At 41.2% G+C, this 143,785-nt stretch overlaps 4 protein-coding genes and 1 long non-coding RNA gene across 7 annotated transcripts in view; 3 read left to right on the top strand and 2 right to left on the bottom strand.

Annotated features, from left to right (window-relative positions):
* The window catches only part of ZFX (zinc finger protein X-linked), a 24,245-nt gene extending 11,054 nt beyond the window's left edge, over positions 1-13,191 (top strand). For both annotated transcript variants that reach the window (XM_065859311.2, XM_071812242.1), the window contains 5 exons: positions 4,547-4,696; positions 4,895-5,038; positions 5,131-5,265; positions 7,810-7,950; positions 9,396-13,191. In XM_065859311.2, coding sequence (XP_065715383.1) covers positions 4,547-4,696; positions 4,895-5,038; positions 5,131-5,265; positions 7,810-7,950; positions 9,396-10,582 — 1,757 coding nt within the window. In that variant the 3' untranslated portion in view covers positions 10,583-13,191. The remainder of the gene's footprint in view (positions 1-4,546; positions 4,697-4,894; positions 5,039-5,130; positions 5,266-7,809; positions 7,951-9,395) is intronic.
* A 19,812-nt stretch (positions 13,192-33,003) lies between these two features.
* LOC136109077 (organic solute transporter subunit alpha-like) lies at positions 33,004-44,722 on the top strand. The gene is made up of 8 exons (XM_065851460.2): positions 33,004-33,327; positions 34,792-34,943; positions 35,060-35,133; positions 36,709-36,867; positions 39,450-39,561; positions 40,467-40,613; positions 42,004-42,109; positions 42,590-44,722. Exons 1-8 carry the CDS (start codon positions 33,249-33,251, stop codon positions 42,775-42,777), a joined length of 1,017 nt encoding a protein of 338 aa, XP_065707532.1. The 5' UTR covers positions 33,004-33,248; the 3' UTR covers positions 42,778-44,722.
* Positions 44,723-64,847: 20,125 nt separating this feature from the next.
* Positions 64,848-73,123, bottom strand: LOC139827020 (uncharacterized). The gene is made up of 3 exons (XR_011737198.1): positions 72,948-73,123; positions 68,873-69,050; positions 64,848-68,508 (listed from the first exon to the last, which is right to left on the bottom strand). It is a non-coding gene; the product is annotated as an uncharacterized lncRNA (long non-coding RNA).
* Positions 73,124-73,277: 154 nt separating this feature from the next.
* PDK3 (pyruvate dehydrogenase kinase 3) lies at positions 73,278-130,955 on the top strand. Its single transcript, XM_065859350.2, has 11 exons — positions 73,278-73,556; positions 93,564-93,705; positions 102,909-102,980; positions 109,842-110,026; positions 111,740-111,829; positions 115,408-115,485; positions 117,723-117,799; positions 118,913-119,014; positions 119,599-119,709; positions 124,582-124,695; positions 125,688-130,955. The coding sequence occupies exons 1-11, from the start codon at positions 73,451-73,453 to the stop codon at positions 125,829-125,831; spliced, it is 1,221 nt and encodes a 406-aa protein (XP_065715422.1). The 5' UTR covers positions 73,278-73,450; the 3' UTR covers positions 125,832-130,955.
* A 5,592-nt stretch (positions 130,956-136,547) lies between these two features.
* PCYT1B (phosphate cytidylyltransferase 1B, choline) overlaps positions 136,548-143,785 on the bottom strand; it is a 51,004-nt gene continuing 43,766 nt past the window's right edge. For both annotated transcript variants that reach the window (XM_071812228.1, XM_065862825.2), the window contains exon 8: positions 136,548-139,543. In XM_071812228.1, the coding sequence (XP_071668329.1) occupies positions 139,337-139,543 (207 nt within the window). In that variant the 3' untranslated portion in view covers positions 136,548-139,336. The remainder of the gene's footprint in view (positions 139,544-143,785) is intronic.

Genomic DNA, 143,785 nt, shown 5'->3' with positions numbered 1-143,785 from the left:
TTCTGCATTGATAGGTCTTTGTTTTTTTAATTTCCAACATAATGTTTCTTGGCACAGCTCATATTATCACTTACCTTTTGATGTACTCACCTTTTTTTCTTGGATACTTTGCCCTCAAGCTTCATTTTGGATTGATGGTATATTTGGGGCACTTAAAGCAGAGCAGAATCAGATACTTACTCAACAAAGCAAGCAAACTGCTGCTAGTTAGTAGCTTGAAAAGGGCCTAGGGAGTTTGCTAAATCATTTTTCCTTTCACATATACCATAACAAGCCAGCTCATGAGTTTGGTCAGGGAAGGATAAATTGTGTACTGACTCACACTGGCACTAATTATTTGGTAGCAAATTTTGAGACTTGGAAAATAGTTTCTCCATAAATGAAGCAGTAATGGTGAGATTAGCTAGTGTTTGTCAAAACAATCCCCCACCCCCAGCATTTACTAACCAAGGAAAGTATTGCTTTACACCTGGCCATAAGATGGAAATTAAGATTTTTGCTTGTCTGATTTTATTCTGTTTGGCAAATAAAGACATGCTCTGGCATGAACTCATTCCATAAGACAGAAAGTTGTATTCTGATAATACTCATACTTAGCTGCAGTAAAAATGGTGAGACGCAAAGTAAGTTTGACAAAGGGGATCTGGAGAAAGGGACAGGTGGCCTCACAAAGTTTTAGCTGCAGTTTTAGGAAGTTCTAGGATGTTTGCTAATACAGGGGCTGTGTTATGTCCATTCATATCCTTACTTTGCTCTGAGTCAGGCATGTCTTGTATTTGTTGTCTTTGGATTAGCACTTTTCATTACAGAATCAGAACCCAGGGTACTCAAAGAGAATAATGATTGCATCTTTTCATTGGTATAGGTGAAACCTATATTTTCTCATCCTCGTTGGATGCTTAAATTGAAAGCAGTGGATCTGATCAAAAAAGCCATAAAGTTCATGCCTTCCTTAGAGCCATCCAGTAGATTTCAGTCAGGAACACAAAATGATTTTATTTGCCTTTTTAGCATGAAGAAGTACCCTCGTCTTTTTCCCTGGAGGTTCTTAAAGATGCAGGAAATGACTTTTTTCTTTCTGTGAAGTGGAACTTGCTGCCGAGCTTCTGCCTGACCGCTGGAACAGCAGCAGCTGCTGTTGCAAAGGAAGCTGCTCAGGAGGTTACCATGAGGGGTGGGGTAGATTAGAGTTCCCTGAGTGATACCTTGGAGCTTTGTCTGATTTGTGTGCTGGGGACAGCAGTGAGAGAAGGACAAGTGTTAGATACCAGTGTGGTGCTCAGGAAGATCTCTGCTAGATTGCTGCCCTGAGGGGAGCTTCAGATGTGCAGGCTGTACTGTTGATCATGTGGCAATGGCATTTACATTAAAATAAAAATAGAACAGATTTCTGTTTTCCAACAGCTTAGGATACCTGCTTTGCCATTTAAGAAATAACTGGACAGTAGAAGTAACTTTCAGTGGATGAGGAATTCTCTGCTATCAAGTGAAGTGCAAGTAAAATGTTTCTATCACAGATAACTGAAGAAAGTCTGTCTGGGGAATACAGCATGCTCTTTGTCTATTTTAGAGAAAACAGAAAAGTTAGCAGTGGCCTTTTTCATTAAGAATGGTTAAATAGGGTTGTTTATTTTGTAAGCAGGCAAGTATCCTATTGTATGTATTTTTTTTAGCAGCAGAGAGAATCACTTGGGAACTTCCTCATTAACCCCATCTAGAGGAGAAATAGTAGGAAAGAATAAATGTAAAAGCTTATGGAAGCCATTAAAAAATAGAGACAGTTACAGATATTTGCATTTTTCTAGTTAGGAATAAAAGACTGCAAGAAAATGCTGCTTGGTGTGATAGTTACCCGTTCTGTTTGCCTTCTTTGTCTCAGGGAAAGTGGCTGAGTCACCATCCCTGGAGGTGTTTAAAAGATGCATAGAAGAGGTTCTTAGGGTCATGGTTTAGTGACAGTGTTGAGTTAACGGTTGGGCTGGATGATCCTGAGGGATCATTTTCCAACCAAAAAGATATTATTATTCTTCTGATTTTTATCTTTTTTCTAACTTTTTCTTTCCACCCTACTTTTCTTCCTGCTACCTGTTTGCTACTATTCTGCGAATACTATAACTTTTTAAGCCCTTCAGGTACTTCAGTTTTTCAAGTTTTACTACCTGCTGAGAGTGAAATATTTTCCTTTCAGATGAGAAAAGTTTGCCTAATATTCTTACACATTTTAATGGTGCTGTTAAAAAATATTTAAGCCAGTTGTTACATTTTGAAAACGCTGTTGAATATAGAGGGAAATCAGGGATAAACAAACTCCAAATCATATAATGACTTTTTTTTTTTTTTCCCCTTTTTAAAATCGTGTTGTCTAAAAGATTACTTTGAAGCTTGGAGAACTTACTTCCAAGAGTAAAAGTGGCATATTTTTAAGATCTAGAATTCTTCCATTGTGTGAATATTAGCAGTGGATACTTCCATTAATGTATGGAGGTAAAAAACTCTATTGTAGTTAAAAGAAACCAGCCTATTTCACATGGCACATGTAGGTTTGTTTCCTCTTTGATTGGTTCCAGCGTGAGTTGAACTGGGTGGCAGACGTCCACTTGGGCTTCAGCATTGTAAAATCAGTCTACGCTGATTTGAAAGCCTTCCAAGTACACGTGCGTGACACTGGGAACAGCCAAGTTATGGGAGAGCAACTACATAAATCTAGCGTAGGAATGAAAGGAAGTTTTCTTTTTGTCAAAAGTTCCAGTGACGTTTGGTATTTCATGCATATGCCAAAGAATTTATGAAATTCTGCTCAATAACTGAATATGCGTACTGTGTAGCTATGTTGTTAACACGAATCAAAAAAACATCTTAAGGTTTTTACTTTTGAAATGCTTTGTGGTTTCAGCTGCAAGATGTTACGTTGCCATTTGTGGCACGAAATAATTTTTTAAACATTGTACTGCTTGAAACATTCTGTATGGTGGTCATTGATCATGAACTTGCCATAAGAGTATGTAATGTTTTTTCTGTTGCTCTTTTAGTGAGGAAGGTGATAAATTCATTTTAGTGCTTCATAATTTAATGTTATTCGTATTTCTTTGTGAATAATGATGCCTGATTGAGAGACTGCACTTAAATAGAGTTGTGTTTGATACCTGAGACAGAACATGTGCTGCTTTATCTAATTCAAAGGCTAATTTATTGACTTAATGACAGGAAAATAATAGTAATAATGTTTTGAAATTTTTTTGGTAGTAGTAGATCTTAAAGTAAATGGATGACTTGCAGTTACTGAGTAGTAAAACTGTGACTTAGGAGGATAGTTAAATGAGTGCCAGTAAAGTGAGCATACTTTGTTAAGTATTTTGTATGTGCTAGGCACAGTAGTTAAAAATTCTACAGCATTTACAGGGCTGTTCTTATACTTGCATTAGTATAAAGTTCATGTCTTGTAATGAATTGAAGTCATGCATGGTTCTGAGGGGAACCATGTCAGCCTCCAAAAGTGACTTTTATCAACAGTGAAGTCACAAATGACAAAAGTATGACATGATGTTAAGAATTCTTGAATAATCTCAACACTCAAGAAACTTCTGAAGCTTCTGAAGTCGAGAGGTTCTCTGAAGGCCTTGAGATACTGGATTTTATTTTTGTGAATGTGTATTTAGTATTTATTTCGTGAAAACCCACTTTTGGTAAACCAAGATGGTGCATTTGTGCATGTGCCTCTGTGGAGTACATCTTAAAAATCAGAAATGTGTTTCTTACAAAGCTGGCTGTTGGCCACGTTTGTGTGGGAGTCCGAAGCAAGTCATGGCAAGTCAAACTGAAGCGTGGTGTCGGTGCGCTTCTGGAAGGAAGAGAGCAAAATTTGAGACGATCGTAAGGAGAGTATACAGGGCTACAGCATAAAATGAAGTACAATTCCCTTTCAGTAAGGGCACTGTGAACAATTAGTGAAATAGGTTCAGCAGCGCCGTAGCGTCAGGCTGCGTTTTGACACTGCACTCGATCCCTCAGTTGTTGGGCGGGTGAGAGAAAAGTGGAGAGATTTCTTCCTGGAGTTTTCACTGATTTCCTCTCCAGTCAGCTGAAGAAGCACCAGTAACACCACTTTGCAAGGAACCAGGCCTGACTGGCTTGTGTTAGAGACGGGGTTGAGCAACAGATAATGCTTTTGAAAAAAACAGTTAATAGCATGTTAGTTGTGAAGGAGAATGCAATTACAACTGAGAATAAGTGAAATATGCCACAGAGTAAGTACTAATGTGCAGTTTCTTCCTGCAGTGATCTTGACGCAAGCCATTATTTCCCTATTAGCATTGCCTGGTGTGGTCCTTCATGCAGCACTCTTGCACTTCCACCTTAACTAGGAGATATGGCTTGAACTTATTTCGGTGGTTGTTGTTGTTTTTGAGGATATGAAAAAAATAAAGTATTTATGGGTAGGTTCTTTATCACAATGTAATTTTAAACTGTTTCCAAATTTGAGTAATAACATCTTTCATATATGTCTGTCTGTAGATGACTGGATAATTGTAATAACTTGTTTTTGTAGTGGATGATGCTGGTAAGATAGAACAAGAAGGTTCTGCTGAAATTACCATGGAAGCAGAGCCAGAAAGTGGCTCTTGTAAAGTGGATGGCATTTGTCCAGAAGTCATCAAGGTCTATATATTCAAAGCAGATCCTGGAGAAGATGATTTAGGTAAAATATGCTCATTTTGGAATACTCCACCCTGACATTTGAAATTTTGCATAAGTAGAGACTGTGGTTTCTCTCAAGTCATCTGTAAAGAGCTGTGGGTCTGATGTTAAAGAGTGAGAAACTTCCAGTTTTCTGTGGTTTAGCACAGAACTTGAACCAAGTGTATTTAAAATATTTTCCTCTGGTCTTCCTAACTAGGGGGCACAGTAGACATTGTGGAGAGCGAGCCAGAGAATGACCACACAGTCGGATTACTCGATCAAAATAGCAGTATTCGTATTCCAAGGGAGAAAATGGTTTACATGACTGTAAATGATTCTCAGCATGAAGATGAAGACTTAAGTAAGTAGGTGGCTTTCATTTGGGAACAAGGATTTTCACTTTCAACAGTTCAGTGTTCCTATTAACTTTTTCTTGACTTCTTTTTCTCTTAGATGTTGCAGAAATAGCTGATGAGGTTTATATGGAAGTGATTGTAGGAGAGGAGGATGCAGCAGTGGCCCATGAACAGCAAATTGATGACACTGAAATTAAAACTTTCATGCCAATAGCTTGGGCAGCAGCTTATGGTAGGTAATGCTTAAAGAGTTTTTCCTGGTGATACTGTCTGTAGCAAAATGTTGGGGATTGTTTTTTGGAGGGTAGTATGTTTATTTTCAAAATTTTAGTTTAAGAATGGTTTCTTTGCATTATGAGCCTTAAGCAGAGAGAATCTGTAAGGCAGGTGGGTTCTTATTCCTATTTTAACAGGCATTTTCCTTCATATTTTCATGATATAGAAGGGGAAGTACAAGAGCTTTCAGCTGAAAAATTACACCTCAGGTATATCTGTCTTTCACAGTTTTAGGACACAGTAAGATCTGGCTTGGGAATAGAACTGAATATTTTTATTTTTTGGGGAAAAAGAAAAGGCACATGGGAATATGTGAGATACAGTTCAACAGTGGAAAGCAACACTGACTTCTTGTTTGATTTAAATAATAATAAAATAATATAAAAATGATAAATGCTTTCTTGAAGGAACATATAAATATGTGATTTAACCAATGGAAATAATTAATTGATTCACAAAAAAGAAGCTGGAAGGAGACATTTTCAAGTTATAGCAGAACCTCTCCAGCATGCAGAGCCATGTTTCTTGAACGTTACTATCTGAACACCAACTCATGCAAACTGATCTCCAAAACTTATATAAGCTGGTAGAGCAAAATCTCAGAAATGTTTCTGTGTTGTCCCGTTCTCCTTCTAAACGTACTTTGAATAAATGAAGCAGAAGAAATAGTGGAGTAGAGGACAGAACTTAGGTTATATGTCTGCAAGATGAGGGTTGTGGTGATGATGCCAGCAAACAAACGGCAGAGAAGTGCTGAGAATGCAGTGGGGGCTGGAATCACGGACGTAAGTCAAGGGAGGGCAAGATCTTGGGGAGCAGCGTGTGTTGGAAGTTGCTTAGGAGGTGGATGGTAGCGCACCCACAGCCTTGTCTTTGGTCATATGCTGGTGAGCACAGTTTGGGTGAAGAGGAAAGGAGAGAAGCTACATTGAATTTGAATTAAAAATGGAATTAAGTGAACTCAAACCAAAGTTGTAGACTGAAAGTTCAGTGATTTTGGAGGAGAAGAAAACGGAGCAGAGTGTACTGAGAACAGAGAGATGGAATTGAAAGGAGAATTTTAAAATTTGGGAAACAATAGTCATTGCACTGTCAGCAGTAAGCAACCTAACATGCAAGGTGAGCGGTGGCGGGCAAGGGAAGGAATAGTGAAGCATGAAGGCATGAAAATGGTGGAGATTTGTCGTCTCCACTTCTCAGAACTCTGATAACAGAGCTGATAGCCGTGGCATATTGAAATGTTAGATTTATTTTGTTGCTGTATTGTAGCAAAGCCCAGTCCCACTGTGCTTTACATTGCAGAAAGTTTTTGTGATTTTATTCTAGCATTAGAAAATGTTTGGGGCCTTTTTTGTGTTACACTCTAGAAGGACTCCACACACCTGTCACAAACTTCCTGCACGTGAGATGTGAAATGGGTTTTCATTTTCAGTGTTTATCACTTGCCACATTTGCTGTTCAACACTTGAGCCAGCATATAGACCTGAATCTTCAGGCTCTGCACGTGCCTGTTTCTGGCTTGAAATCATACATTTGTTCTTAACGTTAACCGTGACTATTCATTCTTGGCACGCTACAAAGGAAACAGCTATTGACCATCTTGCACTTTTGTCCATTTCAGTCTTCCTTTCTCATTTGTGTGCTTTGCTTTCCCTTGGAACTGTTGCCTTCTATTGATTCAAGTAAATATTTAACTGTGAAATTTATTATTAAAATTTATTATTAAAATTTATTTATACCCTTAAATGATGAATGCTAAACTGATTGCCAGTAAATACCTTCCTGAATTTATAGATACGTTTATCTGTGATTTTCTTATTTGTTTTGCATCCAGTGATACCATTTGTGTAGCAAACACGAAGCTCTGTGAGGCAAAGATTGTTTCCTTCTTTTTCTATTATACAATACAGAGCATGCTCTTTGTTCCCAGTAGAAAGAATTTGTAAGTGTTAAAGCATCAGGTGTGCAAAGAGTAAGTAGTGTACTTTGTGTGCAAGTTATGGGCTGTTCAGAACAATTATTTGATCACAGTTCCAGTTCTGAAAATTGGTGTGTGAGAAACTTCAGTCAGGTGAATTCAGATGTCCAGAAGTGAATGGGAGCTCACACATGAATGTATTTCAGGACTTGGAAGAAAATGGGGCACAGTAAATATTGTGACATGCTACCGTTTACTGATGTTAAACATTTTGGACATAATTAGCAACCAAAGAAATGCAAAAGTCCTGCATTTAAAGGAGTACTCTTTGTAAAATGGAAAACCATTAGTGTACTCCTGTAAAATTAGCTTAACAAAGCCAGTGCTTCCAGGGTCATAATACCACACATAATTCCTAAGTTTACATACAGAGAAGTTTTGCAGCCCATCCTGTGCATCATTATGGTTTGATCAGATGTCCAGATAATAGTTTATCTTTTCTTCCCTTATCATCGTAGAACCTGTTGTTTGAATAAACTGTAGAGTGATGATAGTAGATAACTGTTTAACTTATCTTGTTAGGTAATAATAATGATGGCATTGAAAGTCGGAATGGCACTGCAAGTGCTCTTTTGCACATAGATGAGTCAGCTGGACTTGGAAGACTGGCTAAGCAAAAACCAAAGAAAAAAAGAAGACCTGAGTCCAGGCAGTATCAAACAGGTGAGTGGCTGGTGATAATCTGGTTCCTCTAGATGCTTATCCAAAACCAGATCTACTTTGCTGGTGACATGTGCAGCATCTTCTAAAAAGCAGTGATTATTTGGGGGATTACTTTGTTGACAACACTTCTATATCATAAGGGAATGCATATCTTATTTTCAAGTGTTTAAATAGACAGCTCATTTGGATTGGGGGGTGATTTACAGGAAACAGTCCCTGACATAGAAAAAAAATCAGTATCATAGCAAAAGGTTAAAAATCGATATACTTAACTTGCCACACCAATTTTAATATTAAATGTTACTTTTTTAAAGGTGATGTTAGATCAAGTGTTCCATACCGGTACTTTTTAAAAACGCTTTTTGTCTTTATTGAAAATATATAGAACAACACATTTCGTTATATCAGCTCAATAAGTAACTGGAAGATCTGAACATTATATGTTGTAGTAGGTAGTATAACTTCTATACCCTTTTCTGTTTTAATTGTGAAATTAATTGCCTCGATGTTCATGGCAGTGTTCTTAACTGCATCTGTAAGAACAGATGTGCTGTTTTGGCATGATTTCATTTCTGCTCTTACTATGTTATGGTCTGATAAAGTTAAAAAAACACTTGACTGTTTTCTTTAGTAGCCTTGCCTTAAATGATACTAAGAGTTCCTTTCCAAATTGTGACTTAACTGTAGGAGTTCTGTTTTGTCTAGCACTGAATTAGTAAACCAGGCAAATTTTAATCTTAAAGTTTGCGTTTTCTATTTCCAGATACCTAGTCAGTTCTCCTTCTAAAACGTTTTTGGAAAAGAGAGCTTTTTAGCATGCCTAGACAAATTCAGGGTAAACAAATCAGGCTGATGGATGAGTCCAAATAAGTTCCGAAGCTTTGAGGTGTCTATAAGTAAATGTGTTCTCATTGATTCATGCTTGACACCTCTTCAGATTGTAACTGTGACAGATGGCACAAGAAGGAGGTGTTAGTTTGGGGACGTGTGAACTGTAGTCAGCAGTAGGTGATTCAGCTACCAGATTAAATTTTACAGATCGTGGAAAGTCAAAGAAGGTCATGTGTTATGCTTACTATGTAATACTCAGTCTAACAAGTTGGCTGCTGTTCTTTGCACCAGCAACCATTTCTGCATGTGTTTAATGCATGAGCTCAGTCAGAATTCTTCAAAGTAGAATTATTTAAGGTGAAGAACAGCTGGGTGATGCTTTGGTTGTCTCCATAAAAAAACAGTATTTCCTTTCTCCTGATAAGAATAATGAAGGAAAGCAGTAATTCCCTCAGTTTCTCCTACCTGAGTCTATTCTATTATATAGTGTAGTGTATGTGTCTGACTGTGATGTTATTTAACAATTCAACTTATTGTGAAGGTTGAAATATTACATTTATTGAAGCGTAATATTATTGTGTAATATTGAGGAAGGGTTTCTTGTTGTTTTTCAGCAATAATCATTGGCCCTGATGGTCACCCATTGACAGTCTACCCCTGCATGATTTGTGGAAAGAAATTTAAATCTAGAGGTTTCTTGAAAAGGCACATGAAAAACCACCCAGAGCACCTTCTTACTAAGAAGAAATACAGATGTACAGACTGTGATTACACTACAAATAAAAAAATAAGTTTACATAACCACTTAGAGAGTCATAAGCTGACCAACAAAACAGAAAAGCTTATTGAGTGCGATGAGTGTGGGAAGAGCTTCTCTCATGCGGGAACTTTATTTACTCACAAGCTGGTGCACAGGGACAAAGGAGTTAATAAGACGCACAAGTGCAAATTCTGCGATTATGAGACAGCAGAACAAGGGTTGCTGAGTCATCACCTTTTAGCTGTCCACAGCAAGAACTTTCCTCACATTTGCGTGGAGTGTGGCAAAGGATTTCGCCATCCGTCAGAGCTCAAGAAGCACATGCGAATCCACACTGGTGAGAAACCCTACCAGTGCCAATATTGTGAATACCGCTCCGCTGACTCTTCTAACTTGAAAACACACGTAAAGACTAAACACAGTAAGGAAACGCCACTCAAGTGCGATATTTGTTTCCAGACTTTTTCAGATACCAAAGAGTTACAGCAGCATACGCTTATGCATCAAGAAAGTAAAACACATCAGTGTTTGCATTGTGACCATAAGAGCTCAAACTCGAGTGATCTGAAACGACACATAATTTCAGTCCACACGAAAGACTATCCTCATAAGTGTGATATGTGCGACAAAGGCTTTCACAGGCCTTCGGAACTGAAAAAACACGTGGCAGCTCACAAGGGTAAAAAGTTGCACCAATGCAGACATTGTGACTTTAAGATTGCAGATCCCTTCATTCTGAGCCGTCACATACTCTCAGTTCACACAAAGGATCTTCCGTTCAGGTGCAAGAGATGTCGGAAGGGCTTTAGGCAACAAAGCGAGCTGAAAAAACACATGAAAACACACAGTGGCAGGAAGGTTTATCAGTGTGAATACTGTGAGTATAGCACTACAGACGCCTCAGGCTTCAAACGGCATGTTATTTCCATTCATACAAAAGACTACCCTCACCGGTGTGAGTATTGCAAGAAAGGTTTCCGAAGGCCTTCAGAGAAGAACCAGCACATTATGAGGCATCATAAAGATGTTGGGCTGCCTTAAAGTCTCTTTCACAGACTTACAGCTGGAATTATAAAGGAATTTTGCCTTTCGGGCAGTTAGCTTATTTTAAAGCAAATCACCTGCGATCACACACACATACACAAAAAAAAAAGAAAGACAAAAAAAACATACTGTGCATTTGATTTGTTGCTGTATAAAAATAGGATTATCGCTTCTAGTTGACTTTTATACTTTTTGTTCAATAGCGTGTTCTGAATTCTATTCAGTTTGTTTAATAAATGAAGAAAAGATGGCAACAATAAAGTTGCATTTAATAAAGTAAACCCTGTCTCTTACTGAATTTTTCAACCGTAATAGTTTATTTAAGTATATTTATCTTACTGACCTTGTTGATACTCACAGTGTCCATGTTAATGCAGTTTTGTGAATTTTAAAAATACGAAATTTCTCCTGATGAAATTGTCAGAGGTGTGTATAAAATGGGGAATTGTGATGCTGAAGATCAAGTCAGTAGGGCCCACCTCATTGTCTTGTTTTGACTATACAGACTTTGTGGCAGGTAAACTATTGTCCATTTGAGGAGTTACACATCTGACTTTATTGCAGAAAACCATTCTGCGTTTTAATTCAGGTTTCAGCTAAAAAAAATTTTAAGTGGTTTGGGGCATTTGTTATCTTTCTTTGTCGAATTTGAAAGTATGCTCATGTACGCATGTGTTTATTGTTCTGTGCTTCTTTGTCTTTGAAAGGTTTTGCCTGTCAAAAAATGAGTTGGGTTTTTTTCAGTTTACTGCTGTCTTAATGTTGGAAACATAAAATACTGTTGTTCCATCCACAGAGTTAATAGATTGCAACCGTCTGTACGTGCCAGTAAACGTACCTCAAACTTAATGCTTTTATGTATATCAGTATTTCTTTGAAAGAACAGTTTGTGGTTCAAGTCACGCTTTTATTGTGAATCGGTTGAGAACAAAATTTAAGGCTGAGAGGTGTCTCTATTTTGGAAATGAGATACTTACAGTGAGGGCTTCAGAGGGGGATGGAGTGGAGCAGATGTGTTCAGGAGGAGTAGAGGTGTTTTAACGTAGATATCCTTAATAAGAAAAGTAACTTATGATAGAACTGTTTCTAAATTGAATGTTTTTCCTGAGCCATTAGCAGCCGTGTTAAGCCGCCGTTTATTAATTAGTACACTATCCAGAATTAACCCAGTTCTTTTAATCTGTTTATAGACAGCTGGGAGAACATTACAATTATATGCAATTTTGCCACCTGAAGACTATTATAAAATAGCGCCATATCGTTTGCTAATTGCAGCATAAACCTACAGAGCACGAAGTCATGTGCGGAGCAAAAAACCCAAGCCACTTAAGTACATGCCAGATTTTAGGCCCCGGTCGTGCTCCCCTTGCTCAGATTCCCTCCGAAGCCACTGGCTGACGATGGATTGCAGAACTGGGAGGCAGCTGCCTGCCAGCTTAGGGTAGATTTGTGACCAACAATTCGCTAATGGGAAGAGTTTGGAGCCTGGCCTGCTGTTGACTCTTGTTTCTAGGCAGGCAAACCTCGTGTTGAAATGGGACAGGAATTTTAGTGATGGTGTCAGGTTTGGGGTGACAGAGGGACAAAGGTTTCCTTTCAGATGTGCATCTTCTAAGCCTTTTGTATTTAGTTTTCTTACCAAGCCCTGTTCCTGCTCAGCCCTCCTGTTTCACTCTAAGCTGCAATACTTGTGTTTAATTTGCAGTTCAGAAGAGTCGAATGCCATGTCACTACCTTTATTGTGTAATTTCTTTTTCTTTTGATGCTTGCTTGGCAGTGCCCCCGGACTTGTTCAATGCGCTCTTGTATAATATTGCTACTAACGGGCTGTGAGCCTTTAGTGTGTAATCCCCAGGTGTGCTGCACTGTGCCTTCCTTGAAATCCCACGTGAAGTCGAGCAGATATTCTACATGGCCGTAGCTGTCTGGCTGTTGTCCACTGGTTGCCAAATCAGATGCAGTAAAACCCAGTACGCATATTCCCTTTGTGTCTCCCCTCCCTCCCCTTATGTTCAAGCGTTTTCTAACTGGAAACCTGAAAAGTGTACAAAATCTGCATAAACTCCCATAGCATTGCCGAGGATTTTAGCCATTTCGAACTTTATTTTTTTAAATAAGCTGAAAGACAAAGAACACAATTTTACACATTTTCTTTCTCTTATGTAGCCTGGAATCATACACATTTTTTTTTTAAAGCACAATGTTGAAACTTCTTTTTAAATAATTAAAGGTTTGGTCAAGTGGATTTTGTAAAATGTATTTGTCTGTATAAAGAGAAAATGAAATTATAGTTATTGTTAATGTACTGACATTAGTTACAGGTTAGTTTTAATTCTTAAATAATTTGCTTAGCAAATGCTATAAAATGGATGTTTCAGTTTAATGTTTAAAAAAGGTACAGATTTTTACAAGGACATAATATAAATTATTGTTCTGTAGAAAATACCCTGTTAAATATTGTATACGTCCTTCCCTCTGTACACTTTGTAAAAAAGACAAAGGAAAAAAACAAAATACATAGAATCATATAGGGATGTGTGACATTATTGTAATTGTGTACTTGATAATAACGTGAAAAAATAAAATTCAAAATATTTTCCTGTTAACGAACGTTCAGTCTATTTGATGCCAGTACTGAGACCAAGCATTGTTCTGAGGGACATGACCATCTGCAGCTCTCTCGAGCTTCAGTTTATATTTCTGCTCCCCCTTTTTCAGCTCATTCTGTATAGTCCTAAGGTGTGGGTGATTCAGTCTCTCATTCAGTTGAATTGTGTCTGTGCGTGGAGACGTAGGGGCTTTATGGTTGTTTTTCTGCACATGGGAACTGTTTTGGTAATAGTTCATCGGGCACAGGTTGTCCTGCTTCAGCGGTGTGTGTGACCTCATGTCAACCCCTTGCCCCCACTAACCTAAGGACAGAGGTGCTGTTTGGTGTCCCTGCCCTCCCTACCTGCCTGAGAAGGGAGGAGGCGAAACATGGAGGTGGCGCATCTGCTGGCCCACACACCACCAGGGTATTCAGTCTAACTAGTTTGCTCTCACTGGATACCTTTAGGAAATGATGGCTCCTTGGTTCATTGTGCAGCCAGATGAGCACTGGGCAACTCTTGCCAGTAAGAAGCTGTTATCTGCTTTGCTTTAATTTGTTTTCTTGTGGGTTTTTTTCCATCTACCTGGTGTTCCTCAGCTGCTCATCGTGAAACTGCATGTTGAGTAACAGTGACGTTCAGGGCACTGAAGGACAATTATCCCCATTCCTGGCTGCTGTGAGGAAGAGCCAGGAGGAATTAGTTCTTCCAGCTCGTGCAGACTAACAAATCTCTCCCTCCCCTTGGATCTACCCCCTTCCTCTGGGATTCCCTTAGCTGTGAAAGCCTCGCTGCTTGGCTGCCAGGCTCTGCTGAAAGCTCCTCAGCTTGCCCAGGTGCCCGCAGCCCATGCAGGTGACATCCCCCTTGCTGGGACGCAGGAGCAAAGGCACCCGGAGCAATGAGGCAGGAGAGCCCGGATGCCATCCTAGAAGTTCTTCAACAGCCTTATTTGTGAGCCAAAAGGCTGCATCACTAATTAGCGAAAAGAAACATCTGGCTAACAGCTCACTGCAGTTCCCTGGCTTATTTAAGGCAGTAATTAAAATTAAATAATATATCATTAATAGGAAACACAGTACCTCAACAATTTTGACAGGTAGAAAACAGACCAAGGAGTGGCTGACTAGAATTAATAAGCAGGTCAGCAGAGGGGTCAGGAGCAAAGAAGTAGTTGTCAATATACATAAAAAGCAAGCACGCCAGAAAGCGTTTACTAGGTGGAGAAGATTAAAGGGAGGGTGGTTGTGATTTCCTTGAAATGACGATGCAGAAAAGGCAAGTGTTTCGATGGGGTTTTTTATTTTCTAAAAGTAGCAGAAGCATTAAATGAGGCTGGGGTTTTTTATTTGTTTGTTTTTTTCTGGACCTGTGGCAATCAAAAGTGCTATTAATTTCTGTAATGCAATAAGCACTTTAAAAACTGCATGCACAGGTGGTTCGGAGGCCATGTAGCACACAGGCTTAGTAGTAGTTACCAGAATCCCACAGAAACTCCACAGATCTAGAAAAAATGTTACTATTGTATTGAAGACAAAACTTAACAGGTCATCTCAGCACGATCCTGGCAAAAACATCAGGATAAAGAATTGCTGCCATTAGGACCAAGTAAAGAACCTGAAGGAAACAGAAAAAGAGGCAAACGCAATGAACGCATCCTATGTTATAGATATAAGGCATATATATATATATATATATATCTGTGCCTTTTGAACAAGCTCATTCAACACCTTGGTAGCACAAGTACCACCACACCTGCTCACTCCTGCTCTGTTTCTCACCTTATTTTCTGCTGCGGTTTAACCATTGATGGAAGCTGACTTCAACCAGTTCCACCATGGAGCCCAGGGGTATCATGAGCTTCAGGACAGGTGACTGCCATTGTGGTGCCAGGCTCTGCTTGTCCCCTGGCTGGGGATGTCTGTCCATCCCACCACCCAGAGATGCCAATGCTGCTGGCCAGGGGCTGAGATGCCTGACTGAGCATCCTGGAGTCTCTTTTGAGGAGCCAAGTGCTTGAAATCAGGGTTTTGATAGAAAAATTTAACATTCCATAATCAAAGTCCAAAATGGGTCACCAGAGATCACTGACACTGATGAGGACATTTCCAACAGGGACCACAGAGATGTTCATGCCTTAGGAAAGAGAAAGCCACGCAAAGTGCTCATTTTGAGATCTTTAAGCCAAAGTCTACTGTGTTGGCTGGAAGCTTGGAGGACAGCCTCCGAGTACAGTGGCATGGATCCAAAACTACTGCCTCATTCTACTTAGACTTCTTGGTCTCAGTTCAGTAGCTCGCACGTAGGCACCAAAAGCCACATCTTGGGACTGGCAGGTGCTATGCAGTTCCCCCTGGGGGACCTGCACGCCAGTGGTGCAGTGCCCAGGAGCTACCACACCTCCCACAGCACTTGGAACCCATGGAGGGGCAGCCACATCCTCCAATTGGCTTGTGTCCAATTGACAAGGTGAGTAATTTGAGACAAACACAGACAAAAAGACACTTCACGTGACATGCAAAAAAGGAGCTAACATGGACCTGATTTTTCTCTTGCGTTGGCATGAATCAGGAGTTTTGCTAAGGCTCATATGGTGAAGGTAAGCTTTAAGAAGTCTGGGACATATTTTGTCTGACACAGCGCAGGAAAACAAGGAATGCCAGGATTGTATCCATTTGAAAGGATGAGTCATAACTAACAAGCACTCACAGGTACAGGAGCTGGGATGTTACAGTAGGTCAAGTGAATGGCAGGAGAGAGTGCTAAGAATAGAGAAGTGCTTGAAACTGAGAAGATTATTATATACTTTATATATTTACTGTATTTAAATGTAATTATGGTATCGCTAATACCATTTGCCTATCTATTGCCTAGCTATTAATAAAGTACTTTAGTTTCCTCACTTGTTAGGCTTTCAAAGCAGTGGTTTTGCTGGGAAGCCTCTGCCAAGGAGGAGTGTGAACTCTCTGTGGGCAGCCAGAGCAATGCTGACACTTGACTCAGACCCGCTAAGCTGTCACTGCAGCAGTACCCAAAGCTGTCACCTCTCTGGACAGTTGACCAGTATCAAAATAAACCTACCATGGATGCAGGGAAAAAGAATCCACAAGCCTATATTGCCATACAACAGACCTTTCTATGGTACAACATACACCTTGCAAAAAGACACCAGCAAACCAGGGTGGCAATGCCGCCTCACAGCAGCTGCAGGGGAAGGAGAGCCCTGTTCCTTCTCTTTTTATAGTAGTTCTGGGGCTTGAGACCGTCACCACAAATTCAGATGCTTCACACATGCAGGCACAGGGCCTGGGAAGCCTCAGGAGAAGCTGGTGGCTGCAGAAGGGCAAAACAGCCCTGTGCTTCAAGTGCCCTGTGCTGGGATTTCTGTGCAAGCCTGAAGAGAACCACCAAAGGAGGCAGGATGGGTTTCTGTGCATACCAGAAGGGACGGGGGAGCTATATCGCTGGGACCAGGGAGCTCCTACCTGAAAACGCAGACCAAAACCTGCCCTGTAACGTGGGCATGAAGCACCTGCTCCAGCGTGACTGCAAGCAGGATCCCCGTTTGGCCGCCTTCCCGGGAGTCCAAATGGCTGGTGCTGGGTGGTGGGGCCTCCTGAGGGCTGAGGGGCAAGGAACTAGACCCCTCTCCTCCTCTGGCTCTGGTTGGAGGGAGGGACAGCCACTGGGCTGGCAGGAGTGGCTGAGCAGCAACTCCTTTTCCATGTCCCTTTTTGTAGCATAGAGCTTCTGGAATGAGCTGCAGACAAACCAAATGCAATGTAAGTATCCACTTGGGCAGCTGCTTACAGGCGGCAGTTACAGAAAGGACTGGCAAAAAAGAGATTTCCTTCCTGCTGCTGGGTGACAAGGAGGCTGGGAAGGGGACACCAACACTCAGACACCGTCTGTGTCGCATTTCCCAGTGCAGAGGACCCATTCTCAGCAAAGAGAAACCCCCTGTACTTGAAAGGGCATCTCTGGCTCCCTAGGGAGGGGAAGGACTTGATTTACCACCTCTGTTTAAATAAATACAAGTTGGAGAAGGTAAGAAAGGTCCCCAAGTACATATACCCACCCATGAAATACAGCTGTACTTGAGAGGTAAAAATATTTGGCAAGTGATGTCTGTTCAATGTGTCACAGACCATGATCTTGACTCTGAAACTTGCAAAAAAAAAAAGATCAGATTACAGAGGAACCTCTTAGAGCTGAGTTTCAAGAGTCTAAAAATAGTGGGGTTTTTCCTTTTTCTTTTTTTTTTTTCTTATTTGGAGGGAAGAACATACAACAAGCTGTACTGCAAATGGCAGGTAACATACAATTAACCCCAAAGGCTCTGCCTACATTAACCAGCAGGCTGGATTGTTAGAAGAGGACCTGTAGAGAAAAAGCTTTAAAAATGGTTTGATGCTGAGGGCACAATGTCACCCATTAGTCATCTTGGTGGCTTTTGTATGGTTTGGATGCCCAGGGCCACTTCTGGGCTGCAAGATCACCCCTGCAAGGCTGGGGACACCATGTCAGCCTCCAAGACCCAAAGTGAACCTTGTGCTGGCATCTCCCAGACAAGCACCTTGCTTCTCTGCAGGTGAGTTTTCCTTCCCCACCTAAGGATTAAGTAAATTCCAGTATCCAAAGCCTCATCAGACCTCCCAGTGCTTAGCTTGTTAACACTAAGAGGCTTGTGAGCCTTAAATCAGTGATCCCTTTAATGGATCAGTGGTAGGAACCTGTAGGAGTCCTGTTCCCTCTTGGTGCTGCCCAGTTCAAAGGCTAGACAGAAATCACTGGGGGCTATTTTCTTTGGTTTTCAGTTGGCCTGGCTAAGATCAAGCTAAACCATAGAACCACAGAATGCTTTGGGTTGGAAACGTCCTTCAAAGGTCAACTAGTCCAACGTCCCTGCAATGAGCAGGGACATCTTCAACTAGATCAGGTTGCTCAGAGCCCCATCCAGCCTGGCCTGGAATGTCTCCAGGGATGGGGCATCTACCACCCCTCTGGGAAACTTGTTCCTGTGTTGAACCATAGAATCATAGAATCATTTCAGTTGGAAGAGACCCTCAGGATCATCAGTCCAACCATAACCTATCCTAACTCTGGTACTAAACCATGTCCCTAAGAACCTTGTCCAAATGCCTTTTAAACACCTCCAGGGATGGTAACTCCACCACTTCTCTGGGCAGCCTGTTCCAGTGCTTCACAACCCTTTCGGTGAATAATTTTTTCCTAATATCTGATCTGAAACTCTCCTGGCACAACTTGAAGCCATTTCCTCTTCTCCTGTCACTTGCTATTTGGGAGAAGAGACCAACCCCCTTCACGCTACAACCTCCTTTTAGGTAGTTGTAGACAGCAATAAGGTCTCCCCTCAGCCTCCTTTTCTCCAGGCTAAACAGCCACCTTAATAGTAAAAAATTTCTTCCGTATATATAGTCTGGATCTCTCATTTTTTGGTTTAAAGCCATTACCCCTTGTGCTATCACAACCGGCCCTGCTAAAAAGTCTGTCCCTGTCTTTCCTATAGGCCCCTTCTAAGTACTGAAAGGCCACAATAAGGTCTTATCAGAGTCTTCACTTCTCCAGGCTGAACAACCCCAACTCTCTCAGCCTGTCCTCACAGAAGAGGTGCTTCAGCCTTCTGATCATCTTCGTGGCCCCCTCTGGATTCAGTCCAACAGTCCATCTCATGTTGGAGGCCCCAGAGCTGGATGCACAACTCCAGGTGGGTCTCACCAGAGCAGAGTAGAGGGGCAGAATCACCTCCCTCGACCTGCTGGACATGCTCCCCAGCCTGTATTGATACCAGGGGTGCCCTGACCCATGTGCAAGACCTTGCATTTGGCCTTGTTGAACCTCAGGAGTTTCACATGGGCCCACTTCTCAAGCTTGTCCAAGTCCCTCTGAATGGCATCCCTCTATAAGCACTGAGCAAGTCTCATCAGTGCGTGAAGCTCCTGACCGCAGAGACTGGGTTTGAACACAAAACCAACCCTGAAACCAATACTTTGAAAGCTTTGGGGAGAGTTGTTGGGGGGTGTTTCCAAATGAAGAGAAGACTGTGCAGCTTTCCTGGCCAGTGTGTACTCAGAAAGCTTGTGGTGCTCCTGACTTGCTAGGCTCCTGCTGCTGGGACCTTTCTGTTTGGAGCTGTCATGAGCAGGAGGCAGAAGTGGTGAGAAGCTGTGATGGAGCTGGAAAGGCCCCTGCCTGCGAAGCTTGCCCTAACTTCTGCACCTCTCACTGACTCACTGGCAGCAACCCCTCTGTGGCAACCCCGTGCTTTTCCATGGCAAAAACCCCGCCGCTCACCAGCTTGTCAACGCCAAAAAGACGTGCAGAGGTCCTGCTGCTCCCGGGCACAGTCAGTGACCATTTGCGTCCCCAGGGAGAAGGGCGGTTTTGCCGGGATGCCCTGCAGCTGCAGCGCTGGGCTCACCCTGTGCAGATGGGTTTTCTTCTTCCTGAGGTCTTCCCACCTCAGGGTTCAGCCCAGAGCCGTGCTCCCCTGCCTGCCCTCTGCCTGCAGCCCATGCCTGCGGCTTCCCGGCCGGGCAGCCGAGCCACCGCCGAGCGCAGCCTCTCGCCCCCCCCAAGCCGGAGCTCGACATCTCCACCTCTCCCTCGCCTATCGCCTCCGCTCTCCATCAGCCCTACCCCGGCCCAGGGCATCGGCCCCGGAACAGGTACCGCCCGCGGCCGCCGCGCACCCCGGGGCCGTGTCACTAGGTGGCGGTGGCAGATAAGGCCTGCGGCAGCACGCAGGGAGCTTCTCAGCGCCCCAGGACCCCCCTCCACCGAGTCCTTGTCCCCTCCCACAAGGGCTCTTCACCCGCCCTCGGTCCGCTCCGGGAGCCCTCTCGCCCCGCGGGGGACGGGGCGAGCGCCCTAACGCCCTCGGACACACGGTGTGAATCTTGGGGTTGTCCTGTGCAGCAGCAGGGGTTGGACTCGATGATCCTTGTGGGTCCCTTCCAACTCAGGGCATTCCATGATTCTATTAAAACCGTTTTCACCCTGTAGTTTGAGGGACCCTATCAGCAAAGGTGTTTCCCAGGGGTGTCAGACCCGAGGGTGTCTGGGTGTTTGAAAGAGACCTCTCTGCAGAGGTATTGCCCCGCAGGGGAACAGGAACACCGGACCCTACAGGGATTAGCTACTTTATTCCCAGGAAAAAGTTAAACGCATGGCTCTGCACTGGTAGCAAAGGGAGACAGACCTTATCCCAAAACTCTTGTTCGGGGTCGGTGTAATTGGTACCTTGCCGAGTCCCAAAGAGCAGGACAAAACAAAGATGCCCACCCCATGGGCCATGGCAGTGAGTGAGGAGACCAAGACACCATCCTGTGCAAAAGCAAGTTCAAATCAGTGCTGGCGATTCACTAGTGAGGGGTGTCGGTTAACGCAAAGAGAGGATGCGATGGGATTATACATTGTCTCAATCATGCAGGCAAATACCTTAATCACAGCTATTGTTACAGCGAGTACTAAAGGAATTAATGTTTCACCACTTCATTTCCTCTTCCCCTACTCCCTCCACCTTTTGCTTTAATAAACTGGTCTGGAGCCAACTGCAGCATCAGGTTAGTAATGACTTTAAGCACCAGTTATGCTGCTATCATGGCAATTTCAATTGTCACTTTCTATTAAAAGGTCTAACTTCAAATAGTTTAAGCTGAAAGCATCGGCACTGACAGTGCAATTAAATAAAGAAACTCTTTTCTCGGGATGTCAGGGCAAACACATTTTAAATAAGGGTTCAGAAGCACCTTGCTAATTTAAACTACAGTATAGCTTTCTAGTGAAGAATAATACCTGGTGCAGAGATGCTTTTTTTTTTTTCCATGCTGTGTGACAGTTTTCATTGTCATGGTAAGACTTTAAAGGGGTGATGTGCCAAGGGAGTCCAGCAGCCTTTGAAAACCTCTTCACGATAAATACAGGCAGTGCTGCATAAGCAAAAGGCATCATTTCTCAGCAGATACCCCTGAAAAATATATTCCTCATATTCCTAAATGACTCTGATTTACAGTCCTGCTTTCCTCCAGACAGATTGTAAAAACAAATCGCTTTATTGGGCATCCACCTGTTTCTTTGTCTCTAGCTACACTGGTTACCTCTCAGAAATTTACTGTGTATGGTACACTTTGCATGTCTCACATTCCTTTTATGTAGGGCTTTTAAGTCGTTTATAAACTATATTATTCTGTGGCAAAAGAAACTCCATCTGTGTTGCAGTTCACCTGTAAAAAACACATGCGGGTCCTCAAATGGCTGCAAAAAAAAAAAAAAAAAAAAAGGCACTTCTTTTGGGAAGCCGTGTGCAGCAGGTACAGTGCCTATGCCAGGCCAGCCAGCCAGCTCCTCCTTCCCCATCTGGTCTGCCTCTACATCACCTTCCCTCTAGGTCTGACCCTTTCCTTCTGTGCTGGGCACAGGCTGGTCCTCTATTCTCCTTTATTTAGCAAACACCTCTGGGCTCCCAATCTCCTACTCTACCCGGCATGTTACGCTGTTTATCTTTTGGTATCAAATAAAAATCCTTTTACTGCAAGAGGGAAGAATGTAGTGCTATTTCACATGTAAAAAGTGTTTAACGTGCTAACTGAATTACCTAGCTTAAGTATTATAAATCCCAGCATCACAAAAATACGTTGGCTTCACTTGGGTTGATTTTCCTTAGTCCTACAAAAGAGGCAGCCTGACAGCACAGCCTTTTTAGTTTTTTATAAGAATTACTAGACATCAGACAGAATAATACAACTGCAATCTTCCATGTCTGTACTTTAAATAAGAAGTTGAAAAATACCTGAACAGCTGTAATGGTTCATATTTTATTTTAATGGATTCAAAGCTTCTCTAGTACATGAGAGTGTCCCTTATGTGTTATGACCACTATAGTTTCTCTGAAGTGCAGTTTCAACTGCTGGAAATAAATGAGTCACAACATTTAAGCTCCCTATGTCCCATTCTCAGTTGCTACAGTTATTGCTCTGAAGGACATAGAGACACATCTTGAGATAAGTATCTGTATGATGGTTATGGATAGGATTTTTATGCCTACACAATTGCATTTCTAGCTGCAGAGCACTCCACATTTTACCACTTCACTGCGAAGAAAAAATGCAGCAAGATTGATTTATGGCTGACCTTTACAAAAATAATGTGCAAGGGAATAGGTTTGAAAGTAATTTTATTTACAGAATTATGAATAACATTCTGCTTCATTTCTTTTTTAAGAAAGAGAGAAGAAGAAAAAATATACTGGTATTCTGAGGAGAAATGAAAGAATGGTACTGCATAGTTGTAGAAGAAGGGAATAGGGAACATGTGGTATGCTGGTTTGATTGAAACAAGTTAATTTCTCTTCATGCAGTTAGAAACTTTTATTTTTTGTAGCTAGCACAGTCGTTGTTTGGATTTAGTTTGAGAACAAGAAGATAACACCCTGGGATAGAGTTAATGCTTTTAATCGTTGTTGTCTGCCAATGACTTTTTTTGAGTGCTCTGCCCACAGGTGTGAAGCAGCTGGGAAGGGGAGCATAGATGGGATAGACCTTGGCTGACATCCAGACTGATCAATAGGAGTATTCCATGCCATTAGTGCTGTGCTTCATATTTAAGGAGACTTGGGATCTTCCAGCTAGGTTCAGGTTTTCTCAGAGCCGGGACAGAGACCTGTTTGGAGAAGTTCTGTTTGGCACTTCCTTTGGTTCAACCTTTTTGCCATCCTGTTCTTTTGCAGAAGTCTCTGGGCCTTTTTGCCTTTTCCTCTCTTCCTTCTTCAGGATCGGCTGTTGGGACCAGGTGCTGCTGCCTGGGACTGGCTGCTCGGTGCAGACAGACTTCATGAGGAATTTCTTTACTTTTATTCCTTCTTTCAAAGACCTCCATTTTCCAAAGCTTTTTTTTTTTTTTTTTTTAAATATAAAAATATTTTTACAAGGCAAAAGAAATAGCTTACTGACCAGGCCTAAGTTTGGATTAGAAAATAAAGAGATCTGGGAAATGTGATCAGACAGAAGCACCCTTTAAGGACAAATAGTACATGCAGGATGGCTATGGGAATGTGCAATGCCAACGTGCTTAAATGTCAGTCTAAGCAGGTGATGGAAAATGAAAGAAATTTGCAAAAAAATAAGCTATCCTCTTCATTCCGCAAATATCCACGTGGGTCTGAAACTCAGAGGCAGAGCGTGATAATACTTTTTGATAAAGCAGGGCTCTACCTTCAGTATCACTTTAACAGCAGCAGGCCTTAACCCCATACTGGAGAGCACAGCTTCATTGAAGCCCTGGGCAGGCTGAAAGGTGCTCCCATTTTCACAGGCATAGTAGTAAACGAGAAAACTAGACCCAGGTTTCCCAAGGAGATCTTCTAGTGATGAGTTTTGTGAGCTATTTCTTGGGTTTCACTGTGGTTAGGTGGAGAGAACGCCTCCTCTCTCCGTATTTCAGTTCCCCAGAGGAGCCCCCCAGGGTCTTTCTATCAGCGAAAAGTAAGGGAGGCCCCTGATACTGGGTCCTCAGAGCTGGATGCTGCAGGCTAGGAGAAGAAGAAGAGAAGTGGCTTCCTGGCATTTTGTGTGTGTGCGACCTAGCCAGGAACAGCAGGGTGCCAAATTCCACGGCTCCATCCTTCCACACCCCATTCCTTCTGCCAGTGGATGATAATCACTGTGGTGGTGGCGGATCACCACGACAGATCACCATGATGAGAGAGATGATGACCACAACAGACACCCTTTGTGGGAGGCAGTCCAGCCTTGCCATGTAGCAAGGCCTGGGTGTGGACATGTCCCTGTGCTGCCTCTGCTACGGCAGAAATGTACCTATGGCATGGCCTTGGGCTTCTGGTGTCGTATCTCCTTCAGTGGTGGGGTCACGGCACAGCTCCACAGCCTGGCCATGGGCTTTAGGGCATGAACCTGGCTCAGGCAGGTTCATCTGGAGGGGCTTCACCTTCACCCGGGTTTAATCTCACTGGGGCAGATTCTGCCCCATTGCTAGCAAGGAGCTCTCTCTGGTTTTGAGCCTCTCCACCCTTTATGAAGCACCTTTCATTTTGGGAAGAAAATTAACTCTATCCCAGTCAAAACGAGGACACCAGGTTACACAACCAATAGGAAATTTTTGTTCATGGGCACTTAGTGCAGTGAAATACCACTTCCAAAAGAGTAGCTAGACAGGATTGTACAATTAATTGTTTTACAACGGTTTTGTTAGAACAACCCTCACTGCAGGTAGTGGATCTGTCCTGCAATACCCAAGAAACCTGCCAAAATTAAACCAAGTAAATGGCTGCAGATAGGCAATCTAAAGGAACCTTTCTTTCTTGTCTAGCCCTTCTGCTATGGCTTGGTTGGGAGGATGAAGGGTCCTATTTACGTGGTGTTATTTGGCTCCCTTCCTCCACTTCTCATTCTCCATGAGAAAATGCACTTAACCATCCTCATCCTCAGGGAGTTAATTTTCCCAACTCATTATTGGAGATATATCAGTTGCCTTCACAACATTATTTTAGCTGAGGATAAAAAAAAAAAAAAAGCAAGCATTTGCAAGGTCAACATAAAGGACAACATAAGTTATTTATCTATAGCTTTTTTACCCTCTTCTGTCCTCTGGTGGGGCAACTGTTGCCATGCCCTCCAGAGTAACCCTAGCCTGGATGTTTGGAATCACCAGTTGCTGTGGCTTAGGCTGGCACCCCAGCTTTAGAGCTTTGCCACTGAGGTTGTATCAAATATACAAAATCTAATGTGAGTCATTTTTCCTTACTTTTTCAGATATATGGGAAGACCCTGCTAGTGTAGTTTACTTCTTGTTGATCAGTATGTATCTGCTGTAGATGCAGAGGTAAGAACATAATGCCATTTTAAAATTATTTGAGCATGCAAAACATACACAGGTACATCCAAAAATCAGAGAAGTACCCATGTTCTGTAAACACACATCTAGAAACCAGAATATTCCAAGGATGCAGCTGAGTGTGTGAAATGGTTGGTGGGTGTACATTATAGCACATATACAAGGAAAGCCTGAGAGACCTGGGACTGTTCAGCCTGAAGAAGACTCAGTGGGATCTTTTCCATGTAAAAAAAGGCTTGATAGTTTTTATATATGGTGGTGGTCATGTGTCTCTATATATAAATACCTGATGATATCTATAGAGCAGTAAAGATTATGGAGCCAGACCCTTCTCAGTGGTGCCCAGTGACAGGACGAGAGGTAACAGGTGCCAAGAGAAACACAGGAGGTTCCACTGAACATAATATGACACTTCTTTACTGTGAGGCTCATTAAGCCCTGGCACAGGCTGCCCGGAGGGGTTGTGGAGTCTCTATCCACGGAGGTATTAAAAACCAAGCTGGATATGGCCTGGAGCAACCTGCTCTGACTGACAGATGATCTCTGAGGCTGCTGTCCCGCCTCAGCCAGTCTGCAATTCTGCATCATCCAGCATGACAGCGTGGTGTTTCTCTAAGACAGCATCACGTGCTGTTTCCTGGGTGTCCTGCACATGGGTGATAGGGTGGATGGAGAACTGGTGCTGGAACACAGCTGAGAGATGCTCTCCACTGGCACACACACAGAAGCAGTAAGTTGCTTGGGCACAAATTTATCTTTAATCTCCTGCGACGGTTGGTAATATTGCACTCTCAGCTTCACACAGTATTGTACAGGTCGATAACTTTCCAGTGGGATAGAAACAGCTTCCACAAAGGCCACTATAGGCAGTGTGAACTGCAGGCAGAAAGCAAGTAAAGGTAAGGAAACACCCCTTCTTCCAGAACTGCAAGAACTAGAAGCACATGACGGCACCTGGGAACCGTACTGGGTATATAACAATGCTGTGCTTTATGTCTGTCTATTTTTAAACACCAGAGGCATTATACCTGAATTTTTAAAAGGGAACAGGTTCGTCAGGTGTTGCAAAAATAGCCCAAGAATCATTAAGAGCATGCTTTTGGTTTGAATACACTTTCTTCAGCATTCTCACTTGTTGGACTAAGCTGTTACAAGCCTGGTTCACAGAATGATGAGATTTAAAGAGATATATAACTTCTATTGTATTCTGTTGGGGTTGTGGGTTTTTGTTCTGTGGGGTGGTTTTTTTGTTGGTTTTTTTTTTTTTTTTTTTTTTAATCTTTAGGATATAGATCACATTTTCAGTATTTTTTTTTTCCTGATAAAATATCTTCAAAAAATGAATTTCTATTTAAAGCAAAAGCTGACATTCTTGCAGAAAATATGACTTCAAGAGAAACGCCAAGTATTATGAAGTTTCTAGAGAAACAGCAACATATCTTTTTGCAAGCATTTTTCTGAATTAGTTTTATGGACCTGAATGTTTTCAGCCATAGTAAATTCCAAGCAATTGTTCTGAAATGTTTGTATAAATTACTTTGAGGCCATGCAAATGTTTGCACTGCAGAAATTGGACCCTAAGTATTACCTGTCAGTCAGACAAGATAATAATTTTCTCTCATGAGACTTGAACACTTCCCTCCAAAATACCCAGCTCAGCATTCGGGTAGAACTTATTCAGCTTCTTGCTTCCACTTACAAAGCCAGAATGAATTACTGGGGAGTAAATACTGGAGAAACTGTAAACTGACTACATGGGATTGGGGGATGAAGGAAAAAGAAACAAAGGGCATCAGAGAAATTACTCTTGGAAAATTATTATGTGGGAATGACAGTTCTGAAACAGGACAGATACCATATTATTCAGCTGTCAGCAAGGGATGAATGATGCCGGGAGAGCTGTGATAGTTGCCATCTGAAGGTGCTAGTCAACTTGTCAGATGCCAGAAAGAGGAAATTGGTGGCAAGAGGAGATAATAGAAGAGGCAAGTGGAGGTAAATCAGAAAGATGTTAGACTAAGGCACAACTACCAGGTGCTGCCATGGGAACTGCCAAGCAAGAGAAGGAAAGCTTGCTTGGGTCTCAGATAGACCACACACCCTGCAAGTTTTACATTAACATGAACAATTTCTCCTGTAAAACAAAAAGGTATTCTAATAAAATAACAAAAAGATATTGTAATAAAATAACAAAAAGCTGAGAGGAAGACAGAAGGAGGCTACCAGAAATGTAAGCAAGTATCTGAAAATAGTGAATTCATCAAACTCAAGAGTAAGACGTGCAAAAAACATCTCTCTAGGGGCTAACTCACAGTATGTTAAAATAGTTTCTGCCTTCTGAGTCTACCTGCAGTTAAAAAGCTGCCTATGGTTACTGTATTTGAGCCATAAATTTTATTGGAAAAGCAAATATATCTGTTACAATGTCACTGACATGGTCCTGCCTCAGATCTGAAGGTTCTTCACATCTGAAAGCTCTCCTGGTTTTTCCCAGCTTACTCAAGGTGGATTACTAAAATTTATTCTCTCTTCCTACAAACTTTGCCTCACTAGTATGCAAAACATCTGCTTGTCTTTCTCTTTCCTTTCTCTGATTTCTTTTTTTAACAATCTCTCAGTAGTGATGTTTGTCCCTTCAGGAACATATCTACTGCATGTCCTGAGGTGAGATGATGAAATGTAAGAGGAATATGTAACATCTGTTTCAAAAACGGTTCAAGAAATTTAAAAATGTGGCCAGCAGTATGGTTTCTAGCTTCTCTAAAGCATCTCTTTCCTTCCTGAAACAGATGCTGATGAAGTTCACCGTGACAAAGTGTGTGCGTATGTATTGTCAGATTTGTCTGGGAGAATAGTGTCCTGGGACAAGCATTAAAAGAGGTTTTGCTGATGCTGAAGCAAGGTGGACATCTGGAATACATTGCTGCAGCTATCCTCAATCATGCCAAAATGCCATCAAAATTGGCTTGCTAACTTCAGAGCAGCCTGAAGGCAGGGAAACTTTTGAAAGACGTGGCTAGTTTTCCATTAAATCTTAGCTGCTGGCTCTTGGGTGAGAGCCCAAGGTAAGACCTGCACCCTCAAGGTGCACCAAAAACATAGCACATATCTTTCCTTCTGCTCTTCAGCCCCAGCCTCCCTACCCTTCTCAAGTTTGCTGTGAAGGTGCCAAAATAACAGTTCTAAGCACTGGGTGTAGCATTGTGTGAGGGTGATGTCCTCCTCTCAGGTTGGTTACAAGCCTGCCTGTGGCCAAGCTGATGCCAGCTTGCTGCCATGTCTATCACACGTAGCACCGGCAGTAGGACCAGGATGAGCTGCCAGGCTGTGTATGTGGCGGATCAGCCTGACCTCACCAAAGCTGCACAAGTGGAATGTGCAAGGTGCACCCTACTCAAAAGAGTTGCCCCAGCGTGTCTTTTTTGCCCCAGACTTCCACCAGGTCAGATGCGGACCTTCTGGAAAGGCAGGAGTACCAAAACTCTGACATCCAGAGCAGGAACTTCTGTCATAGCTTGAACGACATAATCAGGGACTCCCCAGCTGTCTACTGGCAGATACTAGCTTTGCTTCCTTATGCAAAGCCAGGGCTTGAGTTTCACCCAATGAAACAGGCACTGAGCTTTCGCTCCAGAAACCCTGCCAGAGTTAAGCCAGATATGATCTCCTGAAAGTCCTGCAAAAAGCACCGTTTCAGGCTGTAGCACTGATTTTGTAGGTAGACAGTCCAGGATTTTGTCTGTGCCCAGGCTACTGGCACAGGCAGTCTCACTGCTTTTCTGACTAAACCCTGTGCTGACAAGGCTTCACAGTCATACATGTGTGGTCTTTTCTCCTTCTTTGCTAGTGGGTGGTCTTCTTGCTACACAAAACAATGTATGTCTAGTTTTGGAGGGTGGCTTTTTTATTTTTTTTTTTTATTATATCATTCTATTACAGTTTTACTGTTGTATGTGCATGTTCTGGTTTGGCATTTTTGTTTTCCTTCCCAGTAACAGCAATACAGGAGGAGCAAAAACCGTTCCTGTCATGTTATGACCTGTGGGAAGAAATGCATGACCTGTCTTGCTCAGCACCTGACTGCTGGGGAAAAGCAGACTTAGTCATTAATGGCAGTGTGCCTGAGAAGCCATCCTCCAGTCAGAATAACATCAGTAACTTCTAAAGAGATTTCCCTCCACGAAACAGCTGTAAAACACCATTTTAAGCATTTACCTCACATACCCTATTTCATAAAGAGGTCCTTAGCTTTTGTTTATCCTGTTCCATAAAGAGATCCTTAGATATTCTTAAGGTCTGGTGTCCTGAATTAAGCTGAAAAGCAGAAACTTCTATAAACAAAAAATAAATCAGTCAATTTGTGTGCAACTTCCTAATTTTGAAACATTGCATTTTGATTTCTGTTTCTTTTATTGTTTATTTTAATGAGTTTCAAAATGTTTCAGATTTGAAAATTTGCTTTGAACAGCAGATGCAGAACAGTTCACACAGGAAATGTCAAATTGAGATGTTTCCACATAAACTAAAGTTAAGAAATAGTTTTTTTGTCAATACATCTTATAAAAATATTTTCTTTTATCAGAAGCTTCAGTTCAGATGAACTGGCATTTTTGACACAAAAATTTCTCAAAACTCTTGACATCCCTCCTCTAGAAACTGGGAACTATGAGCCAAGACTGGGAAAGAAAAATCTACAGAAATTCACTCTAGGGAAAGAACTTCTTAATCCTAATCTATTATTTTTGATGATGAAGATCTGTGAGGTTTGTCTTTGCCCATCAGTGCCCTTGGACACATATGAGATGCTCACAAAGTGGCATTTACTTGGTCCTTAAGACATATTTGTCTTACTGCTCATCAACACTCCTTTGCGGAAAAACTTCTTCCATTGCTGAAAAGCTCTGCAATCAAATATGTGTGCTTTATCACAGCGATGGCAGAGAAAATGCACTACCTGCCTCTATTCTCCCTCAGGATGCTGATTGTTGGCTACCCCCCTTACCACCAATTCAGGGTCCTAATTTTATAAGGTTCTTCCAGCTCTTTGTTCTACTATGAAGTGCTGTGAATTTCTGTTGTTCTGCTGCCCCATCCAATTGCTCACAAGTTACTTTAAAAAGGTAAGACAAGGCAAATAATTACTCATGTCTGGATGAAAGTGTAACAATATATTACAAAAATAATGGCTTTATACTGGTGCTTTATATTTCTCCCCTATACTGACTGCCAGAAACTGATTTGTTACTTTGGAAGTGAGATAAAATCAAACTTGTTACCTTAAGATTTAATGAAAGTCTCTCCCTTTTTTGTTTTATTGCTTCTCTAGTGATAAGAGTCTTTGACTAAGCTGTCTTCTTAAAAGCATAGATGTAAAGCTTCTGGCACACCTGATATTCTTTTTCATGCAGAAATTCGTCCATCTGAATAGGCACCAAAATAAAATTTAGTTTTGTTATCTTAATTTATTTCATTGTAGTCACTTTTTAAATTTTTTTTTCAGTTGCTGCCAGAGTCCAAGTAACAAGAAAATCCCATTATTAATTTATTAACAGTGATGTATATATATTCTTTCTCTCACATTAATGAGCCACCTTTTCTGAAATGAGTAGTTTATTACTGGCAGCAGGTGAAAAGTCAGTGGCTTTATAGTGGAAAAGGCCAAGCTGCATCTAAGTTCAACTGTATAATATGCTATAGCTGAGAAACAGGATTTGGTTTCATTATTAAATCTGTACATGCCTTTAGAAGCTGGACAATTTTAGCTGTTTTTTCTTAGCTGGTTGGGTATCCAAACTTGCGAGAAATCTGATGTGCAGTCCCACGGCACTGAAAATTGTTGGTATATTTTGCTTATACAAACTTTCAGCGCTAGACTGAACTCAGCTGAATATAATTCACCCCCCCAGGATAGGTCTTTGCCTGTATTTCCTGTCTGCACTGATGGTGATGATGATGTCTGCTAGACTTCCCTATAACCAAAATATGTTAGTATATCCCATGTGATGGAACTTTGAGTTTGTCCCATGAGATAGCCTGCAGGACCTCCTACTGTTCAGTTTCTGAGCCAGGGCTGACATCAGAATTTCTGTCTATAGGCTTGGTCCACCAATATGGGATAGAGGGGCTGTGTTACCTTCTGAAGGCCAGTGAGCCTCCTTTGGGGAGAAGCCACAGGTGGTATCAGCTCCTCCAGACCATGTGCCATGGGGGCAATGATCACAACAGGCATCCTGTTCAACAGAGCTGAGAGGATCCAGTTATTGCTGCAGCAAGGCAGGTGGAAATGAAAACCATCCTAAAAATGGAAGAAAGATAAACATCTGCAGTGCTCTTTAAAGGAAGAGCAGACTGGTGGAAGCAAAGGTGCATGCATGTTCCTTGAGGAGAAACAAATCTGAGCAGTACACTGTCTGGAAGGGGGTGATCCTCAAAGTACTCGAAAGCCCCTGGTGAACGGAGGCAGAGAAATGCATTCACAGGTAATCCATTTAGAAATACTTTTCTGCTGCTGAAGGTGTGTTTTTTGTGACAAATATCACATATTAACCCAAAAGGTTAAACCAAAAACTGGAATAGTGAAGCTGGGCGGCTCCTGGGGATCTAAAGGGTTTGTTGTTGATGAAGAGATCCAGCATTTGACTCAGAGGCCAGTGTGGAGAGGGCACTGCAGAGGAGCCTGGGCTAAGAAAGTGCACAAAGCAGCAGACCTCCAACTGCAGCAGCTGAGGGGTCATGACATGTTCTTCACTTTGATTTATCAAATGCAAGGACTGTCAGGCAAATATTGTTGCCAAGAAGCAGCCCAGCTTTTAAAGAAGTGGATCTAATGTTTAGTCCACTCCCTTTTCCTGGAAAGGCTCAGGCCGCAGAAAGGATTCTTCCGGCAGGAGAAACGTGGGAAAGTGGAGAATCCCTCCAAGCACAGCATTGCCAGCTGGGCAAGGGAGGTGATTGTCCCACTTTGCTCTGCACTGGTGCAGCCTCACCTGTAGCACTGTGTGCAGTTCTGGGCAACACAGGATAAAAAAGATATAAAGCTACTAAAGAGTGTCCAGAAGAGGGCTATGAAGTTGGTGAAAGGTTTGGAGAGGAAGCTGTATGAGGAGCAGCTAAAGTCACTGGATTTTTTTCAGCCTGGAGAAGAGGAGAATGAGGGGAGACCTCATGGCAGCTACAGCTTCCTCACAAGGGGAAGAGGAGGGGCAGGTGCTGATCTTTTCTCTCTGGTGACCAACAACAGGACCTGAGCGAATGGCAGGAAGCTGTGCCAGGGGAGGTTTAGGTTGGACATGAGGAAAAGGTTCTTCCCCCAGAGGGTGGTGGAGCACTGGAACAGGCTCCCCAGGGAGGTGTCATGGCCCCAAACCTGACAGTGTTCAAGAAGAGACTGGACAGCACCCTCAGACACATGGTGTGAACTGTGGGGTTGTCCTGTGCAGGGACAGGAGTTGGACTTGATGGTGCTTGTGGGTTCCTTCCAACTCAGGACATTCTATGAATCTATCCTCAACGTGCATTCCATGTGCCAGTGTAGAAGATGGTGCAGCTTTCCACCTCATTGGAGTCGAGATTATTGGGAAGTCTTTGGCGAAGGGCTGCATGGAAAGTCCTTTGAATGTCTGCTACGTTGAACAAGCAACTTCTCGCCTCCACGGACCCCTGCAGAGAGCGAAGTGTCCGGAGCTGCTCTGACTGGCTTGGTGTGGAGGCAGAGATGCCGCTGGGGATCCCAGCCCGACTCCCCATCCCTCCTCGGCTGGCAGCCCACGCTTCTGTGCGAGACCCGACTCCCGGTGCCCTGACACCCCGGACCTGTGAAAGTAGGCGGGACGCGGCTTCTGCAGGAGCCCCTCCACGGGGGCCGAGCAGGGACGCCGAGCACGGCCGGACCATGGCTCCTCGCAGGTGGAGCGCGGAGCGAGTTGGGCGCGTTGCCCGCCGGGCTGGGCACTGTCCAACCTCGCCGGGGCCGCCGGGCGCCAGGAGGCAGCGCGGAGACGGAGCCCTGCCCGCCGCCTGCCCGGCCCGGCTCCGGGGCTAATCATTAACCGCCCCTCGGCGGCCCCGAGCAGCCGGGCTGCGCGTTGCGGCTCCCGCGCTCGCCAGGGACCAGCGGGCGGGCACCGACCCCCGCCGCCGCTCGTCCTTCGTCCCTTCGGCGCTGCCAGGGCCCCGCGGCGGGGGCCGGCAGCCCCTCCGCCATGGAGGGCGAGGGGAACGAGACCCTTCACCCGTCGTGCAGCGTCAGCGAGCCGCCCTACTCGGAGGAGCTTCTCCGGAGTAAGTGCGGCCGCCCGCCCGGGCCGGGCGAGAGGGAGAGGCGTGACGGGGGGGAGGCATGAGAGAGCCGGCAGCTGCCCCTGCCTTGCAGCTGCCCCTGCCTTGCAGCTGCCCCTGCCTGTGCCCCTACCTCTGCCTCTGCCCCCGCATCTGCCCCTGCATCCACCTCTACCCCAGCATATGCTCCTGCCCTTGCCCCTGCCCTTCCCTCTGTCCCGCCGCCGTTCTTCTCCGGCGAGGAAATCCCCCGGACGGAGGCAGGGGGCCGCCAGCCCCGGCGTTACCTCCGCCTGGCAGGGGGCTGAGCTGCTTCTGTCTTCGGGGAAGGGAGGGAGGGCAGCACGGGCCCCAGCCCGGAGCTGCGAGTGGGGACCTAGGAGAGCTGGGGGGCGACGTGAAGGGTGGTCGGAGGGGAGCGCCTGTGTCCCCTGGTACCTGTGGCACTGGGCACGGGACCAAACCCGTAGACCTGCCTCTGGTCTCAGGCTTCGCTGCGATGGGATCTGTGGTGCCAGGATGTCCATTGAGGTGTGGACTGCTCCACTGGCAGCCAGCTCTAGAAGTGTTGGGGTTTTTTGAAGCAGGTCATGTTGAAGAAGCTGAGGCAGAGGCTCTCCTTCGCAGGCACTGCATGGTATGCCTTTAGGTAGGCTATAGCCACCATGGGAGTTAGTGCCAGTGTTGGGCATGAACTTCTGCTACATTAAGCATGACTCCACTGCAGTGCTTTCTTCTGTCTCCAAAAGCACCTTTCTTGGAAGAAAATCCACCTCAAACATTAGCCTGTGGGTAAAAGTTGATATCCATACCCAGGGTCAAGGGAGATATAAAACACACCAGCCTTGGGTAAAAGTTGATTTCCATACCCAGCATTAAGGAAGAAGTAAAGAAGTATTTGGTGAAGGCATCAAGTTTATCTCAGGCTCGACATATCAGGGGCCTATCCTTACATTGTTCATGTACCCTAGAAACTTCCACCAAGCCTCTAATAAGGAAGTTATGCACAAACATGCCTATGAACATACAATGGAAGCAAAGAACTAATACTGATTAAATACATTTTTGCTTGTAGTCTGCTTGGAAAAGTTCCCAGAATATGTATTTACTGTATTTGTGTACATTATATATTATATATTTATTTATATTCTGTTACGTATTTACATTCGTGTAAGGACATTTGTCCTGGATCTATGTCTTTCTGAAGGGGATTTTTGCATAATACTTTGAGAACATGGAGGCATATTCTTCCATGTGCTGTCTGTGGATCCTGGAAAGATTTAGTCATGAACTTCAGTATTTGAATCATCCTGTGGAGTCAATGGTCAATCTATGTAGCCAAGGATGAGTAAAAGTCCTTGCAGGAATAGGGCTAAGAAGCCTCTCAGAGATGGTGTCTTTACATAAAATGTTTGGAATGCTTATGAAATAAATCACAACTTCGTGTTTTCTTTTCCCTCTTTGCAGGCCTTGATCTACCAGGGAAATTTCTCTTTGCAATCTTGACTCTGATGACGCTAATTGCCAATCTGGTATTTATAGAGGAAGCACTCTACATCTACAGGAAAATCCCCTCCTCCAAAAGATCAATTATAATTTGGGTTAATGCTGCAGCTCCAGTAAGTTATCACAGAAAAGAGATAAAATTGAATTTTGAAAATGGGGTTTCCCTGAAAATCCACATGAACCTGCTTTTTTTCTACCCTTTGTACAACCCTCGTCCCTTTCTCTGTAGGTGATCGCTACTACTTCATGCATTGGCATGTGGATTCCTCGCTCAACGATGTTTACAGATTTCACAGCAGCAGTGTGAGTATTTGGCTTGATTCTAGACAGTTGCCCCAAACCCTGAATTTCTTCCCTTTAAACATCTGCTGCTCTTGGTAAACACAGTCATTTTGTAAATTTAACAATTTAGTAATTTTTGGTTTGAGTTGAAATCTCTTGGCAGCTCTTTTCTGGGAGGCAGAAAATGCCGAAGCAGTTCCCAGTGCTACAGTCCCCTAGTGTGTGAACCTCAGTATGAAAGATCTGTGACTCGCATGTAATTGATCCCTTGGATTGACAGTAGCTTTGAAGCAGTACTCTTTCTTTCCTCTCTCTGTGTGTCATGTGGAATGAGACTCTGACCTGTGACTTCTCTGTGCTTTTACTAATGATGAGCTGTGGAGGTCTATTATTAATGGTGTCAAGTGAACCTCCAATGAGTATATCAATGTAAAAATGTTCCACGGTTGTCCTGATGAAAACACTTTCATGACAGCTCTGACATGCACAGAGAAGAATGAAGAAACGTAGTCCTTGCTTTCTGGAGGTGATGGTGTGGCCCTGGTAGGCAGAGCCAGGTGGGGGGATGCTCTGGCCTTGGGCACTCCACAGTTGGTTTTGGGATGATTTTGGAACCCACTGCAGGATAGTTAACACAGATTGTCATTAACAGCCTTACCCCTTGTCACAGTAGAGTAAAAAAGGAGGGAAAACACAGCAGTACGGAACGCCGTGAGCATGCAGCAATTTGTGCAGGTAGTGCAGATTACCAAAATCTTCCAAGGATCCAGTCCTATGGCACATTGAGCCTATTTGCATCCCCCCTCCTCTCTTGTCCAAGCTACAGGTTCCCGTCCCCTCAATTACATCCACTTCCACACACAGTTTCCAGCTGCACAGCAAGCTCCTTTGAGGAGACAGTGCAGCTGAAGAGGACCTCTTTTATTTGGTGAGACTGGATTTCAGTGAATCAGTTCCCTAAATCAGTTTGAGACATGGGAGGAAAGTACGGTTGCACAATCTGGAGTTCCTGGGATGGGCTGGGAATGTGCAGGTGGTGAAGGCGGGAGAGGTGGGGCTGCAGCAGTCCGTGCTTGGATCAGCTTTGGCTGCAGAGGAACCACACCCTGACTGCAGCAGCACTTACAATGATAGCGATATATATACATATATATATATATATGTGTGTGTGTATGAGCCTAGCCATGTTTGGTGGTGGTGGTTGGTCGATTTTTTGTTGTTGTTGGGTTTTTTGTTTGTTTGTTTGTTTTAAAGGAGAAATAGGTCTTGTTCTGAAAAGTTTGGACCGGTCAGGACTAGGTAATAGATAGAAAAATATGGCCATAATGACTTGGGCCAGAAAAGTCTGTGTTTTTGTACTGACTCTGCCACCAGCCACAAGCACAGCTAGTCTGTACCTCAGTTTATTCCCCTTTTGGTGAGGTTTAGGGCAGTTCTGGTCCTCCAAGGTGATGGAAAACTGAAGTTTTTTCACAGGTAGTGCTACAATTTCTGTTGCTTGGAAAGTGCAAGCTGTAGAAGCCCTGGACAGAAGGCAGCACTGGCATACAAGAAACACAGAAGCAAGTTCAAACCATCATTTTTGTCCTCTCCTAGGTTTTTTGCCATAGTTATCCACAAGTTCCTGCTGCTGATGATTAAGGAGTGCGGAGGTCAAAAGCTGCTCCTCAGGCGGTTTGAAAATGATCGCTTCAAGATCAGCACTGGTCCCTGCTGCTGCTGCTGCCTTTGCCTCCCTCGTGTGCGCATCACTAGGTGAGTTGCCCTTTAAGATTTCCCAGCTGGAAAACAGCTGCTGGAATTCAGCCAACTTGGCAAGGCCAAGCTTACAGCAAAGGGCCTCCCTTGCTTCCCGAAAATCAGTCTCCAGCCGTCTCTTTTAAATGCGGCCATCACTTTGGGGCTGTACGCCTCCACTAATTTATTTTTGTTTTATAATGCAGAATTTTGCATAAGAGTTGAGAGCATGAGCTCTCTCGGTTTAATCCAGTGCAGTGTTTCAACTTGCAGTAATGTTGAGCACTGTGGCATCTCCCCAACTAATCCCATTCTCTTTCAAGAAAACATTTCTACAGTAAGCAGTGTGTGGGGGAGGAGGAATTTCTACTCTAGAAAACCTAATAATTGAGATTTCAGTTACTTTTCGTTCCAGAAGGGAACAAATGTCTCCAAATGGGATATTTTTCTCAAGCAGGATTGTCAAATTGAGGCTGTATTGAAATACATTTCTCTTACTTTGATAAAATTGAAATGTTTCATTCTCATTTTGACTTTAGAACTACTTCATATTAAAATAATTTTTAGAACAAGAAATAGATTTGATTCCCAGAAAGCTTTGATCTCAATGAAACAGCATTGTCTGCTGAGGCAAAAGTGATTTCTTTCTTCTATTAAATTTAGTATTAAAGCACCTTTGAGAAGTGGGGCAAGGATGGAGATCTGCATCTGTAGGAGCCAATGTACTGTAACATAAACCTTGCCTCCCTTGAGCATTGCCTGGTGGGGCTTCTTCTCTGGCTAGTGTCACCCTGTCATTTACATATTGCTCTGCAGCCTGGAAGCCTCATGTATTTCCCAGGGCTTTCCTACTGGCACGGAGTATGAGAATGTTTCTCTCATTAAAAGCAAAAGCTGAAGGACTGAATGTGCAAGACAGAGACTTTTCTATGAGGGACTGGACATTAGTGTCAGAGGGACCTTGGGGATTTCATGATCTGTTGCAAAAATTCTTATTTTTATTGTAACAATTACTCCTTAAACGGCCTCCTGCACTATTAGAATTTAAACTCTTATTTCCATCATTTATTTAAATGGAATAACAGTAAGTATTTACATGGAGGAGGCATCAAGAAGAGGCAGTAAACCAACTGAAAACTATACCTCCAAAAATGGATGTAGTGCAATGACATAAAACCAGCAACTACTGATATGGATCTAAAAGACTCCCAGTTTTCATGGGCATTGGTTTAGGTGTGTTTCAGCAGAGCTGAAGAAATGCCATGGGACAGATCTGTGCTATAGGTCTAACATGTCACCAGTATATTTGTTTTTCTTTCCATGTCTGTCACCCTCTGTATAGGATGTGGTATCTGGGAGCTTGGGAGAGGATCCTCTATTCACCCTCCTGTTGATCAGTCCAGTGACAGCTTACCCAGGATGATATTAGCTGATATTAACTCCTTTCAGGAGCTAGATAGTTCCTACTACTGCTGAGAGGAAGGACAGCTGTCTGTCTTTTTGCTCTGCAAGAAGGCTTAGGGCTCCTTCTCCAGCATCTGTAGCACCAGGAGGCCCATCTGCTGTCTCTGCTTCTGACTTCTAGCCTTTTCCCATTGCAGTGTACAACTTTTTAAAATATACGAGCAACCTATACCAGAGAAAGGTCAGTCTCATATTCCTCTCATAGGTATCTCCTGGTGAAACAGGTTGCTACTCCAAGGGAGGGATTAATTCTTTAAAAAAGCCATGTGCTATTGAGCAGTCCTGGGAAAGCTAACAAGGAACAGTAGACAAATGAGGCAAAGTAACAAACCATACAGTGGGGAGAGACATGGCAGAAGAGGTCTGATGGTTAAGACAGACCTGTGTCAACAAGGAAGATAACTCCTGGTCTTGCAGTGACTGCCCTGTTTGTCATATTATTCTTTAAAGCCCATTTGGGAACAAAAATTATCTGAAAAGGCACACACATTAAATGGCTGGCCAGCTGTAGGCCCTTCCACTTGTAGGGAAACTAAGGAAATCCTGAGTTGCTCTGCTGACCTTTTGTGGTTGGCCAAGTGAAATATCTTTTCTCCTGCTAGAGTACGAAGGAGCAAAACCAGGTGCTTACATGGCAGTATTAATGACACATTGAAGAACTACCAGTCCTGTCACCTAGGTCTGCATGATTCCCTTTCTTGATCTACCACAGGACTAGGAAGTGTCTGAGGAGGAAAGCTAAATTGCCCAATTTCATCAGAAAACTGAAATAGTAAGGCAACAAGGCAAAAGAAAGTGGCATTATTGTTCAAAAACCAATTATGCTGCTACTGGCTCTCTGGTTAGCTTTGGGGCAGAGAAATACATCACGTTTTGCCCAGCTTTCATTAGTATGTACTTGCTACAGAACAGAAAAAGTACTATTTTGGTAGATACTTTGCAAAATAAACACGAGGTAATTCTTGGAAAGATTTTCTAATCTTGAAGCTGTTCCTCCCTGGATTTTAGCCACGTCATACAGGACTGGAAAAGTTTCGCAGTTGACAGTATCAAAAAAATGTTACTAAGGTTGCTAATAAGATTTTGGCTATGTGATTATGTGATGATTTTTTTTAAATTTTTTTTTTTTGGGCTAGGAGAACCCTCTTTTGGCTGAAGCTGGGCACCTTTCAGTTTGCTTTCCTTCGACCTGTGCTGATGTTTTTATCAATAGTGCTTTGGACTAATGGCATTTACACCCCTTACAATGTAAGTAAATATTTGAATTGGAGATGGTTCACAAAATCCATAGGTTTTATGGCCGATGTTAGTATCTTAGCCTACAACTAAACTGTGAAACCTGGGTCCACTTCCAGGTGAGTCCTTCCTGTATTCTTTTGAGACCCTGAGCACATAATATCTGCTTTTCCCCCAGACTCTCAATTTCCTGTCTTGGCTTGGAAAGAAACTGGGCATCAGGGTGGGCTGGACATCAGATTATGCTCCAGCATGTTTCCCAGCTTGTGTGGTTAGAATAGCAGGACTGAAGGCTACAGTGTGAGATGTGCCTGCCCTGTGTTCTATAAGGTACATCCTTAAGAATCAAGTGTGTGCACTGGTATGTAAACACAAAGCCTAATCTATGTTTTTCTGCAAATCATGGTGATTTTCATATCTGTGCAAAGTAGAAAAGATAGCACTGTGCTTCTGCTCTGTACCATGTAAGCAGCAAGATAATGGAGAATTCTGTAACTGCTAATAATTTTGCATCTTGTGGATAATTCAGATTAAAAGTAATACTTTTTTCTGTTGTTTCATGGTCTAAAATAAATTACCCCTCTGAGATGTCATGCTGAATATGCTCTCATGAGCTGCTGAGCATTCCCAGGTGTTGCTGGGGTGAGATTGAGGGGTTGTGTCACTTGTTACCTTCCCAGGCGGAACAGATTGGCATGTCGGTGCCTGCTGGGCGCGAGCACCGTGCTAGCGCTCCGGTTGGTTCTGTGTGGTTTCCCCTTGCAAACCCCAGCAACGGCTGCTGCCATCAGCTTTCATGGAGACAGAAACGAGCATTTTAACATCTTCATCATCCGGTTCACAATTTCTTCCTGGAAATATAATAGTAAAATGCGCTGTAAAGTTTTATAGGTATGCTTGTTTGATTTGCTTCTCAGTTATCTCCCAAAGGAGCTGCAATATGGATTAGCTGCTTCGTTGGTGTCATCACCATTATTGCTCTGTGGCCAGTTGGAATCATGTTTCAACAAGTTAGAACTCTCCTCATCTGTAAGAAGATCATCCCAAAGTTCGCTCTTTATCAGGTGAGACGTTTAATATTTCTGATAAGAATTTCTCTTAACTGCAGGCATAACACTATCTCTCTGGTTCCTGGTCCTTTGTTGAAAAGTTATAGTATTGTTTTTCCCATTAAACGCACTATGCAAAGGTGTATTTTTACCTGATTAAAGCTGCATCCCTTTGAAGCACTCTCCTTGGCTTCTGTTGGGTTTCAGCTTGAGCCATTTTACCTCTAGTCTCTCAGGAGCACTGGAGGTGTGAAAGCCACATAAAATCCATTCAACTTCAGGCAAATGAAATCAAAGCAGCACCTTCTGCAGGGCTGGAAGGAAGCTTTGTATCCTGAAACACAATGTTAAAATGCTGGTGTGCACTTCTAAATACTAGGAGAGGATGTGGAGCATTGTGTGGGTGGCTGTTGTTTGAGCTGTTTCAGCATGTCACAATGTTCTGTTTTGCCAATATTTTTCTTGGCCATTCTGCACTTTAGAGTTAGATGATAATGAAAATACTGGCTGGGAATCATTAAGCAGTAAGGAACAGAACCAGATAGGTCAGATTGAAAAAGGCCAGGGACAGGGCCATCCTCTTTCACATCACCCTGAAGAGAATACAGCAGAATCCTTGGATATGCATCGTTCTTGAACAGGGCATGTAGAAAAGCTGGTGCACTAAGGTCTCTGTTAAGTAAATTATTAAACATTTATAAATGCAATAAACAGGATAGTCATACCTGCAAATCTGCATTAGGGTGAATCCAGGTATAAGGTGGCAAAGTCTCTTAATGTGAGGGTTTATACTCATGCAGTTACACCAGCAGCTAGAGAGGCACTTCGATATCTCCGAGGCAGCGAAGGCCTGGCTCAGCAAATAGCAGGTAATAAGAGGCATCAGTGATGGTTGCTGAAGCCAAGCTGTGAAGAGTCCTTCATCCCTTCTGGCAAAGAAACCAGTCCCATTTAAGTTGGGGAGCACCACATCTCCGTGCTGTGGCAAAAAGAGGAGACAACAGAAAAAACATTCTTTGAGTCCTTCCTCCACTAAGGTAGACCATAAACTCATTGATTAGATTAACAGGAAGTTTTAAAAACGTTGTTACCTATTATTCAGAGATCAGTTATTGTTTAAAATCCAGTTGGGAGCTCTGTGTATATTGCAGCTCCCAAATGAAGGGCTGAGAAGAAACACTTTTCAAACAGAGGTTTAATTTAACACTCCCATTCAGAGCAGTATCATCCTGTCCTAAAGGCAAATCCTGCAGAACGGAAGGCAGCCTGCTGGTGGGTGAAAGGAGAGGGACGGCAAGAAAGGAGAAACGAGGCAAAAGAGTGTCTGTTATGAAAGCAGGATTGTTGTGTGAAATACAAACCTTTTCCTGGTAGCTAAGGCTTCTGTTTTCTCTTTCTGGTGCAGTTTATCCTCATTCTGAACCACTTGCAGGCAGCTATTATCAACATCTTGGCCATGCAAAAAGTTATTCCCTGTGCTCCACCACTCTCCTCTTCAGCAAGAGGAGCATGTAAGTTCTTTTGGGAAGGATGTTGTTAATTTACATGTAAAGGTGCCAGTTCAGCTTTGGTAACTGCAGTATCTGGTGTTTCCCCAAAATATTAATCTCCTGGGATCATGTAGCTTTTGGAGAATCTCAGCTTTTAGTAAAAAACAATAACAAAAGTTTTATAGCTATTATAATAACAGAGAAAAAATTGATAATGAGAAGACTTGGAATGAGAAATGAGAGGACAAGAAATTGGCATGCATAATTACTGTTAAAGCTGTTTTGAATGCATAACTTATTGCATGCTTGTTGATGGGCAATGCTCTATAACTTATTTTATTGCCAAGTGTGGGAGACAGTTATGGGGACAGGATAGTAAAGTTTTTTCCTTTTGCACAGCTGAAAATAAATAAGCCAGGTATCCACTTTATGTCTGGTAGTCATTTGCCCCTTTCTGGGGCTTTTCTTTGCCCTTTTTTTTTTTTTTCCTTTTTTTGGCAGACACAACCCAGCAGCTCCTCATCATGGAGATGTTTCTCATAACCCTGATCTCAAGAGTGGTCTATCGGAGAAGATGTGATGATCTGGAGCCTCCAGAGTGTATGGCTGAAGAAGTTGGTGACAACAAGCAGACTCCTAGGATTATCATGAATGGTGCAATTAGGGAAGATGGGTTGCCAAGAGTTTAGAAACCCTCTGAGCTCCTGTTCTGCAGGAGCTGGGAGCTCAGCTGCAGCAGCTTGTATGTTCTTGCACTGCAAATAACCACTGTCCAGGTTGGAACGTCTTCTGACATAAACACCTGTGAGCTATAGTACTGAAAGGACCACTAGTGGAAAGATAATCCTGTTTATTCTCCAGTGATACATACATGGTGTGTTTTCATACCATATAATTTAGTAAGATTTCTTACCATGTACTTTTATGCTGTTATTGAGCATTATTTTTTAGCTATTAGAATTGCTGTGCTATGGAGTTAATCCTTCTTCTTCATCTCTTTTGACTTTTATTTCATTTCACCCTGGATTGTTGTCATATGTCCAACACAGCATTTTCGCATCCTTACCCTGTTAAAATTTATCAGCTCTCACTGTATGCTACAAGTTCACCATAGCTAATTCTGATCAGTAGATACATTTGCATATGTTTGTTCCGAAATCCCAAAGCCTGTCTGGGCTCTCCACCTTCATGAATGATGATTTCTTTAGGGCAAGACTTTTTACATTCCTTGGCAATTCACCTCCTGATAAACACACCGTTGCTGTTTGTAGATATGTCACTGGCAGATGTTCTTCCCAGGGACAGCAGATTCTCTGTCACTGGCCTGGAAAAAGAAAGTAGGAGTCTGAGATGTCTTCTGCCATAGCTCTATGATGGTACGTGGTGCTTGGTTCTCTACTTGGAAAATGGGAATAATGATGCTCAGGATCCTTGCACTAATGGTGTCTGTGAGGAGAAGAGCTATGGAAAGTAATCTTTTTTTTTTTTTCCTTTTTTTTTTTTTTAATTTTTGGTTTACGAGGAATTTTAAAAATACTTTTTTGGGGGGGATTGGTGGCAAATGAAATATTCTGAAAACAGCTGGTGAGCAATCTGGAAGTGTAAAAGGAGGCTGGATCAAACAAAACGTTTTCTTCTTTCTGAATGAGGCCAGAAATAGTATTTTTTAACAATAGAAGGATTCCATTTTAGTAGAAAAATGGAGTTGTTGTTTTTTAAGTCATTGAAACCATTTTTGTATTTATTTTTTTTTAAGCAGACAGCCTGGGAAATTTAATGGATTCATGAACTCATGACTATGAGAGAATCTACCCTTTTCCTTTGAAAAATAATTTAGGTGAAAATTTTCACTCTGCATTAGAGTTTGTCAGTAGAATTAACTGGGATCAGCTGACATATTCTTAACATGAGAAATCTTAATGTATTTTAACATTATGGCTATTAGCATATTCCTAATGTTACTTTATACGAGTGTAGTCTAGGACACAGATATATTTGTAAACTTGCAGAGCAGTACTTAATTTCACAATGGCATTGGGAATGGTTGGCTGTGAGTTTGAGCAGATTCAAAGCCAGAAAATAAAATATTTTGAATTGGTAAGGAATCTTTGTGAATTGCTGTGGAAAAGACTTTAATTACTAGAGCAAACGGTGTGACAGACACATGTTGTGAACTGTGGGGTTGCCCTGTGCAGGGACAGGAGTTGGACTCTGATCCTTGTGGGTCCCTTCCAACTCAGGACATTCTATGATTCTAAATGAGACACATGAGCATTACTGGAATATGTTTTCTGTAGCTGTTCTGTGAGAGACGCCAGCAGAGCAGATCCATCTGCTGCACATGGACAGTGCATGTGGAGCCAGGTGGAGTGTGTGGAGAAGTGGTTGGTCTCTGCAGGTCCAGCAAAGGCAGCTGCTGGGGCACAGTGAGAGCCTTCACCCATCACTGCGGGCCTGGTATCTGTCGTGTCTCTGAAGTGCCCATTAAATAGGTCTTGTAAACATCAGTGTGGGCATGATTTAGCCACAGGTATCATCGCTGGCTGGTTTGGTTTTGGGTAGATATCTAATATTTGTTGTGATCTTTGTCTGACATATTTCAATAATAAAATGTACTGTGGTGATTGTCGAGAAGACTTCAGATTTGGCAGGAGGGACATTCCCTTTTACTATGTACAGTCATGGAGGTCTCATTCCAAAAATAACTTGCTTGCAAAGAACCCTTTTCAGAGCAAAATTTGACATACTTAATCTGAAATATGCGCCTAAGAGCTTTCCTGTGTTACATCTTATAAGAATACAGCGGAATATACGGGTCTTATTGTTACAATTTTTTTTTTTTCTTGGAGCTTTTTAAATTAAGTATTTCTTCCCCACCTCTGGCTCAGATCAATAGCTGCAGCCTGCCCAGTCTAGGTGCAGCATCCAGGTAGGTGTCTAAGAGCTGGCAGCCAGGAGCAGCAGGTGGCCTGCACGGCCATGCATTCATTCAGGTGCTCTGGAAATGAAAGCATTGCAAATCACAGCTTCCAGGTTGGACCTTAGGTAACCTGTGTGATCGAAGGTTACGAGAGTTTCATGAGAAATTCATGAGAACACAGGGGAAAAGAATAGTTACGTGTTTTGGGTGGCCATGCGCTAGGGATGTGGGTGTGAAGGTGGCCGCTAGCCATGAAGCCTCCTGGAATGTGACACAGGGATGTGCAGCATGAGCAGCACACATACAAGGGGTGGAGAATGAACGCAAGCACCTTGTGATGTTGCAGGAGTGGGCTGGCAAACAAAAGCTGCTCAGCGCTCTTCTTTTCTGTCTGTCATTCACGCTGTTATTTTTTAAAACAACACTAACAGAGGGCCTCCTGTTCCAGAAGACCATGGTGCAGGCTCCTGTTGGTTGCAGCATGGGCAGCACTGAAACCTTGAAGAGGTCCCCCCAGCAGACCTCCTGTCATTCCCTGGGTATGGCAGCAAAGAGTGTATTTAAGTGTGTGCCTTTGCGTTTTATATGTGTCAGCAGCAAAGACCTAGCGACTTAATACCCAAAGGATTTGTTTCAGGTGCTAAGAAGGTTGCTCTGCTGATTATAGACCTTCCTGTCCCTGCATCTCCCCTCCTGCCTGTTCCTGCATCCTCCTACTTGCCCCTGCCTCATTCTCCCTGCTCAAGAGAAAAAGCTGGAGTGCTCCTGGGGCTGGACTCTGTGGGGCGGTGCAAGGGTGTCAGTTCACGCCTCCAGATCCAGGTCAGCCAGACGATGGATCATTCTTTCTACGCAGTGTCTGTTCCCTAAGAAGGGCCAAGAAAACAACACAAAAGAATACAAGAGCTGAATTGTGATCTCATGGTTCCCAGAGCTGGAGTAGGGGAAGAAGTAACACAGCAAGGATACAAACAAGGGTAAATTGAGCAAGTTTGGGAATATGCAGATTTCGTGTAAGCAGCAGAGAGGCCCAGAAAAAGACTCATGGACAACTGAAAGAGGAAGACAGCAGCGATTTGATACACAGCTAATGAAAATGCTGGAACAGCTCAGTTACAACGAGTCCACCTATTCAACACATTGACGCATGGCTTCCTTATTCTTTTTAACAAGGTTTGTCTGCTGTGATAGTTTGAATGCTACCACTTTTACTGACAGCCATCCATGTGTTCCTTCAGGACAGTTCATGAATCTGCTTGCACCTCTCTGGCTCCCAGGTAAAAGGGATCACTATTTTCAGGGCACAGTTCGTGGAGGAAGAGGGTTAGATAACACACTGATTTTTTTACTGCTTTAGATCCCTTTAAAAGTGTTCAATAGATAATTCTAACAGTTGTTTGAACCTGGTGAGCATGATCATCTTTGTTTTAGCAAAGGGAAACTGAGGCAGAGAAATCTAGGGATCTTGCCCAAAGCCACACAGAAGAACTTTGTATCAGCTAGGATCATACTGCAGAAGCTACCCAGTCTCACCCCCTTGCTCTGGAAAATAACACCTCTTACATGTGGTAAGATCACAAATTAAGCTAAGAGTGTCTTGAGTTAAGTAATAGTTAGGTGAGTTAGATAATGTGTCCACCAGAACAATAAAATGAGTTGGTCTTGGTTTTCATAACCTCGTTTAAGTAAGAGCTACAGGTCAGAGCGTCTCTTTGTTGGTTGTGGAATTGGTGTGAAGAACAGATCTAGGTATCCTTGACTTGCAAGAGGAGGTATGCAGAATATCTTAGACTATTTGTCTCTGCTAAGTCACACCTTAGTATAGCTCCCCACAGATCATCATGCAGCCTTATTAGTAGATACGCAGAAACTCTTCATTCTTCTCAAAATCACAGTTCCTATTAAAATGTGTATACATAAATACAATCAAAATGGCACACTGAAAGACCTCAGAACTCTATTTTTGAAGAATAATATTTTGTGCCATTTTTATATGCTTTTTACCCTTTCTTTACATTCAAAACCCTTGTTATTCCTATTGTGATGCTACTTGCTGCCAAATAATCAAGCAGTTGGTGTGCCAGCATAGCACTTCAGGGCACAGGTGCTTCATGACATGCCTAAGGCAGCGTGAAGTCTCTGAAAAATCTTCTTCAAGCAAAGAAAAGGAATCCCTCCTGCAGAAAGTCCACTGAAGAACAGGAAGAAGATTCTATTGGATAATTTTTACTTTTTTTTTGAGAAATCAGACTTAAATCTTGGCAATATATTGGATGTTCTGGGTGAGTTCTAGGGAGAGAGAAAAATTGTCCAAAGGCAATTTCCCTTTCATTTGTGGATGTCTCAGACCTACAAATTAGCCACCTTATTTAAGACCTGACTGCCTAGTACCCATTAAGGTCACAGCACATGTAGGGAACTAAGGATGGCATAAAGTTACTTTTTTTTTCTTTCTCCCTTTAATGCAACCTGGCAGCTGAAAAAAATGCCAGTTTCCGCTTTAGAAATTCAGGCATCAGATCAGAGATGCCTTCTGGCATGTAAGGCATAGTTTCGGTTGAGGCTGAAGTTGGTTCAGACATCTAAGAGAACCGCTAAGCTGTGAGAAAGCACTGCGAGACATCCTGCAAAGCAGAGCCACGAGAAGGAAGGTAAGATTGCTGGCAAAGGGGGGAGTGTTGACACAGGGATAGCTAGCAGCTCAAGGGCTCTTGAAGAGAAAGACCAACATGAAAACCATACAGAAACCTACGGAAAGCAGCCTGATGATGGCAGTTTAGCAATGTCAATGATCATCCAGTTCCAACCTTTCCCTTCTTGGCTGTGGGCTGCCCAGCCAGCAGTGACTCCTTGGGTGCCTTATTGGGGTGGCAAGTGCTTTTGTTTGTTTATCATGTATATCGACCAACAAATCAGGAGTTTTACTCTCTTGGGCTCTGAAATCCTTTTTGTAGTGTCTTTGTATGTAGCAAAAGACACACAAATGAACTGACCTGGGGCAGGGGGAAGTTACAAAACAAAAGACAACTATTCTGTACGGGCAGCACCTCCTCCTCTATCACCTTTTGAGAATCACTGTCATAAAAAGCAAAAGAAGGGTTAGAAATAGCATGAAAACAACAACAGAGTTTATGTTCATCCTTTAGTGCAAATTACTGGAAAAAGGTGAGTTTATGTGTCTCCTTGTAGCCTTTCCATACCCAGCCAGCAAAGGGTGTGAGCTAATTGTTAAATTCAGTTCAACAAGTTCCTCATTAGGGGGAAATTACCTGAGTTTGAAATCTACTAATTTTCCAATCAGGGTGAGTGTTTGCACTTGTGATTTGAAAATAATTAACACATGGTATAACATAAAAACCTATGCAAAGGCTAATGGTAGAAGGACTGATTTCCTTGGCATGAAAATGGTGTGCTTGGTTTCCCCAGAGCTCTATTACTATCCTTTCAGTATCAATATCTGCTGTGTAGGGTGTTCTAGTATTTATTTAGATTGATTCTCTGCAGAGTTGTACTTTAAAATTCTTTTCCAGGGCTATGAGTACTTTTTTATTATTATTTTGAAAGGTGCTGTATTTATTTCTTTTTCTTCCTGACAATGTAGACTTTCCCACAGTTACTTGCTTTTATTATCTCTAAAAGGAGATCATAAACTGTCATTTTAGACTGGGGCTTTAGTATGAGTTCTGCAAATTTTAAAATGCACGTTCTCAGGAGAGCCATGTTCTTATCCTTAAGGGCATCCCTAAGAATGTGAATGCTCTGTAGTATTTATAAAGAAAGGATGTCCAGGTGGGACAACTAATTAGGAAAGCAGATGCATACATGGGAGAAACAAATGTAGCTGGAAAGCACAAAACAATTTTCTACTTTAAAGTTTCAGCTATTGATATAACCCTGATCATCCTCACTTCTATGTATTACCAGATAATATTAGCTAGTCTAACCCAGATATTGTTTCTGGTAAATGATGCTGCTCTTACACCTTAGAGCATGGCACTAGTACAACTCAGTGCGTTAGTGACCTCTCACCGCAAAGAGTGCGAAGGAGAGGAGTGATTTAATCTCCTGTAGCTGAGACAACTCCACCCAAGGGTGTCGATAGTCCTGCTGCTGTGGGCAAACTGTGGCTTGTTGACAAGGAGGGTGTGACTTGACACCTACAGACAAGAAGACCCCACTCCACGTTGCACAGGCAGCGTGCAAAAGAGCTCAGGTGTGTTGTCTGGACTAATGTCTAGTTTAGAAGCAATCCAGTTTTGGCCACAGGTACAGTGACACAGAGCACGGCATGTGACCTCGGCTTGTCCATGATCAGCACCTGGAGCTTTTCATTGCCTTTTGTCACCATATTGCTTTTAAATCCCTGAGATTTCCAAGAAGAGCCTCCCACAAAAACAAACAAACAAACCCCAAACAAAACAATGAAACAAAAACAAGTCAGCATAGGTAGGGTAGCTTTAAATGGCATCTGATCTACCGAGGCTTTGTCAAGCAGCATCCCTTAGGCAGAAAGGCTGCCTCACGAAACCCTAGGAAGGAAATGTGGCTCTTTCTGCACAGCCTTGTCTTCTCACATGCCCACAGATATCTATGGCAGATGTTTGCACTGAGATAGGAATTGTGATTCAGGTGTGAGTCAGCACTTGGGAATTTTCTTACTGGATTAATATCTCTGACTTAGGTAACCTGTTTCGAACACTTCTAGTATCTTAATTGTATGGAGCTTCCTCTTCTCAATGCATTTTTTGCATGTAAATAGAGCTTGCATTTCTTCTTTCACAGAAGATGCATTTGAGATTTGTGTCCATGCCCATCAAGGAGCATTCACACCACCAGAAATGCTACACACAGGTGGTATGGGCCAGCATTTTCATGCAAGCTGATGACAACTCCCTTTCTTGGTCAGTATTGATATTTATAAGCTTTTTATAAGCTTTGCTTATAAATTGAATTACTGTTGCTTCTGAAATTCTAGACTGGTGGAAAGGGGATGGAACAACTTAGCCTTGGTGCCATCTCAAGGCATATCAAGGATAAAAGAGTCATTAGGGGCAGTCAACATGGCTTCACCAAGGGGGAGTCATGCTTTACCAACTTCATAGCCTTTTATGAGGACATAACCAGGTGGATAGATGATGGCAAAGCAGTGGATGTGGTCTATCTTGATTTCAGTAAAGCATTTGACACAGTCTCCTACAGCATTCTTGCTGCTAAACTGAGGAAGTGTGGTCTGGATGATCAGGTAGTGAGGTGGACTGTGAACTGGCTGAAGGAAAGAAGCCAAAGAGTAGTGGTCAATGAGGCAGAGTCTAGTTGGAGGCCTGTACCTAGTGGAGTGCCTCAAAGGTCAGTACTGGGACCAGTACTATTCAATATATTCATCAATTATTTGGATGAGGGAATAGAGTGCCCTGTCAGCAAGTTTGCTGATGACACTAAGCTGGGAAGAGTGGCTGACACGCCAGAAGGCTGTGTTGGCATCCAGCAAGACCAAGACAGGCTGGAGAGTTGGTCAGGGGAAAATTTAATGAAATATAACAAGGAAAAGTGCAGAGTCTTGCATCTGGGCAAGAACAGCCCCAAGTTCCAGTGTAAGTTGGGGAATGACCTATTAGAGAGCAGTGTAGGGGAAAAGGACCTGGGGGTCCTGGTGGACAGCAGGATGACCATGAGCCAGCACTGTGCCCTTGTGGCCAGGAATGCCAATGGCATCCTGGGGTGGATTAGAAAGGGGGTGGTTAGTAGGTCTGTGATTCTGGAACTGCTATTCTCATAGCCACTTTTCTGTTACTCTATTTTTGTTCACCTGCCTACTTTTGTTCACGACATCAGCTGCTGGTTCTTCTGTTCATCAGGAGGAATTGCTCACACCTGAACTGGTTGCTTCGGTTATAGGCAACACTTCCTGTGCTGAATCCCCAGAGCTGTGAGAGCATCTTCTTTTCTCTGGCTTGCATGGAGCATCTCTCCTTGCAGTTCATACATAATGTGAAAAAGAGAATGTGAGCAAGTGAGTCTGAGCAACTAATACATTAAAGTTCTTTTTTTTTTTCATTGGAGATAATTGCTTATTTTTCTGAAGTTATTTATTTTCCCTATGTTCCTTGTCTTTTACTTCCAAAAAGGACCAAATTTCAAGCTCTGGTCAAGTAACCCTTATTTCACAAGAAATACATTCTTATTGAAGGGCTATTGTGTTACAAAAGACACACCTGGCAACTTTGGGCTGATTTTTTTTCTGCAGTGCCAGCTGCCTTGGGAGTTGCTGAAGAACCCACACTGAAGGAGGAAGGAACATTAAAGCCTTCAGGTCATCTGCCTGACCAAGTTCTGCTTGTTGTTTGCCTGGGAAGGTTAAGGAGATAAAGCTCAACCAACCACTTATTTCTTCCTCTCTTAGCCTTTTGGTTACACGCTGTTTTCTACGAAGGTAACCTCTTTGTGCTCCCTTCTCCCTTTGAAATTCTCTTCTTGGAGGCCTAAAGATGGCAACCTCCTGGATGCAGACTGCCTGGGGAGAACAGTCCATTCCCCTGCAATGGGAGATGTCTGACGGCATCCCCTGGTGAGGTGCCACCTAGTTTGGCTGCCTGCTGCAGACTCAAGGCTGCTCTGAGCCCTAAGGTAAGTGGCTGTGAGGTTCCGATGCTCTTTGCTGTCAGTGTAATTACATGTCAGAAAATCAGCCAGCTTCAGGAACCTAGTAGTAATCTCTTAAAAATAGTAATGAGTTAAATGTCAGTTGTTTTTTTACCAGAAAATTGTGGATGTCAAATGTAAGTTACTTTGCTACCCAGCAGTACCAGAAAAAAACAAACACACACAACAAAATCTCTTGGTGATTTTCCCAATGTGTGTGCACACACAAATCCCTCCTACAATTTCTCTATTTTTAACTACTTGCATGGCTTTAACTGAGTGGAATGCAAAACTGTCATCAAAGCCATATGAAGTAACATATGTACACTAAGCTGAGCATGCCAAATGAAGGTTTTGGGGAGTTATTTATGTGCGATCCAACATAAAAACTCTTTGATTACAATTTTTACACTGATATTTCCCAGTCACCATTGGGGCCATCAAGCCATTCTCTGTTTTTTATGTAAATTGGCCTGTTGTTAAGTGTTGGCGAAACAGCCCTTCAAACGGCACAGGAAGATCCTCCAGCTGCTGAACAGCCAAGGCAGCTCATCGGGTTACAAGGCATCAGCTGGGTGGCATCAGAAACCAGCCAGCAGTTCAGCCTTGTTTCTGCTGTAGGGTGCCCTCAGCCAGAGCATCTTCAGTAAAACCGTGTTCCTGAATCCCTTGCAAAGGAATGAATTACATTTTTTCTTGTAATGATTGTAATGGGATTTTGAATGGCTTTTGTAACGTTAAAGAAGAGAGTGGTATTGTACCAACATCCCTGTCATCATTTTTAGCCTGCCTCTCCCTCAAGGAAAAGAATGCTGACAAATGAAGACAGATCAAAAGGATTTAATTTGGATTTATCATTCTTAATTTTCTGGACTTAAACCCACCCTTTGAATGTCTCTTTTTGAGGAAGCAATCTGAATCCTTTATTAGTTTAATAGGATTTGGCTTATATTACTGACCTTATCCCATCCTCAAGCTGGATTTCCACCAACAGTCTAAACAGATTTCCCTGACACTAAGGCAAATCCTCTCTGTAAACAGTTGTAGCTGTCTGAGATAAGACTATCTACCGGTGCTTTCCCTCCATGTGAGTAAGCAATCTCTGTTGAAACTCTTTCATAGGGAGAGGTGAGACACGTGTGGGTTTTCTTAAAAATTGTCTCAATTACGTCCAAACTTTCTTATCTTCTGTCCGTATTCTTTTGCCACCTGAAGTTGGGTGAAGAAGTTCTGTAATTGTGCTACACAAAAAAATTTGCAGTGAGACATGATTAGTAAAATGTGACCTACCATCTTCCCTCCTGTCTGAATTCCTGTATTCCTGGGAAGCTATGGGCTGACTGCCCAACAATGTGCAACTGCTGTCCCCTGAGCTTCTCGCAGGGTTTTCTGTCTTTTCCAGCTATTGGGAGTAGTTGAAAATGGCAAGAATGTGCAATGTGGTCTTCTCACTGCCACTTGCATCTCTTTCTGTTTGTTCTGTATTGCAGGTAGGAGAACACCTGGGTTTGTATTCTACACTGTCCTGTCTTTCAAGTATTTTCTAGCAGAGAACAAATACCCATTTTGCTCTTCTAGGAAACATCAAAGAACACATTATGACAAATGTAAATTTTTAACTTGTTAAAATAATTATCATAAAAGTAAAATATTTCTAATCGAAAAACATTAAGCATCCCCCATTATGTTTTCAATGAGCAAAGTGCCTCATTTTTTTTTCTGATGCGTAACATCTGCACTGCATGTGTCCCCAGGAAAAGCCTGTTTGGTCTAGTCTTTGGTGATTCTACAAGTCAGTAAGAGCTAAATCAAGTTAACTTGATTATCTTTTGTAGCTAATATGTTTGGCCTTTCAGCTTGCATGTGCAGAAGTGACTAACAGAGCAAGGGAAGCGGAGCTACTAAGGAAGTGTCAGTGAAGGAGGGTCAGTCACCAAGGATAAGAGTTGTAAATCTCCCGCAGCCTCCATTGCAGAGGTTACAGCACACTGTCATGGGAATAGCAAAAGAGGCTGGAGTTTCTATATGTTCCATGATGGTAAATACAGTTAATCCACATTTAATCTATTTTTATTCTACAGTCTCTCCAGGGGCCTCAGTACTACACCTTGAGAAGGAACTTCATTCAGCTCATAAAGTCAAAATCACTGTTTTTGAGATAATTCCCTGCTCTGATTCAAATGGAAGATAAAAGAGGAATATGCTAAAATAATGGTGCGTCACCTCCCTTCTTCCCCCTCCCATTTTCTTCTTTCTTCACAAATGAGGAACTGAATGTAGCACCACAAGGTAGGTTATTTCACAGGTGACAGAGCGACTATCACTGCTGAATGCTCAGTGACTCCACCTGAGAGTAAGTGGCCCCTAAAGGCTGAACCCACTTCCTCTTTCCTTCCCCAATAGCCCCATTACTAGCAATTGCAGTTTGAAGCATTCAGCATAACATCTGAGGCAGCCAGATGTTCTGGAGAACGGAAATGCAAGGAATTCTTACATATAGGTGCTGCAAGTGGTGGTTTATCCATAGGCAGCCTCAGCTCAGCAGACTCCATCACTAGATGGCACACTTAAACAACGCACAGTGCTCCTTACCTGGCTCTGCAGGTGCAGGAGAGCTTCTCCCACGGGAGACAAGGGATTCTTTGATATGCAATCTAGTTCTGACGATATGGTATTTTTATTGCAGTTTCCTGCCTTCGTTGCTAAGCTTACAATTTATTAGTAGTACGCAAAGCTCAATTTCTTTGCTTTCAGTTATAGTTAAATTAGTTTTGCTCCCTTTTATGTTGGACGATGGCTTATTTTGGCTGCTTTGAGGAATGTCTGCAAATGAATCTGGCTTGTCACTCCAGCAGCAGTCACACAGCTGCAAGGTTAGGGGGATCTGTGATTTGGGGGGAGGAATAATGCATTGTGTGGTCCACCCTGGACACTCTTTCCAAATAACAATTTTTACGGAATATTTGTATCCCCTCCATCATTTTACTTACACTCCCCAAAATATTTAGTAGGAGTTACTGTTGTTATCACTGCTACCAGTAGCATAAGCTGTAAGAACGAAAATTGGGTTACCTTCTAGCCATTCCTGTAGAGGGAAAAATGTATATCAAACCAGGTGATGGGTGACAGTTCCAGCTGTCCTTGCTCAGATCCTACTGTATTAGTCCTGCCAGGTGGGCAAGACCTCTCCTTTACCTTTGAGTTGCAAGGATCACAGACGCAGTGCAGTTACTCCTATTGCACCTTCAGCTCTGACCTTCAGCCTTGCCAGCTTAAGACCGTTCATGGGACACAAAACTATATGCACATACAGCTCTTGAATCCTGTCCTCCAACTGGAGGTGCTGGTGCTGGGGCCTTGGTTCTTCAGCTTGTCTTGAAGTCAATATCCTGCCTGGCACAAAGCAAATAACTCTTGGGGGGTGTGTTTTTACAGCTGGCCAGGCTGGGTGTGTCTACAGTTTTAAATCAGATTAGCATTTGTGAAGCAGATCTCCTAATTGTGTTTCTAACAATGTCTTAAGCTGACCAGGGGGCTGATCTCTGAACACTTCAGCTGGATGCTTTTTGGGGGGAAGCTCAAGGGAGAGATGTGCTCAAGGGAGAGATGTGCTCCAGGAGTGTACCTAGGGCTCCTCAAGTGCTAGCAGGTTTTCAGCCCACAGAACCAGCATAAAACTGGCAAAAAAAAGTGAGTAACGGAGATATTGAGTGCTCATAACAAACTGTTGCATTTTACAGATTTAATCCTATGGTGCCAAGTGTATATGGAGATACTGTTTGCGATGCTTAATGTGAAATTCCCCCCAGTCTTCATTTGGGAGTCCTTGCATTTGTCCATCACCGATCTCTACTATATGCTGTTTCCTTCAAATTAAAGCCTTTAGAGAACTTTGCCATCAATTTGTGAGAACGTGCCCACTGTGTGATATTTTTCTTTCCTCTCTTCTCTTTGCCTGTGTCTGAAATACCAGTCGTGGCTGTTGCAGGGATTTGTTCTTCCACAGTGCTGATAGGTATGGTACTAGATACAGGAAAAATTTTATTTCATTGCATACGGAGAAGTTGCATATCCCTCTGTCCTACCTTGCAGTCTTTGGTGCCAAGGGCTTGGAGCACTTTAAAGCCATCTGCAGTTTGCCATCTAGGATGATGCAGTCATACAGAACAGCTGTTTGGAATAGGATGTATAAAAATCCAAGCTCAATGTGCCCTCTAGTGAGAGCCTTTTCCTTCCTTCTGATTAAAGATGCATTGTCAGAATTTAATGTCCTAGTTTAGTCTCCCTTTAAATAAGAGCCTGATGGTACCACTTACTAGCGGGGAAGAAAATTCTTCACCAGTTCACAACAGCCCCTTCTGCTAGACAGCAATACTATCTAGTGATGCATGTTATCCAGTTCCATTTTAGTTGCTGGTATGTCACAACTTCAGGCCCTGAATTCTTACTGCCTGGCAAGAAGAAAAGAAGCAGGGGCAGAGGGAGAGGAGGAAGAGAGCCAGGACTAGTGCTCACACCTGTGACCTTGTCTTAATGGGACATTTTTCCCTTGGGCACCTTGGCAAAAACGCTGCAAGGTTTTAAAAGATATGGCAACGGTTGGCTAATGGATACAATACATAGGCTACTTAAAGTACTACTTAAGTACAGGCTAATCAGCTGAGTATTACAAGTATTACCAGGCAAGCAAGCAGCTGTTGATCACCAGGGGAATTTCCATGCTCTTTGGAGAGAATCATGATCCCTCGCCCAGCCAAGCTGCTGTCTGCTGAGTCTCTTTCTTAGGGTATTGAGTCTTTACTCTTCCCCAGTATTTTCCAGTTAACTCTCACTGTCGCTACAATTTCGCTTCTGCCTGTGTACTTTCACATGGCTTTAGATTAAAATCTTCTTTGCAGTTGGACAACAGCTTTCTTAGCAAAACTCAGCCAAGGCATCACAGCTGTGCCACTGCAAAAGCAGGCCTTGGGTCCCAGGCAGCTGAACATCTGGGCTGCTGTGTGGCATTTGAAAGTTAGCTGCACATTCACATCAGAACAAAGGTAAAGCTATAATATTGCCTTCTGTCATGACACCTGGACTGATGTCATACTGATCATTAGCACTGGCTTTTTTTTTATTATGATTAGGACAGGTTAGACTACTAGCTCTTTGGATATTTTGGCACCGTCACGAAGTTCAGGCTAGACAGCTCATCATAATACCAGCAATAGAGTCCTTGAGCTAACCATTGATTATATCCCAGCAGGTATTTCGGATAAACACACTGGGTTTGATTTCTGAAAAAATCTTCTAGTGATCCAAAATGTCCCACAAGCTCAGATAGATTGTCTTGGTGGTTGCTTTAACACCTTAAGAAGGGCCAAGCACACTGAAACACTTTCAGCAAGATGTGCTCATTTTGAAATAGGCTGTAAAAGATCTGAACAACACATTTTGTGGTGGATTCTTTTGTAGAGAGCAAATAGAATATTAGAACCCACCTTTGGAAAGTTCAGACATACAGGAAGAAGACTAAGTTTTTTTTGATAGCAGAGCAGAAAACCCCCCAGGTATCTGATAACTAAAAGAAGCACTTACTTATCAGAAGGCACACACAGAGAGAATGAAGAATGTGATCTTGGTGGGGCAGCTGGAAAAAACCTCTTTGATTTGCTGATTAATCAGAATGTACTGCAGAGAAATCAATATAAGGATAATCTCATTTGCCATTTATTTCTGGCTCGTATTTTCACAGGCTTGGAAATGTGCATTTCATCAGTCATCTACTCTGGAGAGGAATGGCATGAATTTCAACACATCTGATATTTTTCCCTGCAAAATATTCAAAATTGTTTCTGCAGAAGCTATAGGCAGCAGTGGGGGATATTTATTTAAAGAAATGTGAACAATGGATTGCTAGTGATTAAAATAAAAATGGAAATTACATTCTGGATGCAGGAGGCAAAGGAGTATTGCATTTATTATATCATACTTTGGCATTTTGCATGTATGAACCATCCCTGAGTAGCTGCATTTTGGAAACCTGAAACCTGGTTCTCTTTTGAAGCCTATGAAAAATGCAGATTCAAGCTCCTTGTTTTATGCTAATGTCAATAGGTGAGAAGAATACCAGTTTGTTGCAACAAGGGAATTAGCATGTGAATGGGGAGTATTGGACTTCTCCCTCTTGAAAAGCAGCTTTCAAAGTAGAAATTAGGATTTCTATCTCATGCTGTGATTTTTCTCTTTCATACCCCCAAACCATGTTACTTGCAGTGTGTTAACAGCTTTTGAGCCTGTACCCCATCGGGCTACAGATGCTGTCATTCTAGCTAATAGCCATAATCCACAAACATAACAATCAATGAGCCAATCTGTTCTCTCTCTTCCTAATTGTTCTTTTGGATCTCAGTTTCAGTTTTCAGGACTGACAGTTATAAAAATACTTGCAAAGTAAGAATCTGACTGGGAGACCAGCCTGGACTCCCTCCTTCCCTCTCAAATCCTTTTTTTCAGTGGACTGCATTGTCAGCCTCCCCAGAGAGGTTTGCCTTCCGTGCTGATGTATTCCTTGTGAACAACACAAGCTTGCAGCACTATGTTGCTGAGTAAGCCAGATTGCAGTGACACAGAAGAATTAGTGCCTACTGAAAGGAAAAGATTGTGGAGACAGTTTCAGGAATGTTTCCAGCACAAGCAGGCATCATCTTGTCTAAAACTGCACTGCTCAAACAACCTAGTCCCACACTGTAGCGTGTCAAGCCACCTTCAGCTAAGACTATGACGTTCTTTGCTCACGTGAAGTAAAAACTCACAAATCTCTGCTGTGAATGTAGTTCCCCAATGAAAGCAAAGGTTTGCCTTCCAAGCTCCTCTCCTCCCTCTCCCCCAGGTTGAGTCCCTCCATTTAGCCATGGTAACCTGCCCCGCGTCTCAAACACCTGCTTGCATTTGAGTGATGAGGTACTTGCTTTCCTTGCATTTTATTTGCCTTTGATTAATGATTAAAGCAAAACAAAACCATTGTAGCTCATTTTAAGTGCCTCCTTTAGCAGAAAACAGAGCTTGCAGTGTCTGTTATGGTGGCACGACACTCCTGTCTCTGCCAGAACCAGAGTTGCTCTTGAGCTAGGTCACAGAATCACAGAATGTTGGGGATTGGAAGAGACCTCAAAAGATCATCTAGTCCAATCCCCCTGCTGGAGCAAGAACACAGGGATGTGTCCAGGCGGGTTTTGAATGTCTCCAGAGAAGGAGACTCCACAATCCCCTTGGGCAGCCTGTTCTAGTGTTCTGTCACCCTCACTGAGAAGAAGTTTCTTCTCAAATATAAGTGGAACCTCCTGTGTTCCAGCTTGATCCCATTACCCCTTGTCCTATCATTGGTTGTCACCAAGAAGAGCTTGGCTCCATCCTCGTGACACTCACCCTTTACATATGTATAAACATTAATGAGGTCACCCCTTAGTCTTCTCTTCTCCAAGCTAAAGAGACCCAGCTCCCTCAGCCTTTCCTCATAAGGGAGATGCTCCACTCCCTTAATCATCTTTGTTGCCCTGCACTGGACCCTCTCCAGCAGTTCCCTGTCCTTCTGGAACTGAGGGGCCCAGAACAGGAGCAGGGCAGAGTAGAGGGGGAGGAGAACCTCTCTGGACCTACTAACCACCCCCTTCTAATCCACCCCAGGATGCCATTGGCCTTCCTGGCCACAAGGGCACAGTGCTGGCTCATGGTCATCCTGCTGTCCACCAGGACCCCCAGGTCCCTTTCCCCTACGCTGCTCTCTAACAGGTCATTCTCCAACTTATACTGGAACCCGGGGTTGTTCCTGCCCAGATGCAAGACTCTACTCTTGCCCTTGTTATATTTCATTAAATTATTTTCCAGCCTGTCCAGGTCTCGCTGGATGCCAGCACAGCCTTCTGGCGTGTCAGCCACTCCTCTCAGTTTGTTGTCATCAGCAGACTTGCTGACAGGGCACTCTATTCCCTCATCCAAGTCATTGATGAATATATTGAATAGTACTGGTCCCAGCAGTGACCCTTGAGGCACTCCACTAGATACAGGCCTCCAACTAGACTCTGGCCCATTGGCCACAACTCTCTGGCTTCCTCCCCTCAGCCAGTCCACCTCACTACCTGATCATCCAGACCACACCTCCTCAGTTTAGCAGCAAGGATTCTGTGGGAGACTGTGTCAAATGCTTTACTGAAGTCAAGATAGACCACATCCACTGCTTTCCATCATCTATCTACCTGGTTATGTCCTCGTAAAAGGCTATGAGGTTGGTCAAGCATGACTTCCCCTTGGTGAAGCCATGTTGACTGCCCCTAATGACTCTTTTATTCTTGATATGCCTTGAGATGGCACCAAGGATAAGTTGTTCCATCACCTTTCCAGGGATGGAGGTGAGGCTGACAGGTCTACAGTTACCCGGGTCCACCTTCTTGCCCTTTTTGAAGACTGGAGTAACATTTGCTTTCCTCCAGTTCTCAGGCACCTCTCCCGTTTCCCACGACTTGGCAAAGATGATGGAGAGTGGTCCAGCAATGACCTCAGCCAGCTCCCTCAGCACCCACAGGTGCATCCCATTTGGACCCACAGATTTATGGATGTCCAGATTGCTTAATTGGTCCTTAACCCAGTCCTCATCAACCGAGGCAAACTCCTCCATTGTCCTGACTTCCTCTGGGGCCTCAAATATGACTTCATATGATGGTCTCTGCCCTACGCAGCCTTCTTTTATCTGCAAATACATTCGCACGATTTTGAAAACAATTATTTACTTGACAATAACATTGAGATTTTTCAGTTTTAGTCTACTTACTTGTTTGGGGTAATCATGGTATGTGAGGGTGAAAACTCATGGACTCCACACAATTCAATATGGATTCAAGCAAAGCCATTTATTACAGAAACAAGCCTCCTTATATATGCAGTTATTTCCTGATCACGAGTCCATGCTCCAAGCATGCATTACCTGATTGGATACTGTCCATGTTCACGAGCTGTCCACGCGCCCGAGTATCACTGCTAATAGGTCTTGTTAACTTACATCTTATTGAGGCCCTGTTATTATAGAATTGCCTCACTCCCAAAGTAGGTGTTGTTTTTCAGCCTTCGCGCTGGCCTTGAGATTCCTTTGGCTAGTTCAGAAATAAATCTCTATCTAATAGAAACCCATCCACACAACAACCTCAAGAAAATCCCTCAAATCTCCCACAATGGTAGTCTTCTTATAAAGTAACATGAGTCTGAGTTCCATAGCAACTGGGTGTTCCCACTGCAATATCAAAGAGCGGTAGCTAAAGTCCACTTCTGCTGCTCAGACAGTCAGAAAGGTAGCAGGAAGCAGAATTATATTATGCTGCTTTGAATGTTTAAAATCATTGCCTGGTTATGTCCTGGCAATGCCAATGTTTTTCTAACTAAATTACTAACCTTTTGATGCAACAGCTGCTTTGCTCCATAGGGGGAATGTAAGTCACTCAATAAAATAAGTGTTTACAGCCATAAGATTACAAAGGTTGTTTGGTTTTGTTTGTTTTTAAAATGGATGTGTACTTGTCTTAATTGACCAGCTGGGCAATAAAAGTTTTCTAATCAGTTTAGTGAAAATCTTGATTGGTGTTAATGTTGCCTTGTAATGAGATGTAGTGTTTCCCAAAAGGATTTCTCATAAAACACCTGTAATCTTCTCAAGAGAAAGCAATTTAGGTGATAGCTGGTGGGAAAGAATGTGTCATTTTTCAGTTCAAGTCACCCTGACCATCCTTTGAAAGTGGTAACTGGTGTCAGGTTCCTAAATCTGCTTTCAGTTCGCTGATTTCAATGAACTCTTATCCAGTGTCCACATCAGAGAATCAGAAAGTTATTGCTATAGGTACATTCAGGCTGTACTTAAAGATGAGATACTACAACATGGCTGAACAAATCTCACACTGAAAGGAGTGACTCTGCTATTACCCTGGTTCCTCCGCAGCTCTGGAGAGGACCTGTAACAATTTCTTCTCTTTATGAGGGGAAATGGCCTCAAGTTGCACCAGGGCAGCTGCAGGATAGGATGTTAGAAAAAAAAAATTCACAGAACGGATTGTCAGGCATTGGAACAGGCTGCCCAGGGTTGAGTGGTTGAGTTACCATCCCTGGAGATGTTTAAAAGACGTGTAGATGTGGTGCTTAGGGACATGGTTTAATGCCAGAGTTAGGTTAATGGTTGGAGTGGATGATCTTGAGGGTCTCTTCCAACCAAAATGATTCTATGATTCCCTTCACTGTTTTGATGAGGATCAGGGAAGGAGGACCACCTCCTTGTTTCTGCAGATGTATCTCCCTCAGCTGCACAGCCTGAGGTTGGGCCTGTGCCCTCAGCGGGGCAGGAAGGCACAGCCGGGAATAGAAGGAGGGGAGGCAGGACAGCCCCTCGCTGCAGTCGGGGTGCTTGTGGCAAGGGGTGAGCCTGATACAGCCACTTTTCACTTCTTAGACCAAGAGGCTCATGATTAGGCAGCATTGCAACATCCAGCTGTTTTCAGATAGCACTCCATGACAACTCAGGAACGGGCTTATCTAGAGCCATTAACTGCTGGACACCCTTCAGTTCTTAAGCCTGAGCATTAGCAAGCCAGCCAAGTGACTTTCAGCTGGAACCAGGACACAGATTCTACCTCAGAGCTGTTTCAGCTTCCTACATTCCTTGAAATTGTTTACCAAGAGATGTCCTAAGCTATTTTTCTATGTCCTGAATATTATTCTCAGGAGCCTTTGCTTTGTTCAGTGTGGTGAGGCAGAATTGAACTGTATTGAGCTGTACGTTTAATGTGCACTTTTCTCCCACATACCTGCTTATACACGTGTGCCTCACATTTGTCTTTGTCTCTATGTGAGCCTATTTCAAATCATAAAGATTGAGTGGAATGTCTATATTTTACTAAAATGACAAAGAAGCCCCTGCAATAGCAGCATAAATGGCCAGGAGACTTTTTGGCAAAACATTTTAATGAAAAGTATTTGTCAAAAATTTAGATGTTGAAATACCTTGGTGGAGGGAATGGACTGAGACAATAAATGAATATGTGAACATTTACAAAAAAATTCTCAGTGTTAATGCTAACAATAAATATGAAAATCAACTTCATAATTCCTGTTTCATGATCATAGGATTACAGACTGGTTGAGGTTGGAAGAGCATCTTTCTTATGAGACTGAGAGAGCTGGATCTGTTCAGCTTGGAGAAGGCTGAGAGGGGATCTCATCAGTGCTTACAAATATCTGAAGGGTGTGTGTCAAGAGGATGGGACCAGACTCCTTTCAGTAGTGCCCAGCCACAGGATGAGGGGCAATGGGCACAGACTGAAGCACAGGAGGTTCCATCTAAACACAAGGAGAAACTTCTTTACTTTGGGGGTGTCAGAGCACTGGAATTGTCTGCCCAGAGAGGTTGTGGAGTCTCCATTTTCTGAAGACACTCAAGACCCACCTGGATGCATTTCTGTGTGGTTTGCTCTGGTGAACCTGCTTTAGCAGATGGTTGGACTAGATGATCTCCAGAGGTTCCTTCCAACCCCAACAGTTCTGTGATTCTGTGATCTCTGGAGGTCATCTGGTCCAAACCCCCTGCTTAAGTGGAGCCACCTAGAGTGGGTTGCTTAAGACTATGTCCAGACTTCTTTGAGTATCTCCAAGGATGGAGACTCCACAATGTCTCTGGGAAACCTGTGCCAGGGCTTGGTCAACCTCACAGGGAGCGGTTCCTGATGTTCAGAGGGAATCTCCTGTGTTTCAGTTTGTGCCTGTTGCCTCTGGTCCTGCCACTGGGCAACAGTGAAAAGAGCCTGCCTTTGTTCTCTGCGCACTCTCCCTTCTGGTATGTTTGTACACTGAGATCCACATGAGCCACCTCTTCTCCGGGCTCAGCTCTCTCAACCTGTTCTCATAGGAGAAGTGCTCCAGTTCCAGTTCCTTCACCATCTTTGTGGCCCTTCATTGGACTCCCTCCAGAATGTCCATGTTTTTCCTGTACTGGGGTGCCCAGAGATGGACACAACACTTCAGAAGTAGCATCACCAGTGCTGATAGAGAGAAAGAATCCCCTCCCTCCAGCTGCTCACAATGCTGGCAATAATCATAATAACTATTAACACAACCAGCAGGTCGAGGAAGGTGATTTTCCTCCTCTGTTCTGCTCTTGTAGGAGCCCACCTGAAGTAGTGCAGTCAGCTCTGGGGCCACCAGCATAAGAGGGACAGACGTATTGGAGCAAGTCCAGAGGAGGCCGTGAAGATGATCAGAGGGCTGGAGCACCTCTCTTGAGAAGACAGGCTGAGAGAGTTTGGGTTGTTCAGCCTGGAGAAGGTTCCAGGGAGACCTTCTAGCAGCCTTCTAGTAGCTAAAGGGGGCCTACAAGAAAGCTGGAGAGGGACTTTTTACAAGGCTATGTAGTGACAGAGCAAGGGATGATGGCTTTGAACTGAAAGAGCCTAGATTTAGATTAGATATAAAGAAGAAATTCCTCACTATGAGGGTGGTGAGGCACTGGAACAGGCTGCCCAGAGAAGCTGTGGATGCCCTATCCCTGAGATTGTTCAAGACCAGGCTGGATGGGGCTTTGAGCAAACTGGTCTGGTGGAAGGTGTCCCTGCCCATGGCAGGGGGGCTGGAACATGATCTTAAATTCCCTTCAAATCAAAACCATTCTATGATGATTCTAGGATAATGATTTTCACAAAAATTACTTACAAGGATGTTACTAAATTAATTTGTAGAAGAGAAACATTTTACATTTAGGTTTCTTGATAAGTTTGTGAATTCAAGCCTGTGAGATCAGAACTGCACCTATGATGCTTATGAATACATGAGATGTGATCTGGAAGAGAGATGTAGTTTGAATGAAAAGGACAGAAGAGTATCTTAGAAAAGGACAGAAAAATATATTAGAAATTGTGTGCATTGCCTAATATTTCTACAGTCAGGATCTAATACCCTGCTGACCATCACTGCAGCACAACTAAAACATTTCACACACATAGCAGCCATATAATCAGTTTTTGTCACTAATAACATGTCTGTGAGTAGGAAAGGAGATCAGTTTCATTTGTATAGTAAGGCATTTATTTGTAAAGAACAATATTTAATATTCTTCTGGCATTAATTTTTCTTCTGTTACTGAATAGCAATGAAAACATTTTTCATGTAAAAATACAAACTACAATAAAACAATCGAAGTCTGATCTTAACAGGCAAAAAAAAAATACAATAGGTCTAAGTGTGACAAAGAAGCTGCTAAATACCACACCATTATAACCAGCAAGTCAGGAGAAAAAAGCAAAACACCTGAAAAATGCAGTCTTACATCTATTATTGCGATCCTTCCCTTCACTGTGCCTGGCTCAGAGAAATTATTTTTCATGTTAAGAGAACTGTACTCCAGCTTAGACTTAGATAAATTAAAAAAGGACAGTGAGGAGTGACACTAGTCCCCTTATGCCCACCTCAGAGTGACATGTAAGTACCAAGTAAAGGACAAACTCTGAGAGTAACTCCCTCCACTGCTGCTTTATCTCAGGTGGTTGCTCATTCCCAGGCTGCCTGGACCCTTTCTGTAGAGAAGTTCAGCTCATATTTGACACCATATCATAACTGGAAACATGAAATTCAATAGTTGTGCTCCTCCAAGGCTAATAGCTGTAGCACAAAGAAGACACAGCCCCTTTGAACTATAAGTTGTAGATATCTAGGTCTGCTTATGCTGTAACTTCAGTCATGAGTGCACCTCAGGCACCATTTTTTCCTTTGCCTTGACTTAGAAAAGTCATTGTGTATTTGTATCTTATTTATTATACAAGTGTTGCATCAAACTACCAGAAGTCAATACTGGTCAAGTGGTTAAGGGTTGGTGAACCTCTGCTGAACACAACTGAAAATGGTTTATATAGGCAAACATTCAGCAACCTTAATAATCAAAATGGTCCGTGCTCTTCATTCTGCTTTTCAGTTTGCCTGTCTCACATCACTCCCAGCTTCAGCCAAGAAGGAAAGCATTGAAACTACACAGATGTGGAAATGTTGTTAATCATTTGAGTGTGACACCCTTGTGTTTAATAATCAGTTGCTTAAGGAAGAGTAAAGATGACTTTGGACCATCAATAGTACCATTCTTATCCATGTCCACATCCATATCTAATCTTTCAAAGCTAATTCATCCTACAGCAAACACGTAGACCTGAAGGATGGTGCAACATGGAGAAAGTAAGACTTCCAGGCAGTTAGGTCTCTGCACAGAATCCATTTTTCACCTGAAGAATGGCATTTTATTACTCATGTTATCTCAAAGCACACATCTACAAGCAAACACTGAAGCAGAAGTTTTCTCCCCACCCATGAAGCTCTAGGGCTTTACTTTCCCACTGGTCATCAGAACGATTTGCAAAACAAGCTGCATAGTATGTTTAACAGGTAGAACAATTGGAAAAAAATATTCGTTTGTTTCTCTTGCTAGATTGGACTATTTTCCAGTCATCTTCTTTGAGGAGGTTCTGTACAGACACCCAGGATATTTTGTCAAAAGGTACTCCTGGAAAAACCACCAGCTGTTGGCAGCAGCTCTTCAAGCCTGAATTGAGGCCTACCACATTTACCAGGATCAGATGCATGGATATGCCAAATGAACATGATGCATTTACTTCTCCCTGAGACTAGGTATATAAAAACAAAGTAAAAGGTTGTGGGATTCTTATTTGGCATTGGTCTTGAGCCTCACTATAGGCATGCATTGAAGCAACCTCACTTGCATCCTGATGGCACTCCCCACTGGCAAAGGAACTTGAAACTAGGATCATGATGCAAAAAAGGGTTGTACAAATCCTACCAAAAAAGTTTATTTCTAACCAAAACCTAGTGCTGTGATAACATCAATAAAGGTTTCTTGTATTAGTGAGGAGACGCAATCTTCCTTTAATGGTTCTTTCTCTTTGTAGAACTTCATCTGCTGGAAGTTATCTGTAAGTCACAGTACATAAACATAACCACTGTGTTTGCCTATTTTCTCATCTAGACCAGTCTACAGGCTACAGTCTGCAAAATATTACAGAAAATCAGGCAAGATACATCTTGTTATTTACTCCACAGTGAAGAGGAGCTCCAAAATCTGGAAAACAGCAGTATCAGCAAAAGGTGTAAACGTATATTTGAAGTTCATGATGTCACAAAAAGCTTAAAAATGACATTTAAATTGTGCTGTGTAAACCACTTCAGTTTCTTTACCTTCAAATCAGTAATGAATAAACCAAATAATTATATGAAATTTGGAAAAATAGATGCAGAAAAGTGTTTTTAGCAGAGAAATTGGAGAAACCACAATCATTAGTTTAAACTTTGCATGGGCTGAAATTAAAACTAAAAAAACCACCAAATCATGTGTGAAAAAGCCCAATGAACAGTGAGAACTATGGGTTAATAAAACATGCCAGGTCAGACAAACCTAATACCTGATCCACTGTAATTGCATGTATGCTATATAAAGGCATTCTAGTGCATGCAATGCTTATTGATTTCAGAAAAGCACTTGATATGATACTGAATTATAAAGCTTCTAGCATTTGGTGTATGAGATACAAGGAAATATCATAATGGGGTGAAAAGGAGACTTGATCGACGTGGAGGAACAAAGTGATATATCACTGCATCCTCAGAGGGCAGAGCTGCCATTGGAACAGAGGCTCTTCTCTCAACCCATTTTCTATTGCCAAGATCTGGGAGAGCAGGCAATCAGAAAATGCACTTGTGCTTCCCTAAAATGTCTTTTTTTTTTTTTTTTTTGAAAGAGAGAGAGAGGAAAATGGCTGATAATTCATTACAAAGGGTATATTGTGACTCAGAACTTTTTACTAATTTGTTTGTCTCTTGGCACACAGATACCTTTGGAAAGTGCAGCTCAGGAGCAGGAGTTACTCTCTGAAAGATTACTAACGTTCAGAAAACTCCACAATGACATGCATGATAGCTCTTATTTCCAGTCGTTTGTGGAGCTGAACTTTTATATTATTTTATTTGAAAAATCTCATTAAATGAGTGGATTCTCAAAGAAGAATGTTTTGATGTTTCTGTAAAAACTATAATATTTCCTGGAATTTTTAGTTCTCACATCATGGGTTGCAGTGAAACCAAAATGTCCCAGTTTCTGGACAGTCCATATAGCAGAGCTGTCGATGTTGGGGCGTGAAAGCCTTGAGAAATGTGCTTCTCCAGTCCTCCAGCCTTCTGGATAGGGTGTCAAGTATCAGCATAGGTGGGAACAACTTCCTGTGAGATTATGGTGATTTTCAGAAAAAACTGTCAGTTTCTTCTTGAAGGTTTGAGTGCATAGAAAATGAATGTTCTACGCAAAATGAACAAAAAGTGCATTTCTCTCCAGCTGAGAATTTTCAGAGCCAAGATGACTCAAATCTACTCCTCTAAATGGCAGGTTTTATTCCATTTATCTGAGTATACAAGAACTTCTCCTGCCGTATAGAAAATTCCATGTAGCAAGATCTAACACCATTTCAGCTTTTTCCTCACAAGGCCTATGCAGGCTTCAGTTTCTGCAAACAAAAAGGTGCTGAGATAATTTTCCCCATTCCCCAGGGTGTGGTCACAGCAACTCAAACAAATAAAGTTTTGAATTTTCCCCTAGTACACTCCCTAGCAAAGGAAGAAAAAAAATCATGAGATGGAATTTATTTCAGGGGCACTCCTGTCCTACTAATGCCGGACTAGTGCTGTCCTCCTCCTCAAAGTAGGCTGACAACCCCATTTTAAAGGATCTAGTACAAAACCCAATGACGTATTTCTTACGTATATTTAGTGACTCTTCCTCAGCTGGTGTTCTTGCAAGCTGTTTCTGGAAGAGAAGATTAAATGTAAATCCTCAGAATAATTGTACTGACTGCTGGTTAGATTCAGGTTTGCACATTTTAGATGTGAGTTAGGACCTGGCTGGAGGGATTTTTGTTCATTTGTACGGTAAAAGAAGCACCAAGACAAAGTGTTAGAGGGAAGAGATTGTTCTGGTATGGTTCTGTGCCACCCAGTCTTATCTCTAACTCACTTGTTCCAATGGTCCCTCTTATGGCACAGGTAGGACAAAATACCATGGCAAAATACTCCTCCTAGACAGTTCCCTTGTTTCTTTCTGACAAAGGTTACTGAGCTTAGTCCTGTCTGTTAGGTTAAAATGAGAGATTCCACCTCACTGACATTTTTACCTGCCTGCTGGGAGAACAGCCTCCTGCCACAGGAGTGCTGGGTTCAGAACCCTGCTCATGTCTTTTGGGTTCTGGCGGGGCACTTGGACAACCACAAAAACTGGCTGCTGCCTGGAGTCCACAAATACTTGTCTTTCTTCCCCCAAAATGCATTTGAGAAAGGTCCAGATGTGAAACTCTGTTGGGGAAAGAAAGAGAGAGGAACACTCATGAAACAAAAGGAAAAAGTCTGGCTAATGGTGTAGCGTTAAGTAAGAGCAGGTAAACTCATAAAATAAGTTTTCCTCACTGCCAAGAAAAGCGAGTAAACTCTTTTCCTTTGCATTTACTTTGTTATCTCAGCGGCAAGGATTTTCTCTCCTGTGTGCCTTAATTTCAAAATAGAATCACATATTTGTTTTTCCTTAGAGATGACATTTTATGGGCTACTAAAGAGTAATGTAGCTCTGTCCATTAATACTGGACACACAGATGGTGTAACCTGAGAGAGAGCCGACATCACCACCATGTTGGCACCAGTTCTACTTACTCTAAAGCAAATTACTGAGGATAGCTGTGTAATTGTAAGAGTCGTGGAGTATATATTCTAGAGAATTCTAACACATCTGAGCAAGCTGATTATAAACAGTTTGACAAGCCACAGGATTTTAATTAACAAAGACAGTAAAGAATTTCTTTAGTTTCCTAACTCTTAAATTTGCTGAAGGTGTATTTTGAGAGTCCCTGATGAAAAGAAAGACTTTAGAAAGACTGCTGAACTTTGCTGGTCAACTAACTAGGAAGAGGGTATGCAATAACTACCAGCTTTTGCTGGCAAAAAAAAACTTCGTAAAGAAGCTTTGTTTTCTTGTGTAATAGACAAGAATGGCTGGAAATGCCGACTACAATGATAACAGAATCTAATACTATATGTACATTCTCAAATGTAATGACCATATTTAATTTAAACTCATGCCTTTGAGTGTTATCAGTCTTCTGCTTACCCATCTGAGTGCATAAATACTAGGAAAATATGAATTATTAAAAATAAAAACAGGTCTTTTTTTAAGTTTACAAAAGCTTCATTAAGAAACCTTACCCTTTGTAACTCCATGTGTTCCCAATGGGGATTTACATGATCCACTACTTGAATCTACCCTTGAAAGCAAATAACAGCAGGTGGGAAAATACAGTGGTGTTATTGAGAAAAATTAATACTATGAACAAAAGAAATTTGTATGAAACTTCACACTACCCTATGCTAGTTTCTCCTGTTCTGTGCTGTTTTTTTTTCTGTCATCTTGTAAAACGTACTTTGGGACTATAATTCTTTGTGTGAATTTATCCCAAATAACTGTTATTGGTTCCTGTTATTGTTAGTATTTCAATCGTATTACACCCATTCTCAATGAGTGCTTCTGAACTTTAAGATATAGAGGTTACAATAACTTCAATACAGGGGGTTTTTGGTTAAAAAAATTACTATGGATTCCACAAAGTCAATGTGTCTAGAAAACACTAATAACCATGTTTTCTTGGTTTACAGTTTAACATTCCTTTTCCCCTCCTCTGACATCCATACAAAGAAGTTCATTATGCTGAATCCCCTGCAGCTATTTTATAGACCTACCAAGTGTTCTGCAGTGAAGAAAAACAAGCTTTGTTAAGAAGATTATGGCTCTGGTGTTTTTAACAATCTGAAATTTTCATCGTGAATAAATCTTAATTGAATGAAATATTAAATGCAAAAGCTTTGATTCCTGAAAACAGAAGTGCAGGTAACACAAAGGTCAGGAAAGAACAAGATCTGAAATGTAACAGAAATGTGTCTTCTAAATTGTCCAGATGAAGTTTTGCTACAAATTTCTATAGGAGTGTATCTTTAATCATAACCAAGTGCTAACAAAACTCAAACTTATGATGACCTTTCTTTTCCAGTAACTTAATTTTCTGACTACTAGTCATAGAAGTGTTCCTTATTTATCCCTGTGGCTCCACTGAATTAACGTATAAAGGCTAGTCCCATACGTAGAGCAGCAAAGGCTCTTCCATGTACACTCTGCCATTAGGGTATACAATCCCCCCTGTCCATCATAGCCAAAACACAAAACTAGGGGAAGCCAGTTCTTAAAATACCAGCACTGAATTCAGTGCGAAGCAGTCAGCCCTTAAATTTTCTGAGAGTAGGAAACACCAAAAAGCTTTTGGTTATGTAAATATGCTCTATAACAGATCCCTTCTTTTAGGGAATCACTCTGCAGCAAAACTTGACACTGCTGCTTTTCCCTTTCAAAGTGTCTGTGGTTTGTGGGTCAGAAGCATTGATTTTACACCAACTCCAATACAGAAAACTCAGAAAAATAACTAAGGCAAGACTGGCTACTCACATCAAATTACCCATCTCCTTTGTCACAGTGATGACCCAAAAAGATCTAATCTGATGTGTAAGGGTGCTGTGGAAGGCTGGGGCTGCCAGAGAGGTCCCCAGAGGGGCACTGGCAGGGGCAGTGGGGCTGGGTGGTGCCCTTGGGCCAGGACACCCTGATCATCTCGTTCTCAATGCGTGGTTCTGCCAAGTGTCCATAACAAGAACCTACTTCACTTAAGAGCTGCTGAGGTTTCCAGTTGCCTGCTCACCCAACACTTTTAAACTGAATGGGGACTAAGATGTTCTGGCTACTAAAGGACCACGTAAAACTGGGGCATCTTTGACCCCCAGCCTACTTCTGGTTATTCTGGTTTTGAATTTAACTGGGAAATATGAAAATGATTGATACCCTTGATAACAGGGAGATGCTAAGCACCCAAGAAGCTCAGCAGTGTTAGTTGTGTTATCCATGTTATAATTAACTTTTCCTAAGAGGCAAATCCTTTCTTCCCAGCACACCAGTAGAGGCTCTTCATCACACAAACAAATATTGAGGGAGGCACTTGCAGAACGAGCTGCAGGAAGCATTTCTGCACCAGATGTGTGCTGAAATATGTAAAGGAGGCAGGGATGAGGTACAAGAATCCAAATGGTCCAAAAACCTGCTCTCAGCAAAACTCAGCTTATACTTAAGTCTATTGATCCCAGTGACTTTCTCTATTTAGCATGGCTTATGCCACTAACTTCTCTTTATTTAGGTAGATTGTTTAAGAACTAGGTTTGCTCAGATTACTTAGAAAATGAAAGGTATATGAAATCAAGTGGATTCAATTTTTACAGTGTGTCATCCTTTGAAGTTGCTAATTTCATCTTAATTTGGGGAAATATTGTTCTATCTTTAACACAAATGATATTATTTTCTGCCAGAGAATTCTGCAACTCATTTCAGAGTTATGCTACAGATAAATCAGGATCAAATCCTGAAGAGTATATAACAAAGGTTCTAAAACACTTTTCCTCGACTTCTAAAAAAGCTTCAGAATTACAGATGTTTTGTCAGCCTTGATTACATGGCACGCCTCTTCAAGATGGTCATTTCTACAACCTGCAATAGAAGTGATTTTAAAATGTTTTCCAGCTATTAGAAGTTATTTTGTACATTAGGTCAGGATTCCTCAATCTCAAAGTCTGTAAGGACAATCACAATAGGAAGGATGGAGAGAGACTCTCAGTAACGGAAGAGTACCTGTTTCTTTTGTGAGTCAGTTATAAAATTGGGGTGATATTATCTTGTATGTGCTGAAGTTTATATTGAACTCATTGAAGAAAAAATAAAGGAATTTGTGATGGGTTACTTGTCATCAGATGCATTTGTTATAAATGTACCTAAACTGCATCGTAGCAAAGCAGGAAAAAATAAACAGCGGTTTCACTGCGCGCTACATTTGAGCTCTCAAATACTGGGCTTCACTTTTGATTTTACCCATCAAAATTAATTTTAAGTGCATTTTGATGCTTTCTCAGATTAAAAAAAAAAAACCAACAAAAACTTATCAGGAAATCATTATTAAGAACTGACACTTGCCAGGCCCTGAGCATGAAATGTCTTCACAGGGAGTACTAGGTTTTAAGAGATTCAGTAGGGCCCCTTCCAGAGCAGGCCCCATGTCATGATATGGTGGAGTCTTCCACCTTGAAACCTTGTTCTCTCCATCACTTAAAACTCACTTTGTTGCGTAAAATTAAAGCCCTTCTGCCGGCCTCGCGCCCTGACTCGACTGCAGCAGCTCGATTCTGAACACGCTATCGACGTCACACGGCAGAAACGGGCTGTGCCGAGGGGACGCCGGGACACCGTTTGGGGACAATTCCCCAGCCCACCCCGCTACCAGCCGAGACCTCGACGCCCCCCGACCGGCTGCCCCTCGCGGCTACACGCCTGCGCCTCAATGAGCCCCGGCCGCTCGGAAACGCTGGCGGACGCACACGACGTCGCGGCAGCGTTCCAGCCGCAGCCGTGAGGAACGGGCAGTGGAGGGGCGGATCCCTCCGCTGGCCCCTCCCGCCGGGCGGGCTGCAGAGGGAGACGGGTGCCGCCGGGCCGGGCTGGGCTGGTTGCTCCCTCCCTCCCCTGGCATGAGCGCGGGTGCCTACCTCGCTGCGCCCCCAGCGCCTTAGTGCCGCTGCCGGGGAGGGGAGAGCAGCGGAGAAGGAGCCGGGCGGGCCGCGCCATGCGGCTGTGCGGGGCGCTGCTGAAGAGCCCCATCCCCAAGCAGATCGAGTACTACTCCCGCTTCTCTCCTTCGCCCCTCTCCATCAAGCAGTTCCTCGACTTCGGTGAGTGACGGGGCCGCGGGAGCACGGTGGGGGTGGCGGTCACCCCGGCTCTCCCGCCGCGCAGGAGCGGCGGGAGGAGCGGTGGCGGAGGCTGGCTGCCTAGGCCTCGGCTCCGAGCCGAGCATCTGCGCGGTGGGGCCTGCCCCTGCGTGCGGCCTGGGGAGCCCGGGGGACGCCGGGCCGGCGGCCGGACCGTGCGCGCTGCTGCGGGGCGGGGGAGAGCGGCCTGGCCGCGACTCCCCTGCGCCGGGAGGCCCCGCAGGCTGGTGAAGGCCGTCGTGTGCCGGCTGCGTGCCAGGCGGGGCCCTGCGGCGACTGGTGCGTGGTCGGCGGCAGCCGGCGGTAGCCAGCACCGCTGCTCTGCCGGGCCTCCGGAGGCGAGGTGCCGAGCTCTCCTCGCGTTGTTCCTAGACTGAGAGCTCTGTGGTGAAGTGGGTCCAAATAAGGGTTTCTGACCGTGAAACTTGTGAGCTTAGCGACTGAAGGAGGGAGTAAGTTACTAGTCTTGAATGTGAAGTTTTTTATGTACCATGCAGAGGTTGGCTTAGTTAAACCTCAGGTGTGAACTCTGGTAGTACTTGTGTAGGAGACCTGTTATGGAAAATTCATGCACTTTAGAAAGTGTTGTTGATGAATAAATAGCATTTTTCTTTTCAGGAGCACTGGACCGAAACCCAGGAATTACTTCTGTTCCTACTAGAAAACTGACATTTTGGTCTAGATAACAATAAACTTCTCATATCAGTATCAGAGCTCCTGTTCTCTGACACAACAGTTTAGATTTTATTACCCTGTCAATGTTGCTGGTAAATATAAAGGCTGTGTATAACACAGTCAAGCTTAATAGAGTATTCCTTCATTCTAGTATTGCACTAATGGTAGAAGAAAAAAAATGAGACAGTCGTGTTAAGCCAGAAACTGATTAAAAGTGGAAACAGTTGCAGATTTATGGCAGTGGTATTAGTGAAAGAATGCTATAAATACAAAGAGCTTGTTACTGTATCTCAGTGAGACAGGGTTTTCTACCATTTTGAAAAAATGTCACACCTTATCCCATGTGACCTTAAAATGAGAACCTTACTAGAACCCATGTTTTTCTTCCCTGGTCACTGCTCACATGAGTCTGTTCTCACTTCCCCAGCCTTTCCTTTGCTGCTGTGGTTCCCCTACTCTAGTAGTTGTGCTCCTTATGCTATGTCTTTCTGTACTGGCAAGAGCAATGGCCTAAAACTTAAACTGTCTTTATTTTAGCTCTGGCAATAAACAAATCATTTCACCATTGTTTGAAAGTTGAGTGTTCATGAGGCTTTTCATTTGTGACTAGAGGGGTGTGAAGATTTCAGCCTTTAGTTGTTGTTCAGGCAGATCTTTGCTTTTTGGTAAGGATTTCTACTCTTCTGCGTTGTCCATGCATTACTGATTACTTTTGGACATCTCCTGTGGGTCAGACTTTTAGTAATGCTTTTTATTAACCTTTTAGTATATGTATTATTTTATGGTTTGAAAAGCATCTAATGATTCTCTAGGAAGGAGTACTCTTATGGTTTTAAGCATGGTTTACGTTAGTGGTAATGGAAGAACGGTATGTTACAACCTGGCCAGCCCTGTGCTTTGGATGTTCTCCAATCTGTTGTCACTGTATGTGTCTATGGAATCTTGCGTGCATGCAGGCTACGTATTGAAGTGTGTTCATATCTTAAGTCTGACAGGAAACTATGTAGTCTTTGACACTTAAAACCTCTGAAGAAAAAAATGCCTACGGTTTAGGCTTTGAAGATCACCAACAGTATCTAAGATTAGTAGTCTTATGTCGCATCAGTCTTGTTAAAACTGTCAGCTTGATCTTAATAAGTCTTGTGGGCCACTTAACATCTCCACTTACTACTTTCACTTCAGTGCCTCCATTTTCTTAGGAAACCCTCAGTAGGAAGATTACTGCAATTTAATCAAGTAGATTAAAAACAATGTAGTTATTTGTGTGATCCTAGGTGTTGATGGCTTTGGGTAGTTTTAAGTTCTGTTGAAGACTTCAGAGGCCTAAAGGAGAAACTGGCAACAAAACATAAGATGTTGGTGCAAGAATTTTACCACTGGAGGCGTGGGAGGCCTGGACAATAAACATTTTATCAGGGAGCTATGTTACTTATACCTGAATTACTGAAAAAATAATTTACTGGTGGCACAGGACACAAGTATTGAAGAGACAGAATGTGCTAAGCATAAGAAGCGGGATACTAAAGGTACAGTTCAGTTGTGTTTACCTAGCCTGAATGTTTGATGAGAAGATGCCACTTTGTAATTGGCTTGCAGAGGCTATCTAATGTCTCACTTAAAAAGAAGTGACACTTCTGTTGAGCTACATAAATGTAGTGCTTGTGTTACAAAAACAGGACTAAATTTTTTACAAATGTTAAGGAAGAATAAGGCCAAGGAAATGGCAGTCTGTGATTTTGTTGTCTGATGTTGTACATATATGTATATAAAGGAGGAATTTGCATTAACTGTAATTCAAATTTATTGGAGAAAGGTGTGTTGTTTTTTTTATTTCTGACAATAGTGAAACTAGAATATGGTCTCTTTTTATTTTATTTTATTTTATTTTATTGGTTTAGACTAAACTGACTTCTAAATTTTGCAAAATCCTGATGAGAACGGGGAGGGAAACTTTATATTTCTTGTGGACTGAAGAGTCTCTTTGGACACAGTGATGGCAATGTATGCTGACATACAGCTTACACTTTTTTAAATTACTGAATAACAGTGTGTGTTGTATGGAATACAGTTGTGTGCGTAGTGGGGCTGTAGAGTCTCTATTCCTTTCCAATTATATAAATTATTGATGTTTACTTTGAAACTTTCTCAGGTAACGTAATTCAGTTAATTAAACCATTATAAAAGACAATTTGGCTGTTTAAGCCAACTCACTAGTACTAAAAACCTGTGAAACAAAACAGAAAGCAATCCTCGAAGGAGTGATTCTCTGTTGGCTTTTATAGCTTTTAGCTTATAGCTGTTACCTTTTGTAGTTTGTCTACATACCATATTCTGCTGTATGTGATTTATTATACTTTATGTTGAGCTTGCAACTGTCTTTGTAACTGCCACAACTGTGTAAGAGGTTACTGTGTCATGGACTTGGGGCCTCTGTGTCGCAAAGTATGAGTGCTCAGATTGTCTGTGCTGTTTGTACATTCTTCTTGAATACTATTCATTCAATTGCTTTTTACAAAGTGCAGGTCCCAAGATTCTTGTGCAATCTCATTCCTTTGCAAAAGAATGACCTTCCCAAAGTGTGTTTTAATATAAATAAGTTTTGACCTTGTTTAATGTTAGCATGTCATTCTAGGTTTATCCGGGACTCCATAATTATTCTGGTCTGGAAAACAAACCAAAACCAACCAACTGGATTCAGCTGTGGAAGTTATTTTGGTAGATTTCCAAGTGTGGGCATTCCTAAATGACCCAGTCTACTATAATTGCTAAAATGTCTTTTCTGAAATAAACTTGTAAGTAGAGGTGTAGTTTAACATTGAGGTACAATAATCTTTGTACACTTTTGGGCCTAGGCTGTCTGGGGAAAAAAATGCCCCTACTGGAGATCCATCTTTTGTGTCAGCTTTGATACAGCATCTCAATTTAGATTTGCTTCAGCTGTGTAAGGTGGGCCTTAGAGGATGACAGGTTAATCCAAAATACCCAATAATCTGCATTGGCAGCCACATAGATAGGTAACTCATCAGTCATGTATACCTGGGGAAAGTAAATAACCCATCAGTCAGACAGGTATGCTTGAGTAGAGTTTCTACATCTGGGAGTATCCTAGCATTTAAAAAAAAACACGAAGCAGATTTGAGCTCATTCTGCTTATCCTACAAGCTGGGTTGATAAGGGCAAAACCCTTACAGCCATGCTAATGCCTGAGCTAGTGAGCTCCATGCAACTATTAATACTTGGTTTGGGTCATGTTGGGGTACCTCAGTTGACAGTAAAGATATTAATGAATGTTTCATGAAAGGAATTGTTCTACTAAAAAGGCTACATATAAAATAACTAAGCACAAATAAAGACATGGGTGGTCATGCAAGAAAGAATCATTTGAAGTTGTGCTAGTACTATATTGTGAATGTATGCCAGTATGTTATACTCATCTAATACTTGCATTACTACTTTTCAGCTGATGAAGCGCCCAAGGCTTTTGTGAGTCTGAGGTTGGTTTTGTCTAAAAGATGTGCCATGTGCTTTTGCAGCTTGTTTATTTCTAAAGCTATCTTGGCTAGTTGTACTTAGGTATATTCTAGCCTTTTCTGTTTTAAGTCTCAAACCAAATGTGGATTAATTTTGTACCAATGGGGTTAAACTTTGCTTTTGGTTAGCTCTTTGTGTATGTAGGTAAAACTTAACAAAATGGCACCCTTCCTTGTTTGTCATATGTTAACATTCACGTACCATGTAGTTACTAATAAGTTTGGACAAAAAAGTTGTGCATATGCTTTAGATAGAAGACAGTGGATCATAGTCAGTTCTTGTTGTGGAATGTGGCTTGGGAGATATGGATTTTGTAGGTTATAATCAAAATATCTGTGGCAACTGCTACAGCTACTGGCATTGAAAAATATCACAAAGGTTGTAATTTAGTAATTTTACTGTACTGTGAACAGCTGAGCATGCAGCAGATAATTACAGTGAGTGCATCCAGTTTGGAAATCTTTTGTCATGGGGCATATTTGAAGGAAAACGTCAGCAATGGATCTGCCTTATTTTTAAATGTAATTTTTAGTATGAAATTGTTTGATTTATGTTGTGCCTATGAAGCTTACCTATCTTGAGGAAATTTGTTGACCTCTTCCAGAACTGACCTAAAGAATAAACGAGGTATTGGCATTGCTGTCAGTTGTATGTGCAGTATTAGATCAGGTTTCTGCAAGAGTTTTCACACTGCATGTTGTCTTGTTGGCAGCAGGCACATATCAGGGCTGGAACTGAAAACCTGGCATTGAAAAGGTAGCTAGCAGACACAAATTGAACAGTAGGGGGTAGGTAAGCAGAGATTGAAAGCAGCCTTACGTTTCTAAACGTGATTATTAATCTTCTGATGGAAGATGACTTTTAGAAGATTTTATTTTTTAAGACAAAAAGATATTAGAAGTTATGTGTTTTGTTTTTTGTTTTTACTACAGTGTTGGTGGAGAGACTGTATCAAAGACATTGACAAAATTCAGAGCTAAAAGATACTACTAAATAATTACCTCCCATTTATTGCCTGCAGCTGTGTTTTTTCTACTGCTATCTGTGCATTGACCTTAAAACCTTTTTTTGAAGATGCATTTAAATCAAACGTAAGTTTCCTCTTAACTTGGATGTTAACCATTGGTATTCTATCCACTGAGTTGGATCAGAAAGATGAACGCTAGTCAAACATTACAGTCTCTTATTTCCACCTGACTGGTTTCAGCTTTCAACTAGCAATTTTGTTATAGCTTTCATTGCTGGTTCCTTGCTGGGATCCTTTGGTGCCTGGAATTTTTGCATTATGAGGTATTTGTACATTGTGGTGGAGTAATTTGTCTTGATTTGGTAAAGGTAAACACATTTGTTAAATGAGTTATTTCAAGCCTTAAGAAAAAAAACATGGAATTATTTTTTTTGGCTTTTCTAGGATTTTCAATATTATTCTTCAAATATATCTGTTAGAACTTTAAATAGAATCCAAATATGAGTTTTGCTTAACACTGAAATAAAATAATTTTACTGCTGTTTTGTTTTTACCTTGCAAGGCTAGGTTCTTGTCACAGTGAAAGCTGGATGTGCAAGCTGGATTGTGTGTCTGCTTTTGGTCTTGAACTATTTGGGGTTTGTTACTGTTCTGTATTCAGTCCTTCATTCTCTAGATCTGAGCATGGATAAAGTTTGCATTTGCTAATATTAAAAAGGGTTTTGTTTGAATGGGCTGTAGCACAGCAAGTAGCTGGAAGGCTTTGTTAGGTTTAACTGTTATTTATAACTTGTTACTATTTACAACTCTGCCAGTCTCTGGCAGGCAATGATATTCCAATGCTATATATAATACAGAAGGTTTTTATAGGGCCTAATATTGATTGTTGTGAAGGTCTGGAGGAGTCATTGCGGTTAGATAACTTTGTTTAGTAGTCACTATTGAACTGTGATAGGATAGTACTCTCACACACACACCTATCTTTATGTTATATTAGATAATAGTGCATTTAATTTACAGAATTGTCTGTATCAGTCACTTTTGGAGGTTGTTTCAGGAATTAAATGTGCTTGTTTGATACTCATCTTTTTCTTTTTTTAGAAAAGGTTTGTTTTCAAATTTTATGCTACAAGTGCAGTTCTGCAAACATCTCAAGACAAATTTTAGCTTTTGTTTAGATTTTTAACTATTTTGATTATGTGATAAAGGAACACTTCATTTCTATGAGTAATTGAGACTTCAGAGATTCTAAATTCAGTATTTTAGTGTAGTTATAGTACAAATTCCATAAATTGCTGTGGATGATTGACCTAAGGCAGTAGATTTTTTTTTTTCTTTTTGGCTCTCACAATGCCTAGACATTGGAAATTCTGTCGTCAGTGATTTGACTGGTTACTTCTGGTCTGTAACCAGAGACTTATAGTCTGCAAGTAAACATCCTCCAGCTGATGGAGGTGATTGTGTTTTGCTTCCCTAAATAGCAGAAAAATTTGTAGCCTGCATTCTTTTTGGTTTTGGACTGTCCAAAGGTACTGCTGCAATCCTCTGCCTTCAGGTACTCAGAAAAAGGAGATGATGTTATGCTGTATACATACATGTGTGCATACTCCTCAGTTTTCTTGCTGAAGCCCATATGGCATTGAAACAGATGGTCACATATCTTTTGGTGAAAGAAAGAGAACAAGAACACCTAATCTGCACAAAGCAGTAAACAATACTAGTTGGTATGGGTGTTTTTATGTTTGTGTTTTTAGCAAGTAACAGAAGTGATAGAGAATACAGCTTGACAGAAATTGAGGGCTTGGCAAAACTGCTTTCTGGAAGGACAGAAAGGTAGGATTTGTAGTTCTTGAAGATATAAGAATGTTTAGGACACCTTTTTCTTCCAGAAGCTGGTAGAAATTATTGAAGTGCCTGCTTTAGCCTAGATTTGAACTGATGAGGAGGTGCTTGAAAATCTGAGACGTAATTAAATTTTGATGAAAATGATCATGAATTGATAGCATTCCTTCCCCTCAGGAATGGAAGAAATGACAGGTAGTGATTTTAAAGTAGCGTAACATTTACAGGCTAAAGAAATAGATAGGCAGGGTCTCTCCTAAGATATAAGGATTATAAGATGATCTGTCAGTTTCTGGAGAAATTCTGATGCAGGCAAAAATAAGAGAGTGGTAGAGCAATGGTAGGAATTCCAGAAATATTGTTTGTTAAAAAGGAATCATAGGAAAACTGGAAGCAAGGACCTATATTTCAGGTTCAGGTACAAATAACAGCTAAGGTGAAAAGTCAGCATCTTTGTCTCTGCTTTTCTGTCTCCTAAGATAATTTGTAGTAATTGGGGAGAATGCTGAAGCATAGCGTTTACTTGATTAAAATAAGTACATAATGATAAAGACTGTTGAATTCATCTTTGTTTTGATCTTCAGAAAAAGATAAATTGTTCCCAGAAACTTATAGGAAATCCCACCTCTCCCTGGTCCCAAATACAAATTTTAGATAAGCTGAAATACGTCTAGATCCTCTTAGTTTAATGGGTACCGACAGAACTAAGCCAATATTGTGTTTTGTGAGTAGCTGACCAATTTATTCTGCAAATGTGAGCGGCCTGTTGCAGCGCAGCTGTTGCTTATGGGCTTATGGAAATAACTGATGGTAATGGCCCCAGGGCTGTGGAAGTGGGAAAAATATGCCATTTGTCTGTTAAAGAAAAGGAAGAGGAAGACATTGGAGTAAGTCAGGTTGACTGAAGTAGCTGAGAAAATGGTAGAGCAAAGAATGAAGTGATGCATAGGTAAGCACCAAGGGATAATAGGGTGGTAGAGAGACAATAAATTGTGTTGAGGCACTCAGATTTCCAGGTTAATTTGATGTTTGCTAAGACAGTAGCAGTAGATACTGTACTGGCTTTTTGTCAAGTTTTGACACAGTCTGTGTGAAATTGGTGATTTAAAACAGACAAACACCACAAAAAAAAAAAAAAAAAAAAAGAATAACTTTGAGATTGCTACATAATAGATGTCCAGCATTCTGGTGGGTTGACCCTGTCCAGCAGCTGAGCACCCAGACAGTTACTTTTTCCCATCCTTCCACTCCCTGCTGGCCATGAGGGCGAGAGAACAAGGAGGGCATAAGCAAGATGACTCATGGGTCAACATAAAGACAGTTTAATAAGGAAGGGAAGAAGAAGAGAAACCAGTGGTGGGTGCAAAGGCAGTCATTTGCCACCTCCCACAGGAAGAGCGATGCCCAGCCAGTCATGGTGCTCATGGCTGTCTTGGGAGACCGAGCCCCCTAGGTTTGTATTGCTGGGCGTGACATCATATAATGTGGAACATCGTTTTGTCCAGTTTGGCTCAGCTGTCCTGGCTCTGTCACCTGCCAGCCTCTCACCCATCTCCAAACCTATTTGCTGGGGTAGAAGCTGAGTGCAGGAGAGAGAAAGCCCTCATGCTGTACAAGTACTGCTCAGCAATAGCCAAAACACAGGTGTGTCATCAATACTTCTAGTCAAAAATCCAAAACATAGCACCTTGTAGGTTGCTGTCAGGAAAGCTGGCTCCATCCCAGCCAGGCTCAGCACACATGTTTGTGAGGAATAATTCACATACACTCTACATTTCACTGGCAGTTCTTGATCTTTACAGTACTGTTCTGTGGAGAGTTGTACTTCTCCGGTTCCCAATAGCCTGAAACAATATAATCCGTAATAGGATTAGGAATAGATTTAAGAATTGTTTTATCTAATTCCGTAGTTACTATATTAAAACAGCTTTTCTTAATGCCAGTTATCCTTAATATATTAGTGGTTTTTAAAGTCATATTTTTCCCCAAACTGCTAAAGTATTTCACAGGCTGCTACTTATTATTTTAAAAATGTTTATGATTTTGTGTGTTTTCCTGGAATCAGTTAAATGTTATTTTTCTTTTTGGAATAGTAGGTTGGAAGGGCAGATTAGAGCACTAAATGGTGACTCATGATAGATACAATTCTCCTTTTTCTGATGCTTTGTGTGTTATAAGAGACTATTATATTAACCCTTTTTTCCTCTGAACCTGTCTATGTGACATTTTCTCTCACATACATGTTTCTTTGTGCTGTTTAAATTATTTTCTTTGCCTGGGAAAAGGCTACTCTTAATCTGTGTGCGTAGATGTGTGTGTGTATATATATATACATATGTGTGTGTGTGTATATATATATAAAAACTGGCACATTAGTTTGTAGTCAATGTAAAATAAGTAATATAGTATTATAAATACTTTAGCTGACTTAACTCCTTAAAATAGTACATGTGCAAATTTTAGTTGATATTTTTCAGAATCAGGTTTAAGACTGTGTAAATGGAAAAAGAGGTAAAGTTAAGAAGTTACAATATGACTTTTTGCTAGAAAATAATTTACTTTTTAATGGCTACTTCTTTGATTTGGTCCTTGTTTATTGTTTTCTTAAAGATTTTGTAGACTGAACAAATACATTTGAACCTTGGCAAGTAGCAGTGGCATAGAGGAATCCTCTAATCCTTTTTGCAATGTGATTTGTTAATCGTCAAAAGCATTCTGTAACAAGATGTTTAACAGTCTAATACATTTCACCTCACTGAGTCTGAAGGGGAAACTGGACCATGTGGTACTGACAGTATTTTTATGTAATTGCTATTACCTGTGGGATTCTTTGCTCATAAACATTAATTTTATTTATACCGGAGATTTGGAGTATGTTTCCCTTTGGCACATTGACAGAGACTAAAGGATAAAGCAGAGATTTGTACGTGGCTGGAACAGTTAGTGGGAATTACAGAAGTTTTCCATAAAGGTCAGCGAGGAAGTTGTCAAAGCTGTGAGAGCTAGGGAAAGTGTTTAAAAAATCAGAATATTTAGTTATAACCTTCAATATGAAATAGAACTTCACCCTTTATGGGAGGAAAAGGTAATAATAAAGTCAGAGGAGCAAAATTCAGTCTTTTCTGGTCAGTTTGTTTTAACAGAATCTGATCAGAAAGCAACAAACAGGTTTCTTTGGCTTGCTGTTTTAAACCTCATCTACATTGTTTTAAAATCTCGAGTCTGACCAGAACAAAACACTAAATGTCTTTTGTCCAGGATCTCCTGTTTGAAAGCCATAGAACCCTTCTGCCATGTGGGCCAGAACTGATGTGCTGCACAGTGTGCACACCCCTTTCCTACTCTTGGACTTTTCCCTGCTTAAGTCTTAGGAGTGTTTGTAGAAAAGGAGCTGGTGGAGGCTGAAGAGGGACTATTTTTTTTTTTTTTAAAGGCTGCTTGTGCTTGGTTAGGGAGAGAGTCTTTGGGTTGCTTGGATAGTTCTAGGATCAGGAACCTGATCTGGGCCATGGTTTCTCTCAAGAGCATTTTGGCTCTTTGCCTGTTGTGTACTATGGGGAGTGCCTGTGATACGAGCAAGACAAAGCTTAGCTGCTATAAAATGATTCATCTGACTTTCAACCTACTCAGATTCCCTAGGGAAAGATGACCTTGGGCCTATGTGTCTAAAAAATAATACAGACTGTGGGTAATTGCTTGAGCGCCTCTGCATTAAACTTTATTGATCCTTTTTATTACTGTGCTTTCTTGGCAAATGCTTTAAAATACTCAAATTATTTCATTATTAATAGAACTGAGTGGTAGGCAGTTGAACATTAGTTTTAGATCAGGGAAGCTTATTTTAAAAATTCATGCTCTTATTTTAAGTTGGGTTGTTCTATGTAATACATGGCACTGGTTTACAGCTCTCACAAGCGAATATCTGATAACCCATTGCTCTTGAGAGAGACATGTACATATTCCCTTGAGTATTTTCTGTGACAGGAAGGCTGTGGCTTTAAGAGTTAAAATTAATGATGGCAGTTTGACTAAGACTTTGATAGATCTGCAGTGTTGTGTGCATCTGTTAATTCCTTCTGTTTATCTGTTCCAGTTCAGTAGTAAGTTAAGCTGCTTTCCAGCGCAGTTTCATTTGGAGGACCATTTTCTTGAAACAGGCTTACTGTAGTTCGCAAATTATATGTAATTAATATGTGATTATTACATTAGTATACAGCTAATGTAATAATAAATGTAATGATTTCATCCATGTTGAGCTGTCCAGTTGTGGTAATGACAGCTATCTGATGTTTTGTCCTTGACTCGTATTTACATGAAAATGTGAACTTTCTTTTGGCATCAGTGTTAATCACCTATATGGCCATAGTGATTAAGACATGTAAGACATAAGCAAGTTGACTCTTTCAGAGATTTTTGAAATAAGTATCTATTTTTCTGTATACAAATTGTAGTTGTTCTTACTTAATTTTGAACTTCTTAAGTTGAAGTCTAGACCTGTGATTGTGAATAGGATTTGGACTGGTAATTTAGACAACACAGTATAGATGTGGCAGTTGCACATCCCCCTGAGATGTGGAGCCTTCAATGGGGCAATGGATGGCTCTTTTAGCACCTTCTATGCTCCACTGTACCTGTCCCCGCGTACACACCAATACAAAACCAAACCAACCATAACTCCCAAAGCATTCCTATTCCCCAACAGAAATAAAGACATTTTCAGCATAATCTCTAGGTATTTATCTCACCAATGAGACCTGAGCTTCAGCCCAAGTTCCTTCACTGCAACCCTGGGACAGGGTGACTTCACTTCAACCAGCTGGTGGGGCAGGAGTGGGACCCTCGGTCAGTTGACAGGGTCCTTAACGGGACCCTGAGTTGATTGACAGGGTCGTTAGCAGAGGAGGTGCCCAGAGTAGCTGCATAGCTTCTGGACCGTGTTGTAATGCCCACAGCCAGACCAGACTGTAAAACAGGGCTCATGCCGAAGGCCCCCTTGGAGTGGTCTTCTTGGAGCAGCGGGTCTGTGGACTGGAGCCCACTCCTTAGACTAGGATGCCATCTAAGAAGACTTTCTGGGATTGAGAGCGCCTCACCACCTCATTTGGGTGAGTAGTTATTTACTGGATATATCCTTGAATGAGTCTTCTCCTAACCAGGCAAGTGTGAGTCCTTACCTAACCCAGGTGAGTGATTATTTCTTGTGGGTACCCTGGAGTCAGAGGGCTGTGCTTTTGTTTCTTGCATGTGCGTACATGCTGTGGATCCTCACTATTCTTGTTTTGCTGTACCCCAATAATCTCCTCAGCTCACATCTGAACCTGTATTTTATGTTATTGGAGTGCTAACTAATTGTATAAACCCTGTTTTTAGTTGCTTTATGGGCTGCACTTTTCCAGATAGATTAAAGACTGTTTTGGAACTTGTTGTCCACCTGAAACTGACTTTGAGGTGCCTCTGTGACAATAGCCTAATAGATTCTAATTAATGAATGGTATCCTGAAATTTTCCTTTGGAATAGGAAGTGCTGTAGTTGGCTTGACAGTCAAAGAACACTTGAATCTGTTGTTAGTTCAATTGCATAAATCAGAAATGGTTTATTAAGCTCAACTATTTCTGTACTTACTTCAGCTCTGGTGATTTATCCATATGCTGTGTCACATGAGTGTTAGGAAGTTTAACTGGAAAGCTAACTAGCGTGTGAGCTTCCTAGTTTGGATTGCACTTAGTAATGAAATAGCACGAAGTGGAAATCAGTGGTTGTACAGCGTTACCTAAATTCTCATCTATGAGCATAAATAATTTGGATAGAGAAGACTAGAGCGCCTCTATTGGTGTGCTTTCCCTTGGACTGCAAAGGTACAACTAGTAATGGGAATTGGACTAAAGAACAGAAACAAGTTAGGTGGGAAGCTTACTTGCAGACTAATTCCTTTGGCTTTAGCTGTTTTTCTGGCAGTAGTTATTTAACAAAACTGAATTGTTCAGACTTCATGGAAGTGATATGTTTATTATAGTTCAGTAAGACCTAAAAATATTTTCCTGTCATTAATTCTCCAAGTTTTATTTTTTTGAAACTTCAGTTTCTCCAGTCTCTTAATGTGCTAATCATATGTGCCAAGTGAAAGCATGTCCTTAAAAAAGGCCACTTTAATGAAGTAATTGCAGCTGTTGGTAGAAGTAGCCTCAGAGAGCAGTAAAGGAACTTGGGCTGAAGCTTAGGTCTGAGCTCTGTAAAAATAGACTGAAAACCTAAGGCTGGTCTAGTCTGGATCCTTAAATTTGGCCATCTGCTGGCTACCCGTGTTGGAACAGCTGTACAGGCTTTCCTGTAGCACAATGTGGTAGGTCAGAAAAAGGAATCCAATTTCAATATATGGCTTTCTTGGAGGCAGCCTGTGGTACAGAGTGAGGGTCAGCAAGAGTCAGCATCTCCAGTTATGTTGTGTGTGTTCTTTTTCCCTTTGCTTCATCATCTTCATTGGGTTTTTCAAAGTCCTGTCTTTTACCAAACAAACAAACCCTGTATGCTTTTTGTGGGAATGGTATTTTTAGTGATTGGTGAGATAAATACCTAGAGAATATGCTGAAAATGTCTTTTATTTCTGTTGAGGAATAGGAATGCTTTGGGGGTTGTTTTGGTTTTGTATTGGTGTGTGGTGTGGGGTTTTTTGTGGTTTTTTTTTTTTTTTTTGGTTGTACTTTTTTGTTTGTTTTTGTTTGTGGTGTTTGTTTTTTATTATTGTTCTGTGTGTGTGTTGTGGTGGTGTTTGTTTTTGTGACTGCATTTATTTGGGCTCTGCAAGCATAGCTTGTTTGCCTTTTAATATATATCCCATGCTCCTGAAGTAATGTAGAATCAGTGGAATTAGTTGATCCTTCTTTAGTTCTGTTTCCTTAGCTTTGGCAGCAAGTTATTAAATTTTAGCCTTTGCTCAGTCTGCTCTAATGCCTTGATCTTTTTATGTGTTCTTTTGAAGATCTGTCCTATCACTCTGCTTCAGTTTTTGTTTTGTTTGCCTGTTGGAGCTAAAAAGTATTTTGGAAGTTCCAGAGAAGAGAGCAGATAGAGTTGATCATTCCTGCCTTTCTGTCTGTCTTCCTTTATTTTGCCCTAGGTAAAATCAATAATAGTGTCAGAGGGATAGGAGGTGTAAGGCTTCTCATGTTGTTTTTATGGATTCTGCATGGAGTCCCTCCTCTCAGACATACAACAGGTGGGACTTTGCTACTTTTGGGTCTTAAAGTAATGTGGTATCTGATATCTCAGCTCTGTGTTAGATATGTAGTTAATGCAGAGAACTAGACCTCTGGGTGCAAAGAAAAGGCTAAAAGGAGCACTTTTTTGTCCTGTCTTTTCTGACGATTGAGTTTAAATACTCAGTAACTACTGATGCTTATATGATATGACTCTGACAGTACCATACCTATTGGGGATGGAACAGCCATGTTAGGCTTTTGATGCAGGTGACTTTGATTGTCATTGATGAAGGACTACTACTGTCATCTGTTCTCAAATGGATATTTCATGAAAGTGGGAATCTGGCAGCTAAACTGAGTGTGTTTGGTAATGTTCTGGAGGAACGAGAGTTCACGGTCTCGTGGAGTTTTTTCCTCTCATCTGCAGGAAAATCAATGTTTGTGTACAGCCTTTTGTATGGAACTAATCCTTTTGTACTCTGAATCTTGGACAGCTCTGGCAATTTGTAGAACTGGCCAGAATTGAGTCAGGGTCTGCTGCATGTGTGTGAATAACATCTACATTGTGATGCTTGTTGCAGGACAGAGAACAAAAGTTTTCTCTCTAGGTCCAGCTTTGTGATGATTGTCTAGTTGCATCACTGCAATAGAAGGAACTGAAAAGATACTGGTTCGGGGGGTGCGCTGCGATGAATGTTCCTTCCGGTTTAATTTTTTTTTTTTTTTCCTCTCCTCTTACATGCTGCAGGGATATGATCCTAGAGCCTGAGTAGGCCTTGTTATCAATGTTACCTTTGTTTTCCATTTCTTAGCACTATAGGGTAAAAGGTGAAAAACAAGAAAGAGATGAGTAAAAGTTCAGAGAAGAGTTGAATTCCAGAGGGGGGAAAATAGATTACTAGAGAAAACTGTCTGAAAGTAGAACTCTGCTTTCTGAATTTCCTTTAGATTGAAGGTCCTCCAGTGATAATATTGATGTATAACCTTGAAACATTCCACTTTTAATCTTTTCCCATCTGATGGTATTTCATTTAGAAGACCTAATACACTCAGACCTGCTTTTGTGACCTGTGTTACCTTGAAACTTCTGGATCATGTTTTATTTATGTTTTCTTATACTTTTTTTTCCCCTCTGATACCTGTACAATCGAATAAATGGTATGATTTATTTTTAGTGGAAATGTCTAACACCTTATCACATCTAAGAAAATTGATTTTGATACCAAATGTCAACTTCTGGGTGAACTTTTTATGAAAACTTAATCTTTTACTGGGTTATTTAAATAAGTTTATGTGTATTCTCAACTTAAACTTCAGCAAGCACAGCCAAAACAGTTCTTCAGGTGTGCAATACTTCACTCCGTAAGCAAATTCACCATCACTGAGACACTCTCTCCGTTGTGGGTGGTGACTATTCCAAATGCAGCAAAGTTTGTGTGTCTACCATTCAGCCTGTATGGTTACAAACCCTGGCTTGTTTCAGTCATCTGTAAGGTTGTTGTGTGGAAGGTTGTCCATAGAATATTCTTCACTGACCTTAGTTTGGTGTAAAGTCTGGGAGATCACTACTTAGATCCTTGTTTGACTAATGTATCTTCTTTTCAATATGTTGAAGGTTGTATCTGTTGTCAGTCTGTTACATTGCCCTTGAACAAAAAACTCTCAAGATTGGCATCACAGTCTCTCTTTGGTACTAGTTTTGGACTGAACATTTGAAGGTGGCAGAGAGGAGGCCATGAGTATGCTTTTCTATATAACTTTTGTATAGGGTGACTGACTAGCCCAGACAGATAAGATTGCTCAGAAAATTGCAGATGGTACAGCATTTATTACAGAATCACAGAATGGTTGGGCTTGGAAGGGACCTCTGGAGATTATCTAGTCCAACCCACCTGCTAAAGCAGGTTCACCAGAGCAGATTGCACAGGAAGGTGTCCAGGCAGGTTTTGAATGTCTCCAGAGAAGGAGACTCCACAACCGCTCTGGGCAGCCTGTTCCAGTGCTCTGGCACCCTCAAAGTTTCTCTTCATACTCAGATGGAACCTCCTGTGCTTCAGTTTATACCTGTTGCCCCTCAGGCTTTCACTGGGCATGACTGAAAAGAGTCTGACCCCATCCTCTTGACACCCACCCTTGAGATATTTATAAACATTGATAAGATCCCCTCTCAGCCTTCCCCAGGCTGAACAGACTCGGCTTTCTCAGTCTTTCCTCGTAAGAAAGATGCTCTAGGCCCCTCATCATTTTTGTAGCCTACTGCTGGACTCCCTCCAGTAATTCCCTGTCCTTCTTAAACTGGGAAGCCCAGAACTGGACTCGGTATTCCAGATGCGGCCTCACCAGGGCAGAGTAGGGTGGGGGGAGAACCTCTCTCTACCTTTTTTTTAAATGTTTTTAAAGGTCTGCTGAGATGGCACTTGACACTTCTTTCAGTTTTTACGCTAGGTATGCATGCAGTAGTAATGGTTTGAAATAATTTGAAGATTACTTCCTTCACAAATATCTTGCTTCTTATTGCAGTTTTCCTGTCAAAGTAACTTCTATTGTATAACTTGATTTACGCCGTCTGTGTTGTGTTTTTACTAATTCTGCCTTGCGTCAGAGTTCTCACTTTTTGCTTGTTTCTGCCCCTGTGCAAAATTGCACTGTTTCTTTTGCAGGTGGTTGGTGATCACTTCCTCACAAGAGGTCATGGGAAAATTCGGGCTATAAAGAATGTTAGGCAGTGTTCAGTCTAATCTCCAGTTTAGAGACTGAATCAGCTAGATTTGGACAAATGTCTGGCTTGACTAGTGGAAGAGGTGGCAAAAAATCAGAGCAGGTTGCTATCTTTTACAGTGTTTACCATCAGGAAGTTTCTGTCAAATTATGACTTGAATCTTCTGCAGTTTGTCTGCTACTTGTTTGGTCCTTGATGGACTATAGGTTACTGCTTCTTCCTCTGTAGTGAACTGTAAGGCTCTGAGGAGTGTTGCTGTATTCTTTGTATCTTTTTAGGTAAATCCAGTCTGATTCATCAATTCCTTTGTCAGAGACCGTTTTAACTGTTGGGGTAATCTGTGTTTCTGCTTGGTCCATCTACTGTTTTAGAAGATGTTCAAAAATAGAGGTAATTTACCAGTGTTGAACAGAGTGGGTTATTTCACATGTGCTTTTTATTCATCCTCTTTGCTCAAATTCTGGGTTAAGTTGTGAGCACTATAGGTGTGATCTGGGAGTTTCTTAATCAGCTTGAAATAATAATTTCATTAAGAAAAGTAAAAATTTGAAGATAATCTAGTCCCTTAGAAACAGAATTATTTTGTAGGGTTATTTTCTATCTTCAAGAGCAGTACAAGGCTGCTTTGTTCCCTGCAGCAGAGTAGACCTATAGCAAGGAGTTAGTATGCTGTGTGGCTTGTTCTGTATGTTGCCTTAATGTGATACTCCTCATTGAAGGAAACCTGTTTCAGTGCCTGACTTAAGAATTTGGTCTGCACATTTTTTTCCACTTAAAGCAACAGAACTGGATTATTGTTCAACCAAAATCAAGTATTGCTGTATTACAAACATGGGGAAGTAAATATTGATGGAGTGTATAAGATTATGAACCCCATATATCTTGTGATGTCTTACTTTGCTTTCTCCTTGGCTTTGTGGATAAGAAGTGTTTTGCTTTAAGTGAGTCTTCTAATGTTTCCATTTTCAGTGTTTTAAGTGCATGCTTTTAGAGAGGTCTATTTGCTTTGTGTGTTTCTGAGTATAAATTAATAAATGTGTATGTATGAAATAGAATGGATGCTGTCCACTAGAATGTCCTTTTCTGGCTGTTCTGCCTGCGTTAAACATAGATTATCAAGTTGGGCAGAATGAGTTTTTATGAAGTGTAATTAATTCTAGAGATTATTTGCATACTTAATGAAAGGGTCAAATAACTATACTTGCTCTTCGTCACTCTTAGGAAGAAACAGTCATTGTCTTTGTTCCTGAGGGTTTCTCCAGCTTGGAGGGTGTAAGGTGCGCTACTTGCAGTGTCTTTCCTCCTGTCTAGCCACAGTCTTCTGAAAGACCTACTATATACAGTGACTTGTGAACAAACAAGTGTCTGTCTTCTATTGTAAGTGAATTGGTGTCTAACTTCATTGGAGGACTAAACTCTGAAATCATTACTGTGCTTCACAGAAAACAACCACATAATGTCTTGTTTTCTTTGTCTAATTTTGGCAGGATGTCTGTTATTGTAATTGAAGATGTGAAAATGCAATTAAGTAAAATAGGTCCAAATGTTTGCTGGGAGAAAAAGAATAGAATTGCTGACACTAATAGAATGTAATGATCTTCTGATTGATGATACCTAAATGAGCAAGAAAAAAGGGAAACATAATCCTTCCTGCATATTCCTCCAAGCTTGTGTTACCGTTTTGAAACTAATCCATCAATGCATGTTACCTATGCAAAGAAGGTGAAAACTCTGCTGTTGAGCTGATTATAATGGGACTGTCTTTAAAGGTATCACCTTGATTGTGCTTGGTTGCATTATACTGAGTCTTTCAAATTGCAAATCTCAGTGATTGTGTGCGTAGTAGTGCTTTTAACACTTTCTCATTTGCTTGTACATAATTTATAGCTCCTGTGTTATGCCTTCACTCACAAATTTTGCAGGCTATTGTACTGGTTATCACAAAAGACATTTGCTGTATTTCTAGATTAAAGTAGGATACTGACCATTGCAAGTAAAACATGGATTTTTTTTTTTTTTTAATTTACCTGGACTCTTTAGAAATTACTTATGGTGGGGAATTCCCCACCTGTGAAACACTGCAAAATACAGAAAAGTATGTGAAATCAGGTCTGATCTCCTATCTGAATTACTCGGGAAAGAGACTTAACTTCTTATCCTTTCAAGTATTTGTAGTTGAATTTTATAGGTTATCTCCAGTAAATAGTTTAGCTTAAGAATGCTGTTAGTCATGTTAGTCTTCTGGTTTGTGTAGTGTAGCACCAGAGAATTATTACTGTTCCGACTATGTCCACAGCGAAATACTGGTTTTTTTGCTGGATCCCTTTCATTTGCTTTCTGACTTCTTGCCCCCCTCCTGCCCCCCGCTTCCCCCAGTATTGTGCTGGATATAAACCTGTTTTAAAAGTGGAAGTCCAAGATAATCCCAGCTGCAGCTGTTCCAAATGGGAACATGTTGACAAGCACTGCACTTCCCTTCCAGGTGACAAGTGAGCATTTTGTGGGCTGGTCATAGGAGGGATGATGACCTTTGCTGCTCGTTTCTGGTGCTGCTGAAATGTTTAAGTACTTAGTAGGTTTGAAGAGCTTGTGATGTCAAACATCAGTCAACTGTTACCATTCTAGTTAGCCCCTTTGTTTTCACTTCTTAGCCTTGGTTATGTGTGCGGCACACACTTTTTGAAAGCTCACTTTCGTAGAAGAGTCATACTGATAAAGGCTAGTATTTTGGGACCTTATTTCCGGCTAATATCAAGTCTTTGCTATTTGATTTTTATTTATAGGGCAAGAGATTTTTGTTTATAGGAGAGATGATGTGGAAAGAAGAATGTCTGTCAGATAAAGGGGATTAAACTCTACAAGGTAGAAGTATAATACCTATCTTCAGAGTAAGATGGAAGTGAAGGTGGCGAGTGAAAGAAATTATTTTTAAACTGGTTTTATTTTCACGAGTTTGGTTTTTTTAATCTTCTAGCAATAGGAAGTCTAAAATTTGGTCTGCTGCAGTGGTCATGGTTTTTTTTTCCCCTCCAAACAGGTCGTGACAATGCATGTGAGAAGACTTCATACATGTTTCTGCGAAAAGAACTTCCTGTGCGACTGGCTAACACCATGAGAGAAGTCAATTTGTTGCCTGATAACTTACTTAACAGGCCTTCAGTTGGACTAGTACAGAGTTGGTGAGTTTAGAAAAAAAGTGGATTGAAAAATTAATATAAAACTAACACTTTGTGTTGCTTTACTTGCAGCTCAGTTTGAATAGTCTTGAACTGAAATCTGGTTTTTGTTGTTAACTGTTTATAATGAGTTTTTCTTGTCAAACAGTTTCATTTTCTTCTGTCTAATATTAAGTAAATATTCTGTTATTGATCTTAGGATATAAGAATTTTGAAGTTAGTCTTGTAAATTAGTAGAAGGGTACTGTTGTCTCCCAGATAGTTAGAATCAGTCAATAACTTCCAAGAGTGAGCTTTTAAAATATTCCGTACTCTATGGGATTCCAAGTCCTGACATATTTTCCACAGTAATGAATTTCTAGCCTACTAGCATGTTCAGTAAGGTTTGGAGACAACTGCCTTGTATGTATTAAAGTCTAAAAAATTGTTGTTCATGGGATATTTATTGCCTCTCTAGCTGCAAATACTTAATCCAAAGAATTTATGTAAAAAGATCTTTGCAGTGTCCAACAAACTTATTGTGAACAATAACTGATGTAACTGTAACAGTAGCTAATGTTGTAGGCTTCTATTACATTCAGTCATAGCTCTTGAGCCAAAAGCCTGTACATTGACTGCTGCGCCTGGTCTCATTTATCAAGCTTCAGACTTAAAAAATATGTATTAGAATATGTGATATTGTCCATGATAGGTAACACTAGCTGTCTTGATGACCACTTTGAACATAGTGATTACGTGCTTGAAATAAATGTAAATGCTGTGGAGCCACACAATGATGATTACTTTGTGGTTAAGTGGCAGCTTGCAAGCTTTGAAGGCTTCTATCATCTGTCTGATATTGCCAGAAGCTCTTACAAGCCAAGTAGGAAAGAGGTGATAATAGGTAGGCCATTTAGGCTTTTCTAATCTAGATGACTTGAAGCTGTCTTTAGTGAAATGTAGACAAATAGGGGAATGAAGAAAATGGAATAACTTTTCTTTAGTGCCTCTGTGGCATAATTCTTCTAGTCCAAATATATGTTCTGTGGCATATGCTTCTGCCATACTAATACATAGTCAAGCAGCATTTGGATCGCTTCTGGCAAAGGAACTGAATGGGGGTTTAGAATAGATGCCCCCTTCAGAATTGTTACTTAGAGGTTTAAGAACTCAGGGGATAAATTTATGACTACAGCGGATACTACCAATTTAAAGAAAGACAATCAGTCTTGAGTGTATTAGAATATATAGTGCCTGTAGAATAGTTGTCCAAATTGTATGTTTTATGTGATAATGTGATTTGCACTATCACAGCTGTAGACTGTTAGCTGTCTGTTAAATGGACTACAATATGAGACTTTATTGTGATGAAGAAGTTCAAGTGGACATCCAGCCCAGAGATGGAAGTTTGAAATGAAAATGTTTGTTGTAGTGTTCTTCTAATGTTGATCCTCAGTTAACCAACAGTTTTTGTGGGAAGGAGTATCTTGACTGAGATTATTTAGGGGTATTTTTGTGATCCGATGCCAGAAGTAATAAAAGTAACAGTAGTGTGTTGTTTTCCTGATTATAGGTTGCGTACTTTAAAGAGTTTATTTCTTATTTTTCTGTTTTGAGGTTTTTTTCATTGCTTTTTTAAACTTTTGCCAGTAGATTATACATTTTAGTGATATACTCATGATGAACATTGGACAAAATTTATTGTAAAATGAAGAAACCTCTTCTTGATGCACTTGTTTGATGCTTCAGGAAATTTTTCTTTGGATCAGATTTTGTGATCCTTGCTGGTACTGTGCTGTAGATTGTGGAAGTTTGACAATTTATTAATATGCAGACAAAAACTTTAACATACGTTTACCACAAGTGACCAAAGACATAATTGAGTGCATTATTTACCTTAAACTGTTTATTTGCTGATTTTTCAGTAATTTGTGTGATCACCAGCATATTTCACTTACTTATGCTACCACATTGTCATAGAAACCTATGTTTTTATGTGCTTTTGGTGAGATTCAAAATTAGCTGAAGTATTAAAATTTGAGGACCAGGTCTATTTGTTAATGTCAGCATGCAAAAAAATACAGGAAGCTCCTAACCTTTAAAGTAGGTTTTATTAAACTTTTAAATTAGAGTAAGGTGACTCTGTGAATGAACTGAACTTTGGTTTGGTGGAATAGGAAAACAAATTAATGCTGCCTACTGTACAGCAGGGATCCTTTCCTGTCAATTCTCTGTCCAGCCAAGCAGTGAGATTCTGTATTGCATGAATTTCCCAGTCCCTTATAGGTTTCTTGGGAAGCAACCTCATCTTGTCACTTCTGAGAATTGCTCCCTGGGGCAGGCAAGCCCTGTTCTCCTCTCCATTTTCTAATCCGTCTTCATGCTCATGCTGCAGACACTTTGCTTCTGGTACCCCGCACTCTGCTCCTTGACTACACTGCGCTGCCTGGCAGATTTTACAACTGATTGCTTGATTGTTCTCAGAAAGCTGCATTTTGTTTGTTCTCCTTCCTTTCTGGGTTCCTTAGCCTGATGCGTGCTGCAATAAGGACACGCAAGACAGCTGTCCTTCCTTTGTGCTGCTCAGCTGTGCTTTTGTGAATAAAGCTGGCATAACCCACAGAGTGAATTGTGAACAAAAAAAAAAGTTTTGCATTTCAGATTGTGCAAAGGTAAAACATTAGCTCTGTCCCAGTTCAGGTTTATAACTTGGTTTATGTGTATGTTTTGCATGGAGCAGCAAGGGAAGGAATAAAGTGAATGAAAAGAATAACACAGTTAATGTGTTCTAGCTGTGAACTATGGAGATTCTAAGTAACAGACAGATCAACAATCAGTGTGCTAGGGTTCAGCAACTTATTTTCAGTTTTTCAAAATTAGTGAGCAAGTGCCCTGTTCCAAAGTGGCCTTTTTTAGCCCAGCTTTGAGAGGGCACTCTCTAGCTAAAGTGCACTGTAAGTAGGATATTGAACATGTGGCAGAATTGCATAATAAAGGATGTCATCATTAATGTGATGTGATGAGGGAAAATAGTTACGATAAAACCTTATAATGCATAAGGTCAGAGCTTGTAAAATATCTGAAGTGTGAGGCTTGCACAATATGCTACTCAGTCATATCTAAAATTCACATTTTAATTAAGTCTGACCAAATTTCTTTACTTTTCTCTAGTACTTTTCCCTGAAAAAGACTATAAATTTCCCTTTATCTCCTTGGAAAGACCCATTGGAGAAATAAGTACAGCTTGGGGATGAATAATTATTTTTCCTCTTATTTTTTACATTCAGATTATGCTAACAAGGTTGTGTTACCATGGAGATATGTTTTATCTTTTCAGTGCTTTGGTGTTAAAGAGGTTCTAAAGGAAAATCTTAGTGAGGTACACATAGGGAAAAAGCTAAGGTATCTTGCATGAGCTGAAAAAAATGATCTGGAGTTGATATATGGGCATTTACAGTGATATCATGTGTGAAAAGTGCCATTCTAGAATTATTGCATTTGGCAGACTAAAAAGAAATCAATCTACCTGTGGCAGTAATGAACAAAAGAACAGGGCTAAAGGGTGCTTGAAACTAAAGAGCTTGCCCAATTGATTGTAGTATATTGTGATAAAAAATTGAACACCAAGAAGGCAACAGATTAGAAGGACATAGGATTTGATTCCTGCTTTTGTTGACTCACCAAAGACAGCAAAATATAACTGTGGGGTTTTTGTGTTTTTTTTTTTTTTTTTTTTTTTTGTTGTTTTTTTGTTTGTTTTTTTTTTTTTTTTGAGTCCTGTATAGTTGTATTCATTTACTAATAATATAGCAAGTCCACCATTATTCTGGTATTTTTCTTGTTTATTCTGGCTGGCTGGTAATTGGTGTGAAGTGTGTTTAAAACATCACAAGGTCTTTTCAGTGTTTGATAAATCCCTGCAGTTACCACCTTCATTTATCCATATCTGCACCCACAGCTCAAGTAAAAAGAAAATTCAAGGAAGTAGATAAATTGTGTGAAAGGGGAATGACCTTTTTTACACATCCCGGCTATTACCAGATCGAGCTGCATTGCGCATTGCTGACTGCTCGCCATTAGAGAGACTGTAATGTTCATGATAGTTAAAAAACAATGTTGCGAATTATTTGTTACAGCTAACCACAGTTATAAATTTCCCTTTAAACACTTTTTTTTTTGATTGTTACTTAATTTCTTTAGTTTTGAGCTGCTTAGGAGGCAGTGAGGGAGATAAATTTTTTGTGAAAATCACAGTTTCGTGCGGAAATCACAATAGGATAAAAGAAAAATATGTACAGCCTTTGCAGCTCTGAGTTTTTAATTAGAGACTTGGGATAATATACAGGGTATTACAACATCCCAGGTTGGCTGACGTTTGATGGTAGCCATTGGACAGCAGGTTAGAGTTGTTTAACATTAGGTTATTTTTTTATAGCTTCATTTAGTCAAGGATTTAGAAGAAACAGTAAAAGTGATGGAAGAAATTTGAGCAACTTAAATTTGAAGTTAATAAGTTTTTCTCTGAGCTGGCCCTTCTAACTTACTGAATGCTGTGCCAATGAACTTCATTTCTAAAGTAATATTAATTACTTTAGAATCAGGCATCTAAATATTTTTGATAACTCTAAAGGAAAAGCATTGCCTGTTTAATCATTTCTCCATTATCACAGGCTAAAGGGAAATTACTTTAGCACATTTATAAATATCCTTAGAGTATTTTTTGTGTAATTTCCCATTGTTTCAGAAACTTTCAGTTCCTTATTGATGCTGTGACTTCAGAAGCTGTTCTACCTGTTGGCTCTTCTGAAGACTGGTGACCATGTTTGTCAGCTTTTCTCTGCTTGATACCTGGTTTAGTCTTTTTCTGACTGAGAGAGTTTTCTGCACAATTATGTCCTGCATTAGATGAAACACTGGACTTACCCCTACCTGATAATCTAGTAAAAGTGCTGATCCTTCAGCACTGGAGTGGTGATGTTTGATTATTCCAGGGGCTGCACTCTTAAGCAAAATGTCCAAATAAGCTAATGGAGAGTATGAATCTCAATCAAGTCCAGACAGCACAAAAATCAGGTATCAGCTGCCTTCAGTACCAGAAATACTCATTGCTGTTCTGTCGTCTGCTTCAGCACAGGGTTGCTGATGTTCAAGATTTCTGGTAGGAGGTCTGTAGTAAAAAGCACCTGCTGTGTTGCTTCTCAAGTGTAGTGGTTGTCCTGCATCCTCAGAAACAGGATTTTCATGATATTATATGATGACAGATGGAGATGAGCATCTTCCTAATAGCAAAGTAAGCCAGAGGAGGCTACGAGAGAAGCTGTCAGTCTGTTGTGACAGAGATTTATTGATGCATCTTTTGTATGGGAAGAAGCTGAGAGAGCTGTCTGGGCTGTTCAGCCTGAAGAAGAGAAGGCTTGTGGGGTAGGGGAAGTTGAATACCAGATGGCAGAGAATAAAGATGAGGGGGCCAGACTTTTTTCAATAGTGGTCAGTGACAAGGCAAGAGGCAATGAATACAAATTGAAGCACATGAAACTTCATCTGAACATAAGAAAAAACTTTTTTACAGTGAGAGTGATCAAACACCTCAAGAAGGTTTGCCCAGAGAGGCTGTGGAGTCTCTATCTGTGGAGATGTTCCAAGCCCAACTGGATGTGGTCCTGGATAGCCTGCTCTAGCTGACCCTGCTTGAACAGGGAGGTTGCACTAGATGATTTCAAGATATCTCTTCCAACCTAAATGGTTCTGTGACTCTGAGTTTCCTTGGAAAGCTGTTTTGTGGTCTTGGGTGTTCTGGGAGGCAGAAAGGGCTGCTGCTGCCTTTATAAAAATGGGTGTAGAAGAGTGAGCTGGGTGTGTGTGGTGGAAAAACAGAAAGAGGGCAAGGAAAAAAAAAGTAAAGGCCTCTGCAAAACAGAGAGGATGGCAACATAAATTAGAGTAGGAAGGGACAGCATTTCAAACCATGAGGAAGGCTTGAAAGGGTGAGAGAGGGGAGCCTAAAGAATAGAGGAGTAGTTGTTGGCAAACCTGCTGGCACGAACAGCGTTTGGTCTTTTATGTGGAGTATTTGTGGAGGGTACTTGTGACAGTCCATAGTCCACCTCCTGGCCTGGATTGTGCCTGTGCTGGAGAAATCATAGTGTTTTGACCCACTCATTGGCTTCAGTCATGGTGGCTGCCTTGAGTTTCACTTTTGCTGCACATCTACAGTAGCTTCCCATTTCATTTCTTCTGAGAAGTGCCAAAACAACTTTGCAAATATAAGCCATGTGGATTAAGTGAAGATGATTAGGCCATTTCAAAACCATACCACAGGTTTAGATTTGAAAATAAAAATGCTAATGTAGACAGAGTCATTGAATGGCAAGAGATCAACCTGTATTTAAGGAATAGGATAATACTCCACACAAGTCATGCAGGTATTTTTTTGGTAGGTTGTTTTTCTCTGTGGAATCAAATATTTTGCCTGATTTCCTTTTACCACACAAGTTTGCGATGGCAAATATTTATTTAATTACTAAGGAAGATCTTGGCTTTCTCGTTATATTAGAACCTGCAGGGTGAAGGAACTAGTCCAATCTGACAGTAGTGGTGGTCTTAAGTTACATGACTTTTTTTCATGCACAGATGTATTTGCAAGAAAAGGACACGACATGAATGATACACCTTTTTCTGTTCACAGAAACAGTCTAGGAAGTTAGTTTCCTCTTTTAGACTATAAGAGGTTGAATGCCTTAGATATGTTCTCATCAGCCATTGAGGAAATGGTGAAGGAGGTAGCACAGACTTATGGAGTGTCACATATTCACTAGAGGCAGAGCAAAATTGGGCACAGAAAAGGGTCTTAAGCATTGCTTCTGCATGAGATTGCCTGATTTGGCAAGAAGTCAAAAGCTTGTCTTGCTGCCTACATAAAACGAAACTTATGACACCCTGAATTGCCTCAGTGTCTTGTCTACCACTTTCCTATCTTTCATCTTGGAGTTCGTTTGCTGATTGTTTATTCCTGTGTTTTACTTGCTGTAATAATGACACCTTTTTTCCCGTCCTGTACCTATGACTATCTTGATAGACATTGATTCATATGAGGCAGATGATGTTGAAGAACATGTACCTCTTTGAAGCAAAGGAGTGAAGGTGATCACAGTTTGTTACATGTTAAGTCTTGCAGGTGAAGCAGCTGAGTTCGGAGAGTAAAGCAATTTTTTCCAGTGAGAATTAATAAAAGGGCAGTGTGTGCAAGGATGCATTCTCCAAGGAGGTTACTTCTTATTCATTGTTTCAGAACATCAGCCCCTTCTCCAACTGATTGTCCTGATGATTTTTCCTGTGCCTTTGTAGCCTCTACATCGTGTCCCTGCATAGTTAGAACTTCTTCAGTATCTTTCTAAATGCTGGATGTTACCTTTCTCAGGAACTCATCTTCAGTAGATAGTGACTTGTGACTCCTTAAGTTCACTGAAGTGACTCTAGGCAATTTCTTGAATTCCTGGGAATGTGATTTGAAGATTGTGCTAAACTGTTACTATCTCTTAGCAGTGTAAAAGCACGTTTTAAAATAAGCAGTACTAGAGACACCACCTATTTCCCGAACTTGTAACTGACAAACATTTGGGGTATTTCTGTAACCATTTGTCACAGTTGCAGTGGGGCAAAAATGCACAGAGGGACAGGAGCCAGTGTTACTGTGCTGACCATGCTGAAAATGTCAGTCTCCCTGGAGAAGTGATGTGGTGACCTGTAGTGGCTGCATCTGAAATGTAGGGTGGAGGAGCAGCATGTGGTTCTGGTGGTAGTCATGTAGACAGCTGTGCTGTCTTAGGCTTTGCTGTAGGTTGGAGATGTAGGATGAAGTTTCAGAAGCGTGCTTAAACAGATCTTCAGATAAAACTGCTACCAAAAGTGGTGGTGTTGTAATGTGAGGTTGTCCAAGTCTCAGTGATTGCGATCAGCCTCGTAGGCACTGAGCTTATGCACAGAGCATTCTGTTGAGCTGATCTAATGTGTTGCTGCCGCTGAAATGGGAAGGGCTTGGTCATTTTTTTTTTTTCTGTCCTTATGTAGGCTCTATGGTTATTTTTTCTTTCTTGTGCTATCTTTAGCTGGTTAGTTGTTTTTGTGAGTTGTTTTCAGGTGCAAGAATGATTGAAGAAAACAAATGGACCTGTCTGGCTGTTTTGCCATTGCAAGGGATTACAGCTGTTGGCACACACATCTGGTTAGCACTGACGTTATCATAATGTAAGTGGCAGTGCTTAACCAGGAGTGAAGGGAGCGCAAAAGGGAGAGGAATGACAGGTCCTTCTGGAGACGATGAAACCCTGTCTTTTATGTGTGTGATTGACACCTTGTGTTATTTACGTCAAGAAATAGGCTCCATTTCTGTAATCTTTAATGCTACATCTATACTGCTAAATGCACCTGCTTCAGGGGTTGAAACCTGGTCCGCAGGCCCAGTAGTGTGAGGTGGTAGCATTTATCCTGGTGTTGGGCTGGTTTCCTACAGAGCAGGCTGGCCATGTTCATATTGAGTGGTACTTTGCCTCAAGTGTTTTTTTGGGTCCTGTGTGGGACCTGTGTGGCTCTAAGCCTTAGTTAATATCTCACATGTGCCAAAATGTCTGAACTAGAGAGAGAGCGGTGTTGTGTAACAGTGGTGTGTTTAAAAAACTGAGGTATTATACAACAAATGAGGAGATGTGGGAGTGTAAAGGGGCGTACTCTTCTGGAGTGCTGTGGTAGGACCATCTTGGTGCAGTTTTGTTAGCATGGATTTTAGGGGGTGTGCCCTGGAGCTTTATTTTGAAAAGCAGATTGGATGGCTCTCTGAGGAACATGGGAGCAAACTAATATCTGTACAAAGTGGATGACCAGGAAATCAAGATCCAGAGATTAACTAAGTTACCTGAAATTACAGACCTACCTGAAGAGAGGATTTGCTCCTGTTAACTTCAGCTTGATTTATGTAGCGGTTTTCCTGAATGGAAATGGACTGTAATGTCATAAATAATACTTCTGAACTCAATATAATATATGGTATTAGAGCTGCTTTCTTTCCCTTTATTGCAGCTTCCAACTTCATTTTTGCCTCTACAGAGAACTGTGTACTATGCTTCTGTTGTTTCAGACGAGATTGTAGTTTTAATATATATAAAAAAAAAAATTCTAAAGTAATTTACATTTAAGTGTTTTAATTCCTTCTATACTGTTTTTGCTTATTTCAGGTACATGCAGAGTTTCCTTGAGCTTTTAGAATATGAAAACAAAAGTCCTGAGGATCCTCATGTTCTGGATGAGTGAGTAATTTGTTTTCTTGTGATAGTTCATTTAAAAATAATCTGTCTCAAATGACAAGTGTTTTTATTATGTAGTATAGCAGTCATCTTATTTCAAAGGTAAAATTTGTTCAACAAAAGCCAGAATTGTTATCTGGAGCAGAATATAAGAATCTTAAGTGCTTTTGAGCAATATAGTTTGCATTTATACAGTCTGATCGTGTAAGAAATGACATGCTTCCTCCAAGATGGTATTGAGAAGACAACGTACACATGAGAATATACTTGCACATCAAATACTTAGGACTAAAATGTCATTTTAGTAGACATTGAGCTTAGTACTCTGTATGTAATGTGTATTACGCATTAATAATTTGAGTTTTTCCACTTTGTGTAAGTCATTGTTTTTATCTAAAGGATTTTTTTAATGGACTTCAATTATTGGTGCTCAGCTGCCTCATTTAATAATATTATGTTTTGAGAAGGTAGGAAAGCTTTGCCATTTTTCTTTATTAATAAAACCATACTAAAGTGGTCATTAGAATGTTTCCTTGAAGCTTGTATGCATAAAACAAAATAAAAAACCATGTGTAAGAATAAGAGGTACATCATATGCATCAGACTTAAAAAAAAAAAAACGAAAACGTGCACATAGACACACGCACCGTAACACTGAGGTTACCCTGTACAGTGTAACAGTCAACTTTGTTTCAGGAGATTACTTGTTGCAGGTTTTTTTTATTCCATTGATGGGTTTCTTAGGGTAGTTTGTTAAGCTTGATTTTTTAAATTTTTTTTTTTTTAAGCTCTGGAAATCCTGCCTGATGAAGCAGTGCTTTGTAGGAAGTGTTTCATAAAACATTTTGTAGTCCAACAGATGCTCTGTTTGTGCAAGATGTGGCCTGTGCTGTGCAAAAATGGTGTTTTGCCTTCAGTTAGTTTTAGATATATTAACTGCTATGTTATGTTAAATAAGGGTTTTATTAGGTAATGCATTTTAGATGTTATGCTCTTCTGGTTGTGAGCATGTTGTCTGAGATCTTTATACTTTGTTTTTTAAGTGTGAAGCAATACATGCAAGCGAAGCTCAAGTGCGTGAGTACCAAATTCCCTGTGTGGCAGAACTGTAGGAGGAGCTGTAAGGGTTATAGAATGACTGAATTGTAGTGTTCTTGAACAAGGGGAAAGTAATTATTTTCTCAGTGTGAGTCCTAGGATGGAATATTGTCTTAATTTCTTAATAGGTAGTACCCAGAACTGAATACACACATGGGCAGTCTTGGCGTGAAAGGAACAAAAATTAGAGACTTGGAGAGTTCCACTTATGAATAATGTTGAAGGCATTTGTTAAGACTGGCAAAAAAGAGATCAAGGTGCAAGACTCTGGAAGTCTGAGTGCGCCAAAAAATGTCCCTGTAGTAAAGGATGATTGGTTGCTCTAAGTGAAGAAGTGGAGAATTAAAAAATTGTCAATTTCTGTTAAAGTTGAGATTTGATACAGAGGAAAAAGTACGAATTCTAATATTAGTGAGAACAGACTGAGGAAAAAAAAAACCCACAACATTTCAGAAGGCTGTAGAGCATCCCATTTTAAAAGCATTTAAGAACAGACTAGATAGTTTTTAGTGACATTCTGTAGTGGGTAAGAAAGATGAACTTTTTGACTACTTCTCGTTTGTTGTATTTTGTGATTCTGTATTTACAGCCTGTTTGCTGATGGGACAAGAATTTCTGTTTGTGACTAATGTAGCAGGAAGTTTTCCTACTGATTGACTTAAAAAAAAAAAAAATCCAAAACATTTTTGAGTGGGGTTAAGTTACCAAAATTTAGGTGTCTGTTGCCTTTTAAGGCAGCATAAGCTGTCCTAGACCTCTGAGCAAGCCTGACAAGTGTAACCCAGGTCCTGTTAAACCTATAGCATCCTGGGTGTGCAAGTGGGGGCAAGGTAGTCGTGTAGCTTCTGGTACCGTTTTAGATGTTCCATATTTAAGTAATTGAATTTCAGCTTTTTATGGACTCCAGAGGTTCAAGGTAGATCACTATATATATCTATATCTATATATGTATTTTTTAAAAGGTTGATCAACATTTTTCTTTGAGATCTGTTTTTAGAGTCTGTTCATAATTACCACATGAATTACTTGATTCTGTCATATTGGATAACAGGCATTCTTGAGATTGTGTCATGGCAATGAGAAGTATTGTTTGAGATGCTCTATATTAGTACGAGATACCAAATATTTGATGACCAGTATAAATGTTTGTTAAAATCTTTGAAATCTTGCAATTATTGTATCATATGTAATTAAGTACAAATAATAAGGATGTTGGAAATTTTTTACTACCTACTGGAAAGAAGTCCAGTTAGGGACTTAGACAGTAAGAGTCATCTTTTATGCAAAGTTTGGACTGTGAAAAGAGACAAAAGCTGCATTATTTGATTAAATATGAAATTTATTCTTCTTGACAGTATAGGGTAGGCCACCTAAGATTAGAAAGTCAGATTTAATTTCCTCCTTTTTACATGTTATCTATTTCTAACTTTCTGAAGGCTATGCTGTTTAACCTGTATATTGAGATGTAATTAGCTATTATTTTAATATTATTGGCAAACTACATCTTTCAAGAATAATCATAACTACATTCGTAATTATCTAAGAAAAATGTCTCAGCTTCTGTACCGGTGTTCCATGTTGCTGCTGTCTAGCCCTATCCTACCTTTATGCCTTGTGGTAAGAGGAAAAATATCAGGAACTCTAGTATTAATAGTAAACAAACGATTTTTCAGTGGAAAAAAAAACACTCAAAAAAAATGAAGACTTACAGGGCAGTTGATTTTTTTGGAAACTGAATTAGTACCTTCCTGGTCTGTCAGTTGAGGTGAATTTCAGTTTCTGTTATGACTAATCCAGGTAACAGTAGCACAGGAGAGAAGAGGAACTAAAATGATCTTATAAAAAGGTTCAATATCCACAGATATGATGTAGCAATGTTGGCAGTACTTCTTGAGTTAATGCTTTCTACAGTGTTGGTCTGGGTTGGTCAGTTGAACATCATACTGTCCCCTGACTATTTGTGTTACACAATGATAGCAGTGCCAACACAGTAGAGAGACAGAGCAGTTAGGAGTAAGTGCAGAGACTAAACTAAAGCTGATGTTTTTCAGAGTGGGCTAACTCATCTCTACTCTTAGTGTATGAATTTGAGGACAGATGTGTATTCATGAGTGTTACTTTGAACATTGGACAAAATTATTTTGGGGGATTTTTTTGTCTCAGTATTTCTGTGAAGAAGAGGTTCAAAGGTGCTTCAGTTTTCAGTTATGTTATTATGTTATATTGCTTAGCAGACCTTGTGAAGACTTACTACAACATTGCCAGATTACTGCCACTGCCAGTAACATGGTCGCCTGCCAAAAGGTCAGGTTACTTTTGCATTTTCGATAACACAAATATCTTTCCTCAAGCTGCAGGGTGGTCAAGCGAAAGTCCACAGTTCTGTTAAACAGTGTGATTGCAGGAGGGTTAAGATAAAGTGTCCATACTTGGTAGAGACTGTTAGCTAGCAGAAGAGTTGGAAATTTCCCATTGTTGTCAATATGCATATGGATAAAGACACAGAGGGAGATCATGTTTTTTAAAAGTGGAAGGGTTTGTAAAATGTGCTGTTCACATGTACTTTCAAAGACCACTTACTCCATCCCCTATACACGTCAGTTTCTTTCCTGATTTTTCTCTTTGTGGCACTCTCGTGGGAGGGTGTGTGAGGGAGTGTCCTGGAACTGAGAGCGACTGAAGTAGTGAGCTGCCAGTATGTCTAGAGATAACACACACACGAGAAACTTAGTAAATAAGAAGTAACTTTCCTGTCTGCAGCATGACGATTAAAATAGTGATTCTGTTAGCAATTTGAAATAAGTAAATATTGGAGTAAATTTGATTAAGAAGGTGCCATTTTGTTACTTTCAAGTAATATGAAATGCTATTTCAGTTAGATTTGCACTTCAGAAGTAGCTATGCTTTCTAGTAGAGAAATCTTTCAGAGTGTGAACTTGTACCTGTGTTTCTGGTGATTTTCAGCTACCAGCTAGCACTTCTTTAGAAAAGAGCAACCAGTTGAAAAAACTCCATTGCATGTCTGTTCCATTTAAAAGGATATTTTTTTTTCATTCTACTTATCACTTTCTTGTCTTTAGTCTTTCAGATAGCACTACTCATAAACGAGACATAGCAAAAATTCCCCTTGTTTTTATATTTATTTTATTATTACTTGCTTTCTTGCACTGTGATGATAGATCAAAACAGAATAATGTATACAGTCATTAGGGAGTTAAATAATAACTTGGGACGTTCGTTAATTGTCTTTGCAGAAGTCTAAAGGCTTAATTTATTTAACAGCAATGGTATATTCTTAATACACAAGCCACTGAAGCTCACTTGACTAAAATAGTTTCATATTAATAATTTCTCATCTGTCAAACCAGTGATGTTATTTATTCATTGTGGTTTTGCAAATACAATGTACTGAATTTTGAAAAAACCAGTCATTGCTAAATCAAATTTGTAGAGATATTCTGGAGTACTGCCCCCTCAGCTAATCCCAGAAACATTTTAAAAATTCCTTGATGTGGTCTCCTACTTTTTGAGCACACTAAAAGCTTTGTGTCTTTCAGGGGTGTGATAAGAAATGAGTGGTAAAATTAAGGAAATGTGTTTTGATTTCTGCCCTGCTGCTCTGAAACATGCCTATGTACTTTCATGTATTTGGTTGCCATAAAGCAGATGCTTTTAAAGGACATGTGAATGAACTCAGTTATCTTTGATGATGGAACTAGAGGCTTGTCATAGCACTGTAATAATGAAGAATTCCTTTTTGTGTGTTTGCACGCTAAACTTCAGCTCTGATTTGCTGGTCTGTAGCAGGTAAACCTCTTAGCCCTTGGTTTGCCCACTGGCATGCTCTGCACTTTCAGGCACTTTGGTAGTGAGATGCCAGTGAACAGTTTGCCCTCATGGAGCACGTGGGAGTCCTGTTTTATGTTGTGGATAGCGGAGGTATTTAAAAACAAATAGCAAAGCTGCCAGCGAATAGCGGTTAGTAGAGTGTTGTCAGCTGTCTGTCAGATGTGACTGTAAATGTTGCTTCTCAGCTCTGGTTTTAAGGTGGTGTCTTGTTGCTCTGACACAGAGAAGCAGCATGAGTACAGCCAGGCACAAGCCTTGTCTCGAAAACTAACAGCAAGTCTCGGTGGTTACAGGTCACACAGAATCAAGACTTAATAAACGTGGAAAGAGTCTACAAGCCTTTTAAACATTAAAATATTTTAAGCTGTCCAGTCAGCAAGATCAGTAAGTAAGAGAACAGTCATTCTGTACTGTGATACTCTTTAGATTGGGGAATTGGACAGTTAAAACTTCCCCTTTTCTATGCAACAAAATAGTGTTGAAATGCTGATGTTAACACACAGGCAAAAACTGATGTTCAGACTGAGAGTGATGAAAAAAACTATTAAAAATGAATCCTACATTCCTTTGGAGCTGGTGCTGTAGAGTGGCAGAAATAAATTTAAAAGCATATCATTTGATAAGAGTGGTATGATGCACAGTCAAATTATCGTCTTGGCCAAGTGGTTATGAAAAGGAAGGAAGCATCTGTTTTAAATGTGGTGACTAACTGGTCGTCTTTTTTACTTTTGGTGGTCTCAATGTTGTTTTCTTTCTTAGCTGGTATATATTCTACTTTTGATAAAAGTAATTAATACATCTTTTTTCCATGTTCATTATAAATCTACTGAGAATGTTTTGGTGTGGTGGGTTTTTTTTTTTTTGTTTTGTTTTGGGTTTTTTTATTTGTTTTGTTTGTAAGGGATCTGTAGATTTGCAGATACAGGCATAGCTGAATGAGTTTCCCAGCTGTGCTTTCTTTTGAAAGCTGCGTTTCACTGTGTGCACTGTTTTAAACAAGATCATGTAGTCATTGTCGTGTTAATAGTCATTAATATTAAAGAATGTAGCAGAGTTGACCAGTACTGATTTTCCCTATCTAGGCTCCAGAAAGCTAATAATAATTAACATTTCAAGTGTGCATGAGTCTGCAGGGTGGGGGCGTGGGGGGGGCACTTTGAAGATCATAGGTGTTGAGCTGCACTGGGAGGAGAAACAAAAATCCTCCAAGCAGTTTCAAAGTAAGTGCTTGTTACCAGGTGCTTGTTAAAAGCCATGGAAGCCATATTCTAAAACTACCAGAGGGATATTTGAGCTACCAGAGAGAAGAGCCTGTCCGAGCAGCATTGTATGCACTCTGCCATCCAGCGGTGTAAAGGGAAAGTGAATAGTAATCCCACTGATGATAATAGTTCCATACCCTGACACATAGCCCGTATAGATGCCAGGTAAAGAAAATGTATTCAAAAGTTACACTGCACTGACTGAGGTGTTGGAAAGAAAATACGGGGTGTAAAATTTCTCAGTGAATTATGAAGGGCGGTCAGGTTGTTTTTCCTGAGTTTGTTTTGCAATCTCCCAGCTACTGATGTTTGCAGAGAATGAGAGTTACCATGGTGCATATGACTGCAATAAAAAAAATACTTTGTTCTCTCTTCATGGCAAAAAGAAATTTAACTTGAAGGAATGTTTTGGGAAGGAATAACTTAATTTGAGGCCCTGAATATTTCACAGATCTCATCAGTGAGAGGTTGACCAAATACTTCTCTTTAAATAGGTTTGCTTAGGTACTGCTGTATTTTCATTTTCTGATTTTTTTTTTTAACTGGGAGGGATAGTGAACAGCTAAAATGGTTATGCTGTGGGAAGTTGAAAACAAATGAGAGATTGAGGTTAATTATACTTTTAACAAACTGTTTCTAATTTTGTTTCCTCTAGCTTTTTAGATGTTTTAATTAAAGTCAGGAACAGACACAATGATGTGGTTCCAACCATGGCACAAGGAGTGATTGAATACAAGGAAAAATATGGCTTTGATCCATTTGTTAGCAGTAACATCCAGTATTTTCTAGATAGATTCTACACCAACCGCATCTCTTTCCGTATGCTTATTAACCAGCACAGTAAGTAACTCCTTTTTTCATCTTTGAGAATTCATTAGTTATTGCTTGTAAACCTGAAGCTATAGGCTTGTGGGGTTTTTGTTTGTTTTGTGTGCGTGTGGGATTTTTTTTTTTAATACTCATGAGTAATTCTTAATATTCTGTGCTCGTTATGGTAAGAGATATGCTGACAACTGGTTAATTTGGTACTTCACAGTTACCAGAAATGAATCCAAGCCACTGGTACACTTTCTTTTAGAATTGTCAAACTTTGTCAGTGTGGCTGTCACTTTTTAGTCTTGTTGGCGGAGACAACTTGCATAGTGATACACAAAGTATTTTTAGGTAGTAGTAGAGTAGCTGTATCTTTCTTCTCACAAATCTCTCAACATAGTTTGTAGAACTGACATTTATTTCCTAATGAAATGCAAGGATGCCGTAAATTTTGGATAGGTTATGCACTGTATGTATTTTTATTGGGTTTTTTTTTCAGCAAGATATCTAGACTTTCTCACCTTATAAAGAGGTTCAGTATTTCTAGCTTATGTTTTAAATTGTATCGCTTGTCTCCTGCTTCTTATTTCCTATTTATGAATAAATGCTAGAATTAGTCATAGTTTGTCATAAGGTGCTCTTTCATTTGTTGTTACTAATAGACTTACATTTTTATATTCGTATCACAGAGTGGAAGGAGTTACTTGCACAGCTCGTATTATCCAGTATGTGCAACCGTGCAGAAAGGGATCTGTATAAAGTTAAAGAGATCTTGTGATCTCATTTAGTGCATCTTGTGCCTTTTAGCTTTAGAGCTTCGTTCAGTGTTCTGCTTTTGTGAGCTCTTAGAAACTGTAGTACACCACAGATAATGCATAGAGTACTGTAGTGTAAGGTACCTTACTACAAGTTGTGTGTCTTTCCAGTAGCTTTTTATGTGACCAACAAATGCCTTGCAGTGTGTGTACAAATAAGTTTAATGTGGCAGAGCATACAAAATATAATAAATATGTACTTTTTACTGCATCTGCTTCATACCAGAGCTGACTAGCCTGCCAAAAGAGCAGAAAATTACTTCTGAGAAAAAGTGTGAAACCTTTCTGCTTCTTGGAGAGCTAAACTCTCCATGAAGGATCTGGTGAGTGCCAGACCCTTGTGCAAAGGAGGGAGTGGGGAGCAAACTGCTGAGAGTCAGTGAGAAAGTCAAGTGAGTGAGATCTCTGTGCCAGCTGTGAAATTGCAGCTTAGGTGAGTGTAAAAGGCTTCTAATGGTGTCTTGTAGTTCATCAGTCCTTTCTACTGTAATATTTTCGTTGTTGAGAGTGCTTCTGTTCTGACATAATGATGTGAATGAAACATTTTGCATTTTAGTTTTATTTAATTTTTGATAGTCCACTTCAGAATGTAGGTTTTCACCTTAAACCTCCTACACCACTATTTCTGTTTTAATTAGTCATAGATATGTTAAAAAAACCCAAACAAAAAAAAAAACAAACACAAAACCAAAAACAAACAAACAAACAAAAACAGGAAAAGGAGGAGGAGGGGGAAAAAAAAGGGGGAGGCGAGTAGTCTTCCTAAACAAGGATTCTGGCAATTTACTAGAGTGTCTTTTTTTTTTTTTTTTTTTTTTTACAAAATTATACACTATCCAGTAAGTTTCAGATACCGTCAGATTTAAACTTTCTGGGCTGCCTCAAGTGTAATAGACAATTTACTGCCATTTCTTTTTCCTTTCAGCACTTCTTTTTGGTGGAGATATTAATCCTGCTCATCCCAAACATATTGGAAGTATTGATCCTAATTGTGATGTGGCAGAGGTGGTTAAAGGTAAGATGAAGTTAATACTTTTGTTGATTAAAAATCTCCACAACTTAGAATATGCATAAATATGTTATTGAAATACACAAGACTGAAAGTGATTTACATTCATTCAATGAAGTGAAAAAAAAAGACAAAAGGAAGAAATGGAAGTTCTGCACTTACAATAAAGCCGTGGGCGTTCTGAGGCTTACTAATATGTTTATTATTAAGAATGGATAATCTTTTGGTATGTTAACAGAACTAAGAAAACATTTGAATTTTTAAATAAGTTTAGTCTGTCCTTTCAAGTATCAGATTAAGTATCTAAGTGTTTTGTTAAACTTTAGATGCTTTATTCTCTAAAATACTTAGCATATTCTCAGATACTACTTTATCTGATGCTGACACTAAAGAAAATGGAGAGCAAGTGAAAGTTTATGATTTGTTTAGTTAGGCCTTTCAATAAAATGTCTTCAGGGGTACAGATATTTGAGTGCAACTGCCCGTTACTATGTGCATCTGATCACATCAGTCTCCCTGTACAGTAGACATATATGTCATGGTTGTACCTGAATGATCTGGCACAGCCCCATTAGAAATCCTGTTTGCTTAATAAAACCATTTTGCTTAATGTAGGTATGAGGCAATGCTGTCTGCTTCAAGAACTTGTTTATTGAAGGTTCACACTCTGCCTGTATCTGTTTACAAATATGGGTCTTGCTGTAGGAGTGAATTCCACCCTTTGTCCTCTGCTGTTTGTGCAGCTGCAAGAGGGGAAGAATGTGTTTTTCCCCTTCACTTTCAGCCTTTGAGTGAAGTAAGAGGGAAACCATTCTTATGTCAGACTTTGTGCCTGGTAGCTTGTTTTATAATATAGGTGCTTTTTGCCATTACAAAGGCTTCTTGTCTTCTAGCTCTCTTTTGCTCAAAGGTGGCCTTTTTTCAGCAGCTTTTTGTTTTGATTCATCTTACTCCACTTTCACCTCAGTGTTGTATATGTTACAGTCATGTTGTTTATTTAGATATTCATTCTAAAACAATGTTTGAATCTATTTTGATCATCAAATTCATAGTTGCTGCTTTGGACAGAGGAGCGCATAGTGTCAGAAGGTACTCAGTCTAATTCAAGCCAGTAGCTAAAAGACATCTTCCACATCTGAAGAAATAATCACTAACAAAACAAGGGTATCTTAAACAATATCCATTGTTGTCTTTCCAAGAAACAAGCCTGTCTGGAGTCAAGATGGTTGAGGAAGTGTTGGAGAGGTTAGTGTACATTCTGTATACTCTGCTAGGTCCAAAATGTCCTGCTTTGCAGGCAGCGTTCTGAACAATTTGTCAAAGTTAAGATGTTGATTTTGGCACTGTGTGTGGCAACTACAAGCTCTGTATGCCCTTCAGACATAAAATAAATTATTTTATAAATATAAAATTATTATTAAGCAGCCACTTCTTTCTTCAAGCAGCTTCACCAAGCGTCTGTAACTGGCTGAGGTAGGTCTCTGTATCTCACTGACTGTCCTACAATAAGCTTTTTGAGCTTACAGCAAATCCTGCCTTGTTCCTGAAGCCAGGATTTTAGATGTGCTGGTAGATTCTTCACTCTTGTTGCTGCTTACCTCCAGCCACAACACAAAGCGTGCATCGAACTTTGCAGTCTCTTTTACAGTCTTAGGACTCTGCCAAAGAGTTGGCCTTTAGAGGAAGGTAAAATGTAAGACTGCACTTAGCCTCTGTTTGACGCAGTTTTGCTGGGGGCTGGATATTTTACTGGATCATGAAATGATAGTACCTTCCTGTTCATCTCGAGGGTGTTAAGGTGGCTACTCCTTGAAAACAGGTGAGAATTATATATAGTATATAATTTAGGAAGGCTAAATGGATTTATTCAGAGCCCTTTTGTTCTCTCAAGTTTTGCATACTGACTGTGTCTGCTCCACATCTGTGTATTGAGGACTTCTGGTTTATTCCCACACAGTTATTGATTTGCTCTTTAGAGGCCTTGAAGTTTTTCTCCACAGTAAGAATTCAACTTCTGTCCCCTGGATCCATATCTAATTTTCACATCTATGATGTGGAAACTCTTTGAAATGTCCTTGATATATTCATTTCTTCGTGTAGATAGCAATATAACTAGTATGACCATAAGGCTATCTTCAGCTTTTGATGACTAAGTCAAGATTGTGACTGTGCTTACACCACTTTTTTTCTAAAGCACAGGATTGTTCCCAAGACCGTCAAGTTCTGAGATGATCTTAAAATATGGTTTAGGTGTCGGTATTCCTTCATGTTTTTTCCTAGATTATCCACACCCCAAGCCGAGGTTCTCTGTACAGCTTGGAAATTAAATGGGATTTTGATCTTTTTTTACTAGAATACATTTTACTGTGTTAATGACAGCACCCTTTTAGAAAGTCTTTGGAGCTGGTCATCTTGGCATAACAGATTCCTACTGGATAGCTGATTTCGTGAGACATTCCTGGAATTTGATAAAGAATATTTCCAGTGTTGATTAGCTCTATTTTACTAGACCTCAAGCAGCATTTGTGTCAGCCTTGTGTGATGTGTCCAGCCTTGCAGATGTCAGAAAAAGGGATAGAAATATTTTTCAGATAACAGGGCACATTATATCTCTGTAGCCGTCTTGAAGGAGGACAATTATAGGTAATCAACACTTTCTGGAGACTAGTGATTTTACTTTTTATGCTCGTCACATAGCCCTGAGTCTTGGCAGGGACAGTTTTCTTTCACAGTGTCACTTGGGGCAGGAGGAAGAAGGTCCATGTAGGGTGAGGTCAGATGCAATTATTATGTTATCTGAGCAAATTTTTCTGTCTGCAGAACTGTCCATCTGTGTTTGCTCTTAGCCCACACTTGCTACAGAGAAGCTACTTCTGTTTAGGTAGCTTAAGCATTGTAGTTAAAACATCTTTGAGTTTGTGTTTTCTCTTTAATGCTGCTTGTTTCTGAAACATTTTTGCAAATGAGATGCCAATGAATATTTAGAACCACTAAGGAATCTTTCAAAGAAAAGAGGACTTAAACTTTTGTGCTGTAACTTGACAATATGTAAAGCCTGATCTGGATTATGGGGAGGGTATTTGTTTGGTTTTTTTTTTTTTTTTTTTGTTCAGTAGGATAGAATGAAGAATGTTAAAGGTTCCAGCTTTCCCCCTAAAAGACCTTGAAAATCAAGTATTGTAAACAGTATTGTGTTTGGAAAAACTGAATTTATGGTTGCAGTGTTATCCTTTTTTTATTTGAGATGGAAAGAACAAGCATTACATTGTGATTGGGACATGACAAATAAGTAGATATTATGGCCAGCCTAAAATTATACCCTTCTGTTTTCAGGCCCTGACCAAAGACAAAAAATAGCTTGTCTCTAGTAATTTGCTTCTGTTTGTAGAGCTTTAAATAGAATTTGCCCTTTCTTGACAAATTGGCTATAAGCATACAGAGAAAAAGGGATTTGAATGAATCACACTTGTAAACTAGTTACTAAAATGAATGTTCTGCTTGTAGTCTTTTACTTAGAGGATGAACTTGGCTAGTTTTCTCTGGATGATTTTGCGAAGTCCATGCTCTGTTCTGTTGTTTTGTAGATGCCTATGAAACAGCAAAGATGTTATGTGAACAGTACTATCAGGTGGCACCTGATCTGGAAGTTGAAGAATTCAATGGTAATGGTGAAATTAATTTAACTGATATACATAAGAAAAAACATTTCTCATATCTGTGATTTCTAGTTTTCTTAATGAATTGTAAGTTATAATTTGAACTCCGCAGTTTTATATGCAGAGTTACTTTTCTTCTTCTAATGTGTATACATGGGCACCTGAATTATAGTTTATCATCATGACATGTTTACTTTTGATGATGATTGCAGAGTACTAACTGTTGAATTTGCTATCACTTTAAGGAAGATAAAGTGATAAAGAATCCTCATAACTGGGAAGGAAATATGCCTGCCTTCTAAGTAATCTTTTAATTTGTTTCATTTTGAAATACGCCTACAAATTCCTCTGCTAGTCTCTGTACCGGTGGTGAGCTCTTCTGTGTGAGATGGCAAAAATAGATTTTTTTTTTTTTGCATAGTCTATGTCTTAAGTCCCATCAAACTTCTCACATGAAAATCTGTTTCAAGTCAATTGTAAAGATGAAAATTGAATGCTATGAATCTGATAAGACAGTACTTGTCAGAGTATTGACTGATTTTTGTTCGTCATTTATATTGACAAAAGGTGGGATTTTTTTTCAAGTTAAAAAAATAAGTTCTCTTAAGTGATCCTTTCACATGTTTGGGACAGCTGTCCAAACATAAGACTAAAGTGTTTCCAAACTTCAGCAGAAGAATTACAAGTCTCAGAAATGGTTAACACTCAAAATGGAGAGTGTGACATATGAGAATGTATATTGCTCTAAGTGCTATTTAATATTGTAGAAATACTTCTCTACACAAAGTGATACTGTCAACACTGGTGCATTACCACCAGCCCCCTCTGCAAAACCAAAGGACCCAACCTTCTTCCCTCCAAAACTGCGTGATTTTTAGAGCTAAAAGTACTGAGTGCAACAGAGGAATCAATACAAAATTCATTTGAAGGCTTAAGCAAAAAGATCCAATAGTAGAGAAAACAAGTTGCTGGATCTCATTTAAAAACAAAACAAAACAAACGGAACAACAACACCAACACCAAAAAAACCAACCAAACAAAAAAACCACACACACCAAAAAAAAACAACCGAGGAAAGAATTGCTTGTTTCCTTTAAAGTAGCTTATTATCAACATGAGGAAAATGACTTTGCACATGACCTCACTAGAGCAACAGTAACATGTTTTCTACTTGTACTCTGCCTCAAATGAGTGTGAATCAGACTGCCTTGGTTTTGGTGATATGTAAGGGAATTGGAGCATGGGCTCTGACAAAATTAACATAAACCAGCAAGTTGCCTTGCAACTAATAATGCAGAGCATTGTTTTGGGCTTCTCATTTTCCTGGGAGTTTTCACGACTGTGTATCTTAAAGTAATAACTGGTATTATTCTCAGCCCTCAGTGCCAAAAAGAGTGAAGTTGACTCCAGTCACATTTTGTATGCATGTTGAATCTTCCTGCAATTTATGAAGCAAACATTTAAAGACTTTTCTTCAATCTGAGCTGCTGCTGAGTCTCACAAGCTATGACTATATAATTTATGCATGCAGATATTTTGTATTTGGTATTTGTTTAGGGATTACTGCATCTTCAACAGCAAAACTGTCCTGAAATGTGTTAAATGCAGCTCTATTATTTCTTGCCAAGTCAATTAGCACTGTGGCACTCAGAGCTGTGCCAAGCCATATGCCTCTGCTGAAACACTAACAGCAGGACAACAGTGGACAAACAATTCAGTTATGATTTGGAGTGAGAAAACTGTGATATTGTTTGAAATATATTTTGACAATTTTTATGAATACTTTACATGTTATGTTTTAAGTAAGGGAAAATATGTAGTTGTTTTTAGATTATTTAAACAGTGATTTTTTTTTTTTGTAGTTTAATCTTTTTGTGCAGCAAATATTATGCTTAAATACTACATGTGTTAAAGAAATATAAAGTTTCCCACTTAAGTGGGCAAGTTCTTAGTCTAACATACATTGTTAGTACTAAACCAACTACAGCTTTGTGAAGTTTCATATCTAAGCAAAGTCTACTGACATAGATGTCTTAGTCTCTTCCAACTGAAATTATTCTATGATTAGAATGTGGTATTTCAGGTGATAGCAGTAACTGAAACTTATGTTTTTACTCACGGAGCTAATCTTGCACTTGGAAAATTAGAACATGCTTACATACTTGTCTTCACTTACAGTTTCATGTTATTCTTGTAAACAGAAATGGTACAAAACATTGTTTTGAAATTTTCTTTTTTTTTAGCTAAAGCTCCAAACAAGCCTATTCAAGTAGTCTATGTACCTTCTCATTTGTTTCATATGTTATTTGAATTATTCAAGGTAGGTTGCACTTGTAAGTTCACTAAACCCTTCCAAATATTAATATTACTGTTGAACTTGAGATTGTTTTCAGTTACAGTTCTTAAATATTCAGTTTTCCTTTCTTAAGCTTATTCTTAAACAAGTGAAGGTTTGAAATTTAAAAGCTATGCTTACAACCCTCTCTTATGCCCTTGTGTACTTAAAAAAATGTTCTGTATTCCCACTCCTTTTGTGCTTCTGCAGCTGATTAACTGAAACCTCTCATGATATGTTCTAGCTTGCAGTTTTCATGAGCTTGCTTCTTTATTGGGTATTTGAGGACTAGTTAGGGTCAGTGTCTTTTGTTTATTGTGGAAATGGCCCATAGGGAATGACAGTGAAAAGAGAACATGTGAGAGTTATTGTATGCTTTCTGATAAGATAGGTTGTCTCTAGGTGGTGCAATTGAACACTAGAAATTCAGGGGAAAAATGCATTTGATCTGGGAGGAACTTTTCCTAATTAATGGTATTTTGGGTTTGATTTCTGTTACTTGTCAAGTATGTTCATTTAAATCTTCCTTGCCATTTGTAATATTAGTTTTATGACAGAACAGGTGAGAATTTGTACACTACCTGTAGGTACGTTTTGGTACGAGTCATCAAACAGTATGAAACCAGTAAATTGTAGCTGTAAGTAATGGTAATCCATGACAGATTTGCAATGGAAACTCTGTTAATAGATATTATAAAGCCAGATTGATAGATGGTAATCTACCAGTTATGTGACCCAGGTTGAGAAAATCAAAGCTTATTCTCTGTGGTAAACATCATTATTGATATTCTGCAAGGTGAAGGTGAAGGATGTTGTCATCCCTTAGATATAACTACTTGATTTCACAATGAAGTTCTCTGGCTCTATATCAAATAGATAAAAGTATGCATAATGGAGTTCTGATGTAACAGTTTAACTGGACAATTCATAGGCTTGAAAGCACTTCTTGAATTGGTTTTAAATGCAGCCTTTTCTGTCTTGTGTAAAATGTAGGACAAAGTATCTAGATTTAAGAAAATAAAAGCTAGTTCTAAGTTGTAGCAAAAAGCATGTATGATGAAGTTTGAATCAAAGACACTTTTTTTCTTTTATCTTCAGAATTCAATGAGGGCTACGGTGGAATTACATGAAGGTAAGAAAGAAGGCTATCCATCGATCAAAACCTTAGTCACTTTGGGGAAAGAAGATCTATCTATTAAGGTAAATGCCTAAAAATAATACGCAATTTACACACCTGCTAGGTTTAGGATAGTATGAAGTGTAAGGCAAATTTTATTGAAAAGGTAAATTAGTTACTGTATCACTTCTGACACTTGTTTGGTACTCATTAGAATAGAATTTTTCCAGTTGGGAGGGACCTGCAATGACCATCTAGTCCAAATACCTGACCACTTCAGGGCTGACCAGAAGTTAAAGCATGTTGTTAAGGGCTTTGTCCAAATGCCCAACAGTGACATGCGTAGGGCATCAACGACCTCTCCAGGGAGCCTGTTCCAGTGTTTGACCACACTTTAGGTAAAGAAATGCTTCATAATGTTGAGTTTGAACCTCCCCAGTGCAGCTTTGAGCCATTCCCACACAACCTGTCACTGGATACCAGGGAGAAGAGCTCAGCACCTCCCTCTCCACTTCCCCGCTCAACCTCCTTTATTCCAAACTAGACAAGCCCAAAGTCCTCAGCCGTTCCTTTAGTATTTCTAAAGTTACTTAGATAATGATGCTTGAATTTTCCAGTTTTTTTTTCAGAACTTAATGTTTAAAGCTCTTAACTTTTCATTCCTTAGATAAGTGATCAAGGTGGAGGTGTACCTTTAAGAAAAATAGACAGATTGTTTAACTACATGTACTCAACAGCACCCAGGCCTAGTTTGGAGCCCTCGAGAGCTGTGCCTTTGGTAAGCAATCGCAGTATGTACTTAAGTGTCCCTTTGCACTACTCTGGTTGCACATTTCCCTTTACTGAAATATACTGGGTCAGGTTTTTCATTGAAGAAATTGTTTATCATTAGCAATTCTGTGCAGGTAAAACATATCAGGAGAAAATGGATTCTGTTGTCATCACTTAATCTTTGGAATAGAAAATTGCTTTTCTTTGTCTTGACATTGTGTTCTTGGAAACAGGCATATCTGCATAAGCACAATATTTTCACAGGTTAATGGACAGGATTTTTAGTGTCATATTACTGGGAAGGTGGGAAACCTGATGAGCTCCTCTTTGACCTGTAAATTACTGTTTATCTGAATTTACTACAATAAATGTATTTGAGCCACACTGACGGAATTATAGCACTTAAGGAACTTCCTGGTAATGCAGAAGCTTATATTGAACTTTGAAAATTCTTTTTATATAAATTATGGACTATAAAAACACACAAAAAAATTTGCCGAACTTGTATGTGATATGAACACTTCTGGTATATCCTGTTCAGTTGGAAATACCTCTTGTGATATTCCCTTTTGAGATGTATTGGGATCAGATTTCAAACAAACAAAATTTGCCCCAGTTTCTTCTGAGCAGAAAATTATTTCAGTGTTGAATGTGTAGATTCTTTTAGCAAGTGTGAGTTTTAAAGTTGTAATTTAAATTATGCAAAAGTTGTTTTATTAAATTATATATTAGCTCTTTGTGATAAAAATTATATAGCTACTGTTCCATTTGACTGGCTTTCAATAAGTGCATTAATACTGATACTGTGTTCTTACCTATTAGCTTTGTTCTCTGTTGCTTCTGATGCAATCCTTTATCTTTCAAGTATGTTGAGAAAACGTTAATTCTTTGAGAAATTTCCTTTCCCTATTTAGGAACACTCTCCTCTAGCTTGTTCTTGGGTGATTTATTAACTTTTTTTTCCTGCTGTGATACTTCTGTGCTTGCAGTGCTTTCAGGCAGCTAAGAAAATGTGGCACAGAGAGTATGGGATTTTTTCTGATATAAAATAATTCAGTGGACTGAGGGTGAAACAAGTTCAGAATGATTCAGAGATAATACAATTCCTTTTAGATTTTAAGCAGAAAGTCTTTATGGTACTGTCTTAGTCCACAGTTCAGAACATAGTGACCGGTAAGTGTATTGCGTTGTTTTTATCAATATTTAATGTCACCGTGGTGGGTATGAAACCCAGTTCTGTGTCTGCATTGACTTGATATGAATCGTTCACAGCTCCTAACTCTCTCTACAACACATCTTAGGAATATGTTTCAAACTTCTGTTTTTTCTTAAAAAGATATTCTTGAACACGATGGGTGATAGAGAACATGCCTTAATTCTAATATAGGTTTTTTTCTTTATGTCAAGAAGGGTAAAATCTTTCTTGATTCGTAATCTGCCTTTATTCTGTCTCACTTTTTATCAGCAATTTAGTATATCAGCCTACAAGGATTTCCTGAAACTTGTTCTCACTATAAACTTATACCTTGATTACTAGTTGTATTCACTATTAAAATATCTCTTCCTTTGTGACTCTCTGATTGTAAAATGTGTTCATTTTAGGATTGACACTATTTTTTTTTTCCGCTGTACATCTGTAGCTATGCATTCCTATGTTCATTTCTTCATCTTCAAGACTGCTTGTTTTTATTCTGTGGCATTTATGCTTAGTGTTCTTCTATTGTACCCCATTTTCAGGCCTTGTTTTCCTCTTCAATCTAAAAGTCACTGGGGTCAGACCGGCAAAATATCCACCTCTCTTGTGAACCTGTCAGCTTTAGCGCTGTGAGTCTGACCAATGCCTGTACATGACTGAATGTCACGGAGTTGTTAAACTCTGTTACTTATATGTGTGTGCAGAAAAAGTCAAGAACTGGGAGTCTGTGGCATATCTTTTCACTAAGAGGAAAAAGGATTTAGCATTGAAGCTTGACACGTTATGTATTATGGCCCAGATCCAGTTATAAAAACAACTATGCTATACTTTGTATGTCAGTCTAGAAATAAAACTCCTTCAGCAGAAAGTTTCCATGAAAATCCTCTTCAAAGCCCATACAGAAAGAGAGATTCTTTATTGCTTAGTGCCAAAGACCAAACCACTTAATAATTACGGTGCTCCAGAAGGTAGCTTGTGTCATTCTTGACTTCGATGGTATTCTAAACTGAATTGCAGTGCAGTGTAAATAAGACATTTTTCTGTTCTAACGCTTCTTCCCTTTGTTATATGATCCCCTGTCTAGTTTATGAAACATTCATGGATTTGGGGAGTGGAAGAGAGAGAGAGCTTTTTGTTGACTGGTGAAAATTCTTTCTCAGTGTCATTGAAAATGTTGTTTACAAACTGCTGAAAACCCTTGTTACCATGGCAGCATTTGGATTCTAGCAGGTCTTGTGTTCATCTATACTGCTATAACTATAGTGGAAACATTAGAAACACATGGTAATGTTTCATGATAATTAGGTTTTCTTAAAGAATTTAGTGATTCTCTCTGGCAGCATTTGTTTATAGTGGGAGAAACATGGCTTAAATTGGGTTTAATTAAACCTGTACACACTGGTAACACGCAAATTTAATAATTTCCTATTCATACAATGCATACCGTAATATTTAATGAGAAATTTACTCTAAAAAGTTTTCCCTTCTCAAAGTAGATGTGCTGTCATTGACTATATTCTGTCCTCTAGGGCAAGCACAGACCTATGTAGTGATCACTTCTTGTTAACTGTCTTTTGCAAAATAGACCTTTTGCAAAGTTTTGCCTCTCATCTGGTTTCTGCCAACTTCATACTTTTCGTAAGTTATCTGCTTTGGAAAATACTCTGAAGACAACGCAGAGAAGAGACTGACAGGAAATTTTTGGAAGAGGGCTGTATGAAATAATTATGTGGGCTAGCACAGAGCATTAAAAGATTTTCCTGAAAGGAGCAGGAAGCAAACACAAGTTGAGTGTGGGTTCTAAGGAGGTGTAATTTTGGAGGGAGGAAAGTATAATGTGTTTTCAGGTTTGCTTGATATTGCCCTTTACTTGACCTGTTCCTGGGGGTATGTACTAACTACAATTTGTCTTATGGTTGCTGTGCTTTTTAATTTCTGTAATGTATTTTTTTGTCTGGTCTCCAGAAAAGATACAAGTCAGCTTTTGGGTTTTTTTTCAGTTCTTTCTAAGATAGTCAAATAATTTCCATTATTTAGAGGTTAAGAAAAAAAATGCATCTGCCTTCAAGACCACATGTTTAAAAGTGGTGCGTGTGTCTCTAATGGGAATCTCTAATGAGAATGGCATTTTTAAAGCATACTGTTCAGAAAAGTTCAGCTAAGCAACTGTTTTAACTGTGGAAAGGGGCACTAACAACTATGATAAATGGTGTGAGTTGAGAAGGGCATCTCTAGCATTTGTTTCTCATTTTACTCAGAAAAACTGAGTGAGCAACTCTAACCCGTTTAAGATCACTAAATTTAGACTTCTGTAAAAACAAGGCAAATAGGTCAAAAGATACTGTAGGGACAGTAGATGACAGCAAGAGAGTTTTGGATGGATACTGTAGTACAAAGTTCTTAAATGTTCACCCCTCCCTCAAGAGATTTCCTATAAAGTGATGCCACATACTAGTTGTGTGTAATGCTCACAAGGCCTTCTCTCTATTGTATTGTTTTGGGACTTTGTTTTTAAGATTCAGGGCATGATTCTCAGTTATCTGTCAGATTGCTTTTGTAGAAATATTATCGTGGAATTGAGTCTGTTGGTTTTCTGAAAACTTCAGGTGTCTAATTCTGCTTGTAATCCACCCTTATGGAAAAGTTGTATTACTCCATTGGCTTGTGTATCCTTCTTTTCAAATGCTTGAGTGTCTGGAATCCTTCCTTTATGTCTCTGGATAGCCCTGAAAAATTAAGGGGTGGTCCAGGTGAATAATCAACCACAGTGATTCTCAGCGCATACAGAGTCGTCTGAAAGATGTGTAGACCCAAATCTTACTCCCTGGCTGCAGTGAGAGACTTGGGAGTTATAACTTTTTCTGACAAGAGTGGGTTGGAAAAGATGCCAAATATTGACCTTGTTGCAGCCATGGTTATGAATATCAGTGTTGTAAAATTAAAATCTAAAATTTGTACCTGTCAAGTCTTCTGTGCTTTGAATATTGTGTGATCTGTACAGGGGGTCTCAGTCCTCAGGTCATATAGTGCTTTGGAATCCTCATATTTTGTTAAATGGATAAACAACTGTGAGGATTATTTGCCTTGTATTGCTTAGTATGTAGTCTTCTGCAGTAGCCTGCTGATCTCTATTACAGTGTGGCATCAGCAATCACTTAATAGTGGGACCTAGATGAAGTAAACACAGTTGTCTCTGGCTTTCTTATGTAGTCTCCTAAATGTGGAGATGTTTGAGAATAATAATCCTGGGCTTAGGGTAGAAAAAACATGCTGTCAAAATTTGATTTTTACCAATGAAAGAATGGAATATTACAACAATAGTAATCATAGTGAGGAAGCAGCAGCGAATATAGGTTTGCTTTGGTGATTGGTGGCACCATGTACGGTATGTCACACCTACCTGCCTCTTTGAGAAAATGCAAAATGGACAAGGTAGTCCTACCAAAGGACTGACGTTTTTCACTTTTCTGTACTTAAAAATTATGCCTTGGGGGGAAAAAAAAAAAAAAGAAGAGATTGCCCAGAAGGCTGAATACCAACTTATAGTGTTGACTGAGTAATGAAGGAAAGCTTGAAAGGTAATTTGATGCAAGTCTAATATTTAGGCATCTTCTGGTTTTTATAAGTGATTGCATGTTTTTAAACTTTCCATCATGATTTTTCTTTTGTTTCTTGTTTTTGTAGGCTGGGTTTGGCTATGGCTTGCCAATTTCTCGTCTGTATGCAAGGTACTTTCAAGGTGACCTTAAACTCTACTCAATGGAAGGCGTTGGTTCAGATGCTGTAATTTATTTGAAGGTATGAATCTGACCCTTTTATAGACTAGTAATGCAGTGCAATTTGTTCATAGCAGGCTGAATAAGTGACCTTTCTCTCTTTTCACTCTTCAACTTGTTTTCAAAATTGTAATTGCTATGTTTGGTATATTTTGTCTAAATCAGTTACACAGAACCCTAAAAATCAAGGTTATAAATATTAATGTGACACTAATACTACTTAGCTTGCTTTGATTTTTTTTTTTTTTTTTTTTTTTTCAGTGCCCTGTGCTGGATCTTTGCATTTTGTTAATCCATCATAAGTGCTGAAAACTGATAAGATTATTGAGTAACTCCTAACCTAGTACAAATGTTGTTTTTCTATGCAGTTCTTGACCTCTGTGCAATAGACTCTGTTGATCCTGTTGACAATTTTGGGGACATCCCAGGCCACTCAGGGTTCTGAATGTAATGTGTGGCTCATGTGCAAGTCACTGGCTTAGCATTGTCGCTGTGCCTTGCTGTGTGTCGTGAGTTGTGGCATCCTGTGCAAACTTCAGTTTCTGGTGCGTTTGATCCTGTGTGTGTGTGTGCAGGAAAAAGGCGAGGTGTGGTCTTTCTCAGAGACATGTTGATGGACTGACCCAGATCAGTCCTCACAGATCCGTGTGCTGACAGAGTCAGTGTCTGCTGGAGAAGTGAAATGTTTCAGTCGAGTAGCTGTCTGCCCCATGTCAATGACAAATCTCCCTAAAATGTTTTTGACCAAGACGCTTTTTCTTGCTGTCTTTGTAGACACCACTCCCTGGAAAGAAGGGAAATATTTTAAAGTGTTACTATTTTCTTTTAACTTTTACTATGACTAGAGCAATTAGGCACAGCTAAAGTGTTTTCAAAATAGTGTTGTGACATGTAACATTCGGTTAATTGAGACAGTTGTTTGATGCAGAAGTTGTGACTATAGAACTCTGCAGAGTAAGATCTTGCTCTTGGTATCTCTGACGTTATCTTACCATTGCTTTTGTTTTTCCGTAGGCACTTTCAAGTGAATCATTTGAAAGACTTCCTGTTTTTAATAAATCAGCATGGCGACACTACAAGACCACACCTGAAGCAGATGACTGGAGCAATCCTAGCAGTGAACCAAGGGATGCTTCTAAATATAAAGCTAATCGATAAGTTGCCGCCTTTTGTCTCTGTTGGAGATGACCTCTACATTCAGTAAAAAGTCTCTGCTTTGTTCCAAGATCCTTCAAACCACAATAGCTAGTTACTTCCAAACAAAGACCTAATCAGGGCATTGAAAAATACTAAGAACAAAGTGATGATTGGGACTTAAAAGAAGGCACTAAGCACGTTTGGTATGTGAATCCTGTCTACTTCACCAGAATATGCTTGGTTGCTTCAGTCATGCATTGGCAACAGGGATCGCACTGTGATTGCACTTAAGAATACAATGTTGTAGCAAAAAGATACTATTGGAAATGGCCAATTTTTATTCCAATATAAGGATTGGCAAGATGTGCAGAATCCCTTTAATGGTGAATAGTATCTTGCACAGCAATATGGTGTAAGATAAAAATTCTAATGTAGTTAAACATACGCTTTGAAAATCCACTCTTCGCTGCATTTTATATTGCACAGTGTCACCTTTTACAGAAAATCCCTTTGAGCTCTTCAGATCTTATATCTAATGAGCTTATAAATGCATAGTTCTAAAAAGGGTTGTGCAGCTTTAAACTGATGCTTTCCCCAGTTCCCAAATCCATTCGTCAAGTGCATCCAAACATTATGTGGTTATGAGACATTGGGACTTCCACTTCCTGGTATGCACCTTAATGATTTTCTTGGCACGCAAACACAGAAATGCATTTCTATACATTTTTCCTTGCCTGGGGGAAAGATTTTAAGTAGTTAGATCATCTCTCCATGCAAGAAATTCTGTCAATATGGGGTAGGGAGGTAATTACAATTCATGTCTATTTCCCATCATTTCTGGGGGGTTGGGAAGGGGAGAGAAATGCTGAAACGCCAGACAGCCAGTCATACAAATGAATTTGCCTTAAGAGTGTTGGTTGCTTGGAACCGGATTAGTTTAAAACCTGTAAATAGTTTGCAAAGTTATTTATATATTCAATGTCTGACTATAGTCTGGTAATTGAATTTGTAGTGTATATAAAGATGTTGTACACCATCTTTTGAAAAGTGTCATTGCTCTAAATACATGAAACTGGAAATATTGTAGAAATGGGAGGAACAAACCATAGCTAGTACCTGATTTGAGGAAAAAAAATCAAAGAGAAAAAAACTTAAGTATTTTCCCCTTAAATGTATTGTAAGGGTTACTGCTGACTATTAGGAAACTGTTTTTCACCAAGTCTTTGCCAAATACTGTTTCTGATGCTATGAAAAATGTGTGAAGTTTAGAAGTTCTGGTGATATCCTAGCGACGAGAATAAAGTAGATGAGTTGTAAGCAACTCTGCACCCTCAGTTTCTCCTAGGTGTTTTCATATTTTTTTGAAAGATAATGCAGATTTTAGCATGGAAAAAATGAAACTTGTTTACTAAAATTGTGGAAGAAGTGTCCCTTTTGTCATCCCAGTATTTATTTTTATAAAGAACTGCTTTGTTAGGTAAACAGGGATATGCTGAGAAATTCCTAGGTATTTTTTAAAAAAATAAAATCTTAGTTTGACTTAACAATAGTACTTTGCGCTTCCATAACACATTTCATCAAAGGATTACAAAGTGCTTAGAGCAATAAACTTCATGTAGCCCTGTTTCTGAAGAGTTGGAGTCCTTACCTTCCAGACACACAATTTGTATGTGAACAGTTCAGGAGCTTGCAGGGCTTGAGGTTTGGTGGGCTTCACTGAACCCTACAGATAAGTCATGTTGGAGCTCCAGGTTGGTTGTGGCACAGGTCTCTGCAGAGCTGGTCCATGGGGGCCTCCCCAGCCCTCTCTGCCAGCAAGGAGGCAGGGGGAATGTGCTGATGGGGACGTGCTCTTCTGGTCCCAGACTAGACTCATTTGGCCCGGGCTGAGGTGTCTTTAGGTGGCAGGGTGGGGGTGAAATGCCTTGTGGCCTCCAGAGCAATAATTTCCTACAACTGCAGGCACTGCTGCAGAGAAGACAAATTGCTATTCAAGTGACATAGCTGTGCTGCTGGGGTGAAATTGGAGTAATAGGTTGACTGAAACACCAGTTGGAAGTCAGATCTACTAAAATTTAAACACTTAACTTCTGCCCTCACCCGTAACTTCCTACTGTTTTTTAAATTCCTTTCAAGCTGTATGTGTTTTCTAGTAATAGCAGAGGAGGGCTTGCTTAAAAACAGAAATTTGTGATGAAACTATTTTTGCAGTTGCATGTGGTCAGTTTTTCCCAGAATATTACCTAAAACATTCCAAGGAAGAATATAGTTTAAGAAGCTGAGTTTCAGCTTTTGTTAGCAATTGTATTTTGAAGTAGTAAATCCTGACCTGGTGCCTATTTTTGTCTGTCTCCTTGTACATGGAGGGGAGAGGGAACAGAAAGAAAAGAAAGGTTACAGGCATATTGAACTTGTTTTCATGAAGTGAATATAAACCATGGAAGTCAGTGAATGAAAGGTGAAGATACTGTGGAGGATATTAATGGTATATTAGTCATTTCACTTTTTTTGTTCACAAAAGCAACTGGCTGACTTTCAGGACTGAAGTGCTCTAGTACTTGAAAACTGAAGTCCCTTGAAACAGCACCTATTTCCAAGAACCCTGAGCGTGCACGGGCAGCTCAAAGCAGGAAGGTGGAGCACAAGGAATGCATTTTCTTCCCATTTTCCAAGGTCTGTTCATGGGCATTACAGTCTGTATAAGTGAGAAGCAACTTTTCTCCTCTCTGACCTTGTCTAGGCAGCCTGTTCTTTAGGGGTCTTTAGGGTTCTCAGGTATGCCCTTAAGCTGTTCTTCACTCATTGTCCTCATGCCATACTTCTATATAGGGGTATTAGTCTGAAAACTGTCTTAAAAAATAACAGCAGGGGACCTTCAATTAGAAGAGAGGGATTTTTGTTAATGAGTATGTGTGAAAAATGAGGGTGGGTGGATTTTTAATATGGCTAGTTTAACTACAAGTACTGATGTTTTTTCACTACTTCTACCTTGGATTCTACCTGTTATAAGTATCTGTTTTAATATCTTGGGTTTGTTAATGCAAACTTTCTGGTGATATAAAAGTATATGTTGTTTTTATGACTTTCAGATGTATGGCCTGATAGTGTTACTGCAACCTGCGTTGTTCTGAGTTACAGGGCACATAAATAGGAAAAAAAAAAATGTTTTCAGTGAAAATTATGCTTCTCTGTGTTTAGTGATCAACAGAAACAAACTGAGCAAGAGATGTTTCCTCCTTGATTCTTCCTGGGAATTTACAAACAACTTCTGTGTGTTGTAGTGTAAGAAATAATTTTGCTTTTTTGTCCAGAGTACATTTTTCTGATGTATATACCTTGAATGTAATCTATCAATCCCCTGCTTAGTTTAGTATATTTGTGCTCCCTGTTTTTCTAGGCTTTGTTTTGAGGCCAACAAGGGGTCTTTCAGAGTCAGCACTTGATGAGAAATATTCAGAAGATACTGAAATACTTCTTTTACAACTCAGCTGCAGTGTTTTTGCCTTTCTGCTTGACTGTCATGGCCCAGGATGGTACTGAGAAGGTCTTTGTCCTGCCGCAGTCTGTGTTCCCTCTCAGGCAGTGTTTAAAGCAGGTCCCCTGACACATGCTGAAAAAATATGGAGATTAATTGTAGTCTTCTTGGAAAACTCAAGCTATCTTTTGGCAGTGTAAACTACACTTGCTGCTCCAGCTGGATAACAAACTTTTCTTTCTCCTCAGCAGCATCTAGAGTTTGCTTCGAAACAGCTGTTCACTTTCTCCAAAAAGTAAGCAAGAATGGTCTTTCAGTGTAGTCCAATCTCCTATTCACCTCCATCCAAACTTAGTGTTTATGGTGAAATCTTGTCCTCATTGACATGGAAGACATTTTCCCCTTTCTCCCCTTTAATAAACACTTCTAGATCCTTACGTGGTAGGTGCTGCAAAGTGGTCTTGATTGATATAAATAATTTTGTAGGAAGTGGCTTAAATGTTTGTTAATATTTATCTCTTGAGGAAAACCATGTCCAGTCATGCGGTGTTCAGTTTCCTTGCACTGTTGCCATCTATTAATAGATGCCATGGTTTCTAATAGCGCTTAATCTCTTCTTCCTGACATACTCACCTGCCTGTGGATTAATACATATAAACATGGTTTTGTAGAACTTAGGAGAATGTGATGGCACATGACAGAGTGATGTATTACTGAGCTTAAAGGTGAGTTTATTAATAAATGAGGAATTTATTAATAGTTACAAATTGTGTAGCAACTTCAGGGCTGAATCTTGCAAATACTTGCACAAGTAAACAGTGTATGAGAGTAATCTCGCTTAAAGGAATCTGTTCTCAGGATCAGGGCTTAAGCTGTTGACATTAATTTGAAACAATGAAGATTTATGTAACTGAAGAGGCTTTCTAATTAAAAATAAATAAGAAAATTTGAAGTTCACGTGCTTTAATTGCAGTATTGTGTTGCCTTAAAAGATCTCAGAAGTTGGCAGAGAACTTGTCTGTTTCTTAAACCTGGATACTTTTTAATGTACTATCAGTAGGACTGATGTGTTTCTTACGATTCTGATGTGGTCAAATTAGTATTAATTGCTTTATAAGCATTTTTGCTTTGAATTCCATGATGCTGAGAGGTGCCAGATTGACAGTCCTTTGAAATCCCTTCCCTCTGTAGATCGTGTCAGGCAGTGGCAGGACATGTTTCTCCCAAGATGTGCCCTCTAAGCTCTCAGCTGTCCAGCAAGGACTGTCCTTGTACGAGTGACCTGCTGGTTCTTCGATTCTCACAGTCCCTGCTGAACTGTTCATGGTTGCTAGATGTGTAGTGGGTTTTATGACTGAGCTTTTGATGCGGGTGGAAATTGAGTCAGTTCGTTTCCAACGTCGGTTCCTGGGTGGGCCGGCCTGTGTTCACCTGGCACCCAAGAGGGAACAAGGTCTTGTGTGGCCTTTCCTCTGAGATGGCATTGTTTGAACCAACTGAAGGAGTGGGAAGCTGATTTTTCATGAGACTTCTTGGTGATGTTTTATATTTAATTTTGAGTCTTCTGTAACTTGTGTTGGAATTGTTTCTAGTCCAATACTCGTGTGTATAATTTGTGTATACTTTTCCCTTTTTTTCCATTGCTGACAAATAAAAATATGTAAAATCTACATGATGATGTTTTTAAGGGGCTGATTTGGTTTCACACTCTATGGAGCTTAGTTTGTATTTTGGTAGCTCAAGGTAACCCAGATGCCTGCAGAGGGCACCCTCAAAGAGCTGCAGTTGAGAGCTCAGAGCAATTTTAGACAGAAGTATCCATTTGAGTAAATGGGTGTCCATCGGTACGATGTAGGACACTTGGAAACTGCCTGCTACCTTATGCACTCACTAAAATGGCCAGGTCGTGTGCATGATAATGTACGATTTGACCAGCTTTACAAAATATTTTACAAATGGCTGCATGTGATGGAGGAAGAGGTTGGATTCCTGATTTCTTCCCGCATATTTAAATAAATTTTGTCTTGCTGTTATTCTGTGCACTTAATGGTGGAGAATGGTCGTTTGCTAAACATTTTACAGCAAGAGAACGGAAGTTTCTAGATCTTTAATGCCATATGAAATTATTGTATGAAGGTGCTTGATACACAACTGTTAGATATTAATTATATATTTGAGCACTAACTTTTTGTTTTTCAATGAACAGTGGAACAGTTGGGTAAAACGGGCAAAAAGATCACCTTGGGCACTTCCCTGTAGATAGAGTTTCATTCAGTTAATGGGTGAAGTCAATTCTGTGGATGGCATGGTAGTACTACCGCTCTTTGCATAATGACTAACCACATTTTAATTAGCTTCCATGTAGTTTTTCTCTATGTTCTTAATGACAAATTGACTTGAATTCCCAGAAATCAGAAGTCAAAAGGTATCAGAATAGATGTACCTGGCGTAATGGCATTTTCTTGCATTTCTTTAAAAGATCCAGACTGTGAGCTTGCTGGTGCTTTCTGACAGTTCTGCACGTTCCATGTGTGTCTGTGATACAGGTATATGCTGTGGGATGGCTTGAAGAAAGGGTACTCTTGAGGGGAGAAAAGAAAAATTAAACCACCCAAGATTTGTCATGCTTTTTGGATTGTTTAGTTTGGAACATGCTGATTTGGGAGGAATCTTATTAGTTCTTAAATAGGATATGCCTTATGCGCTTTTCTGTTTGCATGTGAACAATATGAATATTTAAAATGTCCTTCTCATTCTTTGATGGAATAAATGCACATGTGTGGGAGACACCTTTTAGATAACCAAAGGAATAAAAACCACATTTTCTCCAAGGGATAGGTTGGTATTTTGTTTTAATATTTGGATTTTAATCATATTTGTGGCAGTTCAAACTTAGGACACTGTTAAAAACAAAATGTAGTAGTTAACTTTTAGACTGATGATACAAAATATCTTAAGTATGGCCAAGCAGCAAAGTAACTGATTTCCTACATTTTTTATGCATTAATTTTTAGATGGAAAATCTAGAGACTAGTATGGCATGTTGTACATTTAAGTAACACAACCCTGTTGATATTCAAAGCTAGTCATTTGTGAAGAGTGGGTTATAATTAATTAATCCACTTTTCCTGAATGGATGATGGCTTTGCAGTTCACAGTTACTTTATTTTACGGAAAACCAGGTTTTGTTTGTAGGGAAATATGATTAGAGAATGATAGAATAGGGTTAAAAAATTCCATGATGTGCTGAAGAGGCTATAATTTATGGTAACAAAGCTGTTTCTGGAATTTGATATACATGCGAGAATTGACATGTGAATGCGACCTGGTCAGTGCTGCTGTGGGGAATTTTTCCCTTTGAGTGTTTCTGCCTTCAGGTGCATAGGCACTGGAATAATTGTTTTGAGGTAATGAACCCTTTTCTTGATTAGTCCGGTTAAACTTAATTTTTTGCTAGGTTTTGTACTTGTGAAATCTGTGCCTTGCAACCACATTTTCACTTCTGTTTACCATGGTCATTTACAAGCAAAAAGGCCAAAAAAGTCTTTAGATTACTGGATCCCTCAGGTGTCCCTTGCCAGCAGTTTCGTTTGTGGCCTTTCTGTCAACAGGAGCCGTCAGTCACAGGGGTCACTGCACTGTTTAATCCCTGAGAACCAGACTGACCAGCCGGATCCTGAGGCAGCGCCTGCCGACCACGACGAGCTGCTTCCAGCCCGTGGGCTCGTTGCTGCAGAGGGGGAGCAGTTTGGGGTGCAGCCACCAGTGTGTAGCCCCAAACACTTGGTTTCACCTGCCCCCCCAACCAGATGTGCTCCTGGTCACGAGCTCTGCTGCACCAGCAAGTGCCTCCTCTGCAGATCGGGGAATTTCAGGCTGCTTTAAAAAAGGAGAATCTTGGTTCTTTCCCATGTCCTTGTTGAAGTCAGTTAATGGCAGAGAATCAGGTAGAGTAAGGGTTTGTGGTGTCGTTCCCCCTCAAATGCATGTCTGGGCTCTTCCAGGTATTTACTGCTGTGCTGTGGTTATTTAACATGGTTCGCTGGGCAGCAAAAGGAATCCCTGCTGCTGGTGGAGATGAGACTTCTATCCAAAAGCTAAATGCACATGAAAAGCTGAACTACCAAAATGACAAGAGGAAAATGTTGGATCTACTCAAAAATCCTGGTGACTAAACAGAGTCTTTACGGTATTTCCTGTATAGCAGAGACTGAAGTATTACCGGAGAAATCTGGGACCAAGCCCTGTAACCTTTTTAAGCCTTTTAAGGAACAGCTGTCTTTTCATAGGGTGAAACTGCTTTTTGAGAGGGATTAAAGGAGGTAGTAGTTCTGAAGGCATCATTTACCCCTCAAATTTGTTTTGCCTGTTTGTCTTAGGATTGTATTTTGCCGTACTCCAGTGTATGTACTAGCTCTTGTGCCTGCAAATCTGCCTTACCTGGCTTATCAACTTGCAGTTCACAGTTTTTCATTGAAGGAAGGATGGATGCTGTTGGAGAGAATATCTAGAAGGGGTTGGAGATGCCAAGCATGAAAGAACTGTTGGATATTAGTCAGGCATTGGAACAGGCTGCCCAGGGAAGTGGTTGAGTCACCATCCCTGGAGGGGTTTAAAAGATGTTTAGATGAGCTTCTTGGGGACATGATTTAGTGGTGGACTTGGCAGTGCTGGGTTAACGGTTGGACTTGATCTTAAAGGTCTTTTCCAACCAAAACAATTCTGTGATTCTGTAAAGAACAGTATTGGCCCCTGAGTAACTGCTGGGGCAGGGGAATTCAAGACTTTTATTTGAAGAACTGGTTTTAACCTGGGAGCCTACTGCCTGTTGCTGGAAGACCTGGCAGAGTGATCCATCATAGGAAGATTCTTGCTGGAGTCTCGGTCCCACGTTCCCCAATTAGCACGGCATTTCCAGAGGCTCTGAGCTATTTTTACTTTGTTTAGCATCTGTCTCCTCTCCCTCAGGCTGAGCTGTGAGGCAGTGGCATTGATTTCCATTTGGACTGGAAATGCTTATGCCACCTTGGGCACACCAGGAAAAGACCTTCCTTTCAAAAAGAGAAGGGCAGAAAATATCTGTGTGCATGCATTGTATTTTGAGAGGGGAAAATAAAATCTCTTCAAAATAAGATCAGAATAGGAGTGCTTAAGATAACCTGGTGCCTGAAAAAGTCACCACACAGGACAGATTCGTTTTCTGGTCTGTTTTCAGCTCTGATTGAGGTCAGAGGTCTGGACCAGGCTCAAGTGTAACTGCTGCTTAATTATGTGCTGTTACCTAGGACATTTTTCCCCAATGATTTATTGTTACCCTATTCTACAAGCAAACTCAGTGTTGTGTCAAACCCTTCCTTTCTGCTGAGCTGAGTTGCTAGCCCTTCTGTTGGTTCAGGGGACCTTCTTGTTCCCATGAGGGTCCATGGGGATGCAACACTGGGGACCCAACAAGACCCTTCCCTTGGCAAAAGTCATTCCCCTGAGATTCTGGAGTGGAAAAGCAAGGATTGCAACTGAGGAAACAAAGTCACAAGCCAAGGGGAATTTAAACAGTTTCACCTTGTTGAATGAAGGCTTTGGAGCAGGGAAAGAGGCACAGGATCTGCCACTGATGTTGAGCTCTAGGGTTGTTCTAATCTTCTTGTAGTTACTCTTCCATTGTATGTCTGTGGCTGCTGGCCAAGCGAGGTGTGAAGCCTGTTCACCCTCCAGACCAAAGTCACCTCTGCCTGTTATTTCAGGGCAAAGAAGGTGACAGTGAATAGCAGCAGTTCCAACAGAGTGACTTGTAGATGTAAAATGGAAAGCTAAGTGGACAAGGAGAGTGGCAGCAGCATTCAGGAGAGACCAGAATGGGAAATCCTGGGGATTTATCCTCCTTGGTTAGTGGTCCATGCTCTGAGCTGGTCCCCTTAGGAAGTCAGGATTCCTCTTCTTGAAAAAGCATCTTGTTTTCTTGGGTTTCTGTGGTGCAATGAAATCCAAGTTAATTGAAAATGCTTTTCAGTTCAGACCACTGGATTGAAAGCTTGTTCCAAATCTCAACACTTGTTTTGCATGAGAGGGAGATGCTCCCACAGGGTGCTGCAACTCTTGCTTTATGTCACCTCGCCTGGAAGGACCCAACTAGGCGGTGGCTCATGTTGTCCCTGTGTTTAGATCAGGCCCGAATGAGCGAGAGTCCCAGTTGTCCCTTACCAGAGCACTGTGGGCTGCGTGGGTGTCTGTGTGCACAGAACAGGCTCCTTAAAGGCAGCGAGTTCACAGAGAGGCGTCTGTTGGACGTGGTTCCTCTCCGTGGGGCTGCAGAGGGAGCTCAGAGGCAAAAGAGAAGTGTGACTGCAGCCGGGCTGGCTTTCCCGGGCCTGAGAGCGTAGGAGGATGTCTCATGTATCCCAAGTGATGGAAGACACTGCTCAAAACAGCCCCAAACCCATCTAAGTGTTAAAGCTTGTGTTACCAGGGAGCATTTTGGTGTGGACTCTGTGCCTTTAAACAGTTTCTCTGCCCTGCTGGATGACTTTGGAATTCATCCTTATTCTGCATTTAAAAATACCTTAGCTGGGAAGTTCTAAATCCCTGCCTGCTGGTTCAGCTTCTCCCTCCCTGACTGACAATAAATAACTAACTAAAGGAGAAAATATTTTCTACAGATAGTGCAGTAATAATTTCTTTCTTACAGAAAGGACAAAAGGGGGAAAGAGTGCAGCAGGAGCATTCAGGAATCAGACTGATTTAGGTGGGGTTGTTGTCAAGTCCGAAGGCCGGAGTCAGCAGTTGTCCCTGTGGCTGCCATTTGCGGCAGTTTTGCACAAATCTGGGGCAGGCCCAAACTGTCCTGGCACACGCAGGAGCATCAGCTGCTGCTGGGGATGGTTTTCAGAAGCAGAGTCAGGATGGCCGCAAAAGCACCAACTCTTCCTTCCACTTAAAAGTAAGGATCAAAGTAGTGGCTCTTGGTTCCACTGTGCTGGGATGGAAGGTCAGGGAGGTCACAGGCCTGCTGGTGTCCAGTGCTGTCCCTCACCAGCTGCCTGGGGCAGCGTTTCCTGCCCTGACCTTGCAGCCAGGAAAATGCAGGTGAAGTCAAGGAGAGTGGTGATCCAGTGGGAACAGAGAGTAGCAGCAGTAACTTGAGCGGCAGGATTTTGAGTAGGTTGGCAAAGCTGCTCTAGTGGTATTTGTGGGGTCACAAGGGGCTTATGCTGGGGATTGTGTTTATGTGTCCTAAGGTGATATAAAATTAAGGTGAGAGGCAGGAGTATCTGTTGTACACTGTTTATTTTTCATGTGGAGCTTGGCTGATAAATAGGACTGAACTAAAGCAACGCTTATGAAAAATAAAACCCAACCATGACTCGGAAGTGCAAAATTGTCTTCCACCTGTCCAGAGACAGTGAGGTTATGGTTTGCTGGAGACAGCACATGGATATTGGTGTCTGTACCAGCAGGGCAAAGGCTTCAGCTTATTGATATCCAAAACGTGAAAGGATGTCTGGTACAGTGTATGGCTTTGTCACTGGGTGGCCACCTGTGACTCTGAGAAATAGCTTCTGTTAAGAAGAGGTCACGGGTGAATTTTTCCTCCCATTCCTATTTACAAGTTGTGGTGCTGTCTTCCACTCAAACCACTGAACAAGGGCTGCTGAATGGTAAGCGCTATGAAATTAAAACAACAACAAGAACTGTAAAATCCAAGAACAACAAAAGCCTGCCCACCCCCATTACATTTGGACATGGCTCATGGCTCAGCACCAGTAGAAAGCAGGTGGTTCCCATGGTGGAGGAGTGGTTTGTGGTGGGAAGACTTAAGAGTTGCAAAGGATAAGAAAAGCTTAACAAGTGCATCCCAAGTATGAAATTACAGTAACAGGTTGCCTAAGGCTGAGAAAGGTCTTAATTGTATCGTCCCAGTGGGTGCACAGCCAGTGGCAGCTGAACTGCCTGTGGCTCTTCCTTTGCACCTTCCACGCTGTTCCCTGCTCATCTCTTTTTGCAGCTCTGTGAAGAAGGAACTCGACTCCAGAGGACAAAGCGTGCCATGACATAGTACATACTCAGTCTCATGGTACTTCAAGGAGTGTCTGGCAAAATGTTCCCAAAGGAAAAAGAGTTACCCCATAGTGGAGAACAGATAAAAGCTGTGGGGAATGAACAGAGTGTGGGGCTTATTTGGTGCCTGGTACAAGGGTCTGTAATGTACCTGCCTGAAAAAGTATCTGGAAGGGAAGAAGTGAAAGGAGTTTACCTACGAGGTCACTTGAGGAGGTAGGGATAGTTGCCTGGGGAAAACTGCTGTTGGCTGGTACTACCACCCTGTGCTCAGGCACTTGGGTGTCTTGTTCCCTCAGTTCTTGTCCAAGAGCTGCTTGGAGCCCTCCTTCTCCCAGCCTTTCCTGTGCTACCTGCACAAGGAGCCAGCAAAGCGCTGGCTGGTGCTGCCTGCGTGTTGTGATGGGTTTGCAGCCCCAGGGAGCTGTGTCACAGCAGCGATGTCGCTGCCACGACCCCCTGCCCAGGCTGCCCTGTGCTGTACGGGCCTGGCGGAGCCTCCTATGTGCGCTGAGGCAACTTCACCAGGCAAGCCTGGGAGCAAAAACACATTGTTGCTTCACAGCCCAACAGCAGTGATGTGGGCTGGGTGTCTCCTGTGGCTCTCTGAGCTGTGGGGCAGGGCAGCTGTGGGGACCGGGGGGACCCTCAAGCTCAGAAATCCTGCGAGTCTGCGGCCCCCTCGCCAGGTGCCTGCTGAGGGGCTGGATGGGGGAGCCGGACTTCAGGCAGGTCTGGCTTTGCCAGGCTGGAGGGAGATCAGTTTAGTGCATTGAAGGGAGGGGAAAGCTTCACTCCTGCTACCCTTCTGTGGTTCTGCTTGGGGCTGTATGGGTGTCGTGGATGGAAAAAGGAAATCCCCATGCCTAATTCCCTTTAAAAGATTTCCATTTTTTTTCCAACTTTTCTTCCCACCTTAGGGTAGAGGAATGGCCTCAGGACCCCTGAAGGGGCAGGGTGTCTGTGAACACATCTTGTTTAGAGTTTGATGAGAAGTTTGTTTAACCAGCTGAGTAGCACATGAGGACAGCAGCACGGCTGTGCTCGTTGTTTGGCGATATGTAGCTGAGAGCAGCAGGGTTTCCTAGGAGGCCACGTACCAAGGCCTTGGGATCCCATGTGTGTGAATTCACCAGTAATAATCACCAATGTCTTCAAACTAACCATTTCCTACAACACATTCCAGCTAGGGCTGTCTTCATTTACTTTCTCGCCTCCGAAGTGCAAAACCAGGGAGCAAAACAGAAGTTACCAGGTTGCTGTTCAGGCACTAGGAACATGGAGAGCGATTTGATAAAGCAGATACAGCCTGAGTCTTTACATACACCCCATACAGAGGCTTGGTCAACAAGCAGCATTCAGTAGCTGGAATATATCAAATGGATTTCCACCAACTCAACTGGAGAGCTGTCTCTTTCACTGGCATGATTTGGGGTCTGGGGCAGATTTCATTCAAAAAGGAAAAAAAGTCAAAGCTGATTTCCCGTTTCTGGATGTTTTTGCAGCAGCAATGCCGTTCCTTGACGTGCCAAGAAGAGCTCAGGGTTAGCAGGGTCCCGTACAACTGCATCTTCTTTATCCACAGGCTGCAACCATCATCTGTCTATGTGCCAGGTCTGGATCGGGAGCCGACTGGGCTCCTGCCCCCAGCCCCACTCGCTGCAGAGTTCCCCGCTGGCCTGGCCTGGCCGCAGCAGCCACAAGCAGCAACATGTGGACAGGACCTTGCACAAAGGTGTTCGTTTTTTTGGCCAGTCCCTGGCATTGTGTCTGGCAAGCGCTGCCAGCCGGGCCTCCAGGTGCCGCAACGGAGTGGGGATGGGATAAGGTCTTCCTGAGATCTCCTTTGCTGTTGCACTCCAGTCTGTTTTCAACACCTCCCAGAGCACGTTCCCTGCTGTCAGAGATACCCCTGATGGTCCCCGTGCTTCTCCCCATCCAGCGGTTGAGTTCATAGCTTGTTCTTCTGTCTCATGGTTAAAAAAATGTAACTTTGTTTTTACTTTTCATCCTCGTCTCCCTCGCTCATGCTGCTGAGGGAGGCAGAGGCAGCTTTTGGAGAGGAGGGTGGGGAGGCTTTATTGAAGACCCAGGGTGGAGATGGAGAGCGGGATGGAGAGCGGCCTCGTGTAGGGCTGCTGTTGGGGCTCTGCCGGGGAGAGAAAGCCTGGAGCATTCGGCCACTTCGTTCCTGGAACATCTGCTTCTGCAAAGGCAAAATGAAAAGATGCTCTTTGAGGAATGCGCAGAGGGGCAGGTAAGTCTATGGGCAGGCAGGGGCTGCGCTGTGCCTCTCGCCTCAGAGAGAGCAGGGAGACACGAGTTCTGCGCTGAAGCGGGGCCAATTCAGCCCACATGTCACCTCTGCCTCTTCTACTGTGATCGTAATAACCTGGTTTTTATATGACAAGGTTTTTCCTTAGATTGGACATCCTACTAAGGATGAGAATACTGTGTGTCTTGTCCTAAGCCAGCCAGGAGGAACTCCCTTTGGGGTTTTTTTTGTATATGTTGGTCACTGTCTCAAAGTCAGTTTTGTGCCTGAACTCCCAACATTCCTTCTTCCCAGGACCTTTTCCTTTTAGCATGCTGGGACAGACCACCCATTTTCTGCTGAGCTCCCTGGCTGGCCCAGCCTTTTTACCTCCTTCCCTTCTCACGGGAGGCAGTGGTGTCTGACAAGTACTGGCAGACACTTTCCTGGAGCAGGCGCCACCCAAACCATTAAATTAGGTGGTAGGAAGCTCAGAATTCAGGTGTCTGTGACAAAAAGAGAAACACGTGCAGGCTCTAGATTCTGCTTTGGGCTTTATTGTAATTTTCGCTCTGTAAAGCTGAGTTGAGGCTTGCTGGAGCTGGTGGGGTAGAAGAGGCCACCTGTTCAGTCAAGGAATCCACTACACTAAGGCAAATGCTGCTACTTGTAAGTGCCTACATGGCCTTGCGTTCGGCTGCTGGGCTGGCTTACAGGAAATCTGGCATGTTCTGCGTGGCTGCCACAGGCTTCATGTGGGAAATGCCACATGCGAGTGCCCTGCTGCTCCTCCTGGGGGCGAGGAACAAGAAGGCTCAACCTCGGCTGGAGCACTGGGGTTCGTCTCGCAGGCGATGCTCGGCTGGAACAGAAGAGCCAGCCCAGACAAAGTTAAGTTGCTGCCCAGGTCTGAGGGCAAAATGCTTCTGCAGAACGTATTCTGGGTTTGCCTGCTTGGGCAGCTGCAGCCCACAGGCTTTCTCAGCTTGAGTTTTCGTTTTGTTCCTACTCCCTTTCCCCCTGCAGCAACTCTGCTCTGCAATAACCTTCCTCCCACCAAAACAGCATGTGCTCCCCCTCTCCAAACCTTGGTATTCCCTCCCAGCAAAGGGGCAAATGCTAGGTGTTCCCATCAAGTTTCTGGTGTTTGCTAATCCCAGGGATTAATGATTGAGCACAAATACCAAGTTTAACTATTCCTCTGTGAGCTCCCTCACCCCATTTATATTTTTATCACATTGGCCTTTATTAACTTAGTATTGGAGCCTGGATGTTGCTGCAGTGCAGAATGATGGAACAGTTCCTGCCTGGAGCCACGCTTCACCACGCTCTCATGCATGAAGACCCGCGGCCTGTGTCCTACCCCTGCACTCCTGCTAGCTCCAGAATAGTCAAGACTGCCTAGAATCTCCATAGTTAGCAGATGGTGGTTGCTCCTGATAAGTGGTGCCAGGAAGCATTCAGATGGGGGAGGGTTTCACTGCTGAGAGCTGTGAGGATGTAACCAAGGCTGGCAAAGCCCCGGAGCCCAGTCAAATTCAGTGGTAGGGATGCGAAGTGCGTTTTTTTAGATCAAAGAAATAGAGGTTTTGTTGATATGATTTAGTCTCTTTCATCCTCTCACTGAAAATCACTTTAAAAAATGGTATTTGATAGGAAATATCTTTTTCCTGTCCAAGCAAAATGTTTTGATTGCCTTGTCCTCCTGGCACCTTACCAGCCACTTCAAACAGCTCAGTGACACTGTGGTGCCTCATGCTGTTGTGGTACCAGTGTTGGGGGAGACCCAAGTGGCCCAGCTTGGCTGGTAACCCAGGTGGCAAGGGCTGCTTGACTGTCTCTTGGGTCACAGGGGTCAGGGAGGGAACAGAGAATCCCACTGTCCTGCAAAGGGTCTCAGCCAGGCTGGAGGACACACCTGCTTTGTGGTCCCTGCTTCAGCAAAGAGCTGGAGTTTGAAGAAGCTGGTGCAGTCACCTTCAGCAGCATAAGTGCCTGGCTGGTCTGATTTGCCTTCTGCCTCTGTTAGTGCTGTGACCACTGTGGTGTTGGCTCAAGCCACCACTGCTGCAGGAGGAGCAGGTGTAATTCATCTGCTTCCAGAATGATTCTTCCCCTCCAGCTTTGCTCTAGCAAGGTCAGTAAGTCGTGCCCTTGGCAGGCAAGGTCTTCCTAATGGGCTGCTCCTGGGGCCATGGGGTGCTGAAGGAGTAGAGCATGTGTTACTGCTTCCCTTGAAGTGCTGGAGGGTTAGATGAGGCTGGGCAGGCTCTGGACCTTCACCATTCAGGTACACCTAGCTAGCTTAGGGAGATAATGCTATGCTTTTGGCAAACTTGCTACTGGTCAAAAGCATTTTCACAGAATCCTAGAATAGTTTTGGTTGGAAAAGACATTCAAGATCATCAAGTTCAACCACTAACCTAGCACTGCCAAGTCCACCACCAAACCATGTCCCAAACAGCCTCATCTACACGTCTTTTAAACACCTCCAGGGATGGTGACTCAACCACTTCCCTGGGCAGCCTGTTCCAATGTCTGACAAACCTTTCTGTGAAGTGCCTATTTCTGAATTTTATTGCTACATGTTGATATTCCTTTGTTTTACAAAACAAGTGCCAGCTGGACCTTGCAGTGGACTGCTGCTTTCTGCAGGCTTTCAAGGCTGTGCTGATGTCCAGGCTACAAACACATAGCGTGGCCTAAACACCCTAGTTGCACCTATAAGATTGATCTGAGGTGATGCAGCCATTTCCCAAGTGCAAACATCCCCAACTCCCTCTGTGTGCTGAGCAGAGGGCAGCAGCCCTTTGAAGGGCCACCTTGTCTGACAGGACCCTTCTGATGGAGAGCAGCAGGGGAGCCCTGCTCGGGGAGCCTTGCCGAAGTACAGGCGCCAGCTCCTATGTGTCTGGGAGGAGGTGGAATGAGCCTCGTTGCTTCCCTCATCTGTGGAGCAGCATCTCTGCCATTAGTGCCCCTGTGCCGGGCTGCAGGGTGCTCCCCTCTCATGCCAGAACAAGAGTTTCGTGTCATGTTAATATTTTTTTTCTGACATCTCTGCGACTCTCTCACAGAAAAAACACATGCAAGGGATTGCACAGGTGGGCAAAATCGGCAATGAATTACAGACATCTTGATGTTTGAAAATGGACATTTTGACCTTTTTCACAAACAGGCTTTTTTTTTTTTTGTGGGTTACGTGGCCCTTACTTTTAGAAACTTGATGCTAGCATAAGGCATGTTATAATAATTATTTATGAAGTAATAATGATAGCATATTAATGGCATGCAAATTACTGATCTAGGAATCTAGCATGCCCATAACCATTCCTGCACTTTTAATGTCAACATTAAGAACAACATCTAACAGTGATAAGGCAAATTAATGTTAATAATAGTTTTGACACTAATAGCAAGTTATCATTATTTTAAAAGTCTTTCCTGTTGCAAGGCTCAAACTGATTTTTAAAAAACCACACCACCTCTCAGCTTGCTGTCACTGATGCTGTTCCTACAACACTGCAAGGAGGTTTCACTCTTATTCTTAGCAAAGGCCTCTGTGATTGCACCAGATTTCCTGTTCTGGGGCTGGGACACTAACTCAGTAAACAGGAGGCCATCTCCAAAGACCTTTGCAGAGCAGCCTCTCTCTAATTGAACTGGGTAAAATGTTTCATCAGCAAATGGTTTTTGAAAATGTCATCAGTGTGCAGTGTTGAGTGGGTAAAGCCAGAGAATGGGACTGAGGCTTTGAAATTGTTTTCCTGCCTCCACACAGCCAAACTCATCTCACCTCCTGTGGGCTTCATGTGCTCTGTTTGCATTAGTTTCATTTATTCAGCGCCTATGGCCACCGGACCATCCCTCACGGGGAACACTCGCCAAGCTCTGTGGAGATTCACTTCCAGCGGAAGCTTGTGGATGTGGTCAATACAGGTCAACCCGGGCTTTTCGCAGGAGAGTTCACCCTACTCTACTCCCCAAGGAAAATTATACTGTCTATGAACAGGTTGCAAAATAAGCTGTTTGTATGGCTGGGACTGAGGTTATTCAGAGAACACCCACCTTTGCATGGGACAGACATAGCTGTAAGGAGACTATCAACGTGTAGTCTCTGTTCTGAAGCCTTCACAGCCTAATTTTAGTCTTTCTCAAAAATGTGTGCTAATTGGCACAGCAAGCAATGGCAGA

The sequence above is a fragment of the Patagioenas fasciata genome, chromosome 1 (assembly GCF_037038585.1).
Source record: "Patagioenas fasciata isolate bPatFas1 chromosome 1, bPatFas1.hap1, whole genome shotgun sequence".
NCBI classification, from domain to species: domain Eukaryota; kingdom Metazoa; phylum Chordata; class Aves; order Columbiformes; family Columbidae; genus Patagioenas; species Patagioenas fasciata.
This window is presented reverse-complemented; position numbering and strand designations above follow the sequence as displayed.

Excerpts from the sequence above, each read along its gene's own strand:
- PDK3 (XM_065859350.2), top strand. The coding sequence starts at position 73,451 with ATGCGGCTGTGCGGGGCGCTGCTGAAGAGCCCCATCCCCAAGCAGATC. Across the intron at positions 111,830-115,407 it reads TGTGGCAGAGGTGGTTAAAG|ATGCCTATGAAACAGCAAAG; the intron begins GTAAGATGAAGT and ends GTTGTTTTGTAG. Across the intron at positions 117,800-118,912 it reads TGTTATTTGAATTATTCAAG|AATTCAATGAGGGCTACGGT; the intron begins GTAGGTTGCACT and ends TTTTATCTTCAG.
- LOC136109077 (XM_065851460.2), top strand. The coding sequence starts at position 33,249 with ATGGAGGGCGAGGGGAACGAGACCCTTCACCCGTCGTGCAGCGTCAGC. Across the intron at positions 33,328-34,791 it reads CTCGGAGGAGCTTCTCCGGA|GCCTTGATCTACCAGGGAAA; the intron begins GTAAGTGCGGCC and ends CCCTCTTTGCAG. Across the intron at positions 40,614-42,003 it reads CAAAGTTCGCTCTTTATCAG|TTTATCCTCATTCTGAACCA; the intron begins GTGAGACGTTTA and ends TTTCTGGTGCAG.